This window comes from Ranitomeya imitator, chromosome 3, assembly GCF_032444005.1.
Source record: "Ranitomeya imitator isolate aRanImi1 chromosome 3, aRanImi1.pri, whole genome shotgun sequence".
Lineage (NCBI taxonomy): Eukaryota > Metazoa > Chordata > Amphibia > Anura > Dendrobatidae > Ranitomeya > Ranitomeya imitator.
In genome coordinates this window covers 183,591,632-183,713,527 of record NC_091284.1, presented here as the reverse complement: position 1 = coordinate 183,713,527, position 121,896 = coordinate 183,591,632, and the positions used below count along the sequence as shown (strand labels likewise).

General features: G+C 44.8%; 1 protein-coding gene across 1 annotated transcript; it reads right to left on the bottom strand.

The window, feature by feature from the left end:
- Nucleotides 1-13,125: 13,125 nt before the first annotated feature.
- CCDC181 (coiled-coil domain containing 181) lies at nt 13,126-61,619 on the bottom strand. Its single transcript, XM_069761683.1, has 6 exons — nt 61,467-61,619; nt 37,393-37,531; nt 36,173-37,003; nt 34,532-34,678; nt 27,539-27,693; nt 13,126-16,168 (listed from the first exon to the last, which is right to left on the bottom strand). The coding sequence occupies exons 2-6, from the start codon at nt 37,504-37,506 to the stop codon at nt 16,012-16,014; spliced, it is 1,404 nt and encodes a 467-aa protein (XP_069617784.1). The 5' UTR covers nt 37,507-37,531; nt 61,467-61,619; the 3' UTR covers nt 13,126-16,011.
- Nucleotides 61,620-121,896: the final 60,277 nt, after the last annotated feature.

Below are 121,896 nucleotides of genomic sequence, written 5' to 3'. Positions count from 1 at the left end.
ACCAATCAGACCTTGGAAACATATCTGAGATGTTTTGTTTCTGCTGATCAGGATGATTGGGTGTCCTTTTTGCCTTTGGCTGAGTTCGCCCTTAATAATCGGGCCAGCTCGGCTACTTTGGTTTCGCCGTTTTTCTGCAATTCTGGGTTCCACCTTCGTTTCTCTTCAGGGCAGGTTGAGTCTTCGGACTGTCCTGGTGTGGATACTGTGGTGGATAGGTTGCAGCAGATTTGGACTCATGTAGTGGACAATTTGACTTTGTCCCAGGAGAGGGCTCAACGTTTCGCTAACCGCAGGCGCTGTGTGGGTCCCCGACTTCGTGTTGGGGATTTGGTTTGGTTGTCATCTCGTTATATTCCTATGAAGGTTTCCTCTCCTAAATTTAAGCCTCGTTTCATTGGTCCATATAGGATTTCTGAGGTTCTTAATCCTGTGTCTTTTCGTTTGACTCTTCCAGCTTCTTTTTCCATCCATAACGTGTTCCATAGGTCATTGTTACGGAGATACGTGGCACCTGTGGTTCCATCTATTGATCCTCCTGCTCCGGTTTTGGTTGAAGGGGAATTGGAGTATATAGTGGAGAAGATTTTGGATTCTCGTGTTTCGAGACGGAAACTCCAGTATCTGGTTAAGTGGAAAGGTTATGGTCAGGAAGATAATTCCTGGGTCTTTGCCTCTGATGTCCATGCTGCCGATCTGGTTCGTGCCTTTCATGTGGCTCATCCTGGTCGGCCTGGGGGCTCTGGTGAGGGTTCGGTGACCCCTCCTCAAGGGGGGGTACTGTTGTGAATTCTGTGGCCAAGCTCCCTCCTGTGGTCGAGAGTGGTACTTCGGCTGGTTCTGTCTATGAGCTTCCTTTGGTGGATGAGAGTGGTACTGCGGCTTCTGAGTTTCCTTCCTCAGGTGATGAGGTTGTCGTTAGGTGCTGCTCTATTTAACTCCACCTGGTGCTTTGATCCTGGCCTCCAGTCAATGTTCTAGTATTGGTCTTGCTTCCTCCTGGATCGTTCCTGTGGCCTGTCTATCCTGCATAAGCTAAGTTCTGCTTGTGTTACTTTTGTTTGCTATATTTTCTGTCCAGCTTGCTATATTGGTTTTTCTTGCTTGCTGGAAGCTCTGAGACGCAGAGGGAGCACCCCCGTACCGTTAGTCGGTGCGGAGGGTCTTTTTGCCCCTCTGCGTGGTTGTTTGTAGGTTTTTGTGTTGACCGCAAAGCTATCTTTCCTATCCTCTGTCTGTTCAGTAAGTCGGGCCTCACTTTGCTAAATCTATTTCATCTCTGTGTTTGTATTTTCATCTTTACTCACAGTCATTATATGTGGGGGGCTGCCTTTTCCTTTGGGGAATTTCTCTGAGGCAAGGTAGGCTTATTTTTCTATCTTCAGGGCTAGTTAGTTTCTCAGGCTGTGCCGAGTTGCATAGGGAGCGTTAGGCGCAATCCACGGCTACCTCTAGTGTGGTGTGATAGGATTAGGGATTGCGGTCAGCAGAGTTCCCACGTCTCAGAGCTCGTCCTATGTTTTTGGTAATTGTCAGGTCACTTTGTGTGCTCTGAACTTCAAGGTCCATTGTGGTTCTGAATTACCTGTTCATAACAGATGGTCCCTGTTTTTCTCCTGTTTTGATTTTGTGGTCTCGTATCTTCCGGGATCTAAGAATGTTAAGGCTGATGCCCTCTCTAGGAGTTTTTCGCCTGATTCTCCTGGAGTCCTGGAGCCGGTTGGCATTCTTAAGGAGGGGGTGATTCTTTCTGCTATCTCCCCTGATTTGCGGCGGGTGCTTCAGGAATTTCAGGCTGATAGGCATGACCGCTGTCCAGTGGGGAAGCTGTTTGTTCCTGATAGATGGACAAGTAAGGTAATTTCTGAGGTTCATTGTTAAGTGTTGGCTGGTCATCCTGGGATTTTTGGTACCAGAGATTTGGTTGCTAGGTCCTTTTGGTGGCCTTCCTTGTCTCGCGATGTGCGTGCTTTTGTGCAGTCCTGTGGGACTTGCGCCCGGGCCAAGCCTTGCTGTTCCCGCGCTAGTGGGTTGCTTTTGCCTTTGCCGGTCCCTGAGAGGCCCTGGATGCATATTTCCATGGATTTTATTTTGGATCTTCCTGTTTCCCAGAAGATGTCTGTTATCTGGGTTGTTTGTGACCGGTTCTCTAAAATGGTCCATCTGGTACCTTTGCCTAAGTTGCCTTCCTCCTCAGATCTGGTTCCATTGTTTTTTCAGCATGTGGTTCGTTTGCATGACATTCCGGAGAATATTGTGTCTGACAGAGGTTCTCAGTTTGTCTCTAGATTTTGGCGGGCCTTTTGTGCTAGGATGGGCATTGATTTGTCTTTTTCTTCGGCGTTTCATCCTCAGACTAATGGCCAAACTGAGCGAACTAATCAGACCTTGGAGACCTATTTGAGATGCTTTGTGTCTGCTGATCAGGATGATTGGGTGTCTTTCTTGCCGTTGGCCGAGTTTGCCCTTAATAATCGGGCTAGTTCGGCTACTTTGGTTTCACCTTTCTTTTGTAATTTTGGTTTTCATCCTCGTTTTTCTTCTGGGCAGGTTGAGCCTTCTGATTGTCCTGGTGTTAATTCTGTGGTGGACAGGCTGCAGCAGATTTGGACTCATGTGGTGGACAATTTGACGTTGTCTCAGGAAAGGGCTCAACGTTTTGCTAACCGCCGTCGGCGTGTTGGTCCCCGGCTTCGCGTGGGGGCTTTGGTTTGGTTGTCTTCTCGTCATGTTCCTATGAAGGTTTCTTCTAAGTTTAAGCCTTGGTTTATTGGTCCTTATAAAATTTCTGAAATTATTAATCCGGTGTCTTTTCGTTTGGCTCTTCCTGCCTTTTTTGCTATTCATGATGTTTTCCATAGATCTTTGTTGCGGAGATATGTGGTGTCCGTTGTTCCCTCGGTTGACCCTCCTGCCCCGGTGTTGGTTGAGGGAGAGTTGGAATATGAGGTTGAGAAGATTTTGGATTCTCGTTTTTCGAGGCGGAGGCTTCAGTATCTTGTCAAGTGGAAGGGTTATGGCCAGGAGGATAATTCTTGGGTTGTTGCCTCCGATGTTCATGCTACCGATTTGGTTTGTGCTTTTCCCTTGGCTCGTCCTGATCGGCCTGGGGGCTCTGGTGAGGGTTCGGTGACCCCTCCTCAAGGGGGGGGTACTGTTGTGAATTCCGCTCTTGGGCTCCCTCCGGTGGTTGTAAGTGGCACTTTTGTGAGTTCTGCTCTTGGGCTCCCTCTTGTGGTTTCTAGTGGTATGGCTGCTCCTTGGAGTTAGCTGTCATCAGCTGCCTCCACTTATTGTCCGCTATTTAAGTCTGGCTCTTTATTCAGCCTGTGCCACTTGTCAATGTTCCTAGCTGGATTCACATCTCTGCTTGGATTCTCCTGGTTTCCTGACCAGTTCTGCAAAGATAAGTTCTGGCTTTGTTCATTTCAGTCCACATGTTGTGGACTTATTGTTCTGTGCATTCTATATTTGTCCAGTTGTCAGTATGGATTTTTTCTGTTAGCTGGAAGCTCTGGGAAGCAGATTTACCCTCCACACCTTTAGTCAGGTGTGGAGATTTTGTAAACTCTGTGTGGATTGTTTTTGTAGTTTTTATACTGACCGCACAGTATCCTTTCCTGTCCTGTCTATCAAGCTAGACTGGCCTCCTGTGCTAAAATCTGATTTCATTTCTGTGTATGTTATTTTCCCCTCCTCTCACCGTCAATATTTGTGGGGGGCTATCTTTCCTTTGGGGATTTTCTCTGAGGCAAGATAGGTTTCCTGTTTCCATCTTTAGGGGAAGTTAGATCTTAGGCTGTGTCGAGGGGTCTAGGGAGCGTCAGGTTCCCCCCACGGCTATTTTTAGTTGCGCTGCTAGGTTCAGGGTTTGCGGTCAGTACAGATACCACCTCCTTCAGAGCTTGTCTCATGTTGTTCCTAAACCACCAGATCATAACAGTATGTACACATATATATACACCATCTTCCAAATTATTATGCAAATTGGATTTAAGTGTCATAAAGATTTAATTGTTTTGTTTTTTCAAATAAACTCGTGGATGGTATTGTGTCTCAGGGCTCAATGGATCACTGAAATCAATCTTAAACACATGTGATGATTAGTTTTCCAGGTGATTTTAATTAAAGGAAAACTACTTAAAAATTATTTTCCACATTATTAAGCAGGCCACAGGTTTCAAGCAATATGGGAAATAAAAAGGATCTCTCTGCTGCTGAAAAGCGTTAAATAGTGCAATGCCTTGGACAAGGTATGAAAACATTAGATATTTCATGAAAACTTAAGAGTGATCATCACACTGTGAAGAGATTTGTGACTGAAACAGAGCACAGAGATCATGCAGATAAAGGGATAATGAGGAAGGTTTCTGCCAGATAAATTCATTGGATTAAGAGAGCAGCTGCCAAAATACCATTGCAAAGCAGCAAAAAGTTATTTGAAACTGCTGGTGCCTCTGGAGTCCCTCGAACCTCATGGTGTAGGATCCTTCAAACGCTTGCTTTGGTGCATCAACCTACTATTCGGCCACCCCTAAACAGTGTTCACAAGCAGAAACGGTTGCAGCGGGCCGAGACATACATGAAGACTAATTTTCAAACAGTCTTGTTTACTGATGAGTGTCGAGCAACCCTGGATGGTCCAGATGGATGGAGTAGTGGATGGTTGGTGGAGGCCACAATGTCCAAACAAGGCTGCGATGTCACCAAGGAGGTGGAGGAGTCATGTTTTGGGTCAGAATCATGGGGAAACAGCTGGTAGGGCCCTATAAGGTTCCTGAAGGTGTGAAAATGACCTCTGCAAAGTATATAGATTTTCTGACTGACAATTTTCTTCCATGGTCTAAAAAGCAGAAACGTGCCTTCAGGAGAAAAATCATCTTCATGCATGACAATGCACCATCTCATGCTGCAAAGAATACCTCTGAGTCATTGGCTGCTATGGGCATAAAAGGAGATAAACTCATGGTGTGGCCACCATCTTTCCCTGACCTCAACCCTATAGAGAACGTTTGGAGTATCATCAAGCAAAAGATCTATGAGGGTGGGAGGCAGTTCACATCAAAACAGCAGCTCTGGGAGGCTATTCTGACTTCATGCAAAGAAACACAGGCAGAAACTCTCCAAAAATTCACAAGTTCAATGGATGCAAGAATTGTGAAGGTGATATCAAAGAAGGGGTCCTATGTTAACATGTAACTTGGCCTGTTACGATGTTCTGGAGTTAAATAGCTTTTTTGTTTAGTGAATGTGACCTCCTAATGCTGCAAATTCCACAAATGAGCATTTTCAGTTCTTTAAAACATATCAAATGTATAGAAATTCTACTGTGCCTAATAATTTGGAATAGTGCATTTTGAGTTTTTAGTCATTTTGGAGATTATACTGTTATCATTGGGAGCTTTCTTCAGTAAAATTCGATGTATAATCTAACGGATGATGACTTTTATTAGTCTGACTGTCATTTGCACCGACCATTTAGGAAAATCCAAGAAAAATATCCTCTAAGGTTGTGTGCACACGTTGCAAATTTGGGTGCAGAATTTTCTGCACAAAATCTGCATCTCCTGGCAAAAAACGCAGCTGCGTTTTTGATGCGTTTTTTGAGCGCCTCTGATGCGTTTTTTTTGCGCGGTTTTTAATGCGTTTTTGTATGCGTTTTTGAAAGCTAAATAAAGATGTATTATTGAACAAAAAAATAAATTTGTGATGTCATTATTGTCCAACCCACACTCCATTACACACACAGATAGATAGATAATAGATACATAGATCTATAGATAGATAGAAGGAATGAGATGGATAGATAGATCTACATATAGATAGATCTATAGATGCATACATCTATCTATTCATATATCTATCTATAGATATATCTGGATAGATATATCTATGGATAGATATATTATTGATAGATGTATGGATAGTGTAGGGTAGGTGTCCACGTTCAGGATTACATCCGGATTAGCTGCGGATTGGATGCTGAGTACAACCGCAGCGTTCAAACCGCAGCGTCCAGATGTTACAGCATAGTGGAGGGGATTTTATGAGATCCCATCTCCACTATGCATGCGAACACGCATCCGGCGGCCCTGCGTTTATGGACATCCGGCGTATCTTTTCAGAACACAGCATGTCTGTTTACCTTGCGGGAACGCTCTGTCGCCGCAAGGCAAATCACACAGGTCTTATGTATGGGGTGTGGAGATTCCGGATGTGTGCAATGAACACATCCGGAATCATCGCACGTACAGTAGGGGGCGGCGCTTTGGATGGAGCGAGTTTTCCACTCCGTCCAAAGTGTCGGCAATCCGGCCCATGGACACATACCCTATAGATATATGGATAGATATATCTATAAATATATCTATTGATAATCCATAGATATATAATAGCAAGGCCGATGTTTATTAATGTTTAATTGAAAAAAATGGTGTTTGCTCCCGCGCAATTTTCTGTGCCAGAGGGGGAAAGCCGATGGCGGGGCCAATGTTTGTAGCCTGGGAAGGGGTAATACCCATGGCCCCCTCCCAGGCTATGAATATCAGCCCGTCTGCGTAGCCTTTACTGGCTATTAAAATAGGGGGACCCCCAAAAAAAGACGTGGGGTTCCCTATATTTTATTGCCAGAAAGGCTACGCAGACAGCTGCGGGCTGATATTCATAGCCTAGAGAGGGGCCATGGATATAGCCCCCCCCCCCCCGCTACAAATACCAGCCCGCAGCCACCCCAGAAATGGTGCATCTGTAAGATGCGCCAATTCCGACACTTAACCCCTCTCTTCCCACTCCCGAGTAGCTGTGGGATATGGGGTAATAAGGGGGTTAATGTCACCTTGCTATTGTAAGGTGACATTAAGCCCGGTTAATAATGGAGAGGCGTCAATAAGATGCCTATCCATTACTAATCCTAGCGTAGTGAAAGGGTTACAAAATAAAGACACAGCCAGAAAAAATAATTTTATTATTCTTAATTTAACCATACTTACCATACTCGATCACCTGCAAAAAATGTAAAATAATAAACCGTATACTCCCTGTCCGACGCAGTCCAATTAATAACGAGTGTCCCACGACGATCTCTCCTATAGAACAGTGACTTCACTGCTCTATAGACTTTCAGTGACACACTGACAGGAGACAATGGCTCCTGCAGTGTATCACTGAGGTTACCTTAGTTCAGGGTCTCACTTTATGGCATTGCTGCATGGGAATTTTCCCACACAGCAGTGGCACAAGTGAGACTAGGGACTATTTTTTACAGTGGTGGAATGCAGTGCAGAAGCATATCTTCCGTCATTGTATTTCTGGAGCCCCTGGAGAGCGGTCGCATCAGCTGACGCTGCTGCTCTCCACGGGAGATCATCGTGGGACACTCGTTTTGTGTAAATCAAGTATATTAAAAGAATTTGCATGTAACAAAACTTTGCAAGGTAAAGCAATAACAATCAGAAACATATAAGGTACTCCCAACACAGTCAAGTATTGTGATACAAAAGAAAAATAATAAAATATTCAAAATCAGCCTGTGAAAAGGCTTCTTTGTCTCCTTGGGTATGTAGAGTGCTATTTTAGAGACTTTACAGAGGAGAGTCCGCGAACAGTGATCACGTTCTAGATAACGGGCCCAGGTACGTCTTCCCGTTGACTATGAAGTGGTCTATTGCTTTTGGCAATAGTCCTGACCACTATAAGTCTAATTCTCCAGGACCCGCTCTGTTGATTGAGGTTAGTTAATGCTGGGATAAGAGTAACCAGGATGTCTCTTTATATGAACTTTGGTGTGAATTAAACCAACATTATAAGTAATAAAAGAAGTAGAAAGTTAGAGGAAAGAAAGGGAAGGTGAGATAAGATGGGGTGGGGAAAGCGGACAAGGTATCCGGTGTCTTGTCCAACTCAATTGCTAGTTAATATGTGTGTTCCACTACCTGAAATAAACATACAAAAAAAACAAAAAAAAAAACGATAGCACCCTAGTAGGTCAACCAAGCCAGATATTAAGCTCCTCAGTCTCCCTGAACACCATCCAGGGGGTCCAGACCTTCAAGACTTTATCCGAAGTTCCCGTATCCTCACCAACCAACTGCTCCATACGAAGGAGGTGGTTTAGTTCTGCCACAAATTCAGATTGTGGGACACTCGTTTTAATTGGATTTCTGCGGATCAGGGAGTATAGTGTTTATTATTTTAATATTTTTTACAAGTGACACTGGCTTCAGGGATCAAGGTGACAAGGTGATGGTGAGTATGTACTCTATGTTACAGTATTTGTACTGTATGTAAGTATGTATGTATTGTATGTACTGTATGCATGTATGTACTGTATGTGGCATGTTGTGTGTTGTATGTTGCGTGTTGTATGTTGTGTTGTATGTTGCGTGTTGTATGTTGCGTGTAGTATGTTGCATGTTGTGTGCTGTGTGTTGCGTGTTGTATGTACTGTACATGTGTTGTTTTTTTTATTTTCACATTCAACACATTAGCCGGATGATGGGACTACTACTGTCCCATCATTGGCTAATGTGTCACTTACTGTCACTGTAGCAGGCATAGCCTGATGGGACTTGTAGCCCCATCGGAATATGCATGCACACACACACACACCCCCCCAAAGACCCCCCGGACAGCCCCACACACACCCGGACAGCCCCGCACAGTCCCGCGCACACCCGGACAGCCCCGCACAGTACTGCGCACACCCGCACAGTCCAGCACACACCGCATAGTCCCGCACACACCCGCACAGTCCAGCACACACCGCATAGTCCCGCACACACCCGCACAGTCCAGCACACACCCGCACAGTCCCGCACACACCCAAACAGTCCCGCACACCACCGCACACACCTGGACAGCCCACAGACACGCACACAGTCACCGCCCACACTCCGCCCACACACTTCCCTCCTCCCGAACTGCAGCGTTTCTCAGACCCACATCCGCAGCAAAACCGCAGATCTTTTTTACATCTGCAGTTTTGCTGTGGATGTGCACGACTCAATGCAAGTCTATGGGTGCAGAAACGCTGCAGTTCCGCACAAAAGTGACATGCTGCGGAAAAAAAAAGCTGCGTTTCGGTGCGGCTTTTTCCGCAGCATGTGCACATCAAGTCTGCGGCTCCCATAGACTTACATTGGTTGTGCACTACAATGCATATTTGCGGAACTGCAATCAAATCCGCAACGTGTGCACACAGCCTAACGGGTGATGACTTATTATTAGACTGACTGTCATTTGCAGCGATAATTTAGGAAAATCCGAGGAAAATGTAATTTACATATTAATTTGAAACATGGTGTATTTATTTTTTTTACTCACTTATATAGCACCATTAATTCCACAGCGCTTAACACATTATCATTGCTGTTCTCATTGGGGCTCACAATCTAAATTCCCTATCAGTAAGTCTTTGGAATGTGGGAGGAAACTGGAGTACCCGGAGGAAACCCACGCAAACACGGAGAGAACATACAAACTCCATGCAGATGTTGTCCTTGGTGGCATTTAAATCCTGGATGGTAGCGCTGTAAGGCTGCAGTGCTAACCACTAAGCCACTTCTCTGAACCCTGTGAAATGCAATGTACTCTCCATCCATTAGCCAGTGAGGGGTAGCAGGGAATAATTTTTACTTTCAGGGCTGCTGTTCTGGTGATTTATGCATTACTTCTATTCCCTGAAATATTTTCCAAAACGGGTTTGTGCTGGGCCTATGTGTGATGCTGGATGGGGGAAGGGGGGAAGTGGGAGGGGTATAGGCAGAATCATAGAGGGTGTGCTCAATGCTGGCTTGTAGCCCAGCACAAAGGCTGATGGGAAATGTAGTCAGATGGGAGCAGAGGATTCTGAAGAGGAAGTGATGACTGTGATGTCAGATGTGATGCCTGGGTGCAGGAAGTGAAGGAGAAAGGCATAAAGTAACATAAAAGTTGGCATAAATGGTATATGGGGATCTTTATGGGCATTATCCTTAACAAGTAACTATCGTTTTCATTTTCATTTAATCAATCAATAGTACACATGAAACTAAACATCTAAGTAACATCTTACCAGAGAAATCTGCTTCTTTCTCCACCAGGACTAATCATTTATTCTCAATTTACAGGTAAAATTTGTATTCAGTGAAGGCATATTTTTACATTAGTGAGGTTGGAGATGGCAGTGGCTACGCAAAAACGTGAACTGAGCTAATGTAGTGGAAACCTCTTTAACCCTTTTCCAACATCGGGCATAATGTACGCCAATGTTGGACTCCCTTCCCTTGATGTGGGCTCCGGCGGTGAGCCCACATCTTTCCAGGACATGTCAGCTGTTTTGAACAGCTGACACGTGCCCGCAATAGCTGTGGGTGGAATCATGATCCACCCACGGCTATTAACCAGTTAAATGCCGCTGTCAAACTCTGACAGCGGCATTTAAATCGCGCTTCCAGCAATCGCGACGGAAGTACACACACCGGTGACCCTGTCACGTGATCGCGGGTCACTGGTGTGTTGGCATGACAACATGTCTCCTGGAGACCTCTATGGTTGTCAGTGCCGGCTTGATGTGACCTAGACATGTTTGGTGTCTATGAACTCGTAATGACCTGGAGAATCATAATGGCAGGTCAGTTTTAACATTTAGAGAACATAGTAAAAAAGCCAAACAAAAAACAAGTTTGGAATTGCAATTTTTTTTTTGAAATTTCACTACACTTGGAATTTTTTTTTCTGTTTTCTAGTACAAAACCAATGATGTGACCGTATTGGTGGAAAAAATAAAAAGTTAAGGCTTTGGGAAGCAGGGGAGCGAAAAACGAAAACACAAAACCGAAAAAAGCTCCAGGGGTTAAGAGGTTAAAATGCAGCCCAACACATAACTACAGCTCCCAACTGTTATGATTCCACCCCTCAGTGTGTTTTAGAACGCAGTGATTAACAGCTTAGTTGTCCAGTCTGATGCAGGGACGTACTGAGTTGTCTGTGCAGTGATTGGTAGCTCAGTTGTCCTGTCACAGTAAGCTGCAGCCGCATATGCGGCCCAGCCCATAGACGCCCACACGCCGACTGACCACGACGGCGTGGAGCGCGCATCGCCCGGGGATGCAATAAGGACCCTTTAAACCGCAGAGGGGGACCCGGGCCTACCTAAGGGAGGGCAGAGACCGGGGTTCTGTGGCAGCTGAGCATGTGGACAAGGAAAGAGATACGTAGGACTTGATTACACCGCACAACTTCAGGTATAGAGAAAGTAAGGTTTACTAAAGTAAAGTCACACAGTACATAAACCAAACGTGACTATGCCAGGCTCCCGAGGCATACTAGGACGGCCTCCCAGAAGGGTACCACCCAGTGGACCCCAAGGCACCAACGGATCACTGAGGAACACATAGGCGGGACATCAGAATACAGGCAGGACATCAGGGTACATGAGGTCATTAGGACGCAGGCAAGACATCAGGACACAGACAGGACATCAGGGTACATCAGGTCATCAGGACAAAAGGGTACATCAGCAGACATCAGACAGGAGTTGTTCGGTTCCGGAGAGCCGACACGACCTACAGGCACCACCACAGTCATCAGGCTCCAAGCTCCAGACAGCGGTCATCAGGTTCCAGACTGCGGTCGTCAGGCTCCGGGCATCGGACCTAGGAAGGAACTCAAGCGGGATGATGCTAGAACCACAGGATTGCCGGGCATGCCAGGAGCTAGCACCATATGGTAGCCAGAGCACAGAGTAGTAGATGCTCAGCAGAAACACCGGTTACAAGAGACTCAAAGTCACTGGGTGCGAGGCTCCAGACGCAGAGGAATTCCAGGAACATAACACAGCAGACACAGTTCAGACAGGGTCAGGTACAGGATCAAGGATTCAGGCCTGGATATACTGCCTCCAGGACAGGCGCCAGAACAGGAATCAAAGCAAGGACTTTGGTACCAAAACATAGACAGGAGAGGTGCAGGAACACAAACCACACATAGCAAAGTTCAGGAGCTTTGTGAGTAGCTCAGGCCCCACCCATAGGGCAGGGGAACTTTATATAGGAGCTTCCCCTCAGCAATTGGCTGGGGACAGCATTTCAAGCACATACACTAACCCTGATAAAAGCAGGGGAGGTGTGGCCGCATACGCCCTTAGCACAAACAGAAACCATTACAGCACAATCAGTACAGGAACTGAGGCTCAGGGCACCAGGCAGCAACTGCACCCCCAGACACACGTGGAAGGTCATGCACCAGCTGCAAATGACCTCACAACCCGCGGACAGCTTCCACAGCAGCAACCAGGGACCGCACATGCGGAAGGTAATGCAGCAGAGCAAAGACCTCCCATGTAAGGCTACGCAGCAGAGCAGGGAACTGGCTCCATACAGGTAACAGCCAACAGTATCCCAGCTCAATTAGTGGGAAAGGAGCAAAGGGTTAAAGCAAAGACATGCATTGTCCCGACGAAAACCAGATACAGATAGAACGGCGTGACATGTCCATTCTGGTGCAGGGGTGTGCTGAGCTTGTCTGTGCGCTGATGGGCAGCTCAGTTGTCCAGTCTGATGCAGTGGCATGCTGAGCTGCCTGTGCAGTGATTGACAGCTCAGTTGTACAGTCTGATGCCTATTTTTTTTGGTGTTTAGTCTGATGTAGGGGTATGCTAAGTCGTCTGTGTTTTTATTGACAGCTCTGCCATCCAATCTGAGACTGGAAGGTGCTGAGCTATCACCAGATGCTCCCTGTTCCCTTCATTGCTCAGCTATTGAATTGGGCTGGCAGTTCCAGATAGTTGCCAGTCGTAGCTTCAGCTCTAGATGGTTTGTTTTCCCTTTGCCTAGTGTCTTGCTCATTGATCTATCGCTGCCTGACCTTGGACCTCGTTCTGACCATCTGTTTGTCTAATCCTTTTGCTCTGATTCGCTATCTTCCCAGTTTTTTTAACCTCGGACTGTGACCTGATTACGCCTTTGTCTCTTCCCTCTGTTTATGACGTACCCTTCTAGCTTTTGATCACTGACTCCTTGACTATTCCAGCTAACAGGCTGAGCATCACAGTAACATTCCCTGACATTAATCGTTATAACAATAGCAGGAGTGCCCCAAGATGTCGACCATTGTTTCAATGTATATTCTATTGTGAAATGGTAAAACTGATAGAAAGAAACAATAATTTTATTTGAACTTTCAAATCCCATATAGTATATATCACAAAATATTCAAACATACTAACAATAAACTGCAAAATCCATAAATAGAGCACGCATACAATTTACTTTTAACTTTGAAGTAATAAACTCTCTAAAACACTAAACCAAGGATATGAAATATTGCTAAAATACAATTTAGATTTGTGTTGGCAACAATGCAGAATGTAAAATCTGGACAGGGAATTTCAATGCTTCTACACCTCATTTTTATGTTCAGTATTTTGGGATGAATAATTTTTTAATGGATCTTTATAGGCATCGGTTCCCAGTTATATAGTCAGAGAATAACTTTTTGGCTACCTGCAGTCACCACTTGGTGGAGCTTACTTTACACTGTTTTAAAGGGAATCTGTCATGCCCAGGGACGTTTTTAAGCTATTACTATGGGCATACAGGTAATCAAATGGTTAAACCAGTCTTAGACTAGTCTTACTAGTCTTGAGAAATGTAATTATCTTTTATGTTAATGATCTCTTCCTGGCTGCGGGGCGTGCGGTGCCTGGAAGAAATCCCTGCCTCCTCTTTTCATTACAATAGCACCCCCCTCCCATGTACGTCACACTACCGAGTGACATTGTGGTGCCGTTATGCCGCGCATACGCCATGCACTCGGGGGTTGTGGGCACCTTATCTGCCATTCTATGGGCAGTGTCTTCATCGATCTGCGCAGGCTCTGGCGAGTCTCTGCACAGAGACTCCCTTGCGCAAAAGCAGGATAAAGACACTGCCATTAGGAGGGCGGATAAGGTACCCATAACCGCGCGAGTGCATGGCGTATGCGCGACATAACAGCACCACAACTGCGCATCACATGTCAGTGTAAAGTGCATGGGAGGGAGATGCCATTATAGTGGAGAGGAGGCAGAGATTTCTTTCAGGCACCGCACGCCCCAGAGCCAGGGAGAAATCATTAACATAAAACATTATAACTGCATTTCTCAAGATCTACACCACAGCTATGAGGCACACAGGTAAGACTGGTTTATCCATTCTATTGCCTGTATGCCCACAGTAGTAGATTATAAGCGTCCCAGGGGGTGACAGATTCCCTTTAATGTTGAGTTCAATGCATACAGCATGCTGGAAGCTCCCTCTAGTGGTGGCTGATGGCAGCCAAAATCTATGCCTACTCAGAAGATTTGGAGCTCTGAATCAGATAAACTGAGTCGAACCAGTATAGAGATATGTTAAATAATCGACATAAACTCTTGGACTTATTTTGAAAATTAATATACCGTACAGTTGCAGGGCAAACATTTATTTTAAAGTAGAATTATATCTCTGATTATTGTTTTCAGTTTTTTAAAACTTTTCTTTTGTGAAAATAAGATGTTTAGGGTTATTTTATCGACTTAAAGGGTTGTTCTCACAACTGCTATTCAGGGAGTGCACTGAATAAATAATTGACAGCTTGGACCAGTGACAGGAATGCATCTCTGGCCCAAACCTTCCACTCTCCCATGATGCTAGTAGACGTAGCTGCAGCATTAGAGGAGAGCAGGAGCACTGAAGCTGGCTGGCTCTAGAGCGCCCGCTACCTTCACAAGGAGCTTGCCAGCTATATGGCAAAAAGCTTGCAGGAGCTACGTCTCTGGCCAGCGTTGATAGACTGCAGTGGTGGCCGGTAACTTAGGCAATGAGTAGTAAACTATAAAATACCTCAGTTATTAAGAAGGATTTTAAGAAATAATAATAATTTGGAAACTTGCTTGTTTTTGCAAGAATTTAGCAATTTTACCCATTTATAATGGGAGAACCCTTTAAATATAATTTTTTCTCTCACTAAAAAAAAAACAAATCTGGACCTAGAGGTACTACCGGCACATCTACTACATGTGACAACATCGGGGCTCTACAACCATCCAGCATTGTCACCCAATGTGTCAGAACTATTCAGAATGAAGAATTGCGATGAGTAACTGGGTCTGCTGAATGCAACCAGTGACTACACCACATAACTGCTGTAATGCCTGTGTCCCTGACTGCAGCCCACTCCACGCTGGCTATACCCTTATCGATGCTGGCATTTATTCTATATGGTTGACTCTTGGATGCAAGCCCACCTGTTGGAAATGCATAAGGGCATCAACCTTCCAACAGTATATTCACACACCACAGGAGCCCAGGAGGGGCTTGGCACCCTTGTGTGGAGCATGCAGATGGTTACATGTCCTATAAACTCTACAGAACACGTTTCATGGGACCCTGAAGGCAACAAGCACCTCTACTGTAAAAATGGTGACCTAATCATATACGGTACTTTGTACCGCTGTAACAATAGTAACGGCTCACTACATTCCCTTCTCATCCTCTGTCCGGACCAGAAGGTCAGGTCAAAAGAATGTCATGGAATTCGGCTAGTCATAAAGGATCAAACTGGCCACCTTGTGAAGTCAGAGGAAGATAGGGATTATAGGCGTTCAGCTATTTTGCTTCTTTTTTTTTTTGTTTTAACATAACAGTTAATGATTCGATCTCTAGGAGACTTTGCTGCCATCTTGATGTGTTTATATCATTGTTTTAATGCACAGCACCATCTACACCTCCACACACCAGGGAGGAAGGTTTCTAGGTGGATGTTGGGTTTTACAAAGCTTTCTGTATGAAAGTGAATCTACTTTCCGTACAAATAGAGTCTGGTAAATTACTGGCACTTAGAGCTATTGCCATTTTTGGACCTCATTATATTAAACCACGAAAATATAAACTGAACTGATAGAAAAAATAGAGATTTTTTTTAAAATAATTCATTATTAAGTCACACATCTTCTTACAACTTGCCGCTTGATCTCAATAATGGCCTCATAAAGGTATTTCATGTGATCATAGTCTAGCGATCCATATGCCAGGAAGAGCGCGAGTCGGGAATATTGTAGAGCAAGTTATTGATCAGCTTGCTTCTTCTGGCTTCTAGTAGAAGTCTTCTGGACCTCTCTTTAGCAGCTCGCTTTTCAGTGCATTTCTGTATTCGCTTTTGTCTTAACCACCTACAGAAGATAGGCAAACGATTAGATGAGTGGACACTGCTCAAATCTCTTATTAACCCCTTAACCCCCAGCCTGTTCTCTGTTTCCTGACCAGACCAAATTTAACAATTTTGACCAGTGTCACTTTATGTGGTAATAACTCTAAAATGCTTCAACGAATCCCAGTGATTCTGAGACTGTTTTTTTCATGACACATTGTACTTTATGTTGGTGGTAAATTTAGGTTGACATTTTTTGCGTAAAAAATATCGGAAGTTTGGTAAATGTTTTGCAATTTTCAAACTTTCCATATTTGTATCCTTAAACCAGTTAGTCATGGGTCAAAACATAATATATAAATAACATTTCCCACATGTCTACTTTACATCGGCATAATTTTTTAAACATTTTTTTTGTTAGGAAGTTAGAAGGGTTAAAAGTTTAATCAGCGATTTCTCATTTTTCCAACAAAATTTACAAAACCATTTTTTTAGGGACCACCTCACATTTGAAGTTACTTTGAGGGAATTATATCACAGAAAATAGCCAAAAGTAAAACCATTTTAAAAACTGCACCCCTCAAAGTGCTCAACACCACATTAAATTAAAGCAAAGGAAATTTGTCCCACAAAAATGTTCATTTAGCCCTGAATTTTGCATTTTTACAATTGTAACAGGAGAAAATGAACCATACAATTTGTTGTGCAATTTCTCCTGAGCACTTTGATATCTCACATGAGATGGAAAACAACTGTTTAGACACACAGCAGCTCCATTTGACTTTTGGAGAGCAAAATTGGCATGAATAGATAGCGGACACAATGTCACATTGAAACCTCAGGGGCTTCACAGAATTTCTTGTGAAAATTAAAAAAATACATTTTTCCTGAAAACTGTTGCTTCACCAAAAATTTTTTTCATTTTCTCAAGGGTAACAGGACAAAATGGACCAAACAATTTGTTGTGCAATTTGTCCTGAGTACACAGATACTCTTGTATGTGGTGCAAAACTACTTTTAGGCCGGAGTCACACATGCGAGAAACACGTCCGTGTCTCGCATGTGAAATCCAAGCTCTGGCGCCGGCACTTGGGAGTGGAGCGTGCAGCTCCATGTGTTGCTATGCAGCCGCACGCTCCGCTCCGAAGTGCCGGTTCCACAGCTTGCTTTTCACATGCGAGACACGGACGTGTTTCTCGCATGTGTGACTCCGGCCTTAGGGCTCATGGCAGGGCTCGGAAGGGAAGGAGTGCCAATTGAATTCTGGAGCACAATTTTGGATGAAACAGACTGCAGATGCCATGTCACATTTGACAAGCCCCTTACAAGCCAAAACAGGAGAAACCCCCACAAGTGACTCCATTTTGCAACCTACACCTCTTAAAGACTTCACCTAGCGGTGTAGTGAGCATTTTTAACCCTCAAGCAAGTCACAGAATTGTATAACATTGGGCTGAGTCAATGGAAAATTCTCATTGTTTCCACTAAAATGTTACTTTGACCCCAAGTTTTCAATTTTCAAAAGGGATAATAGGAGAAAATGGACAACAAAATATGATATACAATTTCTTTTGAGTACGCAAATACCCCATATGTGGCAAACACTTTTGAGGGATAATGCAAAGCTCCAGAGGCGTAGCTAGGGTTTTGGTTCAGGGGGGGCGAAGCTTCTGAGTGGGCCCCTAACCAGGTAACCTTGATTACAGCTGTGTGACACACCCTAATAGTGGAGGAGAACCTCAGCAGATGACCGCGCTGTTACTGAAGATAATCTCTATATAACGACCAACATGGATATTACCAGCATATGGTCAGTGGAAAATACCAGTCCTACAGAACATATAAGAGATCACAGCACAGTTACAAATAATGTCTTACCGCTGACGTTCTTTCTGATGGAATCGTCACTTTTCCCGTCTTTTCCATCTGGCCCATACCAACACGTCAACTTCTTCCAGCAATTACTCACCCTCAGAGAATACAACAAAGACACATCTCACTTCTCATATTCCAGCCCCATCACATCTATTCCCAACCTGCACAAACTCCTCATCCTGTTGATACCCCAATGCTGAGCCCCTGCTGCCTTATGTGTCCCTATTACTGCCCCTGCTGTGCGGTTCTCTGTGCCCTCTAAATTCTAAGGCACCCCTCTATAATATTGCAATGCCAGGTGCAACTGCCCTAGAAAACAGTGCCCATATTTTGCCCCCTAGAAAGTAATATTTCCCTGTGTGGCCCTTTGATGGTCACAGTAACCTGAGATCCCCTATAACAAGAAGTGCCTACTTTACATTTAATGATGTCCCGAGTCTTCCCCTGTACAGCTCCTCTATATACAGCATGATACTCTCTTATACACAGTATAATGCCCCCTCGCTGTATAGTACCACCCACACAGTATACTGACCCCTTAGTAGCCCCCAAACTTAGTAGCCCCCCAACAGTACGATGGTCCCCTCACTGTAATCTCCACAATGTATGATAGCCCCCTAGATAGCCTCCATATAGTATAATGCACCAGATATTCCTCAATATAGTATAATGCACTCCCCATAGGCCTACTCTATATTGTATAATGCACTCCCCATAGGCAGACTCTGTAGTATAAGGCAGCACCCATAAGCAGACTCTGTAGTATAAGGTAGCACTCGGCAGGCAGACCCTGTAGTATAAAGCAGCACCCCTATAGGCAGACCCTGTAGTATAAGGTAGCGCCCCTATAGGCAGACCCTGTAGTATAAGACAGCAGCCCCATAGGCAGACCCTGTACTATAAGGCAGCACCCCTATAGGCAGACCCTGTACTATAAGGCAGCACCTCCATAGGCAGACCCTGTAGTATAAGGCAGCACCCTCATAGGCAGACCCTGTACTATAAGGCAGCACCCCCATAGGCAGATCCTGTACTATAAGGCAGCACCCCATAGGCAGACCCTGTAGTGTAAGACAGTACCCCCATAGGCAGACACTGTAGTATAATGCAAACCCCCATAGGCAGAACCTGTAGCATTAGGCAGACCCCCCATAGGCAGACCCTGTAGTATTAGGCAGACCCCCATAGGCAGACCCTGTAGCATAAGGCAGACCCCCATAGGCAAACCCTGTAGTATTAGGCAGACCCCCCCACAGGCAGACACTGTAGTATTATGCAGACCCCCCATAGGCAGACCCTGTAGTATTAGGCAGACCCCCCCATAGGCAAACCCTGTAGTATTAGGCAGACCCCCCATAGGCAGACCATGTAGTATTAGGCAGACCCCCCCATAGGCAGACCCTGTAGTATTAGGCAGAACCCCCAAAGGCAGACCCTATAGTATTAGGCAGACCCCCCATAGGCAGACCCTGTAGTATTAGGCAGACTCCCCATAGGCAGACCCTGTAGTATTAGGCAGAACCCCCCATAGGCAGACCCTGTAGTATTAGGCAGACCCCCTTAAAAAAATAAATAAATACTCACCTTTATACTTGGCTCCTGCGCTGCTCTGAGCTCCCGCTTGTCTCCTGACAGCAGGCGCCGGGCAGTGACTCATCGCGCCTGCTGTCAGCGTCGCCGATGTCAGACGCTGACAGGGGGATGATGGGGGAAGGAGCGCAGTGCTCCTTCCCTCATCATTGCGGTCAGCTGTATTAGCTAAATGCTGGTACAGCTGACCCTGCGATGACAGGCGGGGGGCCCACTGCTGGCATCGGGGCTCCCCGCCTGCTCCGGGGCCCCATAGTGGCCGGCAGCAAAGAAGGGAAATCGACTCTCCCTGCTCTGCTGCAGAAGGTAACTTTATCGGCGCGCTGTGCACGCTGATACAGTTACAGTAACGTAGCTCCGGGTGAGTCCCCTCTGAGCACCGGGCAGCGGTTGCCCGCACCCTCTGCCACCCTGATAGCTCTGCTACTGCAAAGCTCAGAAACGAAGGAGCGCCATATTAGAGTGCACATTTTGCTGGAATGGTTTGAGGGTGCCATGTCACATCAAGAGCCCCTGAGGTAATAGAACAGCAGAATCCCAACATAAGTGACCCTATTTTACAAACTACACCTCTCAATGAAGACATCTACAGGTGCAGTGATCATATAGACACATGTCTGTCACAGAATTTGATACCATTGGGCGGTGAAGAAAAAATAAATTACATTATCTCAAAAATTTAGTTTCCAGAATTTACATTGTCAAAGGGCACCAAAATTTGCCACATAATTTTCGGCTGAATGTGGCAATACCCCATATGTGGCTGTACAGTACTGCTTAGCCACACTGAGATACTCGCGAGGAAAGGAGCGCTTGAACTCTTTGATAACAAATTATTGTATAATAGTTTGCAGACTCAATATATAGAGCCCCTAAGTGCTAGAAGAGCAGAATCCCCCCTCAATGACCCCATTTTGGAAATTACACCCCTCTGGAAATTTATCTACAGGTGTAGTGACGATTTTGACTCCATGGGTGTTTGCCAGAAACAAGCAGCAATGAATGTTGCTGCGTGAAAATTGCAAATCAGCCATTGCAATGCCCAGTACGTTGTAGTGCCCAGTACATTGTTGTGACCACTTCCTGTTCTGAGACATGCATTCGTAAATTAGGCAGGCTCTCATCGCTACAGAGATTCCAAACGTGGATGCTAAATGTGGTTTAGGCAAACTGTGGGGCTCAGAAGGTAGGGGTGAATTAGGATGCAGAATTTGCTGTATTTCTTTTGGGCAGCAAAGAGCTACGGTATTTTTCCAGAGCCTTTGTGCTACCAGTAACCTGAAAGCCTCTAATATTCCTGATAACAGAAGACGGACGTGACTGAGGACTTGTTTTTTTGTAGAATGAGTTGAAGCTTTTGTTGGAAAATTTTACATAAATTTCTGAATCACATTTATCCTGCACACTACGCCGAGCACTTACATGTGGTTTCCATCTAAATCTCTGATTGATGTGATTCAGTTGAAACCCCCGAGGGGTCCATTCACTATAATGAGGCAGCAGAGTAACTCTGAACTCTATTTGGCCTCTGTTCAGCGATGTCCTTCTTTTCAGAGGTGCACAAAACTGTGGCCAACGGCACTTTTATGCACACCTAAAAATATGGACACCACCGGAACAAAGGCCAGACAACATCCACAGTGACTCCATTATAATAGGGAATCTTCTGTTGGGGGTTCCAAAACCCTGGTGTAAGCGCTTAGCGTAGACCACAGGATAAATGTGAGCCGAGCATTACTGTGACCTATGGGAAACAAAATGAACAAATCAACAGCAGGAGAAGAATTAGTTTTATTTATTTTTTTACTGCATTCCTCCTGTGATATAAGTGATTAGACAACTTTATTCTTCGGGTCGGTGCAATTACAGCGATACCAGATTTATATATTTTTTTTTATGTTTGGCTGCTGTCACACACTAAAAAAAGCTTTTTCTTGGATCGCCTTATTTTAAGAGTTATAATTTTATGCCAGTCTTTTGAGGGACGAGTTAATGCTTTCATTGGTACTATTGTCGGTCACTTAACGTTTTTTGATCACTTTCTATTCCGATTTTTGAGAGGCAAAATGAACAAATAACAGCAATTCAGGAATTGTTTTTTTTACTCTGTTCACTGTGTGGTAAAAGTGATAAGACAGGTTGATTCTTCAGGTCAGTACGAATACACAGATACCACATTTACACAAATTTTTATTTTTTGGTGCTTTTTCACAATAAAATTTTTTTTATAGAAAAAAGAATTGTTTTTGCATTGCTGTTTTCTCAGAGCTATAAACTTTTTTAATTTTCAGCTGATGGAGCTGTATGGCAGCTTGTTTTTTCGCAGGGCAAGATGACATTTTCAGTGATACCATTTTATTTACATCTGACTTTTTGATCGCGCTTTATTCCACTTTTTGTTTAGCGGTATGATGAAAAAGCATAGTGTTTTGTTTTTTTACAGTGTTGACTGGAAGGGTTAACTAGTGGGACAGTTTTATAGGTTAGGTCGTTTCGGATGCGGCTATACCAACTATATATACTTCATGTGTTTATTTTTGTTTTTACATAAATATACGTATTTATTGGATTAATGTTTCTTCTTCTTTTTTTGTTCTTAATTTATGATTTTTTTTTTATATCATTACAATTTTTTTTTTTTTATCTTTTTCCAGTGTGGGACATCAACTTTTTCTGCCCTGATCGCTGATCTAATACACTGCAATGCATTTGCATTGCAGGTCATTAGATCAGTGCATCGCACTCAGGGAGGAAGAGTGAGCAGGAGCTTCCAGGAGCTTCCAGGCAACCATACCTCGGTGACCTCAAGGCAATCTTTCGGCCCGGGGTCACCATGGAGACATTCAGCACAAAGCAATCAAAATCGCGTTGTGCCGATCGGAGCAGAGAGGGCGCTCCCTCGCTCTGCTTATGGCGATCGATGTCACTATTCCACCAATTGTGGGCCTTGCAGCAGGGTGTCAGCTCTCATATAATGCTGACACGCTTTTGATTTCACTTGGTGTGAGGACGCATGATCGTCACGCCATACATGTAGGGGGATTTGCGTGAACGCACCTCCTGCAGCACCGTACATGTACGGCGGATGTTGTGAAGGGGTTAAAAGGTGATTCAGAGTCAAAGTAAATTTCAATGTAAATCTCTATCTATTCAGTGGCATAATGGAAGGTATTTTATATTATACTTGCATTAAAAATTACCTACCCCTCCCTATCTGCACGATCTAACAGCTATTCTATTTTTTCCCCTACTTCTTGTTTGATGATGCTTTGTTTCATAATCCCAGTGCATGCTGGGATACTCAAATAATGTGTCATCAAGGGGCAGAGGCTGGGGTCACAGGGCACTGTGCAATATGATAGCACACCCTTGCTGCAGTTATAGGCAAATACTGGCTATTTAACACAGCTGGCATCTGCCTGGTATGATGCTGGTTAGTTTATTTAAGGAAGCTTCATATTTTCCTTAGTGACCGATGACGAAAATATAACTTTATATCACTGTGTGATATGCACAATCACAGCCAGCACTCTGTTGTCAACTCAGCTCAGTAGTAACCAGCCGGCAACAGAGCAGTGTCACAACACCTGGCCTGCAAATGACCAGTGACGTCACTTGTGGGAGCGGCGATGGTGTCCTGCAGGTAGGGTATGGTGACACCGCTCGGCTGGTTACTACTGAGCTGAGCCGACAACAGAGTGCTCACTGTGAATGTGCACATCGTACAGAAAGCTGGGACAGAGCAGGGTCTAGACCGCCCCTGAATTGAGCGTCACTGATGACGCTTCCTTTCAAGGAGGGGACATAGGGTGTGGCAGTGAACGCAGCTTCTGCCCCCTGATGAAGCTTCGTTTGAGTATCCCTGCATGCAGTGCTGATACTCAAACGAAGGTCATCAAAAAGGAATTAAGGGAAAAAAAGTAGAAAATCAGTTAGATAGTGTAGTTAAGAAAGGGTATATGAGAGAATAGCTTAGATTATGACAGTAAACAGAGATTTACAATGAAATTTACGTTGCCAATCTGCCTGCGCTAGGTTAAAATAATAAAAAGATCTGTTACTCACCCTCCCCAGGACCAGCACTGCCTCTTCACTGCTACTCTAGTCTTTGTTTACTGGATGCAGCGGTGACATTTCTACTAGACATCACATAACCGCTGCAGCCAGTCTTGATGTCACAGTAGTAGTAGTATGACTGCAGTACTGTAGTCTTGTCACTGCTGTAGCTTGGTAGCTTGTGAACAAAAACTGGAGCAGCAATAGAAAAGCATTGCAGAACCTGGGGAGGGTGTGTAAGCTAGTGCAGGCCAACAGGCAGAAGAAGGTTATTCCCAAGAAAACTCTAATTAATTAATTGCCTAATGATCTATAAGGTAGATATTATTCATAGGTCACTAAGGAAAACATGAAGCCAACTCAACGTCATACCAGGTAGATACCAGCTGTGTTACATAGCCGCTATTTGCTTATAACTGCAGCAACTGGAGCTAGTTCTGATTGCTGCAGTGTAACCATTTAAATGCTGCTGTAAATCTCTGAAGAAAAAAAAATAATAATAAATATATTTGGTTTCACCGCACCTCTAAAAGTTCAGGTCAATCAACATATAAAATTAATTAACCTATACTGTAAATGTAAAGGGAATCTGTCACCTCATTTTTCGCATATAAGCTGCAGCCACCGCCATGAGGGCTTATCTACAGCATTCTGTAATGCTGTAGATAAGCCCCCAATGTATCCTGAAAGATAAGAAAAACAAGTTAATAATACTCACCCAGGGGAAGTCCCGGTTCGGTTCGGGTCCGATGGGCATCGCAGGTCCGGGTCCGGTGCCTCCCATCTTCATACGATGTCGACATCCTCCTTGCTTCTGTCGCGGCTCTTGCGCAGGCGTACTGATTTGCCCTGTTGAGGGCAGATTAAAGTACTGCAGTGCACAGGCGCTGGGCCTCTCTGAGCTTTCCTGGCGCCTGCGCACTGCAGTACTTCGGTCTGCCCTCAACAGGGCAGAGAATTACGCCTGCGCATGATGCATGACAGAAGCAAGGAAGAGGACATCATCTCATGAAGATGGGAGGCGCCGGATCCAAACCTGCGAAGCCCATTGGACCGGACCGCCCCTGGGTGAGTATAATCTAACTTGTTTTTCTTATCTTTCAGGATACATCGGGGTCGGGCTTATCTACAGCATTACAGAATACTGTAGATAAGCCCCTAATGGCGGTGGCCGCAGCTTATATGTGAAAAATGAGGTGACAGATTCCCTTTAAGGACAAAACAATCCTCCAGAATTGTGGCTTTCCGGTTACTACACTTCCTTAAAATCATGAAAGAAAACTGATCAAAATGTCATATGTTACGCAGCGAGGTATCAATGCAACTGTCGGCTCAGAAATATATCTGAGATGATGTGATTGCTTATACTAAATACTGCAATACCAAATCATAATATTGCAGCATATAGTGAAAATCATGGTCTCTTCTGAAGCTTAGTCTATGGCCGGGGTCACACTAGCGTATAATACAGACGAGTGCTATGCGAGAAAACATCGCATAGCACTCGGATCAGTGTTAATACAGTGGGGCAAAAAAGTATTTAGTCAGTCAGCAATAGTGCAAGTTCCGCCACTTAAAAAGATGAGAGGCGTCTGTAATTTACATCATAGGTAGACCTCAACTATGGGAGACAAACTGAGAAAAAAAAATCCAGAAAATCACATTGTCTGTTTTTTTAACATTTTATTTGCATATTATGGTGGAAAATAAGTATTTGGTCAGAAACAAAATTTCATCTCAATACTTTGTAATATATCCTTTGTTGGCAATGACAGAGGTCAAACGTTTTCTGTAAGTCTTCACAAGGTTGCCACACACTGTTGTTGGTATGTTGGCCCATTCCTCCATGCAGATCTCCTCTAGAGCAGTGATGTTTTTGGCTTTTCGCTTGGCAACACGGACTTTCAACTCCCTCCAAAGGTTTTCTATAGGGTTGAGATCTGGAGACTGGCTAGGCCACTCCAGGACCTTGAAATGCTTCTTACGAAGCCACTCCTTCGTTGCCCTGGCGGTGTGCTTTGGATCATTGTCATGTTGAAAGACCCAGCCACGTTTCATCTTCAATGCCCTTGCTGATGGAAGGAGGTTTGCACTCAAAATCTCACGATACATGGCCCCATTCATTCTTTCATGTACCCGGATCAGTCGTCCTGGCCCCTTTGCAGAGAAACAGCCCCAAAGCATGATGTTTCCACCACCATGCTTTACAGTAGGTATGGTGTTTGATGGATGCAACTCAGTATTCTTTTTCCTCCAAACACGACAAGTTGTGTTTCTACCAAACAGTTCCAGTTTGGTTTCATCAGACCATAGGACATTCTCCCAAAACTCCTCTGGATCATCCAAATGCTCTCTAGCAAACTTCAGACGGGCCCGGACATGTACTGGCTTAAGCATGGGACACGTCTGGCACTGCAGGATCTGAGTCCATGGTGGCGTAGTGTGTTACTTATGGTAGGCCTTGTTACATTGGTCCCAGCTCTCTGCAGTTCATTCACTAGGTCCCCCCGCGTGGCTCTGGGATTTTTGCTCACCGTTCTTGTGATCATTCTGACCCCACGGGGTGGGATTTTGCGTGGAGCCCCAGATCGAGGGAGATTATCAGTGGTCTTGTATGTCTTCCATTTTCTAATTATTGCTCCCACTGTTGATTTCTTTACTCCAAGCTGGTTGGCTATTGCAGATTCAGTCTTCCCAGCCTGGTGCAGGGCTACAATTTTGTTTCTGGTGTCCTTTGACAGCTCTTTGGTCTTCACCATAGTGGAGTTTGGAATCAGACTGTTTGAGGGTGTGCACAGGTGTCTTTTTATACTGATAACAAGTTTAAACAGGTGCCATTACTACAGGTAATGAGTGGAGGAAAGAGGAGACTCTTAAAGAAGAAGTTACAGGTCTGTGAGAGCCAGAAATCTTGATTGTTTGTTTCTGACCAAATACTTATTTTCCACCATAATATGCAAAAAAAATGATAAAAAAACAGACAATGTGATTTTCTGGATTTTTTTTTCTCAGTTTGTCTCCCTTAGTTGAGGTCTACCTATGATGTAAATTACAGACGCCTCTCATCTTTTTAAGTGGTGGAACTCGCACTATTGCTGACTGACTAAATACTTTTTTGCCCCACTGTATATGGGGCAGATCACATCACGGTTTTTTTTTGTCGGGCATATTCAGCGTGCGAGTGAAATCGCAGCATGCCGCGATTTGACACGTATATCGCCCGAGTCTTGCCAATACAGGTCTATGGGTGCGAGAAAAAAATTGGACACCACATGGACCATCCGTTTGACTTGTGAGAAATAAGCACATATTTTCCTCATTTCAGCTCAAAGAACCATTATATTCAACGAGGAAAAGCAGTGAGAAATGTAAAGCCATACGGATACATAGATGCGAGGAAATCGCATCATTGCATTGCAAACGCATTACACACGGATGACCATATGGAGAACACTTGTCCGACTCTTGGCAGGGAGACTTAGACCGATTTTTCATATGTTGCGTCTGGCTGTGGCCTATGGCTGAGCTTCACAGGAGTGCCAAGATAGAAACCAGGGGCCTTCATCCATGGTAACCCATCGGTGCCACACATGGACTGGCACCTGCTCCACGTAAATGTCAATGAGATTGATGGGAGCTGCGCTGTGGGCGATGTAATATAACCAGCGTCTACCACATGTGGAGAAAACACAATTCCTGACCCTCCTCCACACATGATCACACCAGCGCTGACATACATGTACATCATTTTGTGCTAACAGTTTAATAAAAAAAAGCTAAGTCCCAAAGTCTGATCACACAGAGGAAAGAAGAGAAAAATATACATACAGATCACATTTCTGGTCACTTTTCCATCTGCCCTTCTACTTACTGTGCAAAAGCCCCTTCCTTTTCTTTTCTTTCCAGGAGAAATGCCTCGTGCTCCTGTTTTCGTAGTTCCTCCATCTTTTTCTCTCTAATTTTTTCTTTGTGTTTTCTTTGAAGCCAAATGGAAAAAGCTTGTTGTGAATCTCTTTCTTCTTCATCCTGTAAAGCAACATATGGAAAACTAATATGGAAGCCACAGGACATCAATGGTATACACAGTATCACTTGCATAGTGTTCCATATAGTCACCAATTCCAGACACACCACATAAGGACAAGAATGGCCGTTCCTGGAAAACGTACCCCATGTTCTAATACCATTCTAAGTTCTGTTCACTATGGTATCAGGACAAATCTGATAGCTCATAATATGGGCTGTATTTCCACTAGGAACCTGAGGGCGAGTGACTAGGGCGGCAGGATGCGGGGGTCGGGGCCACCGTGAAAGAAGTAAACAATAAATTCTCTACTCTCAAATTCAAACAAGCTTTATTGGCACAACCAAATACACATTAGCATTTCCAAAGCAAGTGTAGTGCTACCAACTCTGCTGTACTGCTCCTCCCCCATACTGACTGCTGGTGTTGAAAGCTGTTAATCACACTCAGTTCTTTTGTGCGCCTGCAGATTGTGTTATTACTGTATGTCTCACACAGAGCCTGTTCTAAGCTATAGTGGGGATTCTTTTTTCCTCTTATATGTGGATGCCTGGTTATGATTGGTAGAGCTGACAGCACTATGAAAGGAGAGCTACTAGAAGTGTTTGTAATGAGACTCAACTCTCTAGTACTGCAACTCGTTCAACACTGAATGCCGGAGATGAGATTTAATCATAGCCAGGTCTGCTGTGCTCTGGCACATCATCACTTTGCAGTGAGGTGATTAGACTGGGTCATTATTTCTCACAGAGCCTGTTCTAAACTATAGTGAGGGGTGTTCTTTTTCCCCTTGTATGTGGATGCCTAGTTATGATTGGGGGAGCTGACAGCACTATGACATGAGAGCTACTAGAAGTGTTTGTAATGAGTCTCAACTCTGCAGCCATTGCCTCATCCCCACACTGACTACCAAAGATGAAATCTCCCATCAAAGGAAAGGTCACCTTTTATAAGTATATTCTATTTAGCAGTAATACAGTTCAAATTTCATATGTTCAATGTTTGCATAAATTTTAGTGCTAACATAATGCTGCTGTATTCTCGTGTTTGTATATTATGCACCCGTTCACACTAGCTTTATTCTGTTCGGTAGTGCTGGACAGTTTTTTGCCTTCTATAGCGCGGAGACTGTTCTTTTTCCCCTTGTAAGTGGATGCCTGGTTATGATTAGCAGAGCTGATAGCAATATGAGAGGAAAGCTAAAAGAAGTGTTTGTAATGAGATTTAACTCTGCATCACTGCCTCTCCCCCACACTCAATACCAGAGATGAAAACCGATAATCACACTCAGGTCTGCTGTGCTCCAGCACATCATCACTCTGCAGTGAGTAGAGCAGGTTGATTGTCAATACATGTATCATACTGAGCGGGGGTTTAGGTGCCAAATATCTCTGCCTACAAAAGCGAAATAAAAAAAATTGTTTTATTCTGCGCTGCAGTCAATATTACATTGTATGTCCAGTTCAACATGAAAAATTTGGCGAAAGATCCTCTTTAAGCCTTTTGCAACCATATAACATTAGGTGCGTCATATGTTTGCAATTGATGTATGGAGAGGGCTCAGTAACTGAGCCTGCACCATACCTGGTAGATGTAAGCTGTGTTACACAGTCACCGTGTGCCCATAACAGTACCAACTGTAGCGAGCCCCGATTGGTGTTATTTAGCCATTTACATGCCACTGGAGATCACGGGATGCTTATCATTTACCACGACAGCCAGGGGCTTGCTGAAGGCTCCCAAAGCTGAGCTGCCATGTTGGTCTTACTATCAAATTCAGACCATGGCTAGGCATCCTAGTGATATCCTAGTGATAGGTTGAAGAGGTGGGATAGGGATGAGATAAGTGCGGTGGTGAGGTTGGGGAAAAGGTGGGATGGGATGGGGTCAAGCTCACAGGTGGTGAGGTGTGATTTGGAGAGGAGACAATTAAGCCCCCCTTCAGTGATCTTGGAGAGGGAGGTTATGGGGTTTGGTATACAAAGGGGTTGTGGTGGTTGAACAATGAAGACTTGCCTTGTTTGGGCCATCTTATTTTTAAAGTGTGTGGTAAAGTCCTCAGCAGAGATGAGGGAGTTTGGAGGGGGCAGTGGGGGGTGGAGGAGGGAGTTAAAGGTTTTGAATAACTGTTTGGGGTTGTAGGATAGGGAAGATACAAGGGTTGTGAAGTAGGCCTGTTTAGCAGAGGTGAGAGCAGATTTAAAAGCGAGTGTTGCCTGTTTGAGTGCAGTGAAGTCGTCTTACGAATGTGTTTTCTTCCAATGCCGCTCTGCAACCCTGGACATTTGCCAGAGCTTTTTAGTGGTGTTATTGTGCCAGGGTTGTCTATTGGTACGTCGCACTCTGACATGAATGAGAGGGGCGACCGTGTCAATAGCTGATGCGAGAGTGGCATTGTAGAATGCAGTGGCACTCTCTGTGCTATGGAGTGAGGATATGGATGCCAGTGGTAGGATAGAGTCAGAGAGCGTGTGGGAGTCTAAGTGTGCAAGGTTTCTGCGGGGGTGCGCATGTTGCTGGACATGGGTGACTGGTGAGGAGGACAGGGATGAGAAAGTGAACAGATGATGGTCGGATAGAGGAAGTTGGGAGGTGGTGAAGTTAGATAGAGCAGAGATGGGTGAAGACCAGGACTAGGGTATGTCCGTCTGTGTGGGTGGCTGTGGAGGACCACTGAGTAAGTCCAAAAGATGAAGTAATGGACAGAAGTTTGGAGGCTGTTGACTGAGGGGTATCAGTGGGGATGTTGAAGTCACCTATGATGATGGTGGGAATGTCAATAGAGAGAAAGTGAAGAAGCCAGGTGGAGAATTGGTCAATAAAGGCAGTGGCCGGGCCTGGAGGTTGGTATATGACGGCCACTTGGAGGTTTGAGGGAGAGTAGATGCGGACAGAGTGGACTTCAAAAGAGGAAAGGATAAGGGAGGGTAGAGGTGGGATTGGGTTAAAGGTGCAGTTAGAAGAAAGGAGAAGACCCACTCCTCCACCATGTCTGTTGCTGGGATGAGGGGTGTGGGTGAAGTGGAGGCCACCATAACACAGCGCAGCAGGGGAGGCGGAGTCAGAGGGTGTGAAGTCGAGGAAGGCAAGCTTGTGAGAGAGAAAAAGGTCATGAATCACATGAAGCTTATTGCAGATTGAGCAGGAATTCCAGAGTGCTCCAAAGAGAGGGAGCAGGCGGTGGGCCTCAGAGGCACGGGTTTTATGTTGGAAAGATTGCGGTAGTTCGTATTAGATAGGGAGCGGTAGGAGGGGGTAGTCATGGGAGGTATGAGCTGTGGGGGTCCAGGGTTGGGAGATATGTCACCAGCAGTGAGGAGAAGCAGAGAAAGGGAGAGCAGGTGGGAAAAGGAGAGTGGGCGACTTGTTTTATGTTTTATTAGGACAGATTTGAGGTTGAGGAGCAGGTCAGCAGAGGAGGACAGATGGGGAGGTAAGAGTGCAGTGGAGATGATTATTCAAGTTGGAAGGTTCTCTACGCATATATCAAATGTCACAACGTAATGATCAAATCATCTCTCTCATCCTAAGGCTACAAAGGGCAATTACCGGTACAATAGTAGGTTGTTACAATTTTTACTATCCAAAAAACTACCATAATTTTATCTTAGAGATTTCCAGGTAAATTGGCTGAACTGCAATACCAGACGCAGCCTATGAGTGGACCTTTTTTCTAATCTCAAATATATAACCATAAATAATATATATCTATAATATAATGGCAAGAGCGTCACTCTGTCCGAAGCCTTTATAGAATGCGCAAGCGCGACGTGCCTGCGCGGTCTGGGCCCCACAGAGTTACGCATCCGGGGATGAGGATTATGGCCCAGGAAATCACAGTAGAGATCGAGTATGCGTAAGCACTGAACGCATACCGCGATCTGCAGCACCGTGTCCCTGCTCCGCGGACAGAGCACCCTGCAAGAAACTCTGTGGCCCGAGAGGAGGGAAGTGTGTGGGCGGAGTGTGGGAGGTGACTGTGTGCGTGTGTGTGCGGGCGGGGTCTGCGTGTCTGTGTGTGTGGGTCTGCGGGGCTGTGTGCGGGGTCGGCGGGGCTGTGTGCGGGGGTCTGTGGGGAAGTCCGTGGGTCTGCCGGCTGTCCGGGGGTCTGCAGGCTGTCTGGGGGTCTGCAGGGCTGTGCAGAGGGTCTACCGGGCTGTCCGGGGGTCTGCGGGGCTGTGCAGGGGTCTGCCGGGCTGTGTCAGTGTGTGTTTGTGTGTGTGCAGGCATCGTTCGGTGGGACTACAAGTCCCATCTGGCTATGCCTGCTACAGTGACAGTGAGTGACACATTAGCCAATGATGGGACAGTAGTAGTCCCATCATCCGGCTAATGTGTTGAATGTAAAAAAAAAAAAAAACCACATACAGTACATATATAGTTCATACTCACCATCTACACCTAATTCCCGAAGCCCTCGCTAACCTGAAAAAAAATGAACATAATAAACCAACAATATACTCTCTGTGTCCGCCATAATCCAGTTAATACGTCCCACGACGATCTCCCGTGGAGAGCTGTCACATCAGCTGATGCGACCGCTCTCGAGGGGCTCCGGGATACAATGACGGAAGGTATCCTTCTGCACTGTATCCCTCCACCGCTGTGAGTACAGTATAGTTCATACTGTCACTTGCGGCACAGCTGCGTGGGAAAATTCCCACGCAGCATTGCCATAAAGCGATACGATGATCTAAAGTAACCTCTTCAGTGATGCACTGCAGAAGCCATTGTCTCCTGTCAGTGTGTCACTGAAGGTCTATAGAGCTGTCACATTTCCTGACAGATAGGGGAGATCGTCGTGGGACACTCATAATTAATTGGACTGCGTCACACGGGGAGTATACGGTTGGTTTATTATTTTTTTTGCAGTCAATCGAGGACGTCGCAGGAATTAGGCGTGGTTTTAAGTATGGTGAAATAAGAATAGTAAAATACTTTTTTCTGGCTGTGTCTTTTTTTAACTCTTTCACTACTATAGGATTAGTAATGGAGAGGTGTCTTATTGACGCCTCTCCATTACTAACCGGGCTTAATGTCACCTTACAATACAAAGGTGACATTAACCCCTTATTACCCCATAAGCCACCGCTACCGGGCAGTGGGAAGAGAGAGGCTAAGTGCCGGAATTGACGCATCAAACAGATGCGCCATTTTGGGGGTGGCTGGGAGCTCATTCCTTATATCTATCTGTCTCATTCCTTCTATCTATCTATCTCATTCCTTCTATCTATCTATAGATCTATTTATCTCATTCCTTCTATCTATCCCATATCTATCTAGCTATCTATCTAACTATCTATCTATAGATAGATAGAAGGAATGAGATATATAGATAGATAGATAGATAGATAGATAGATAGACCTATAGATAGATAGATAGATAGATAGATAGACCTATAGATAGATAGATAGATAGATAGATAGATATGGGATAGATAGATCTATAGATAATATCTATCGATCTATGTATAGATCTATCTATAGATCTATCTATCTCATTCCTTCTATCTATCTATAGATCTATTTATCTCATTCCTTCTATCTATCTATCCCATATCTATCTAGCTATCTATCTAACTATCTAGCTATAGATAGATAGAAGGAATGAGATAGATAGATAGATAGACCGATAGATAGATAGATAGATAGATAGATAGATAGATAGATAGATAGATAGATAGATAGATAGATAGATAGATAGGATAGAAGAAATGAGATAGATAGATCTATAGATAGATCTATACATAGATCGATAGATATTATCTATAGATCTATCTATCCCATATCTATCTATCTATCTATCTATCTATCTATCTATCTATCTATCTATCTATCTATCTATGTGTAATGGAGTGTGGGTTTTACAAATGTAAAAGAGGAGGTTGGACAAGAAATGACATCACAAAACTATAATAAATTTTTATTTAGCTTTCAAAAACGCATAAAAAAACGCATCAAATCCGCAGAAAAAACGGATCAAAAACGCACCAAAAACACGTGGATTTTTACCTGCGCTTTCTGCCAAGAGATGCGGATTCAGTGCAGAAAAATCCGCAGGCAAATCCGCAACATGTGCACATACCCTACAAGTTCCTGTTCGTGCGGGAGCCCCTGGAGCAGCGGCTGTCCGCCTACAGGAACAAGGTCGGGGAGATCAAGGAATACCAGCAGTGGTACGGCCTGGAGATCGTGCGCCGACACCGCCAGCAGCCACCCGCCGCCGCATCCAATGGGAACGACGTCACCTTCTCCGAGTTCCTGCGGTACCTGCTGGACGAGGACGAGGAGAAGATGAACGAGCACTGGATGCCCATCTACCAGCTGTGCCAGCCCTGAGCCGTGCCCTACGACTTCATCGGCACCTACAAGCGGCTGCGGGTGGACGCTAACCGGCTGCTAGACACCATCAGCACACATGACAAGATGAAGGCGCACAAAACAGGATTTGGGCTACACATGACAGGAAGGGGGCGCAGGATGTGGGCTGCACATGACAGGAAGGGGGCGCAAAATGGTAGCAGCACATGACAAGATTAGGGCGCAGGATGGAAGCAGCACACACCAGGATGGAGACCATATACCAATATAAATGCTCCCCACCCGGGCATAGAACGGGTTCAATAGCTAGTATTTATATATACGCACACACATACATACATGTATATAGCACTGTGATACGTTATGTTCTATGCTACAAAATAACGATTATCAGTTATTATTACTCAAAAAGTTATAAACTGTCATTTTTTCTGACCCACACGAATGCTGTTTGACAAAAGTGTCACTTCACTTCCTTACTGTAAAGTGCGACAATGCAGACTGAACCAGACAACTCACTGGAGCGCTGCTCGTCTCCATCTCTTTGGCCTGCTGGATTCTCTTTTCTTGAACGAGTTGAGATTTTTTCCTCTGTAACCACATCTTAAAGGCTGCTTCGTTTTCTCTCTTTTTCTGTTCTTCCTGTTCTTTCCGGTGCTCTTCATCCTAGGTCCACAGGTAATATTGGTTATGATCACATCAGGTTTCTCAATTTAAAATTCTAGCAAGTGATGAAATAATTAAAAAATGTTTTTTCAGGAGTGAAAAATTATTGATGGTTTTTATGTTTGATTGGTGGGATTTCAATCCCTGAAAATTCAAAAATTCATTGAAAATCCATAGCAAAATCTTCATATTTATTACTGATTCGATGTGGATATTATCCACCATGATTGACACTTACCTTCTATGGGACGTCTTCCTTCAAAAACATGTAGGCACTCAGAAAACCACATGGCTGCTGTCATGGTGTTTCATGAGAATGGGCTTGCACCCCCCTGCCTAGTGTCCCAATTTCAATGGTATCGGCATCCTCGGGATGCAGATACAGTTGAATCCAATAGTGGAACAGGGAGTCGTCAGCTCCCTGCTACACCATTCAGCATGGGCATCTGAGTTTCTGGCAAGATGATGCCACTAGATTGTACCTACTGTGCCAGGTCCTCAGTACACACACTGTACAGACCGGAGCAGCGCATCCTGTGGATGGGGCGAGGTGAGTATTTTTTTTTTTACTGTTATACTTGTGGGGAGAAAGTGTGAGGGCATCATGAGTGCTGTGAGGGTCATAATATTGTGTATGGTGAACTGTGGGGGGCCATCACATTGTGGAGGGCTCTGGGGGCCTTGATACTGTGTGAGGGAGACATTGGTGGGTATCATACTGTGTGAGGGGGACTGTGAGGGCCATCATACTGAGTAGGGATGACTGTGGAATGATAATACTGTATGTGAGAAAACTATGGGGACAGCATACTGTGAAGGGAGGATTTTATACTATTTTGAGGTGCATTATACTGTGTTAGTGGTCACTGCGGGGACATTAAGTGTTTTTTGGGCACTGTAGTGGAATCAATGTGTGTGAGGGCTCTATACTGGCATCCTACAGTGTGGGGGTACTATAGCAGCCTTATACTGTGTGGGGGCATTATACTGTGATGTAGGGCTGTGAAGCCATTATACTGTGTTGGGAGTCACTGTGGGGACATCATACTCTGTTGGGGGCATTGTGGCAGCATTATATTATGGTGGGTGCACTGTGAGGTCATCATAATGTGCATGTAGGTACTATGGACAACTCACTAAAGGGATACCATACTGTGTGGGTGGAGGGCATTTTGGGGGCTTCATACTAGATGGAGGCCATAAAAGTGGTATCATACAGTGTGCAAACACTAAGGGGCTTCAGTAAAAGCGCAATAAATGTCCCTCCCTCTGTCGTTGAAACTTGGCAGGTAAGCCCTTCTGTGACTGCACTTATGTGATGTGTACCCGCAAAAAATGTTTTCGTTTTTGTTTTGTTTTAGCGGAGAGTGGAGGGCGTCAATTAGGAATTTTGTTATGGGCCCCATGATTTCTATGTATGTCCCTAAAATGTTTGAAGGGCACCAGTACACCATCTAATATCTGGCTTTCTATTTAGAAACAGACATTCATTACCTCTCTCCTAAGTCTTTCTTGTCTTTCTAGAATCCGTTTCTGTAGCTCTTTTTGTTCAGAAGAGAGCATGAACGTGGTAGTACGGGATGACACATTTGCAGACTGCACTCTTCGCTGGGTCTTTACTTTATGCACAGATTTTGTCAGGTTAGCAGAGTTGGGTCGGACTCTAGGGCCAGTAGGAGGCTTTGGGATGAAACCATTCCCGTTACTAATACTGGGAGTTTTCTTATCGCTGTTAGCTGAGGCTCCAGATCGATCTGATTGAGATGATGATTTGTGGCCATCTTTATTGTTACTTATAGGAGGTAAATAACTTTGGTTCTCAATGTCATGTAAATTTACGAGTTCGAACTTTCCATCTTTCTCAACCAGTACTCTTGCATCTTTAGGCTTGTCGCCAGCGCCACTATCTATATTACTATGCTCCCTGCCATGCACTGGCACTTCGTCTACTTGTAATTGAGATATGCCATCTACAACCTCGTCTTCTGTGAAACTTTCAGTTCTGTCACTATCAGGAAAATCTAAGGGAGGAACTTCCAGATCAACCAAATTTTCCTTGAATTTGAGTCTTCTCTCTCGATTTTCATCCAGGGTTTCCATTTCCAGTTTCTTGTTGGCTTCTTCTATCTTTTCTGCGATGTATCGCTTTGCTTCTTCATCTTCTGTTTCACCTTCGTCACTTTCAGATACAGGGTCAAGTTTGGGTTTTCTACTTGTACTTGTCTCATTGTGAACAATCTCATTTTCATCGCTTGATGACTTTTTAGTTTCATCGTTTATAGATTTTTTGGAGTCTAGTTTCAAATTGCTGGGTTCTTCATCACTCTTAAATAAGATATAACATATGGAATAAATGTATTATTACATAATATTAAAATTAGAAATTTATGATTTTTGTAACCTTTACCAACTTTAATATGAAAATGATTTTACAATATGTGATCAATGTTCAAATGTCATTACGTCGCTGAAAGGGTGTTAACGGTCATGGAGAAGTACATGGAGTGCAGCAACATTACCCAACACAATGTATGGGAGATTCCAACCATGAGTGAAGAACGTGCACCCGTCATCAAGCGGATGGAAGACAGAACTGCTGTATTAGCAATAGGCGATGAGTATAGACAAATGTGACACATACCATACATGACTATATTTTCATATAGCCACGGGTTTGATTTCATAAAGAAGGTTCATCTATATGCTAGCAATACCTGCAAACCTCCATACTTCTCCGCCTCTTCATTTATTAACCAGTCAAGGTCCTTCTCAAAATCATCTTCATATTCTGCAACACCATCGGAATCAGATTCTTCCTTACTGCTCATTTTTTCGAAAAACGATGCTGTTCTTCTAGAAATACATGAATTGAAAAAAAATACATCCATCAGTTATCGATCCAAAGCTCTACATTGGGGAAAAAAATCCTTCCCGACTCCACATATGGCAATCAGACTAGTTCCCTAGATCAACGCCCTATCAAGGAAACTAGTGTATATAACCTGTAATATTATGCTTTTCCAGAAAGGTATCCAGTCCCCTCTTAAATTTTAGTAATGAATCACTCATTACAACATCATTCGGCAGAGAGTTCCATAGTCTCACTGCTGTTACGGTAAAGAATCCGCATCTGTTATTATGCTTAAACCTTCTTTCCTCCAGGCGTAGAGGATGCCCCCTTGTCCCCGTTTCAGGTCTACGAGTAAAAAGGTCATTAGAAAGAATGGTCTCTGTACTGTCCCCTCATATATTTATACATTAAAATAAGATCACCCCTTAGCCTTCGTTTCTCCAAACTAAATAGCCCCAAGTGTAGTAACCTATCTTGGTATTGCAGACCCCCCAGTCCTCTAATAACCTTGGTCGCTCTTCTCTGCACCCGCTCTAGTTCAGCTATGTCTTTCTTATACACCGGAGACCAGAACTGTGCACAGTATTCTAAGTGTGGTCGAACTAGTGACTTGTATAGAGGTAAAATTATGTTCTCCTCATGAGCATCTATGCCTCTTGTAATGCATCCCATTATTTTATTTGCCTTTAAAGCAGCTGCCTGACACTGGCCACTAAATGTGAGTTTGTCGTCCACCCATACTCCTAGGTCTTTTTCATTGACGGTTTTGCCCAGTGTTTTACAATCTACTATATAATTGTCTAAGGGTCACTTCCGTCTGTCTGTCTTTCTGTCTGTCACGGATATTCATTGGTCGCGGCCTCTGTCTGTCATGCAAATCCAAGTCGCTGATTGGTCGTGGCAAAGCGCCCACGACCATTGCCACGACCAATCAGCGACGGGCACAGTCTGGCGGCAAAATGGCCTCTCCTTCCCCCACCGCAGTGAGTGCCCGCTCCATACTCCCCTCCAGTCAGCCCTCACACAGGGTTAATGGCAGCGTTAATGGACCACGTTATGCCGCGGTGTAACGCACTCCAATAAAGCAGCTATTAACCCTGTGTGACCAACTTTTTACTATTGATGATGCGTATGCAGCATCATTAGTAAAAAGATCTAATGTTACAAATAATAATAAAAAAAAAAGGTTATTCTGACCCTCCGACGTCGCGCTGTCCTCGGCAGTGCAAGCGGCAGGTTCCGGTGCCGAGGATGCTATGCGAGAAGGACCTGCCATGACGTCACGGTCATGTGACCGCAACGTCATCACAGGTCCTGCGCTCATACCAACCCTGGGACCGGAAGCTGCCGCGTGCACCGCACACAGGCGCCAAGACTACAAGGGGCCCTCGGAAGGTGAGCATATGTTTATTTTTTATTTTAAGTCTTTTTTAACCACACATATAGTGCCCACATTGCTATATACTACGTGGGCAGTGTTATATACTGTGTGGGCTGCGTTATAAACTACATGGCTGCTATGTACTATGTGGGCAGTGTTATATACTATGTGGGGAATGTTATATACTGCGTGGGCTGCGTTATATCCTACATGGCTGCTATATACTACGTGGGCAGTGTTATATATTGTGTGGGCTGTGTTATATACTACATGGCTGCTATATACTATGTGGGCAGTGTGATATACTATGTGGACAGTGTTATATACTGTGTGGGCTGTGTTATATACTGCATGGCTGCTATATACTTCGTGGCCAGTGTTATATACTATGTGGCCACTGTTATATACTGCGTGGCCACTGTTATATACTGCGTGGCCTGTATTAACGCATCGGGTATTCAAGAATATGTCGTGGTCTGTGCTATATACTATGTGGCTGCTATATACATACATATTCTAGAATACCCGATGCGTTAGAATCGGGCCACCATCTAGTTAAGCACATAATTATACATCTTATTACTTCTACCCAAGTGCATGACCTTACATTTATCCCCATTAAAGCTCATTTGCCATTCATCAGCCCAAGCTTCTAGTTTACATAAATCCTCCTGTAATATAAAATTGTCCTCGTCTGTATTGATTACCCTGCAGAGTTTAGTGTCATCTGCAAATATTGAAATTCTACTCTGTATGCCCCCTACAAGGTCATTAATAAATATGTTAAAAAGAAGTGGGCCCATTACTGACCCCTGTGGTACCTCACTGCTAACTGAGACCCAGTCCGAGTGTGCTCCATTAATAACCACCCTTTGTTTCCTATCCCTGAGCCAGCTCTTAACCTACTTACACATATTTCCCCCTATCCCCATTATTCTCATTTTATGTATCAACCTTTTGTGTGGCACCATATCAAAAGCTTTTGAAAAGTCCATATACCCTACGTCCACTGCGTTCCCTTGGTCCAGTCCAGAACTTATCTCTTCATAGAAACTAATCAGATTAGTCTGACAGGAACGGTCCCTAGTAAACCCATGCTGATATTGGGTCATGAGGTTATTCCTCGTCAGATACTCCAGCATAGCATCTCTTAGAATGCCCTCCAGGATTTTACCGACAGTAGAGGTTAAGCTTACTGGCCTATAATTTCCAAGTTCAGTTTTTGTTCCCTTTTTGAATATTGGCACCACATTTGCTATATGCCAGTCCTGTGGTACAGACCCTGTTATTATGGAGTCTTTAAAGATTAAAAATAATTGTTTCAGTCAGAAGTTCGTGTACACTGCAGTTCTCGCGATCAATCAGCTGAACTGCCGTGCACATAACCGCCGGGGACGGGGTAATCTCCAGTCACTAGCCAAGTTCTCAGGATCAGCTGACTGAGAGAATTCCAGTGCACGTGACCGCCGGGGACCGTGTTATCTCCTACGGTCATCAGCTTCCAGCTCCACTGTGTTTGGATGTCAGGCTGAGTGGTGACATAATGCCACTGTTAAGCCAAAGCCCTCCAGAGGTAGCAGAGCTGGACTCGTCTTGGGACAGTATGTATATCTTCTCGGCGGACAGGTAAGGATATTGTTGCTTTTTTATTTTAATTCTCTTACAGGAGATCGAGGGCGTCGGTGGAATAGGTGATGCAGTAAGTGTGGTTTAATTAAGATCTATTAAAGGAGTCTGTGTCATTATTTCATTTAAAATACTTTAATTTGGCAGTGTCTTTATTCACCATGTAACTATAGGATTAGTAATGGATAGGTGTCATTACTTGACAATACAAAGGTGACTTCAACCTCACAAATAATACCCCACTTGCCACCGCTACAGGGCAAGTGGGAATAGCCAGGTAAAGTACCACAACTAGCGCATCTTTGCATGTAACAATTGTGGGGCGGCTGCGGGCTGTAATGTTTAGGCTGGTGAGGGCCAAAATCCATGGGCCTCGCCAGCCTGAGAATACCAGGCCGCAGCTGTCTGCTTTTTCCTTGGCTGGTTAATAAAAAAAGGGGTAACCCACGTTATTTTTTTTTTTAGTGGATCCCACTATTTTTGCTAACCATCCAAGGTAAGCAGACTGCTGCGCCCTGGTATTATCAGGCTGGTAAGGTTCATGGATATTGGATCCTTACTAGCCTGCAATACCATTCCCAGTAGTCTGCTTTACTCTGGCTGGTTAACATACAGTATATAGGGGAACCCAACGCTATTTTTTTTTTAAATTATTATTTATTTATTAAAAATGAGGGAACCTCTCTCTGTGCTTTCCTCCACTTCCTGTGTCATGTACTTTTGGTTGTGTCACAAGATTCACCATTATTTAAATTAGTACACATTCGTAGTAAGCTGCTGTAACAGTTGGACGCTGCAGGTTTGATGCTGCGGATGTACGCAACGTCCAACCCGCAGCGTTTACTGACCATGAGAACATATACAGTATCTGCAAACAGGAAATCACTTTTTTTCTTCCCAGAAGCCAACTTTCAATTAGCGTTATTTCAAGTGACAAAAAAATGCATGCAATGAAAAAAACGTATCAAAAACACATGTAAAAAATGCATCAAAACACAGGTGACCTACCAGTGACCTCAGATGCAGATTTGGTGCAGATTTCATCTGCGTCAAATACTGAGCTATTCCTGATCATGTGCACATACCCATAATCTCATATGACATACTATCCCGCCGAGGTGACCTGGGATTTAATTCCCAGTGACAGAACAGTACGTCATATGCGATCGGACACGCTCACAGGGGGAGCGCGGCCGATCGCGGCCTGGTGTCAGCTGACTATCGCTGCTGACATCCGGCACTATGTGCCAGGAGCGGTCACGGACCGCCCCTGGCACATTAACCCCCGGAACACTGCGATCAAACATGATGGCAGCGATCCGGCGGTACAGGGAAGCATCGCGCAGGGAGGGGGCTCCCTGTGTGCTTCTCTGAGACCCTCGGTACAAGTCGATGTGCTCACCTTGTACCGAGCGTCTCCTCCCTGCAGGCCCCGGATCCAAAATGGCCACGGAGCTACATCTGGGTCCTGCAGGGAGGTGGCTTACCAGCGCCTGCTCAGAGCAAGCACTGGTAAGCCTGCAGCCCTGCATGTCAGATCGCTGATCTGTCACAGTGCTCTGCAAAGTGTCAGATCTGAGATCTGACCCTATAACATGATGCCCCCCCGGGGAAATGTTATAAAGTGAAAAAAAAAAAAATATTCACATGTGTAAAAAAAAAAAATTCCAAAATAAAGAAAAAAAAAATATTGTTCCCAAATACATTTCTTTATCTAAATAATAAAAAAAACAATAAAAGTACACATATTTAGTATCGCCGCGTCCATAACGACCCCACCTATAAAACTGTCTCACTAGTTAACCCCTTCAGTGAACGCGGTAAAAAAAAGAGACAAAAAACCACGCTTTATTATCATACCGCCGGACAAAAAATGGTATAACACGCGATCAAAAAGACGGATATAAATAAACATGGTACCGCTGAAAATGTCATCTTGTCCCGCAAAAAACGAGCCGCCATACAGCATCATCAGCGAAAAAATAAAAAAGTTAGAGTCCTCAAAATAAAGCGATGCAAAAAAAATTATTTTTTCTATAAAATAGTTTTTATCGTATAAAAGCGCCAAAACATAAAAAAAGATATAAATGAAGTATCGCTGTAATCGTACTGACCTGAAGAATAAAACTGCTTTATCGATTTTACCAAATGTGGAACGGTATAAATGCCCCCCCAAAAAGAAATTCATGAATAACTGGTTTTTGGTCATTCTGCCTCACAAAAATCGGAATAAAAAGTGATCAAAAAATGTCACGTGCCCGAAAATGTTACCAATAAAAACGTCAACTCGTCCCGCAAAAAAACAAGACCTCACATGACTCTGTGGACCAAAATATGGAAAAATTATAGCTCTCAAAATGTGGAGACGCAAAAACTATTTTTTGCAATAAAAAGCGTCTTTTAGTCTGTGACGGCTGTCAATCATAAAAATCCGCTTAAAAAACGCTATAAATAGTAAATCAAACCCCTCTTCATCACCCCCTTAGTTAGGGAAAAATAATAAAATTAAAAAAATGTATTTATTTCCATTTTCCCATTAGGGTTAGGGCTACGGTAAGGGCTAGGGTTAGGATTAGGGCTAGAGGTAGGGTTAGGGCTAGGGTTGGGGCTAGGGTTAGGGTTGGGGCTAGGGTTAGGGTTTCAGTTAGAATTGGGGGTTTCCACTGTTTAGGCACATCAGGGGCTGTCCAAATGCGACATGGCGTCCGATCTCAATTCTAGCCAATTCTGCTTTGAAAAAGTGCTCCTTCCCTTCCGAGCTCTCCCGTGCGCCCAAACACGGGTTTACCACAACATATGGGGTATTAGCGTGCTCAGGACAAATTGGACAACAACTTTTGGGGTCCAATTTCTCTTGTTACCCTTGGGAAAATAAAAATGTTGGAGGCTAAAAAACCATTTTTGTGGGAAAAAATTATTTTTTATTTTCACGGCTCTGCGTTATAAACTATAGTGAAACATTTGGGGGTTCAAAGTTCTCACAACACATCTAGATAAGTTCCTTGGGGGGTCTAGTTTCTAATATGGCAAACGCAATGTGACGCCTGCAGACCAACCCATCTAAGTCTGCATTCCAAATGACGCTCCTTCCGAGCTCTGCCATGCGCCCAAACGGTGGTTTCCCCCCCCCACATATGGGGTATCAGTGTACTCAGGACAAATTGGACAACAACTTTTTGGGTCCAATTTCTCCTGTTACCCTTGGGAAAATACAAAACTGTGGGCTAAAATATGATTTTTGTGAGAAAAAAAAGATTTTTTATTTTCACGGCTCTGCGTTATAAACTGTAGTGAAACACTTCGGGGTTCACAGCTCGCACAAAACATCTAGTTAAGTTCCTTGGGGGGTCTACTTTCAAAAATGGTGTCACTGGTGGGGGGCTTCAATGTTTAGGCACATCAGTGGCTCTCCAAACGCAACATGGCGTCCCATCTCAATTCCTGTCAATTTTGCACTGAAAAGTCAAACGGCGCTCCTTCCCTTCCGAGCTCTGCCATGCGCCCAAACAGTGGTTTACCCCTACATATAGGGTATCAGCGTACTCAAGACAAATTTCACAACAACTTTTGGGGTCCAATTTCTTCTCTTACCCTTGGGAAAATAAAAAATTAGGGGCGAAAAGATAATTTTTGTGAAAAAATATGATTTTTTATTTTTACGGCTCTGCATTATAAACTTCTGTGAAGCACTTGGTGGGTCAAAGTGCTCACCACACATCTAGATAAGTTCCTTAGGGGGTCTACTTTCCAAAATGGTGTCACTTGTGGGGGGTTTCAATGTTTAACACAATAAAATGATGCACCTAAGTGCAAAAAGGTACGCGCTTGATAATAGCCAATAAAATGTTTACAACCAAAGAGTGGAATAACCCAAATGGATAGTGGAATAGAGCGTAGTTTCTCAGTGTATACACCAAAAAAGTCCTTATTTGCGCCCGTGGTGGATAGGTAAAATTAAAACATGAATGTTCCTACCTCCAATGGCAAGTCCGTGATGAGTGAGAAGTCCGTGATGGATGAGAAGACTATCGTGCTGCCGCTGTATTTTCAAGGAGCTCCAGGTGCAGAGCGCCGCTGTAGAGTCCAAACTAGTGGCTGCCCCGGCCGGTAGCAGCCACCTGAAACAAGCCTCCGGGCTGGAACGGGGCCCCGGAACACCAGACGCCGCGCGGTGCGAGAGCGGTAAGTCCGGGTGAGACACAGGACCTGCGTGACGTGTGCAGTCACGTGACCGTTACCGAAGCCCGGGAGTGAGTACGGAACGCTGTGAGGGTCAATCAACCGACGCGTTTCTGAAGGTACCGTCACACTTAGCGACGCTGCAGCGATACCGACAACGATCCGGATCGCTGCAGCGATACCGACAACGATCCGGATCGCTGCAGCGTCGCTGTTTGGTCGCTGGAGAGCTGTCACACAGACCGCTCTCCAGCGACCAACGATGCCGGTAACCAGGGTAAACATCGGGTAACTAAGCGCAGGGCCGCGCTTAGTAACCCGATGTTTACCCTGGTTACCATCCTAAAAGTAAAAAAAAACAACCACTACATACTTACCTACAGCCGTCTGTCCTCCAGCGCTGTGCTCTGCACTCCTCCTGTACTGTCTGTGTGAGCACAGCGGCCGGAAAGCAGAGCGGTGACGTCACCGCTCTGCTTTCCGGCTGACCGACGCTCACAGCCAGTACAGGAGGAGTGCAGAGCACAGCGCTGGAGGACAGACAGCTGTAGGTAAGTATGTACTGTTTGTTTTTTTTTACTTTTAGGATGGTAACCAGGGTAAACATCGGGTTACTAAGCGCGGCCCTGCGCTTAGTTACCCGATGTTTACCCTGGTTACCAGTGAAGACATCGCTGAATCGGTGTCACACACGCCGATTCAGCGATGTCTACGGGGAGTCCAGCGACCAAATAAAGTTCTGGACTTTCTTCCCCGACCAGCGACAGCACAGCAGGGGCCTGATCGCTGCTGCCTGTCACACTGGACGATATCGCTAGCGAGGACGCTGCAACGTCACGGATCGCTAGCGATATCGTCTAGTGTGACGGTACCTTTAGACTGCTGTCTCATTCTTCAGGAAGGAAATGTCACGTGCCCAAAAATGTTACCAATAAAAATGTCAACTAGTTCTGCAAAAAACAAGACCTCATATGACTCTGTGGACCAAAATATGGAAAAATTATAGCTCTCAAAATGTGGTAACGCAAAAAATATTCTTTGCAATAAAAAGCGTCTTTTAGTGTGCGACGGCTGCCAATCATAAAAATCCGCTAGAAAACCAGCTATAAAAGTAAATCAAACCCCCCTTCATCACCCCCTTAGTTAGGGAAAAATAAAAAAAATTGAAAAAATGTATTTATTTCCATTTTCCCATCAGGATTAGGGTTAGGGCTAGGGCTAGGGTTAGGGCTAGGGTTTGGGCTAGGGTTAGGGTTGAGGCTAGGGTTAGGGCTACTGTTAGGGTTGGGGCTAAAGTTAGGGTTAGGGTAGGGGCTAAAGTTATGGTTAGGGTTTGGATTACATTTACGGTTGAGAATAGGGTTGGGATAAGAGTTAGGGGTGTGTTAGGGTTAGGGGTGTGGTTAGGGTTACCATAGGATTAGGGTTAGGGGTGTGTTTGGATTAGGGTTTCAGTTATAATTGGGGGTTTCAATGTTTAGGCACATCAGGGTCTCTCCAAACGCAACATAGCGTCCCATCTCAATTCCAGTCAATTTTGCATTGAAAAGTCAAATAGCGCTCCTTCCCTTCCGATCTCTGACATGCGCCCAAACAGAGGTTTACAAATTGTACAACAACTTTTGGGGTCCATTTTCTCCTGTTACCCTTGGTAAAATAAAACAAATTGGAGCTGAAGTAAATTTTGTGTGAAAAAAAGTTAAATGTTCATTTTTATTTAAATATTCCAAAAACTCCTGCGAAACACCTGAAGGGTTAATAAACTTCTTGAATGTGGTTTTGAGCACCATGAGGGGTGCAGTTTTTAGAATGGTGTCACACTTGGTTATTTTCTATCATATAGACCCCTCAAAATGACTTCAAATGAGATGTGGTCCCTAAAAAAAAATGGTGTCGTAAAAATGAGAAATTGCTGGTCACCTTTTAACCCTTATAACTCCATAACAAAAAAAATGTTGGTTCCAAAATTGTGCTGATGTAAAGTAGACATGTGGACAATGTTACTTATTAAGTAATTTGTGTGACATATCTCTGTAATTTAAGGGCATAAAATTCAAAGTTGAAAAATTGCGAAATTTTCAAAATTTTCGCCAAATTTCCTTTTTATTCACAAATAAACGCAGGTAATATCAAAGAATTTTTACCACTGTCAGGTACAATATGTTGTGAGAAAACAATGTCAGAATCATCAGGATCCGTTGAAGCGTTCCAGAGTTATAACCTCATAAAGGGGCAGTGGCAGAATTGTAAAATTGGCCCGGTCATTAACGTGCAAACCCCTTGGGGCTTAAGGGGTTAAGGACCAGCGGTATTTCCATTTTACATTTTTGGCTCCCCTTCTTCCCAAAGCCATAAATTTGTTATTTGTCCATCAATATGGCCATGTGAGGGATTGTTTTTTGTGGGACGAGTTGTACTTTCGAACGGCGCCATTGGTTTTAACATCTCGCCTACTGGAAAACAGGAAAAAAAAATCAACGTGCTGTGAAATTGCAAAAAAAAGTGCAATTCCACAATTATTTTATTTATTTTTTTACCATGTTCACTAAAAACTGACCTGCCATTATGATTCTCCAGGTCACTATGAATTTGCAGATATTAACCCCTTCACCCCGAAACACTGTCACTTTATGAGGTCATAACTAGGGTTGAGCGACTTTTACTTTTTTAGGGTCGACTCGGGTTTTGCGAAACCCGACTCTCAAAAGTCGAGTCGAGTGAAATCGGCGAAAAGTCGGGGATCGACCGAAACACGAAACCCAATGCAAAGTCAATGGGAAATCTAACTTACTTTTTTTTTTTCTCTCTCTCTCTCTCTCTCCCCCCCCCCCCCTCCGTCCCTGAACAGAAAAGCTGGTGTTACACATTGCAAATCGCTACAGCGCACAAGCGACAAGATGGCGATAGGCGTCCACGCCCCTAAGACCTATGTCATCACTCTGCCCATGCTCCTTCATTGGCTGAAAAAATGGCGCCAAACGCGTCATACGAAACGCGACTTTGGCGCGAAGATCGCCGACCGCATGGCCGATCCCACACTAGGATCGGGTTGGGTTTCATGAAACCCGACTTTGCCAAAAGTCGGCGACTTTTGAATTTGTCCGATCCGTTTCGTTCAAGCCTAGTCATAACTCTGAAACCTTTCAATGGATCCTGGTGATTCTGAGATTGTTTTCTCATGACATACTGTACTTTATGATAGTGGTAACATTTCTTCGATATTACTTGCGTTTATTTGTGGAAAAAAACGGAAAATTGGCGAAATTTTTGAAAATTTTGCAATTTTTAAACTTTTAGTTTAAAAGCCCTTAAATTAGAGAGTCATATCCTACAAAATAGTTAATAAATAACATTACCCACATGTCTTCTTTACATTAGCACAATTTTGGAAACATAATTTTTTTGTTAGGAAGTTATAAGGGTTAAAAGTTGACCAGCGATTTCTCATTTTCACAACAAAATTTGCAAAACCATTTTTTTTTAGGGACCACCTCACATTTGAAGTCACTTTGAGGAGCCTGTATGACAGAAAATGCCCAAAAGTGACACCATTCTAAAAACTGCACCCCTCAAGGTACTCTCAAAACCACATTTAAAAAGTTTATTAACCCATCAAGTGCTTCACAGGAATTTTTGGAATGTTTAAAAAAAATTGAACATTTGCGGCTTTAAGTCTCCTCACCTCGACATGCTTATCATGTCACTCTCCACAAGGAGAAACGATACTTCTTGGATCCCGGTCAGACGCCTCTCAATCAGCCACACCAGATCTCCACTTTGCACTGACGAGGGGCAGTTCCCCGAAACACAGTGTCTGCAAATTGAGATTCTGGTTTGGCTATTATCCTAAGTCATTTGACAAGGCTCGTTGAAGGGTCGACATTGACTGTTAGGATTGCTACTTCTAATAGGTGGTACTAGAGTTCTAGTCCTCTTCCTCTCTGAAGAGACAATTTGCATATTTCCCAGAGGAGCATTGCAGCTTTAAGTCTCCTCACCTCAACATGCTTATCATGTCACTCTCCACAAGGAGAAACAAAACTTTTTTTCACAAAATTTTTACTTCAGATCCAATTTGTTTTATTTTACCAAGGGTAACTTGAGAAATTGGACAACAAAAGTCGTTGTACAATTTGTCCTGAGTAAGCCGATACCCCATATGTGGGGGTAAACCACTGTTTGGGCACATGGCAGAGCTCGGAAGGGAAGGAGCGCCATTTGACTTTTCAATGCAAAATTTGCTGGAATTGAGATACCATGTCGTGTTTGAAGAGCCTCTGATATGCCTAAACAGTGGAAACCCCCCACAAGTGACACCATTTTGGAAAGTAGACCCCCTGTAACAACCCTGCTGGCATCACTGCATGGCCTCCCATCCCCCACCTGCATTACACTCAAACTCACTTACTTCTCTGGGCCTTGTGGTGACTTCTCTCTGCTGCCAGCTCCATGCTGTGTGCCTCATGTCTGCTGTTTGCTCTGTCTGTGTGCATAGGGGATCGGCGCCAGCAATTCCTGTTTCTTATAGAGACTGTGTGCACCTTGCTAAGGTGTCCCTGGCCAATCGCCATGAGGCTTCCTGTATTTAAGACAAACCCACCCAGTGGTGAGGGCCTGTGCAACTTACTCCTTCAGTCAGTTCTTTGCTGCTGAAGTGCCAGGCCATGTCTCTGTGACTCTTGTGTTCCACCACCCAGGGGGGCGTTGTACCCTGGTCTGTGTCCTGTGTAGCCACCCAGTGGGGCTTCGTACCCTGGCCTATGTCTGCCACCCAGAGGGGCGTCGTACCATGGCTTGTGTCCATGTCTCTGTGCCTTGTCTCGTTCCTGACTCTGTCTTAGTCTAGTCCTGTTCCTGTGTTCGTTTATATTCCTGTCTTGATTTCCTTTCCCTGCTGTGCGTTCTCTGTGTCTTGCTTTGCTCTGGTTTCGGCTTTGCTCTCTGCGACCTTGCTTTGCTCCTTGCTCTGCATTAAGTTACCTTGCTCTGCACTCTGTGGTTTTGCTATCTGCTCTGCACTCTGTGTCTTGCTCTGCACTCTGACTTTGCTCTGCTCTCAGCTCTGCACTCTGTGGCTTTGCTCTCTGCTCTGCACTCTGTGGCTTTGCTCTCAGCTCTGCACTCTGTGTCTTGCTCTGCACTCAGCTCTGCACTCTGTGGCTTAGCTCTAGCTCTGCTCTTAGTAACTTTGCTCTGCACCCTGACCTTGCTCTGCACTCTGTGGCTTGGCTCTGCGGCTCCACTCCTTGCGGTTCTACCTGGCTCCGCTCTTTGCGGTTCTACTTCTCCTGCTCTTGGCTCCGCCTCCTGCGTTTCTGCACTTGGCTCCGCCTCCTGTGTTTCTGCACTTGGCTCCAGCTCTTGGCTCCGCCTCCTGCGTTTCTGCACTTGGCTCCGCCTCCAGCTCTTGGCTCCACCTCCTGCATTTCTGCACTTGGCTCTGCCTCCTGCGTTTCTGCGCTTGGCTTCGCCTCCTGCTTTTGGCTCCGCCTCCGGCAGCTCTGTTCTTGGCTCTAGCTCCTGTGCTTTCGCTCTGCATCCGCTCTTGAGGTCTTTCTCTACCTTTTCTTAAGTCCTCCTGTCTGAACAGGTTCTTACTTGTTTTACATACCTGCCTGCAGACCGGTCCCTACCGGTTCTTCCACCTTACCAGCCTTGTCCGCCAGTCCTGCCAGAGAGCCAGCCATACCTGCCTGCCCACCAGAGAGCCAGCCGTGCCCGCCTGCCTGCTAGTGTCTCTGTTGTACTCGTCTCTCTGCCTGTGTCCCAGCCTTGCCCGCCTGTCTGCCAGAGTGCCAGCCGTGCCCACTTGCCTGTCTATGTTCCGTTCCCCGGTGGGATCAGCAGCCACAGCCAGACACCACCCTGGAGTGGTACCTGGTAGCTTCCGATTGCACAAGTCTGACCTCACCATCAGAGGCTACAGCGAACACCTAGGAAGCTACTTAGTTACGCCCCTTCCAGGGAAGTTTGGTCTGTGGTCCAGTGGGGCCACACCCCCGCACGCCCGCGCCAACCAGTCTGGGCGCGAGCGTGACATGACACCCCCTAAGGAACTAATCAAGATATCTAGATGTGTGGTGAGCACCTTGAACCCCAAAGTGCTTCACACAAGTTTATAATGTAGAGCAGTAAAAAAAATCATATTTTTTTTTACAAAACTGATATTTTTGCCCCACATTTTTTATTTTTCCAAGAGTAACAGGAGAAATTGGACCCCCAAAGTTGTTGTGCAATTTGTCCTGAGTATGCTGATACCCCATATGTGGGGGTAAACCACTGTTTGGGCACATGGCAGAGCTTGGAAGGGAAGGAGCGCCGTTTGACTTTTCAATGCAAAATTGGCTGGAATTGAGATCGAACACCATGTCGCGTTTGGAGAGCCCTTGATGTGCCTAAACAGTGGAAACCCCCAAAAGTGACACCATTTTGGAAAGTAGACCCCCTAAGGAACTAATCTAGATGTGTGGTGAGCACTTTGAACCCCCACGTGCTTCACAGAAGTTTATAATGTAGAGCCGTAAAAAAAATAATATTTTTTTCACAAAAATGAATTTTCGCCCCAAATTTTTTATTTTCCCAAGGGTAACAGGAGAAATTGGACCCCAAAAGTTGTTGTGCAATTTGTCCTGAGTGCGCTGATACCCTATATGTGGGGGTAAACCACTGTTTGGGAGCATGGCAGAGCTCGGAAGGGAAGGAGAGCCATTTGACTTTTCAATGCAAAATTGGCTGGAATTGAGATCGGACACCATGTCGCGTTTGGAGAGCCCCTGATGTGTCTAAACAGTGGAAGGCCCCCACAAGTGACCCCATTTTGGAAAGTAGAGGAGCTTTTCTAGATGTGTGGTGAGCACTTTGAACCAATTGTTTCACTAAAGTTTAGAATGTAGAGCCGTGAAAATAAAAAATATTTTTCCACGAAAATGATATTTTAGCTCCCAACTTTTTATTTTCACAAGGGTAACAGGAGAAATTGGATTTGCAAAAGTTGTTGTCCTATTTGTCCTGAGTACGCTGATACCCCATATGTGGGGGGAACCACCGTTTGGGCGCATGGCAGAGCTCGGAAGGGAAGGAGCGCTGTTTTGGAATGCATACTTTGGAATGGTCTGCGGGTGTCACGTTGCGTTTGCAGAGCCCCTGATGTACCTAAGCAGTAGAAACCCCCAGAAGTGACCCCATATTCGAAACTAGACCCCCCAAGGAACTTATCTAGATGTGTTGTGAGAACTTTGAACCCCCAAGTGATTTGCTACAGTTTATAACACAGAGCCGTGAAAATAAAAAAATCATTTTTTCCACGAAATGATATTTTAGCCCCCAATTTTTTATTTTCACAAGGGTATCAGGAGAAATTGGACTGCAAAGGTTGTTTTTCAATTTGTCCTGAGTACGCTGATACCCCAATATGTGGGGGGAACCACTGTTTGGGCGCACGGCAGAGCTCGAAAGGGAAGGAGCACCATTTTACTTTTTCAATGCAGAATTAGCTGGAATTAAGATTGGACGCCATGTTGCGTTTGGAGAGCCCCTCATGTGCCTAAACAGTGGAAACCCTCCCAATTCTACTGTAACTCCAACCCCGACCCCAACGCACCCCTAAACCTAATCTCAACCATAACCCTAACCACACCCCTAACCTGAACACACCCCTAACCCTAATTCCAACCCTAACCATAACCCTGACCACACCCCTAACCCTAATATCAGCCCTAATCTCAACCCTAACCATAACCCTAACCACACTCGTAACCCTGACACACCCCTAATCCCAATCCTAACCCCAACCATAAACATAATCCAAACCCTACCTTTAGCCCCAACCTTAACTCTAACTTTAGCCCTAGCCCTAACCCTAACTTTAGCCCATACCCTAACTTTAGCCCCAACCCTAACTTTAGCCCCAACCCTAACCCTAACTTTAGCCCCAACACTAACCCTAACGTTAGCCCCAACCCTAACCCTAATGGGAAAATGGAAATACATTTTTTTAATTTTATTATTTTTCCCTAACTAAGGGGGTGATAAAGGGGGGTTTGATTTACTATTTATGGCGGATTTTTATAGCGGGTTTTTGTTTGGCAGCTGTCACACGCTAAGAGACACTTTTTATTGCAAAAAATAATTTTTGCATCACCACATTTTGAGAGCTATAATTTATCCATATTTTGGCCCACAGAGTCATGTGAGGTCTTGTTTTTTGCGGGAAGAGTTGACGTTTTTATTGGTACTATTTTCAGGCACATGACATTTTTTGATCGCTTTTTATTCTGATTTTGGGAGACAGATTGAACAAAAACCAGCAATTCCTGAATTTCTTTTAGGGGGGCGTTTATACCATTCCGCTTGTGGTAAAATTGATAAAGCAGCTTTATTCTTTGGGTCAGTACGATTACAGTGATACCTCATTTATATTTTTTTTATGTTTTGGCGCTTTTACACAATGAAAACTATTTTATATAAAAAATAATTGCTTTTGCATCGTTTATTCTGAGAGCTATAACTTTTTTATTTTTCTGCTGATGATGCTGTATGGCGGCTTTTTTTTTGCGGGACATGATGAAGTTTTCAGCAGTACCATGTTTATTTATATCCGTCTTTTTTATCACATTTTATTGCACTTTTTGTTCGTCAGTATGATGATAAAGCATTGTTTTTTGCCTTGTTTTTTATTTATTTTTTTGCGGTGTTCACTGAAGGGGTTAACTAGTGGGCTAGTTTTATAGAGCGGGTCGTTACGGACGTGGCAATACCAAATATGTGTACTTTTATTGTTTTTTTTTTTAATTTACATAAATAAATGGATTTATTGGAAAATATTTATTTTTCTTTATTTGGGGATTTATTTTTTTATACATTTTTTTTTTTTTACTTTATAACATTGTCCCAGGGTGGGACATCACTATATTACATCAGATCGCTGATCTGACACTTTGCATAGCACTGTGTCAAATCAGCGATCTGACAGGCAGTGCAGGAGGCTTTCCGGCGCCTGTTCTCAGCAGGCGCCGGGAAGCCACTTCACTTCAGGACCAGGAAGGAGCCCCGCGGCCATTTTGGATCCGGGGACTCCTTCGAGAATACCAGAATAACGCGACCAAGGTTATTAGAGGACTGGGGGGTCTGCAATACCAAGATAGGTTATTACACTTGGGGCTATTTAGTTTGGAAAAACAAAGACTAAGGGGTGATATTTTAATGTATAAATATAAGAGGGGACAGTACAAAGACCTTTCTGATGATCTTTTTAATCATAGACCTGAGACAGGGATAAGGGGGCATCCTCTACGTCTGGAGGAAAGAAGGTTTAAGCATAATAATAGATGCGGATTCTTTACTGTAAGAGCAGTGAGACTATGGAACTCTCTGCCGTATGATGTTGTAATGTTGTATGATGTTGTAACCTTTCTGGAAAAGTATAATGTTACAGGTTATATATACTAGATTCCTTGATAGGGCGTTGATCCAGGGAACTAGTCTGATTTCCGTATGTTGAAGGAATTTTTTCCCCAATGTGGAGCTTACTCTTTGCCACATGGGTTTTTTTTGCCTTCCCCTGGATCAACATGTTAGGGCATGTTAGGTTAGGCTGTGGGTTGAACTAGATGGACTTAAAGTCTTCCTTCAACCTTAATAACTATGTAACTATGTAACATAGTAGTATACATCACTGCCCACATAGTAGCATACAGCACTGCCCACATAGTAGTGTATAGCACAGCCCACATAGTAGTGTATAGCACAGCCCACATAGCAGTATATACAGCAGAGCCCACATAGTAGTGTATAGCACAGTCCACATAGTAGTATACAGCAGAGCCCACATAGTAGTGTATAGCACAGCCCACATAGCAGTATACATCAGAGCCCACATAGTAGTGTATAGCACAGCCCACACAGTAGTATACAGCAGAGCCTACATAGTAGTGTATAGCACAGCCCACACAGTAGTATACAGCAGAGCCCACATAGTAGTGTATAGCACAGCCCACACAGTAGTAAACAGCAGAGCCTACATAGTAGTGTATAGCACAGCCCACACAGTAGTATACAGCAGAGCCCACATAGTAGTGTATAGCACAGCCCACATAGCAGTATACAGCAGAGCCCACATAGCAGTATACAGCAGAGCCCACATAGTACTATACAGCAGAGCCCACATCTCTCCTCCCCCCCCCCCCCCCCCAGAATGGCCCCACAGTCCAGTAAAAAAAAAAACACTCCTCACCTCCCCTCATGCCTGCGGTGCTCCCTGCTCCTGTCTCGGCGGCTGCTGCTGCACTGCCTGGGACACAGTGAGTGCGCACGCACCCGCAGTGTCAGAGGCAGAGCGGGGAATGATGGGAGAGGGAGCATCTGGTGACACTCTCTCCTCCAGCATTCCGTTCAACTGTAACGGCGTCTATGACGCCGGTATAGTTGAATGCGGCAGCAGCGGCGCTGGGGGAAGGGAAGGGTGAGTCGGCGCGCAGCGGCCCACTACTGGCACCAGCCCTTCTGGCATTTGCCAGAACTGCCCGATGGCCAGTCCGGCCCTGCTGTAAATCAATTGCGGATCTGCAGCGTTTCTGCACTGCAAAAACCGCTGCGGATCCGCAGAGAATCCGCAACGTGTGCACATACCCTTAGAAAACAGTGCAACAAATAAACATTCTCTCTAAGGGTCCGAACAACATTCATGTCTGTCATTTTGAGGTAGTGCAATTAATTGTGCAATAATATCATTCACATTAACATTCAAGTCAATTGGAATGATGCGAGCGAGGGACCCGTTACGAACCCCCAACGTTGCCCTTGGGCGGGCTACAAGGCGTGTATCCTGACCCGGAATTATGCCACACCAACGGGTTTTTCTTCAAATCTCTGGGAATAAATAAGGCCCTTCCCCCGCTGGCAAGTGGGCAGGACCAGGGTGCACCATGAGGGTGCCAACTAATTACAAAGTAAGTTCGTGGACCATTCATTGTCCATGACCCTAATGTTCTTTTTAAATTTTTAAACTTTAACCCATTACTTGCCAAATTAGCAATTTTCACTTTTTTTTTTTAAATGACAGATTTTTAATGATTTTGGGTCCTAAAGAATCAGAAACATAATTTGCCAAATTTTTACAAGTACGGATTTTTCAGAAAAGGGCGTCCCAATATTCAATTAAAAATGACAATGGCATGATTTCCTGTTTTGAAAACATTCATTTTACAAACACAACACAAAAAATTGGACCTAATTATAAAAATTATAAAATCTTAGTTGCTAGAAGCAAAAAAATTAGGCGTCCCAAAAAAAGGACATTGGTAGATAAGGGGTTTTAAAGGAAAGTCACCTCCAGAAATTTGCAGGGAAAACTTAAGTTACTATGTACAATCATTTTTCATCTTTATTTGCTTTCAGTTTATTGGAGCAGCATCCAAGGTATTAGTCGTTGGCGAACAATTCCTGGCCCAGAAAAACTTTCATCTGCTATATCAACATCATGGGTCAGTTGCTCATGTATAGTCAAGTCACTGACCGCAATGAGAGTTTGCGTGGCTTTAGTGTGCACGTTGGCTACGACAGATACAGCGGCTGTTGTCTCTGTGGTAGTGATTATACACACGGTAGTCGTAATGTTGGTCTGAGGGGTTGCTGGCGGTATAGCTGATGTAGTGACTGTGGTAGTAGCAGGGACAGTTTCATTGACACTAGCTGGTGCTGTTAATGATGTGCATCTCTTAACGTTTCGAGCACACCAGCCCATTTCATCCCAGTGACGAGTGTAAGTTACAGGATCCCCTGGGTGCAAGTTCCGGTCTGGATGCCCCTCTCTAAGGTGAGATTCCACTTCACCCCTTGTGACATAGACCTTTACCGGAAGTCCAGATTCCTAAATGAAACCCTTCCCTTTTTGGAGGTGAAGGGTCACTACTACACCCCATCTCACTGGAAGATTGTCCTGTGTTTTACATTGGGCTTCATGCGCCTTTCTCTCTTTCCATTGTAATATCAAGCATTGTCTATATTCCTCCCAGGTGAGGACTCCGATATAGGACCCTCCCGATTGGGCCTCCCCAGTGGACCAGCTCGACCCAGCTCTCGGAGCGTCCCATCGGAAAATCACCTCCTCTGCGTTCACGTCCAGCGGTATGCCCTCGGGTCTGGGAGCGGGATTAGTGTCTCGTCGGTGGTGTTGGGAGTCACTGGAGCAGGAGCGAAGGCTGGGGTCTGGTCACAGTCTGGGATAGGGACTTTCACCGGGGCGGGATCGGTCACCGGGGCAGGGTCGTTTTCTATACCTGCGTCTGATGTGGTTCCATCGATGTCAGTCCACTCCGCTGATGAGGATGCTGGAGTCAGCTGCGGCACAGACTGCGACTCTTCCAGCGTGATCTTCCTGCACAGGACCGACTTCCATTTCTTCACTGCGGTCAGCTCTGTGTCCAGGAGCCGGCGGCTCAGCGTCTCCACCTGTGGCTCCAGGAAGTCCAGATCCTCCAGCAGCGGTGAGTTTGGGTCCTTCTCCGGTGGCTTGTGATGGTCCCGGGTCACTTTGTCGTCGTTTAGGTACCCGCTGGTCACCATCTGCTCTTCCAGGGTGGCGGCCACACGCGCACACTGCTCCTCCATTTTCTGGGAGCGGGCCTCCTTCTTCTTCCCGCCGTTGCAAATCAGGAGGCAGACCTCCCTGGCTGATGGGCACGTCCTCATCACGTAGCACTAGTCGGAGGGGGCGTTCATCACTTTTGGCGCCGCTTTGGAAGTCTTCTCCCATGGTGGTACACCCTTCTTCTCTAGCATTCCCCGTGGCGCTGTAAATTTGGCGGTCTTTTTGCAATACACAGTCTTTCAATAAATCACAGTTAGACACAGTTTTGGCACAGTCTTTAGGCGCACATGACCCGATTCATGGGGTTTAGTAGATCCTGTTCATGACGCCAAGTTGGAGCGCCCCGTCAGGGAAGCGGGGTACTCGGTACCGGGTCCTGTAGTTCACAGGGGGATGTCAAGGTGGCTGTCCTGGTCCATGGCCCTGGGACGTCCATATCAAAGGGGAAAGGTCTTTAAGGGGAATGTTCGTGAATCGTGACGCCACCTGTGGTATTCGGTCAGGGTGACCGACGCTGCTTTAGGGGTCCGCTGGGGTGATGACATGGCAGCTAGATGGTATACCTTCCCACAGGTGAAGTATGTCCCCAGGGCTTCCAAGTGTGTAGATGGTAGGATGGTGAGAGGCGCAGTGAAGAACGAGGACACAAGATTGCAGTCTCTTTACCTTTACTGAAGATTTCAGCATCCACAGTCCAGGGCACCAGATCACAGGGCAGGCAGAGTCCGGCCGGTTTGGAGGCAAGTCCAGAATCCCCTTGTCCAGGTGGAAATCAGTAGCCTTCCTTTGCGCTGCGGTGGTGTAGTCCCTTACTGCCTATGGCTTCACAAAAGGGTCTCACAGATGTGGTGTTACGTTCTCTCTGTCCCCCATATAGGATAGGACAATACCCGTATGACTGGAGACTTGAACCTGTTTATAGGGTCTCTTAGATAACCCGGCTCTGTAGATGTCACCGTGCCTCCTGGGTGTAGGTGCGGACAGGCAACCTGCAATTAGCTGTCCTGCCGGTCTCTGAAATAAGGCGTAGAGGTCCTTACTCCCTCAGTGTTCCAGCTACCGGGATTTTTCACCTCAGAAGGAGACAGCTTGAGCAGGGCTGGTCCCCTTCTGCTATTCTTTCCTTTGCTTTGACTTCCTTCACACTCGCTGCAATACAGTTCTGCCTTTCAGTGTCTCTTTCTGGGAGCTGCAGCTCTGAGGCCATGCACAGCTCCTTTAACCTTCCATCCTCCTCAGACTCTGGTCTGGAACTAACAGAACTCCTGTCTGGAGCTCTGTCAGGAACTGAACTAACTTTCCCTACAGACTACCAGTTATCTATATATGGGGAGTGACTTAATAAATAGGAGCAGAAGCTCCCCCTAGGGGTCTGGAGTGTGAAATGTGTTTCATGTTTGTGATACCTGGATGCAGTTATCCTTCTTTGCCTCCAAACGTAGCATCACTCTCCCCGAGAGGGAAGCAATACCACTACGACGACCAGGACCCTGGTGTGCCGCAAATGCCCTTGTCAGAGATTGACAGTGGCATCTAACATGCTAACAGCATCGGGTGGATCGCGATTCCAACTGCGGCTGTTAGGGGCACATGTCAGCTGATCAGATCAGCTGTCATATGCTTGAAAAGGTGCAGGCTCATCGCCAGAGCCAGACGGGGAGGCGGCCCATGTCGGATATATCCGTCATTGGACATTAAGGGGTAAATGGGTGTAGAAATAGGGCAGAAAATCTGCAACATTAAAAAACACACCAAAAACTCATAAAGGGAATGTAACTTAAGCCATGTACACATATTGAGGTGATTTTTTTACCTCAGTATTTGTAAGCCAAAACCAGGAGTGGGTGAAAAATACAGAAGTGGTGCATATGTTTTTATTATACTTTTCCTCTGAGTGTTCCTCTCCTGGTTTTGGCTTACAAATACTGAGGTAAAATACTGACCAAATACTGCTAGTGTGATCGTGGCCTAAATGGACCCTAAGGCCATGTTCCCACATAGTGTACATACAGCATTGTTTTGTGCAGAAATTGTGCTGAATTAAAATAGATGTGAGTTCATGAAAACTTGTACATCTAAAGACACCGCTCAGCTGTACATTTTTGTGCACTTTTTCTTTATAAGCTTCTATGGGAAGCCTGGAAAAACGCACTTGTGTTTTTAAGTGTGGAATCAAACCTTTCTGTACTAAAAAAAAAGCATTATTAAACTGTTTTAAATCTGCATCAAGTAAACAAGAAATTACATAACAAAAATATAATCAGCGCAGATTGTTGCTGTGTGCGGACAGGACACAGGATTTATGCTATATGTGAACATGGCATGAAAACTAGTCATGGGACTCAGCATGAAGGGATGGGTGATGTAAGGATGCAGCAGAGCCGAGCTTATACAGTGTCCACAGGATGTGCCATAAATGTACAGCAGATGTGGATCCCGCCAATGGCATCTGCATCTATCTCAGAGACGTGGCCTGGGCACGGCACTGTCAGAGGAAGGGTTGGCGCAATTCCTTTGTATGGTAATTCCACCGTTCACTCCACTGATGGCGGCTGCTATACAATTATGGCAAATCTTTTAGACACGTCATTAAAATACCGGGCAGGAATACTGTTACAGGTTTGATAGTTTGGGATCATCCCAAAGAGGTCACTGGTGGGATGGGGGACTAGGGGGGCACATTTTTGGTTGACGACTCCAATAAAACTTTCCGTCTAGCTTTGGGTGGTCAGTGGGCTGTTTGTAGGGATCTGAGCGGGGAGCTCGGTGCAGGACAGGTCTGTGTGAAGACTGGGCATAGGCCAGAGAAGGCAACGCCACTGACACACGTCCACGAGAGTTACGCTGGTGTAGTCGCCCACGGTAACAGAGTGTTACCGACTGTTATGGACGATCCGGCTGTGATCTGCAGGATAACATTTACCTTTTTGTTCTCAATGGCCAAATGAGGACTAACCCAGGTCACTGTCTCTTTCCTGCACTGTGTGAACACTGCTGCATTACATAATAAATAAATAAATAAATATATATATATATATATATATATATATATATATAAGAATATTTCATTGAAAAACAATGTGTAAATGACAGAGAATTGCTCTATGTAAAAGCTCATGTTAAAATCGCATTGCGTACGGACTGCATTGGCAGGTTATTTGGATGCTAGGTCATTAAAATCGGATTGTACTCGCATCAAAATCGCATGCCACTTGCACGATACTCGTCCGACTTCTCAGGAACACTATAGGACCGTTCTTTATTACGGTGATGGGTGTGAGCCCTTAAAGAGGGTTCTGAAAAAAATATATCACTGGATCCACCACACTGAAAAAAACACAGGACCATTTTCACATACGAAGAAAAGAAAAAAGACGTGAAATGAGGAAAAAAGGACATGCACGTAGTGCCACCTGAGCATGCCCAGAATACTGGCCGGCGGGCCGGGCGTGCGGTGCCAGGTCAGTACTACCAGTCACACTGCCAGCTGAGAACTGACCTCTATCATGACAATCACCAAAAGCATGTGTAATACAGGGGGCTCTAATAAAGGGGATCTACGATAAAGGGGTCTCTAGCATAAAGGGACACTTTAATAAAGAGGAGACCTGTAATAAAAGGGGCTCCATAATAAAGGAGCTGTAATAAAGGGGTCTCTATCATAAAGGGGATCTATGATAAAGGGGACACTTTAGTGAAGAGGGGCTCTGTAATAAAAGGGGTTCTATAATAAATGGGGGCTCTGTAATAAAGGGGGGCTCTGCAATAAAGGTGATACTGTTACAAAGGGGAAGTAATAAAGGTGGCCCTGTAATATAGAGGGCTCTGAAATAAATGGAGCTCTATAACAAAGAGGTCTTTGTAGTGAAGGGGGCTCAGGAATATAGGGGGGCTGTGCTATGCCAGTGCTCCACACCACACATCAGTGTGTAGCTGCTGTGATCTGAGGGATATCAATGCAGAGAAATAATGGACTCTGGAATCCGGGCCATTCCCTGTAAACACATAGCAGGTGTATATGTCCACGCGGTCCCACTCACCCACGGGCAGCCCCTTCCCTGCACGCGCAGATCGCCCTCTCCTCTAAGCAGCATTAATGATGACAGCTGCCATGACAACCGCCCAAGCTGCCACTTGCTCCTCCGCCCCCGGATCCTGCTCTCACCTGGAGGCCGGGCTGCCGCTGCTGCTCCCGGGTAGTGCACGGCAGGAGGGGTCCCGGAGGCTGCCCGGTCACCCACCAGCATCACCGGGGCCGCCGCTGCCGCTGATCTCCGCCTCACGGGGCTGCTTTCATCCGAGCAAAGCTGTCTGGTCTCCATGGAGACCGAGGCTGGGACGTCACACGAATCTCGCGAGGATTACCAGCAGGTCTGTGCTGCAGGGGAGTGCAGCCTCCTGTACAGTAGTGGTGGTGCACCCCAGAAGGGTCGTGCTGCCAGTGAGGGGGCGGGGAGACATGGTGGCAAACATCAGACCTCCTAGGGTCGTCCGGCTATGGGTGACACCTCTCACCAGTGGGGGCTTCTTTTCCCATCCTCTAGCCAGACCTCTCTAAAGCCCCCGGTTTTTGTAGTAATTTAACCCGTTCACCCCCAAACCTGTTTTCACCTTCTTGACCAGGCCAAATTTTACAATTCTGACCACTGTCCCTGGAACACTTCAAGGGACCCCACTGATTCTGAGACTGTTTTCTTGTGATATATCGTACTTCATGATAATCACACAGTTCTCATGACAAATCACACCAGAAAAACGAAGAGATCCAACAGAATAAAATATAATAATTGCAGTAATTCTGACTTAAAATCCATAAGTATATCCAAGAATAAAAAATAGAAATCGCAGAGTGTCTCACAATAGGAGATATGAATAAGCAATTTAAATAATTATGTGTTACTCAACAAGGTGATAATGCATAAAATGGTGGTCTTCACAAGCATGGAGAAGCCAGCGGCAAAGCGCGCGTCGGGGTGTGGGAACACCATTACACTCAAGCTAAAATTCTCTGCATATATCCTTAGGGTACCGTCACACAGTGGCACTTTTGTCGCTACGACGGTACGATTCGTGACGTTCCAGCGATATCGTTACGATATCGCTGTGTCTGACACGCAGCAGCGATCAGGGATCCTGCTGAGAATCGTACGTCGTAGCAGATCGTTTGGAACATTCTTTCGTCGCTGGATCTCCCGCTGTCATCGCTGGATCGGTGTGTGTGACACCGATCTAGCGATGCGTTCGCTTGTAACCAGGGTAAACATTGGGTTACTAAGCGCAGGACCGCGCTTAGTAACCCGATGTTTACCCTGGTTACAAGCGTAAAAAAAAACAAACAGTACATACTTACATTCCGGTGTCCGTCAGGTCCCTTGCCGTCTGCTCCCCGCACTCACTGACTGCCGGCCGTAAAGTGAAAGCAGAGTCACCGCTGTGCTGTGCTTTCACTTTACGGCCGGCAGTCAGTGAGTGCGGGAAGCAGACGGCAAGGGACAGACACCGGAATGTAAGTATGTACTGTTTGTTTTTTTTTACGCTGGTAACCAGGGTAAACATCGGGTTACTAAGCGCGGTCCTGCGCTTAGTAACCCAATGTTTACCCTGGTTACCCGGGGACCTCGGCATCGTTGGTCGCTGGAGAGCTGTCTGTTTGACAGCTCTCCAGCGACCACACAACGACTTACCAACGATCACGGCCAGGTCGTATCGCTGGTCGTGATCGTTGGTAAATCGTATAGTGTGACAGTACCCTTATTCTATGGCCGCATTGGCCTTCTCCGGTTAGGCTTATAAGCTGTGGAGACAAATCTGGTCATTAGCGATTTATGGCTAGCTCTGTCAGTGTCTTTTCATTTTCATAGAATTATGTCACTCAAAATAGTTAATAAATTACATTACCCACATGTAATTTATTACAGCACAATTTTGGAAACAATTTATTTTTGTTAGGAAGTTATAAGGGTTAAAATTTGCCCAGTGAGTTCTCATTTTTCCAACAAAATTTACAAAACCATTTTTTATGGACCACCTCACATTTGAAGTGACCTTGAGGGGTCTATATGACAGAGAATACCAAAAAGTGACACCATTCTAAAAACGGCACCCCTCAAGGTGTTCAAAAGCACATTCAAGAAGTTTATTAACCTTTCAGGTGCTTCACAGGAATTAATGGAATGTGGAAGCAAAAAATGAACATTTGCAAACATTTTACTTTAGGCTAATTTTTTTTCCCCTTGGATAATAGGAGAAAATGGAGCCCAAAATTTGTTGTGCAATTTCTCTGAATATTCTGATACCCCCATATGTGGGCGAAAACTACAGTTTGGGCGCACGGTAGGGCTTTAAAGGGAAAGAGTGACGTTTGACTTTTTGAACTTGAAATTGGCTGGAATCCCTGATGTGCCTAAACAGTGGAAGCCAAGTAAACAAATTTTGGAAACTAGATCTCTCAAGGGACTTATCTAGATGTGTGGTGAGCACCTTGAGCCCCCAAATCACATTTTTTTCACAAAAATGTTCTTTTAGCCCCAATATTTTATTTTCCCTAGGGTAAATGGAGAAAATGGACCCCAAAAGTTGTTGTTCAATTTGCCCTAAGTATGCCGATACCCCGTATATGGTGAGAAAGTGCTGTTTGGGCGCACGGCAGAGCTCTGAAGGAAAGGAGTGACAGTTTGGATTGCAGACTTTGATGGATTGGTCTGTGGATGTCATGTCGGGTTTGCAGAGCCCTGATGTGCCTAAACAGTGGAAGTCCCCCACAAGTGTTGCCATTTTGGAAACTAGACCACTCAAGGAGTTTATTTGAGGCAAGGCATAGTTATAGTAATGATAATAATACTTTTGATTTTACTGGTGTATGAATTTATAATGTAGTCGTATGTGTAAGATGTGCGGGTTACATCAGATTATAGAAGTGTCTTGTGTCAACAGGGTAAAAGCAAATTTTATTAATTTGTGGGTGTGTGGAACACTTTCAAGCAATCCTTAATGCAAAAGCCAAGTTTCTATTGTCAGGTTTGACAATGGTAAATTGTGTCTATTCGGATTCCCTCTTGGAGCACTCTCTGCACTTTTTTGTGGTCTTCCCTTCTTCGCTGTTTGGGGACCCTTTGCTGGAAAATGTTGACTTGAGACAATACGGGCACTATCAGTTTCAAAAGTCCTGGGACCCTCACCTTCCTGAGTGGCAAATATTAGGGCCTTTATGTCTACCTCCTGAAAGTGAAGGAAGGTCCCCGTATTGCCTGCAGATTGAAACAGCACAAAAACAGTGTCAACCCCACATAGCCTCCTATACACATTGTTCTGTCTCCGCCATCTAATATTGTTACCTTGAATATCTGTTTGCATAATTGCAGGTTTCTCAGTATGGATATTCATACCTTTATTTGTTTGTGATGCTTTGGCTCCCTCTAGCGGCCAGAGTTATGTTGGCAGTTCAATCTTCTGTGTTTGTATTATCCATGTCTGATTCTCCTCCTCCTTTGCAATGCATTATGGTAGCTTAGCCTCCATTTCCCTTCATTTTTCCTTTCACTTTCTTCAGTTTGCCTTCAAGGAAAGACGCTTCACTTCATCCCCCTTGCGATTGCATTGCCGGTATGTCTTTATGCTTCCTATAGATATTTCTGCTCTATATTAGCTTAGTTTAACCAGTTGTACTCCTAATTCAGTTACTAGCCTTCTAAATGTTATGCATAATGTACATCATGTGTAGTATGTATCTGTTCTATACCATGCACTGATTCTATGTATATCATTGTTTACAGTTTCACCGCATCAATATACCACTACGTTTAATAAAGCACAGACTCAACCACAGACTCCTTATTGGACCCCGGTATAGCGGTTTAGCTGACTGTATAGCTACGTATGAGCCTGCCTCAGCTAGTGAGGACAGAACAGTGAAACGGCAGCCATCCGACTAGTGGGATTCAAGTCACCGGCTACTCAGAGACTAAATACAGCTACAGTAATCTCTGCACAACCCAGCACTTTCCCAAGACACCATGTCTTACAAATCACATAGGACAAGATCTGTTACTTCCGTCTCCTCAAAGACAACATCCATCAGCAGCGCGGTCGCCATTGCCCGCGCAAATGCTGAAGCCGCCAAAATACGAGCGAGCTTTGCTGACCAAGAAATGCAACTTAAATTAGAAAAGGCACGCCTAGATGACGAAGAGAGAAGGTCATGCTTAGAGAAAGCACGCACAGATCACGAGAGAGCCGACCAAGAGAGAAGAACGCAGTTAGAGAAGGCACGTGTGGATGCCGCCTTAGAAAGCCTAGCAGCAAAAAGGGAAGCTGCCGCAGCCCTCGCCGGAGCAGAATCGCTAGAAGCCGCGCAAAATCCCAAGCTGCATAGCCAAAGCAGTACGTCGAGTCTGGAGTTTCCACTGTAAGACTCACCACAACGCACATCTCAGTATGTTAATGACCTTCCTGATCCAAACTATAACCCTGAACCAGTACCAAAACCAGAATACGACACCTCCAGCGAAGTGAACGAGAGTCGTCACGAGGCTAAGGACAGAAACAAACTCGAAAATGTGAGGCAAAACAACTCTGCTAATGACTACCCTGCCCCTCATCAGGTAACCAACGTGGATCACCCTGCTGACACACCGTACATCAGGCCGAAGCAATACGACACCGGCTGGCGCCACCATGAGGACACTAACAGGTACGAACGCACCTCACATCACTATCAGGGCGACCCATCACCAGTATACTCTACTGACAACCGGTTCACCACAGAATTTGCCAAGTTCTTCACACGACTTGAACTGGTTGCCAAGGGACTCATGAAATTCACCGACCGAGCTGAAGGTTGCAGAGCTTGGAAAGCTTCCTTCCAAAATGTCATTAGAGACTTGGGGCTACAACACAGGGAAGAGATAGACCTGTTAGTCAAATACCTGGGAGAAGAGTCAGTCAAACACGCAGTAAGGATCAGAGACATTAATATAAACCGCCCTGAGACTGGCCTCAAAGAGATCTGGAAAAGGCTGGATGAGTGTTACGGCTCAGCAGAAGTAATAGAAAGAGCCTTGTTCAAAAGAATCGATGACTTTCCTAAAATATCTAACAAAGGTCTCCAGAAACTTAGAGAGCTAAGCGACCTGCTGAAGGAAGTCCAAGTTGCCAAATACGAGGACGACCTACAGGGACTTGCATTTCTCGACACAGCCAGAGGTGTTAACCCTATAGTCCAGAAGTTGCCTTACAATCTACAGGAGAGGTGGCTCACACATGGTTCCACGTACAAATACAAACACAGCGTTCCATTCCCTCCCTTCTCCGTTTTTGTAGACTTCATACACCAACAAGCGAGAATCAGAAACGATCCCAGCTTTGACTTTGCAATACCATATGCCACACCATCACCACCTGCAAATCCACGCAGAACATCTGTGGAAGTACACAAGACTTATGTTTCTCCTCCAGATTCTAATTACAGGTCTGCTGGCTGCTCCCAATCAGAGACAAAGGTGCAGGACCCTGACAAGCAGTGCCCACTTTATCAGAAGCCTCATCCTCTCCTGAAATGCAGAGCCTTCAGAGGAAAATCTATGCCAGATCGCAGAAGCTTCCTGAAAGAAAACGGTATCTGCTACAAGTGCTGCTCGTCCACAGCTCATCTCGCCAAGGATTGCAAGGTCAGTGTAAAATGCACAGAATGTGGCACCACAGACCATAACACCGCTCTACACCCTGGCCCAGCTCCATGGAGTATACAAAACACGCCTGCTGACAGTGAGCATGGCGGGGAGGAAAGGAACACTGATACAGCTACGCCAGAGATCACTTCACAATGCACCGAGGTCTGCAAAGGGACAATAGACAGTAGGTCCTGTTCAAAATATCTAAACCAAAATAGCCCTCTCGGCCAGCAGAGGGCATACCTCCAAGCCTAAATATATAAACCTAAAAAGAAGACGCCAGGTAGTGGTTAAAGGTAAAGGAAATAACCACGCCCAAAAAGGACTGTAAAGATGACCCACAGACCACAACCAAGCAATAGAGGTATGAGCAACAATTTATTAGAAAAAATATATAACACACAAAATATGTAATAAATATGTGTATAGGAACAGCAGGTGTTTAGGAAAAACAGACCAAACTACATCAGCAAAAAGATGTAAAAAGCTGAAACAGGAACACAAAAGATCCAGGCATCCTGACTAACACACCACACCGGAGATATGCCTATAAATGGAATGAGCATCCAGGGTAAATCATACAGAGATCGTTCCACATATGGGCATAACTATATCTAATATAAAGTCACAGGCCCAGAGGAATAGACCAAAATGTGTGATGAAAGATCTCCAAAATATTCTACATATATCCGTAGAGCTCAAAAAAATGTGCCAAGCATATGGATGTACACAGCACCAGCAAGCCCAAGTCCTAGGAACGATGAACGCATGCTATATAGAGTGTCACTGTATTACCTTGAGACATGCTGGTATCCGGGCGCCGGTGTGGTGGGAGCAGGAAAAGAGCCTCGACGCGCGTTTCGCCGTCGCGGGCTTTGTCAGGAGGCGTGGCTAAACATTTAAAAGGCCGGGGCATAAATAGGGCCTGGGGGGGACTCGAAAGCCAATCGGAGCGCTCCCCGCATGATGTGAATGGCCCCGGCCGGCGGATGCGTCCGCGCGTCACAGAGTCTGGGCGGGAGGACAGCAACGTCATCTCCGCCCATCTCCACGGCAACGCGGCAAGCACCCAGGCCGGCCGAGAACATCACAGCGCATGCGTGGTGCGCGCACAGGCCGAAGAAGGGGAAATAAAGAAACAGTGATGCTGCGGCTACGATAAGTAAGAAATAGCCTACTAAAATTATTGGTCATACCGCAAACCCCTAACTACTCATCCCTACGGGACAGGACTTATGGACAAGACAGACACAGGAAAAGATAAAGAAAAAAGAAAAATAAATAAAAAAACATATGTAAATGTAAGCCCTGCCCGATAACTGTCAGACGGCAGAATGGACTGCCAACATGCTGCATAAAGGTACAAACAGCCCTGGGACCAAAATGGTCCAACCGAGGGGAAAAATAGGCAGCTGGAAACACCAACGTACCCCCCCATGTATTAAAGCCCACACTATATAGTGAGCCCTTGTGAAAAAGTGCCAAAATATCCCACAATTGAAAACATTCTATATGCAGCAGGAGGAGCAAGATGAACCCTGATGAACTGGGGCAAAAGTAAATAATATAGACCCAATAAGGGGCAAAAAGCACCCGTCCTCAATGAACAAACTGATCTTATAGATCATACAAACAATGATCACAAGATCATACGTAAGTGTGAGCCCTAATAAATAATTGGCAATATCCCACGGTTGTAAAAGACCTTAAATACAGCAAGAACGCTAAAATATAACGTCCAAATAACATTCAAGGCCTTATAGGGCAAAAAATAGTAAATAATACAATATGAACCCAATAAGGGCCAAAAACATATCACAGAAAATTATGCTGAACATATGGATGGTATAATATAAAAGATAATCACAATATACCAAATAATACTGATATACACAGATACAGAATATAAACAATATACATATTACATAATGACGGATAATGCATCAACGTAAGCACCAGCAACCACTGGTCTGAGTCCAAAAAGCACTATGCTCTGACAGGTCGGTTGTCCTTCTGATAGAATATCAATGTCCCGAGGAATGTCATAGTCTTCGAGTGGGCGTTGTTCACTCCAAGTCCCCACCAGATAAAGGAGCCAAAAAGGAGGTGAAATAAACATCTGTACAAAAACACAAAATAAACAAACTAAATAACATGAAAACACAAAATAACATACAAACTGAAGATTAAAAAGTGACCCCGGTCAAACAATTAAAAACAACCCGGATTCATAAAAAGGACTTGAAACTGATGGCCTCGTTCAGCCCTATTGGTGAGAGTGTCCCCAGTGTAACCATCCAACGTGTTTCTTTTTGAAACAATTTTTGCTTAATGTTACCACCACGAATCCCCATATATACACGGTCAATACCACGAAATCTCAGACCCCTGGGGTCGCTGTGGTGGGCATCAAGAAAGTGTCTCGGAATGGACTTCAATAAACAAGGTTCAGAACAGGAAGCTGAATTCCTGATATCCCTGATGTGTTCCTGAACCCGCACCTTAAATGCCCTAGTAGTCATGCCAATATATATACGATCACACGGGCATTGGGCATAGTATACTATGGCTTCCGTGTTACACGTAATATGGTGTACAATCTTAAATGTTTTATCCCCAACCGAGTTCGTAAATTCTTTAGTTCTGGGGATATACTTACAAGCAGAACAATTCCCGCATGGAAAACAACCCCAAGGGGGACCCTTCCGGGTAACACCAAAGGGGTTGCCCTTCGGGGGGATATAGTGGCTTTTGCAGAGTACATCACGCAAAGTCCGAGATCTGCGCCATGTAATGAGTGGACGTGGGGTAAGTTGTCTGGACAGGTCCTTGTCCGTCAGAAGAACCGGCCAGTGCTTTTTGAGAATTTCACTGATCTCAGACCAGTTAGAATTGAACTGTGTGATAAACCGTGGTGCTGAGTCTGTATCACCTAAGGGCCTCCTGGTCGGTCCCGCCAAGAGAGAGGACCTGTCCGAATACAATGCCCGTGAATAGCCCCTCTGGATATCGGCATGTCTATACCCCCTATTCCTAAACCGACGTGTAAGTTCCCCCGCTTGTCTAAAAAAGGTGTCATCGTCAGAACAGATTCTGCGAGCCCGCAGAAACTGTCCGATCGGAATAGAGCTCTTAAGTTTAGGCGGGTGGGACGAAGAAAAATGTAAGAGCGAGTTGGTGGCCGTGCTCTTGCGGAAGACATCGGTAGCCAGAGTCCCATCAGGTGACCTAGAGATGGCAAGGTCAAGAAAATCAATGACACTCTGGCTATACTTCCAGGTAAGCCTAATATTGAATGGATTGGTGTTAAGACGGTTCAAGAACGTTTCAAGTTGCGACGTGGAGCCCTGCCAGATGAAAAGAATATCGTCGATATAGCGTAGCCACGAGACGACGGAACCGTGACCGGGTGTGTCAAGGACCACATCCCTCTCCCACAGCCCCAGGAACAAATTCGCATACGAGGGCGCACAAGACGCCCCCATAGCGGTGCCCTGGAGCTGTAGGAAGGGGCGGTCCTTGAACACAAAGAAATTATGGGTTAATACAAAACCCAATAACTCCAAAATGAAATTAATAAGTTCCGGTCCAAGATTGGTCATATTCAAATAAAATTTAGCAGCCCGCGTCCCGTGGCTATGATCTATCGACGTGTACAGGGACTCCACGTCGCAAGTAACCAACCACATATCGTCCTCAAGAGCAAGGCCATCCAACCTCCTCAGAACGTCGGTGGTATCCTTAACAAAAGACGGAAGTGTCTCCACACACCTCTGCAAATAAAAATCAATAAATCGACACGAAGGTTCACAAAGGCCCCCAATGCCCGAGACAATGGGTCTGCCCGGTGGGCACAAGGGGTCCTTGTGAACCTTCGGTAACAAATAAAATGTCGGGACAACAGGAAAATCAGGGAAGAGGGCATCTCTCATCTTCCCGGTGATGGCTGAGCATTCCACCCCCTCATCCAAAAGGGACTTAAGTTTTTGTTGAAAGATGGATAAAGGTATGGTATCAAGCTTTCTATAATGCTCAGGTCTCTGAAGCTGGCGAAAAGCCTCAGCCTCATAAAGGGACGTGGGCCAAATCACGACGTTGCCACCCTTGTCCGCCTGCTTGATAACTACATCTTGCATGTTACTCAGTTCTTTAACTGCGCTCCTCAGTGGAGGGGTGAGGTTGTCATGATCAACACCAATATTCAACCTCTCAATTTCTTTCCCAACCAATTTAACAAATATTTCCACTGAGGGGCAGGCGGACAAGGGCGGGAAGGTACGTGACCGTCGATGTAGATGCGTTGGAACCAAAGGGGAATCAGAACGATAGTTCTCCGCCTCTAAAGATTCCAGGTCACTCAGGACCTGTAAATCAATAGGGGACAAAGAGGGATCAGATTTAGATGCAAAATACTTTTTGAATATCAATTTACGGGCGAAAAGCTGTAAATCCTTAAGCAAGGTGAACCTATCAGGGCCCGCCACTGGTGAAAAGGAGAGGCCTCTAGAGAGTACCTCCAATTGTGGAGTACTAAGGGAATGCTGTGATAGATTAATTACCTTTAGTACCTCCTGGCCTTCTTGTCTCTCATGTTGTAAGAGTGCTTTTTCTTTTTGATAGTTGGTGTAGGTGGATACAGAGGGCGAGATCCCACCCCTGATCCACCTGCTTTGTCTAAAAAAAGGTCTCCACATGCCCCTTCAGAGGTGGTAGACACACTGGAGAGGGAATGTGACCTAGGATATTTTTTAGGATGTCGCTGATGCCACCGGTAGACCCGATTCTGTTGATAATCTTCAAGGTCACGTAGATATTTTTTGGTTTTATTGTTCTGTATCTCCTGTTCCCACTTAGAGAGCTCCTCTTCTAGAGATAAATCAAATTTTTTACACTCCTCATCAGTAATAGCACCTTGTATCAATTCCCGTGCACTCTCAATCTCTTTCTCAAGATTTTCCAGGGATCTCTTGTCCGCTCCCACCAATAGCTCCAGTAAAGTCCTTGAGCACTTGGTGAGAGTTTCCTCCCACCTAGTCGTGAAGGAAGAGTCCTCCACACCCAGTGTGGGAAATATTTGGACTCGCAGGCCTCTAGGGACAATGTCCTTCTGTAAATAATGCTCCAAGGCCGCCTTATTCCACCAAATTTTTGTCCGCTTCTTTAAGAGATCCCTAATTTTCAGTTTCAAGTCCTTGATATCATGTGTATCCTTATCGTTTGACCGCTTCTCACCGAACACCATCCCAAGCTGATTAACCCAGGCTCTGTCCCGCTTCTTATAATCCATATACCCTGTAGGGGGATCTGTAGATACAAGAAAATTAGCAACAAACGCCTAAACCAAAATAGCCCTCTCGGCCAGCAGAGGCCATACCTGTTCAAAAATATGCCTCGTCAAAGTATACCCGAAGGGCCATAGAGACCAAGCTGTAAGACTGTATGCTATCTTGGATGATCAAAGTAATCGATCCTTGGCTAGATCAACGTTCTTTGACCTATTCAACATCAAAGGGCCAAGCACTCCCTACTCCTTAAAGACGTGTGCAGGTACTGTGACAACAGCAGGCAGGAAAGCTACTGACTACCAGATCGAGTCTTTAGACGGACAATTCTGCCTACCACTACCTACGATCATCGAATGTAACCAGATCCCAGACAATAGATCTGAAATCCCTACACCAGACGTAGCAATCCATCACGCTCACTTAAAACGAATAGCACACCTTATACCGGAACTCGACCATCAGGCCCAGATAATTCTGCTGTTGGGGAGAGATATCCTGCAGGTTCATAAAGTGAGACGTCATATCAATGGACTCCACAATGCTCCCTATGCCCAAAGGCTAGACCTATGATGGGTCATAATTGGCAACGTATGCTTGGGACGCATGCACGCCCCATCTTCTGTGACAAGCATGCTGACAAATACATTGGAGAAAGAACGACCATCTCTGTTTCAACCTTGTAACAATGAGTTCCATGTCAGGGAACTGCCACACAGCATCCAACTACCTGATCATTTAATAGACTTTACTCACGACAGCAGTATAGTGTCGGAAAGCTATGAGGATCAGTTAGGGTGCACAGTCTTCCAGAGAACTAAGCAGGACAACCAAGTGGCAATGTCGGTAGAGGACAAGTTGTTCTTAGAGGTAATGGACAAGGGACTCGTTAAAGATGAGACCAACAGCTGGGTCGCACCTCTTCCCTTCAAAACCCACAGACCACGTCTACCGAACAACAGAAATCAGGCATTACAACGTTTCTCCTCTCTCATTCGTAATCTGCAAAAGAAACCAGAGATGAAAGATCACTTTTTCTCCTTCATGTCAAAGATTTTTGAAAACCGTCACGCAGAACTAGCTCCCACTCTCAAAGACTCTGAAGAATGCTGGTTCCTACCCATGTTCGGAGTTTACCACCCTAAAAAACCAGGCCAGATCAGAGTCGTGTTTGATTCCAGTGCTAAATTTAATGATGTCCCCCTGAATGACGTTCTGCTGACAGGACCAGACCTCAATAACAAACTACTGGGTGTACTTATGCGCTTCCGTAAGGATTCCATTGCCTTCATCGCTGACATCCAGCAAATGTTCCATTGTTTCCTTGTGAGAGAGAGAGACAGGAACTTCCTAAGATTCTTCTGGTACAGAGACAATGATCCTACTAAAGAAGTCACAGAGTATCGCATGAGAGTGCACATCTTTGGCAACAGTCCTTCACCTGCAGTCGCCATTTACGGACTCAAAAGGTCGGCTCAGGAAGGAGAAGCAGAATACGGAGCAGATGTCAGACAATTCATAGAAAAGGAATTTTATGTCGACGACTGTCTAAAAGCCATGCCTTCAAATGAGACTGCCATCAGTCTTCTCAGGAGAGCTCAGGACATGCTTGCCTGCTCGAACCATAGGCTTCATAAAATAGCCTCAAACAGCCAAGAACTCATGGAAGCGTTCCCTTCTCAAGACCTATGTAATGGTCTCAGAGACCTGGACCTGGGGTCAGACCCAGCACCAATGCAACGGAGCCTCTGGCTTCTCTGGAATTTACAATCAGACACTTTCACCTTTCAGGTCAGTCAGGAAGAAAGGCCTTTCACACGTAGAGGCGTCCTGTCTACCATCAACAGTCTGTACGACCCTTGGGTTTCACAGCTCCTGTTACTATACAAGGCAAGGCCCTACTAAGAGACTTAACTAGGGAAACATCTGACTGGGATGCACCTCTGCCACCTGACAAGAGGATCCAGTGGGAAGAGTGGAAGAACTCGTTAGCGGCACTCTCCAACCTGCATGTGCCAAGACCGTACACCCCTGTGCCATCTACTGAGATACAGAGCCAAAGACTGTACGTATTTGCAGATGCTTCTGCCAAAGCAATTGCCGCTGTTGCCTACCTCAAAACTGTAGACTCCAAATGTCAGTGCCACATTGGTTTCATTATGGGAAAGGCCAAACTCGCACCACAACCAGAGCACACTATACCCAGATTAGAGCTTTGTGCCGCAGTCTTAGCCATTGAGTTAGCAGAGTTCATCGCATCCGAAATGGATATCGACCTGACACAGGCCAAGTTCTACTCAGACAGCAAAGTAGTCCTGGGATATATCCGCAACGAAACCAGGCGATTCTACGTTTATGTCAATAACAGAGTGCTACGAATCAGGAGATCAGTTCATCCAAAGCAGTGGCATTACATACCCACAGACCAGAATCCCGCAGATCATGCAACTAGAGCAGTTGACGTAAGTCGACTAGGAAGCACAACGTGGCTCTCTGGACCAAAACTATTGTACATTGAGGAATGTTTTCCAGACACCTTTGAACTAGTAGGAGAGGACTCAGATGCTGAAATCCGCCCTCAGGTGTCTACACTACATACAATGACCTCTGTTATCCAGCTTGGATCTTGCAGGTTCGACAGATTCTCAAGTTGGAAGCCACTTACTCGAGCCATTACCTGCCTGACTCATATAGCTCGCTCATTCAGGACCACCAGAACTCGTGACATGGAAAAATGTAAAGGAGCAGCGAGGCTCACCTACGAAAGCCTAATCACCTTCATGGCTGAAGCTGCAGCTATAATCAATGCAAGACCCCTGGTTCCAGTTCCTAACGACCCTGAGGAGCCTTTGTTATTGACTCCAGCTACTTTACTTACCCAGAAAACAGGACTGTCCAGTGCCCCTCCAGGAGGATTCGACGCTAAGGACCTCTACAAGCGCCAATGGAGACAGGTACAAAGTCTTGCAAATACTTTCTGGGACAGGTGGCGCAAACAATATTTGTCTACCCTGCAGCCACGGACGAAGTGGCAATCTACTAAACCTAATCTGAACATAGGTGACCTCGTTCTTGTGAAAGACTGTCAAATTCATCGGAACCAGTGGCCACTTGGCCTAGTTACCGCAACGTTCCCGAGCAAGGATGGCAACATCCGCAAAGTTGAGCTAAGGATGACCAAAGGGAATGAACCTAAGACATTTTCCAGACCGGTAGCTGAACTGGTCCTATTGTTGCCTTCGGAAGAAAGGAGTAGTGACATCCGTTGATGCCAGACGGGGAGTGTTCTGTCTCCGCCATCTAATATTGTTACCTTGAATATCTGTTTGCATAATTGCAGGTTTCTCAGTATGGATATTCATACCTTTATTTGTTTGTGATGCTTTGGCTCCCTCTAGCGGCCAGAGTTATGTTGGCAGTTCAATCTTCTGTGTTTGTATTATCCATGTCTGATTCTCCTCCTCCTTTGCAATGCATTATGGTAGCTTAGCCTCCATTTCCCTTCATTTTTCCTTTCACTTTCTTCAGTTTGCCTTCAAGGATAGACGCTTCACTTCATCCCCCTTGCGATTGCATTGCCGGTATGTCTTTATGCTTCCTATAGATATTTCTGCTCTATATTAGTTTAGTTTAACCAGTTGTACTCCTAGTTCAGTTACTAGCCTTCTAAATGTTATGCATAATGTACATCATGTGTAGTATGTATCTGTTCTATACCATGCACTGATTCTATGTATATCATTGTTCACAGTTTCACCGCATCAATATACCACTACGTTTAATAAAGCACAGACTCAACCACAGTCTCCTTATTGGACCCCGGTATAGCGGTTTAGCTGACTGTATAGCTACGTATGAGCCTGCCTCAGCTAGTGAGGACAGAACACACATACAAATGTCCCATACGCTAAAAAAACAAACAAAGTAACTCCCCTCGCTCCCGTTCCTCCAGTGCTCTGCTTTTGTCTCCTGTGCACTGAGTCTCAGCAATGGCAAGAAGAAATTACTTCATCATGTCTTCTGTCTCACACTATAGTGGAAGGTGGAGTTGGAGGCTTACCTCCCCCAATGTCTTTATTGCTGTCTACATCTTCAGGATGCAGATAGCGGTGACAACGGCGGGAGAGGAAAGGGGGTAAGGTGAAGCCCATGGGCCACTGTTTCAGTCCTTCTTGTATTTTGGTCCGCGTGCCGGACTGGAACAGCCAGAGGGCAAGATCGCCCAGGTCTGGTATAGAGATATCAATTTTATTTGTTCTAGAGTTCCTGTAATATGTAAATTGCCTCTTCAGAGAGGAAGAGCTCTAGAACTCTAATGCCGCCTATCGGAGATAGCAATCTTGAAAGTCAACATCGACCCATTAATGAGCCTGCCATGTTATTTAGGATAAAAAGTCAAACCAGAAGCTCCATTTGCAGACACCTTTTTCTGGATGTTCTTGCAAAACGTGTTTCAAAACAGAATTTGGGCCCTTGATTTCCAGCAGTTAAATCTGACCTATTCCTGAGTTAGGATGTCACACTATTTTATCAGGCAGCAGCACAGTTGTGATGTCACAAAATCTTTTTTGTTTGGTAGAATGATACAAGCTTGAAACCCACATGTGATGTCATGTCATGCCGAGTGAACACTTATCTGAAAATGTTCACAAAAACTCTAGCTAATTGGCATCACTTCTTCCAGAATCAATTCATAAGGACTAAGTTGGTTTAGTAGCACGTAGACACACAATAGATAACATTGGATGCACAATAGATCTTGTAGACGTCCTGTATAGATGCGAACTTACTGGTCTGCTCCTTAGGGCTCATGCAGACGAGCGTATAAATTGGACTTGTGCTCTCCAATTTTTGTATTTCTTACCACACCGACTTATGTTATTCAGTGGGGATGTCCAGATGACCAATTTATCTCTTAGCCCAACTCTCCATGAGAAAAAATGAGACTCACCTATTCAAGTCAATGGATGTGTAAAAAAAAAAAAATCAGATCCCACATAGAACATCCGTGTGGCATCTGATTTTTCGGATACATTTCTATTATAAACTTAGGAACTGTATTTGATCATGTACATTTTTAGTGTAGGTGTATGAAAACCAATATCACATGGACATCACACAGATGTCACACAGACGTAATAAGCTGATATACTGATGAAAATTAGCAATGGTCCATTTTTTTTAATTGAGACCGAGATAATTACTCATCTGCTCATCTGCAGGGGCCATTAGTCTGGACACCGTGAAAGACATTTGATCATTTGAATTGGCCATTCCTTTTTGCCTCCCCGGAGCTATATGGCATCACTGGGCCCTTTTCCCAAACCATGCAAGCACTCTACTCCTCCACAACTGTTAATCTTCCACATTCATCTTCTCATAGTAATATTTTAGCAGGGTTGCCCAATATCCCTCTTTAGGCTGGAGTCACACTAGCGAGTTTTACGGACGTATGAGTGCAGAAAATATGTCCGTAAAACTCGCCTAACAAACGTCCCAATTATTCTCTATGCCCCTGCTCCTATCTGCCGTATTTTACTGACCAGTATTATACGGCTTTCTACGGCCGTAGAAAATCGCAGCATGCTGCGTTTGTCACCGTATTGCGCAAAGAAAACGCCAATGAAAGTCTATGGAAGCCCCAAAAATACGGATTACACATGGACCAGCAGTGAGACTTGCGAGAAATACGCAGCGCTGTTAGAGAGAAAAGCCGGCAATTCAGTGCGGTGTACAGTAAAATCACACTGACAGCTTACAATAGAATAGGTAGAATAAATGTGTACACATAGAATAGGTATATATATATATATATATATATATATATATATATATATGTCATTGAGACACATATATGTATATATATTAATATTTCATACAGCGCTAGATAGCTTTAACGCCGGTAATTCAATTGCCGGCTTTTGCTATCTCCTTCCTAAACCCGACATGATTTGAGACATGGTTTACATACAGTAAACCATCTCATATCCCCATTTCTTTTGCATATTCCACACTACTAATGTTAGTAGTGTGTATATGCAAAATCTGACCGTTCTAGCTATTAAATTAAAGGGTTAAATGGCGGAAAAAATTGGCGTGGGCTCCTGCGCAATTTTCTCCACCAGAGTAGTAAAGCCAGTGACTGAGGGCAGATATTAATAGCCTGGAGAGGGTCCATGGTTATTGCCCCCCCCCTGGCTAAAAACACCTGCCCCCAGCCACCCCAGAAAAGGCACAGCTGGAAGATGCGCCTATTCTGGCACTTGGCTACTCTCTTCCCATTCCCGTGTAGCGGTGGGATATGGGGTAATGAAGGGTTAATGCCACCTTGCTATTGTAAGGTGACATTAAGACAAATTAATAATGGAGAGGCGTCAATTATGACACCTATCCATTATTAATCCAATACTAGTAAAGGGTTAAAAAAACACATTAATAAAAATTATTTTAATGAAATAAAAACAAAGGTTGTTGTAATAATTTATTCTTCGCTCAATCCTTCTGAAGACCCTCGCTCTGTGACAAAGAAAAAATAATAAACCAACAATATACATACCTTCCGAAGATCTGTAACGTCCCACGATGTAAATCCATCTGAAGGGGTTAAAATATTTTGCAGCCAGGAGCTCTGCTAATGCAGCTGCTCCTGGCTGCAAAACCCCGGGGAATGAAGGTAATGTAGGTCAATGACCTATATTTACCTTCATTTGCGGTGAGGCGCCCTCTGCTGGCTGTTCCTGGAGCGTGGGAACTTTCCTAGAAAGCTCCCAGGCTCGAGTTCATATAAGGGCGCCCTCTGCTGGTTGTCCTCATATGAACTTGAGCCTGGGAGCTTTCTAGGAAAGTTCCCACGCTCCAGGAACAGCCAGCAGAGGGCGCCTCACCGCAAATGAGGTAAATATAGGTCATTGACCTACATTACCTTCATTCCCCGGGGTTTTGCAGCCAGGAGCAGCTGCATTAGCAGAGCTCCTGGCTGCAAAATATTTTAACCCCTTCAGATGGATTTACATCGTGGGACGTTACAGATCTTCGGAAGGTATGTATATTGTTGGTTTATTATTTTTTCTTTGTCACAGAGTGAGGGTCTTCAGAAGGATTGAGCGAAGAATAAATTATTACAACAACCTTTGTTTTTATTTCATTAAAATAATTTTTATTAATGTGTGTGTGTTTTTTTAACCCTTTACTAGTATTGGATTAATAATGGATAGGTGTCATAATTGACGCCTCTCCATTATTAATTTGTCTTAATGTCACCTTACAATAGCAAGGTGGCATTAACCCTTCATTACCCCATATCCCACCGCTACACGGGAATGGGAAGAGAGTGGCCAAGTGCCAGAATAGGCGCATCTTCCAGATGTGCCTTTTCTGGGGTGGTGTTGTGAATTCCGCTCTTGGGCTCCCTCCGGTGGTTGTAAGTGGCACTTTTGTGAGTTCTGCTCTTGGGCTCCCTCCGGTGGTTTTAAGTTGTATGGCTGCTCCTTGGATTTAGCTGTCTGCAGCTGCTTCCACTGATTGTCTTTCTGCTCGGCTATTTATGCCTGGCTCTTTCCTTCAGCCAGTGCCACTTGTCAATGGTTCCTGGTTGGATTCACATCTCTGCTTGGATTTCCCTGATATTCTGACCAGTTCAGCAAAGATAAGTCCTTGCTTTGCTCTTTTCTGTCCACATGTTGTGGACTTAATTGTTCTGTACATTCTATGTTTTTTTGTCCAGCTTGTCAGTATGTATTTATTCAGTTAAGCTGGAAGCTCTGGGAAGCAGATTTACCCTCCACACCTTTAGTCAGGTGTGGAGATTTTTGTAAACTCTGTGTGGATTTTTCTAGTTTTTTAATACTGACCGCACAGTATTCTGTCCTGTTCTATCTATCTAGCTAGACTGGCCTCCTTTGCTACATCCTGGTTTCATTCTACGTATGTCATTTCCCTCTCCACTCACAGTCATTATTTGTGGGGGGCTGTCTATCCTTTGGGGATTTTCTCTGAGGCAAGATAGCTTTCCTGTTTCTATCTTTAGGGGTAGTTAGTTCTCCGGCTGTGACGAGGTGTCTAGGGAGTGACAGGAACATCCCACGGCTACTGCTAGTGTTGTGTTAAGCTTAGGAACTGTGGTCAGTACAGGTACCACCTCCTTCAGAGCTCGTCCCATGTTGCTCCTAAACCACCATTTCATAACAGTACAAGTGGCCAAAAATGAATTAAATGCATCTCAAAAGAAGGGAAAAAAAATTCTGAGCCATTTTTTTTCTGCACTCTGTTTTGTCTTTTTTTTCCTCTTAATCTCTGGGTGGTTCAGGATTTTGGCGCTGGCATGGATGTTCAGGGTTTGTTTTCTCGTGTGAATCAACTTGCTGCAAGAGTACAGAGTATCCAAGATTATGTTGTCCAGACTCTGGCTTTTGAGCCTAAAATTCCTACTCCTGATTTGTTTTTTGGGCACAGATCCAAGTTTTTGAACTTTAAAAATAAATGCAAATAGTTTTTTGCTTTGAAACCCCGTTCCTCTGGTAATCCCATTCAGCAGTTTAAAATTGTCATCTCTCTGCTGCGTGGTGACCCTCAGGACTGGGCATTCTCCCTTGAATCAGGGGATCCGGCATTGCTGAATGTAGACGTATTTTTTCAAGCGCTCGGATTATTGTATGACGAACCTAATTCTGTGGATCATGCAGAAAAAACCCTGTTGGCCCTGTGTCAAGGTCAGGAAGCGGCAGAATTATACTGCCAGAAATTTAGAAAATGGTCTGTGCTCACTAAATGGAATGAGGATGCTCTGGCTGCAATTTTCAGAAAAGGTCTTTCTGAAGCCCTTAAAGATGTTATGGTGGGCTTCCCTACGCCTGCTGGTTTGAGCGAATCTATGTCTCTAGCCATTCAGATTGATCGGCGTCTGCGCAAGCGCAAAGCTGTGCACCATATGGCAGTGTCCTCTGAGCAGAGTCCTGAGCCTATGCAATGTGATAGGATTTTGACTAGAATAGAACGGCAGGAATTCAGACGTCAGAATAGGCTGTGTTTTTACTGTGGGGATCCTGCTCATGTTATTTCTGATTGCCCTAAGCGTACTAAGAGGGTCGCTAGGTCTGTTACCATCAGTACTGTACAGCCTAAATTTCTCTTATCAGTGACCCTGATTTGCTCATTATCGTCCTTTTCTGTCATGACATTTGTGGATTCAGGCGCTGCCCTGAACTTAATGGACTTGGAATTCACCAGGCACTGTGGTTTTTCCTTGCAGCCTTTGCAGAGCCCTATTCCTTTGAGGGGCATTGATGCTACACCATTGGCCAAGAATAAACCTCAGTACTGGATGCAGCTGACCATGTACATGGCTCCAGCACATCAGAAAGATTGCCGTTTTCTGGTGTTGCATAACCTGCATGACGTTGTTGTACTGGGTTTTTCATGGTTACAGGAACATAATCCGGTGCTGGATTGGAAAACTATGTCTGTGACTAGTTGGGGTTGTCAAGGGGTACATAGTGACGTTCCTTTGATGTCAATTTCCTCTTCCCCCTCTTCTGAGGTCCCTGAGTTTTTGTCGGATTTCCAGGATGTATTTGATGAGCCCAAGTCCAGTTCCCTTCCTCCACATAGGGACTGTGATTGTGCTATTAACTTGATTCCAGGTTGTAAGTTCCCTAAGGGCCGACTTTTCAATCTGTCTGTGCCAGAGCATGCCGCCATGCGGAGTTATGTTAAGGAATCTTTGGAGAAGGGGCATATTCGGCCGTCTTCGTCACCATTGGGAGCGGGTTTCTTTTTTGTTGCTAAGAAGGATGGCTCCCTGAGACCCTGTATAGATTATCGTCTTCTTAATAAGATCACGGTCAAATTCCAATACCCCTTGCCTTTGCTTTCTGATTTGTTTGCTCGGATTAAGGGGGCAAGTTGGTTTACTAAGATTGACCTTCGAGGGGCATATAATCTTGTTCGTATTAAACAGGGTGACAAATGGAAAACTGCATTTAATACGCCTGAAGGCCATTTTGAATATCTTGTGATGCCTTTCGGGCTTTCTAATGCTCCTTCTGTATTTCAGTCCTTCATGCATGATATTTCCCGCAATTACCTTGATAAATTCATGATTGTGTATTTGGATGATATTTTGATTTTTTCCGATGATTGGGAGTCTCATGTGAAGCAAGTCAGGATGGTATTCCAGATCCTTCGTGATAATGCTTTATTTGTGAAGGGGTCTAAGTGCCTATTCGGAGTTCAGAAGGTCTCTTTTTTGGGTTTTATTTTTTCTCCCTCGTCTATGGAAATGGATCCTGTTAAGGTCCAAGCCCTTCATGACTGGATTCAACCCACATCTGTGAAGAGCCTTCAGAAATTTTTGGGCTTTGCTAATTTCTATCGCCGTTTCATTGCCAACTTTTCCAGTGTGGTTAAGCCCCTTACTGATTTGACGAAGAAAGGCGCTGATGTGACGAATTGGTCCTCTGCGGCTGTTGAGGCCTTTCAGGAGCTTAAACGCCGATTTACTTCTGCCCCTGTGTTGCGTCAGCCGGATGTTTCTCTTCCTTTTCAGGTTGAGGTTGACGCTTCTGAGATTGGGGCAGAAGCCGTTTTGTCTCAGAGGAATTCTGATGGTTCTTTGATGAAACCGTGTGTTTTTTTTTCCAGAAAGTTTTCACCTGCGGAGCGCAATTATGACGTCGGCAATCGTGAGTTGTTGGCTATGAAGTGGGCATTTGAGGAGTGGCGACATTGGCTTGAGGGAGCTAAGCACCGTATTGTGGTCTTGACTGATCATAAGAATCTGATTTACCTCGAGTCGGCCAAGAGGCTTAACCCTAGACAGACTCGATGGTCCCTGTTTTTCTCCCGTTTTGATTTTGTGGTCTCGTATCTTCCGGGATCTAAGAATGTTAAGGCTGATGCCCTCTCTAGGAGTTTTTTGCCTGATTCTCCTGGAGTCCTTGAGCCGGTTGGCATTCTTAAGGAAGGGGTGATTCTTTCTGCCATCTCCCCTGATTTGCGGCGGGTGCTTCAGGAATTTCAGGCTGATAAACCTGACCGCTGTCCAGTGGGAAAGCTGTTTGTTCCTGATAGATGGACAAGTAAGGTAATTTCTGAGGTTCATTGTTCAGTGTTGGCTGGTTATCCTGGGATTTTTGGTACCAGAGATTTGGTTGCTAGGTCCTTTTGGTGGCCTTCCTTGTCGCGGGATGTGCGTGCTTTTGTGCAGTCCTGTGGGACTTGCGCCCGGGCCAAGCCATGCTGTTCCCGCGCTAGTGGGTTGCTTTTGCCTTTGCCGGTCCCTGAGAGGCCCTGGATGCATATTTCCATGGATTTTATTTTGGATCTTCCTGTTTCCCAGAAGATGTCTGTTATCTGGGAGGTTTGTGACCGGTTCTCTAAAATGGTCCATCTGGTACCTTTGCCTAAGTTGCCTTCCTCCTCAGATTTGGTTCCATTGTTTTTTCAGCATGTGGTTCATTTGCATGGCATTCCGGAGAATATTGTGTCTGACAGAGGTTCTCAGTTTGTTTCTCGGTTTTGACGGGCCTTTTGTGCTAGGATGGGCATTGATTTGTCTTTTTCTTCGGCGTTTCATCCTCAGACAAATGGCCAAACTGAGCGAACTAATCAGACCTTGGAAACCTATTTGAGATGCTATGTGTCTGCTGATCAGGATGATTGGGTGGCTTTCTTGCCGTTGGCCGAGTTTGCCCTTAATAATAAGGCTAGTTCAGCTACTTTGGTTTCACCTTTCTTTTGTAATTTTGGTTTTCATCCTTGTTTTTCTTCAGGGCAGGTTGAGCCTTCTGATTGTCCTGGTGTGGATTCTGTGGTGGACAGGTTACAGCAGATTTGGATTCATGTGGTAGACAATTTGACGTTGTCTCAGGAATAGGCTCAACGTTTTGCTAACCGCCGTCAGTGTGTTGGTCCCCGGCTTCGTGTGGGGGATTTGGTTTGGTTGTCTTCTCGTCATGTTCCTATGAAGGTTTCTTCCCCTAAGTTTAAGCCTCGGTTTATTGGTCCTTATAAGATTTCTGACATTATCAATCCGGTGTCTTTTCGTTTGGCCCTTCCAGCCTCTTTTGCCATTCATAATGTTTTCCATAGATCTTTGTTACGGAGATATGTGGTGCCCGTTGTTCCCTCGGTTGATCCTCCTGCCCCGGTGTTGGTTGAGGGAGAGTTGGAATATGAGGTTGAGAAAATTTTGGATTCTCGTTTTCCGAGGCGGAGGCTTCAGTATCTTGTCAAGTGGAAGGGTTATGGCCAGGAGGATAATTCTTGGGTTGTTGCCTCCGATGTCCATGCCGCCGATTTGGTTCATGCTTTTCACTTGGCTCGTCCTGATCAGTCTGGGGGCTCTGGTGAGGGTTCGGTGACCCCTCCTCAAGGGGGGGGTACTGTTGTGAATTCCGCTCTTGGGCTCCCTCCGGTGGTTGTAAGTGGCACTTTTGTGAGTTCTGCTGTTGGGCTTCCTCCGGTGGTTTTAAGTGGTATGGCTGCTCCTTGGATTTAGCAGTCTGCAGCTGCTTCCACTGATTGTCTTTCTGCTCGGCTATTTATGCCTGGCTCTTTCCTTCAGCCAGTGCCACTTGTCAATGGTTCCTGGTTGGATTCACATCTCTGCTTGGATTTCCCTGATATTCTGACCAGTTCAGCAAAGATAAGTCCTTGCTTTGCTCTTTTCTGTCCACATGTTGTGGACTTAATTGTTCTGTACATTCTATGTTTTTTGTCCAGCTTGTCAGTATGTATTTATTCAGTTAAGCTGGAAGCTCTGGGAAGCAGATTTACCCTCCACACCTTTAGTCAGGTGTGGAGATTTTTGTAAACTCTGTGTGGATTTTTCTAGTTTTTTAATACTGACCGCACAGTATTCTGTCCTGTTCTATCTATCTAGCTAGACTGGCCTCCTTTGCTACATCCTGGTTTCATTCTACGTATGTCATTTCCCTCTCCACACACAGTCATTATTTGTGGGGGGCTGTCTATCCTTTGGGGATTTTCTCTGAGGCAAGATAGCTTTCCTGTTTCTATCTTTACGGGTAGTTAGTTCTCCGGCTGTGACGAGGTGTCTAGGGAGTGACAGGAACATCCCACGGCTACTGCTAGTGTTGTGTTAAGCTTAGGAACTGTGGTCAGTACAGGTACCACCTCCTTCAGAGCTCGTCCCATGTTGCTCCTAAACCACCATTTCATAACAGGGTGGCTGGGGGCAGATGTTTTTAGCCAGGGGGGGCCAATAACCGTGGACCCTCTCCAGGCTATTAATATCTGCCCTCAGTCACTGGCTTTACTACTCTGGTGGAGAAAATTGCGCGGGAGCCCACGCCAATTTTTTCCGCCATTTAACCCTTTAATTTAATAGCTAGAATGGCCAAATTTTGCATATACACACTACTAACATTAGTAGTGTGGAATATGCAAAAAAATGGGGATATGACATGGTTTACTGTATGTAAACCAGGTCTCATATCATGTTGGGTTTAGGAAGGAGATAGCAAAAGCCGGCAATTGAATTACCGGCTTTAAAGCTATCTAGTGCTGTATGAAGTAAGAATATATATACATATATGTGTCTACTGATTGCTCAGTCACGTAGCAGCGTTAATGGAGTGCGTTACACCGCGGCATAACGAGGTCCATTAGCGCTGCCATTAACCCTGTGTGAGGGCTGACTGGAGGGGAGTATGGAGCAGGCACTGACTGTGGGGAGGAAGGAGCGGCCATTTTCTTCCGGACTGTGCCCGTCGCTGATTGGTCGTGGCTGTTTTGCCGTGACCAATCAGCGACTTGGATTTCCATGACAGACAGAGGCCGCGACCAATGAATATCCATGACAGAAAGAAGGACAGATAGAAGGACAGACAGAAAGACGGAAGTGACCCTTAGACAATTATATAGTAGATGAGCGAATATACTCGTTACTCGAGATTTCTCTAGCACGCTCGGGGGTCCTCCGAGTATTTTTTAGTGTCCAGAGATTTAGTTTTTCTTGCCGCAGCTGAATGATTTACATCTGTTAGCCAGCATAAGTACATGTGGGGGCTGCCTGGCTGCTAGGGAATCCCCACATGGTGGTCTGGATAGCTGACGATCGCACATGTCTGATTTCAGACTGCCTATCACATTGTTCTACCTGAGATAAGCCGCGTCAGTTAGCAGCTTTCTCATAGCACAGGAGCGCTCGGCTCTAGACAATCCATTCTGCTGGGTTTGATTTGGTTTGAACTTCAATTTTCAAATGCAGAACTGCCATCAGCAATTGAGATGTTACACACAGGGTTTTTTCTTTTTTTTATTTCTTTTCCTTTATTACCGTCTTCCTTCCCTAATCCATTGTCTATTTACTGTTGTTATGTTATGATTTTCGTGCTATAGATGTTATCTAACACTCTGATTGTATCTTGGACTACAGTACATGTGATTTCCTTGATAAAGTTACCAGCCATGGACAATAACTTTGATATAAGGTTATGTGAGATCACGCTCCCTGAGTGCGTTGGGGGACACTCGCTTGGCAACGGGATTAAAGCACTCAGGCCCAGTTTCTAACAAAAATAGTTTATTCCGGTTTATTCAGACTCATTATCCGCATCACAAACAGTTCATTATATACATCAACGGAACACATTAACCACCGACAGTCTGTTCCAATGGCAGATACTTCTCTGCCTGTAACCCCTTTTATCTGGAGTTACCTTACAGGAGCTCCTGACTCCTGTCACTCCTGACTCCTGTCAGTCCTGGTTCCCAGGGAAGCTGCCAAACTGGGATCACCGTCCTTGTGACCAGGGCACTTCAGATAGTCCAGGCCCGCAGATGGAACTGTAGCTTCCCCAGCACAGTAGCCATCACAGGCTCTGCAGATACGGCCTCTCCGTGCGCTATTCAGGAAGTCCAGTCCCAGGCACTTCCAACACGCAGGCCCTCAATCCATGACCTCACCATGTGCTTCCAGGAATCCAGTCTACTCTAGGACATTCAAAAACAGACCATCCCGGACTATACACGCTGACCATTCTGGTTCATGCACTCTGAACATGTGACCCAAACCCTGGTCACATTATGTACCTGTAACCACCCCCATAGGTGGGAGGTGTGTGTGTTGTTAGCTAGTCCCACCCAGCTCTCCAACTAACCCTGCAACCCTCCCTTTTAACTATACAAATACTTGTGGGACTACAGGTCCCAGAACAACAATATTACAGGCTTACAGCGCAGACTCCCTCTGCGACACATACCGGCCATTTACAATCATGCCGGACACTGTTTCATTATCACCATTACAGATACGCCTCCATGCGTATCCTGAGGAGCACATACAGCGCCCCCTGGCTGTAACATGGGTCAGTGCATCACAGTTGGTAACGTTATTCTTTTAGCCCATGTGTATTCGCCTGTATGGTACTCTGAATGTTATGAAATAACAACTGTTGTATACTTTATTATTATTATTTATTTATATAGTACCATTGATTCCATGGTGCTGTACATGAGAAGGGGTTACATACAAATACAAATATCACTTACTGTAAACAAACTAACAATGACAGACTGACACAGAGGGGAGAGGACCCTGCCCTTGCCGGCTTACATTCTACAGAATTATGGGGAAGGAGACAGTAGTTCGGGGTTTGCAGTAGCTCCGATGGTGTTGAGGTGGCCATGTGGTCATTACAGGCTGTAAGCTTCTTTGAAGAGGTGGGTTTTCAGGTTTCTTTTGAAGGATTCAAATGTGGTGGAAACCGGACGTGTTGTGCACAGAATTCCAGAGGATGGGGGATATACAGGAGAAGTCTTGGAGGCGATTGGGTGAGGAGCGAATAAGCGTGAAGGAGAGAAGGAGGTCTTGGGAAGATCGGAGATTACGTGAGGGAAGATATTGAGAGATTAGTTTGGAAATATACGGAGGAGAAAGGTTATGGATGGCTTTGTAGGTCAGAGTTAGTAGTTTAAACTGGATACGCTGGGAAATTGGGAGCCAGTGAAGGGATTTGCAAAGAGGCGAAGCAGGAGTGTAGCGAGGAGAGAGATTAATAAGTCGGGCAGCAGAGTTAAGGATGGACTGGAGGGGTGCGAGAGTGTTAGAAGGTAGGTCACAGAGGAGTATGTTGCAGTAGTCCAGGCGGGAGATGATTAGGGCATGCACAAGCATTTTGGTAGAGTGAGGGTTGAGGAAAGGACGGATTCTGGAAATATTTTTGAGCGGGAGGCGACAGGAGGTGGCGAGAGCCTGGATGTGCGGTTTGAAGGACAGGGGAGAGTCAAGGGTTACTCCAAACCAGCGGATTTCCGGCACAGGGGAAAGTGTGATTTCCTTTATTATGATAGATAGATCAGGTACGGAAGATATGCAAGATGGAGGAAAGATAATTCTTTCAGATTTGTCCACATTGAGCTTGAGAAAGCGAGAGGAGAAGAAGGAGGAAATGGCTGATAGACACTCTGGGATTCTGGACAGCAGAGAGGTGACATCTGGGCCAGAGAGGTAGATCCGAGTGTCATCAGCATAAAGGTGGTACTGGAATCCATGGGACTTTATGAGTTATTCTAGGCCAAGGGTATAGATTGAGAAGAGAAGGGGTCCTAGGACAGAGCCTTGAGGGACTCAAACAGAGAGAGAGTGAGAGAGATCCAGGATAGGGCGAGGTCTTTGACACCAAGGGAAGAGAGGATCTGTAGTAGGAGGCAGTGGTCAACTGTGTTGAAGGCAGAGGACAGGTCTAGAAGGGGTAGTATAGAGAATTGTCTATTAGCTTTGGCTGTAAGTACCCTTTATCTTCCTCTGTTGTTAGTTAAGTGCAAAACAATTTCTGTAGATACACAGTAAAAAAAACAATCTTATTTTCTGTGTCACAGCAGATTAGCTGGCAGAAAATATAACTGAGGCACACTTGTGCTGTCACAGGGCCTTACCTTTCATAAACCCACTTATGATGTCATAAGGTGCTGTGACATCATCACACAAATCACCTCCATATGTGAGTGTGGGTTTCTCCCAGTGTATTTAGCTGCACTGTCTGATCTTAGGCCTCTTTCACATTTCCGTCTTTTCAGATCCGTTCAGATCCGTTGGGGAAAAAAAGGACGCTGCAAATGTGCCTGCAGGATCAGTTTTTTTCCCATAGATTTGTATTAGCAACAGATCGCAACAGATGGCCACACGTCGCATCTGTCGTGCGACGGATTTATCGTGTTTTGGTGGACTGTTGTCTGGAAAAAACGTTCAATGTAACGTTTTTTGTCTGCGTCGGGTAAACATGTCACGACGGATCCTGCGGCATACGTCGTTGACTAGAATGGAAGCCTATGGACGCAGGATCCGTCGTGATACGTCGTATGATGGAATCTAGCGCTGGAATCCGTTTTTTTACACTCAGAATGCTCAGAATCAGGAATTTGTAGCCAATTGGCCAGACAGGCCCCAAATCTATATAAACCTGGCCTTTGGCATCACTCCCAAATGTGCCAGCAAGACTCCTGCCAGCCTGAAGACAGCCAGCCAGTCAATATATTGGTTTCCTTATTTTCCAGTAGCAAATCACATTTGGGAGACTCCCATTTTTAGGCATGGAAAACGGATCCGTCAAAAAAACGGATGGTAAAAAGGGATGCAACGGATCCAGTTTTTCAACGGAACCGTCTAGCGGATCCTCTAAATACTGGATGCGTTGCATCCATTTTTCACTATTTTTGACGCATCCGTTGATACGTCGCGCCAACGCATTGTGACGGATTAAAAAAAATGGAAGTGTGAAAGTAGCCTTACCTTAAAGGGGTAATTTGAGACTAATATTGTATATTAACCTATCATTAGTATAGGTCATTAATGTCAGATTAGGGGAGGTCCAACACATGGCACCTCTGCACCAATCAGCTGCTATTCAGCTTCGGCAGCAGCTGGAGGTAGATAATGAACATTGCTTAGTGGCCACTCTCGGGTTCTGCATCTTATTGTCTATTCAATGAATGGGAGATAAGTGGCTGTAGGTGGACTAAGAAATTGCCTTCATACTACTGAGCAGAATATTGACTACTGCAATAGGGGCACTGCCAGCGCAATGGTCACACTATATACAGTTGTGCTCAAAAGTTTACTTACCCCAGCAGAATTTTTGCTTTTTTGGCCTTTTTTTAGAGAGTATGAATGATAACAGCAAATCTTTTTCTCCACTCATGGTTAGTGGTTGGGTGAAGCCATATATTGTCAAACTGCTGGGTTTTCTCTGTTTAAATCATAATGACAACCCAAAACATCCAAATGACCCTGATCAAAAGTTTACATACCCTGGTGATTTTGGCCTGATAACATGCACAGAAGTTGCCACAAATGGGTTTGAATGGCTACTAAAGGTACAGTAGCATTCTCACCTGTGACCTGTTTGCTTGGTGTTCTGTCCAGCAATATAATTGCTGTCTAAAGTTTAGTCATTTTTTATGTCTCAGTTATTACAGACATTGTATTTTCTGTAAATGTACATTATTCATATATTTTTATATTGTAAGGTTACAGCACCATCTGCTGGTGGTTTTGATGTGTACATTTTAGTTTAGTTTGCAATGTATTATGGAAAGTTCCTAGGGCATTGTGGGATTGTTCGTGTTGCATTGTGGTCTTATTATGACACTGTGAAGGGAACAGCAGTCATTGTTCCTGTATGAGAAACCAGATTACTCATTTTTCTGCATGCTCCTTGTAAGCAGTCTGCTCTAAGCATAGTTGGTAGGTCGCTATGTTACAGTCCCATACCTCCCAACTTTTGAAGAAGGCAAAGAGGGACAAAGGTAGCCATGCCTCTGACTACACCCATTTCACAACTAGTCACACCCATATCCACGTCCCAACCACACCCATTTAGCACTTCTGATCACAGTGTTTCATAAATAATAATTATAAAGTGCTCCACACTGTACAATGGCCCCACATGATGCTCCATACTGTATAATGGCCACACAGTGCTCCATACTGTATAATGGCTACACATGATGCTCAATACTGCATAATGGCCACAGAGTGCTCCATACTGTATAATGGCCACACAGTGCTCCATACTGTAAAATGGCCCCACGTGATTCTCCATACTGTATAATGGCCACACAGTGCTCCATACTGTATAATGGCCACACAGTGCTCCATACTGTATAGTGGCCACACAAGATGCTCAATACTGTATAATGGCCACACAGTGCTCCATACTGCATAATGGCCACACAGTGCTCCATACTGTATAATGGCCTCACATGATGCTCCATACTGTATAGTGGCCACACAGTGCTCCATACTGTATAATGGCCCCACATGATGCGCCATACTGTATAATGGCCACACAGTGCTCCATACTGTATAATGGCCCCACATGACGATGCCAGTGTACAGTCGGGGCTGTAGATGTATCCCAGCAGCTCTTCTTACAATGCAGGCAAAGATTTCACCACCTGTCGCTGTCCACACTGCTGCCTCACAGATCCTGCACATTGCAATGTAGCCCAGCTCTGCAAACTCTGCATGCACCCAGGCAACACCACTATCTACTGGCTCTACTCCATAACTGCTCTAGTATATAAAGGATATTTATATGCAGCACCCCAGAGTCCTGGTCATTGCAGTAATGTCGTTCTTCCACCAGGGGGAGCGATGTTACATCTGATGGCACCAAAGGAGTTCACCCTGCCAGGTATCATAGCCACACACACACTTCACACGCCGGCCACCAGGGGGAGCAAAAGGTTCTATCTATTAGGCCACTCCTCACATTTGGGTAAAACTGGGGTTTGGTTAGGAAGTGAGGGAGAAGCTGACTGGAGGGAGAAGGAGATAGTCAGTGGAAGGGAGAGTCGGAAGGAGCGGAGAGAAGCAGACTGGGCTCGGCCCAGGGAATTCCTGTCAGGCAGACAGAGGAACAAGAAGGAACATCAGCGGCTCAGTAGGAAGGACACAGAGCTGCGCCTGAAACCCATGCGGCAGCCTCCTAAGAACGGACAAGAAAGGAAGTGTGCCGTAGTGAGTGAGCACAGAAGTCATAGCAACAGGAGTGAAACAACAGCGGGAGACCAGCTAGAAGCAGGCTGCCTCCATCTGAGCGCAGATCCGGTGGCCGGAACACCGAGGGAGTAATAGACTCTACGCTTTACTTCAGAGACCGGCAGGGCAGTCGATTCCAAGTTGACTGTCCGACCTAAACACCTAAGCAGACAAGGTGGCAACGCGGAGGAGGGGCGTCTCTAGGGTCCCTATAAAATAGCCTCAGGCCACCACTGTCATACGGGTTATGTCCTATCCATCTGGGGGACAGAGAGAGAGAAGTAACAAGAGTGAGGACCTTATGGTAGCTAATGCAAGTAGGGACCTACTACGTTACTGTGTGCAAGGTGAAGGCTACTGATTTCCACCTGGATAAGGGGACTCTGGAATTGCCATCAGACCGGCCGGACTCTGCCTACCCTGTCATCTGGCACCCTGGGCTGTGGATGCTGAAGCCTTCAGTAAAGGTAAAGAGACTGCACCCATTGTGTCCTCATTATTCACCGCGCATTGCACCATCCACCATCTACACTTCTGGGAAGCCCTGGGGATATACTTCACCTGTGGGAAGGTATACCATCTAGCTGCCATAACATCACTCCAGCGGACCCCTAAGCAGCGTTGGTCACCCTGACTGAATACCACAGGTGGCGTCACGAACACTACCGTTATCTATGAACTCTGCCTTTTATTGGGTGCCCCTCATAGGGCCACGGTCCGGGTCGGGCCACCGTGACATCCTCGCTGAGAGAACTGAAGGACCCGGTACCAAGTACCCCATTGCCCTTACATGGGGGCGATCCACATCTTGGCGTCACGAACAGGATCTACTTAAGCCTGAGAATTCGGGTCATGTGTGCCTTAGAACTGTGCCAGAATCGTATTTGAACTGTTTGCGCTTAAGAACTGTGTATCGCCATTTACCACCAAAAATTCCCGCCAAAATTGCCGCCATTATAGCGCCACGAGGAGCGCTGGAGAAGAAGGGCGTGGAGTTGTGGGCATGAACGAACTGAGAAACGCGAAGAACAATGGTCGCCCAGTCTAGATATCTCTGTACCTTGAGGACGTGTCCGTCAGCAGCCGAGATCCGCCTCCTGATCCTCAGTGGCGGGCGGAGACAAAGAAAACGAAACCGCCCCAGAAGAAGAGAGCGGGAAAAGGACGAGGAGGACAGCAGCCACGTGGAGGACACCATGGCCAGCTGCCCGGGATCGGAGTGTGGGGTCGGAGCAGAGGACTCCCCCAGCCACCTGGAGAGACACCGCGGCCAGGCATCACCCGTTGGCCCTGACTTCCTGCAGGCCGGCGTGGAAGAGCTCAGTGACCAACTCCTGCGGATGCAGCTGAGCACTGAGGCCGGGTGGAAGAAGACCTTCATCAGGAGCCTCACCAGACGCCTGTCGGCAGCCTCGTCTGGTCCGGAGCAAGAAAGAAGTTCCGGCGCTCCGAAGCCAGAAAGCAAGGCCCAGCCGGAAAGCGAGATGCTGCAAACAGAGATGACAACGCTGCAGCACAAGGCCCTGCAACCAGCATTCCAGACCATAGTGGAGACGGAGCAGACCGGCACCGGAGGCACCGCATCTGAAGCAGGTATGAAGACCGACCCTGCCCTGATGACCGACACCACTCCAGCGACTGCTCGTGCCACCGCTACTGACTCCATTCCAGTGACTGATTTTGCAGCAGCCGCTACCTTTGCTGCAGCAAATGCCCATACCCAAGGTACGCAAACCTCCGTCTGGAGTGAGGGAGCCCCCTACGTGGCACCTAGTATCCGCCAGTATCCGGCAGGGCTACCTCGACCTTTGCTACCTCCAGAACTTGAATAAACCTCGGAAAACCGAAACTGTACATAGTTCCTTTAAACTGTTCTTTGCTGCTTTAAAACTGTCCAGGGTTAATCCTTAAAGGGATCCCTTAGTTTACTCGTAATCCCTATTTGTCTCAGTTTGCACAAGTTATTATGGTTTTAAAGAACTGTAGAATCATGAACTAAGCATGGTCACAAACTGTTCCTGTAAATAGTTTGCACCTTCTTAAAGTTGCTCTCTACTGGTTTTACAAGAAGGAAGACTTTGCGAAGAAACTGTTCCTGATGACGACGTGAAAGTTTCTATTGTCTTAAAGTTAATTACTGACTTGTTGATTGTTTGCACTACCTCTGAAAAGACTAGTTTCCCTCTTAAAGGGAATGTTCGGTTGTTGCACCTTAATAATGTTTACATAGCTGATAATATGTAGCTAGCTAGTGATAGAATGTTTAATGACGTACTCTAAATAAAAGTGAGGTTTTAGGAAGAAAATGCAGTAGGCCCGTGGGGGTAGACAGATAGTCCTGCATAAGTGGAAGCAAAAGGAGAATAAAGAAAATGTGGCACTTTGAAGTTCATAGTATACCTTTAGGGGGTACACGCCCTTAAAGGGAAAGTGCCGTTATGCACTTGTAGTTAGCAAGTAGAATACCTGTATGGGTAATTGTGTTCCACAATAAGTTAGTAATTGTCTCTTTTCCAGTTTGCCTTTAACCCCTTCAAGTCGCGGCCCTTTTTCGCTTTTGTGTTCTCATTTTTCACTTCCCTCCTTCCCAGAGCCATAACTTTTTTATTTTTCCGTCAATATGGTCATGTGAGGGCTTATTTTTTGCCGGACGAGTCGTACTTTTGAACGACACCATTGGTTTTACCATGTCTTTTACTAGAAAACGGGAAAAAAATTCCAAGTGCGGTGAAATTGCAAAAAAAGTGCAATCCCACACTTGTTTTTTTGTTTGGCTTTTTTGCTAGGTTCATTAAATGCTAAAACTAACCTGCCATTGTGATTCTCCAGGTCATTACGAGTTCATAGACATCTAACATGTCTAGGTTATTTTTTATCCAAGTGGTAAAAAAAAATTCCAAACTTTGCTTAAAAAAAAAAAGTGCCATTTTCCGATACCCGAAGCGTCTCCATTTTTCGTGATCTGGGGTCAGGTGAGGGCTTATTTTTTGCGTGCTGAGCTGATGTTTTTAATGATACCATTTCGGTGCAGATACGTTCTTTTGATCGCCCGTTATTGCATTTTAATGCAATGTCGCGGCGACCAAAAAAAACGTAATTCTGGCGTTTCGGATTTTTTTCTCACTACGCTGTTTAGCGATCAGGTTAATGCTTTTTTTTATTGATAGATCAGGCGATTCTGAACGCGGCGATAACAAATACGTGTAGGTTTTTTTTTTTATTGTTTTATTTAGGATGGGGCGAAAGGGGGGTGATTTAAACTTTTATATTTTTTATATTTTTTTCATATTTTTAAAAACATTTTTTTTTTACTTGTGCCATGCTTCAATAGCCTCCATGGGAGGCTAGAAGCTGGCATAGCCTGATCGGCTCTGCTACATAGCAGCGATCATCAGATCGCTGCTATGTAGCTGAAATGCAGGTGTGCTGTGAGCGCCGACCACAGGGGGGCGCTCACAGCAGGCCTGCAGGCCTGCATCAGTAACCGTAGAGGTCTCAAGGACCTCTATGGTTACCTTCCTGATGCAGCGGACCCCTAAGCAGCGTCGGTCACCCTGACCGAATACCACAGGTGGCGTCACGAACACTACTGTTATCTACGAACTCTGCCTTTTATTGGGCGCCCCTCATAGGGCCACGGTCCGGGTCGGGCCACCGTGACATCCTCGCTGAGAGAACTGAAGGACCCGGTACCAAGTACCCCATCACCCTTATGTGGGGGCGATCCACATCTATATATATATATATATATATATATATATATATATATATATATATACACAACTATGACTAACAGGCTGCACTGGATTGCTCTAACTGCTGCCACTACTCCTGGTTATAATGCTTTGTACTGTAAGCACAGCAGGGCCAGGTGCATGTACACACACACGTACCTCAGAATGTCCACTCTCCTTTTCTGAACCACCGTCCCAGAAAAAGAACATATGGTGGGGGCATGGCCTAATATAGGGGGTGTGTTGACTGCTTCTCCTGCAGGCTGTGTGGGAGAGGTAGAGTCCCATGCGAGACTGCGGGGCACAGCCTCAAAATCGGGACAGTCCCGCAGTATGAGGGACGGTTGGGAGCTATGTAGCCCTGTGTTTGTAAGAAAGTTTGCTGTATTAAATAGGTAATTATCAGCTTGTATATTACCTCATGTTACTGTGTATTGCAGACTCTGTATTCTATGCATTGTACAGTTATATATTCTGAAATGCTCCTGTTATTGCATCTTATAGTTTCACCCTTTCCTGTCACATCTACAAGCAATAAAAGAAGGTTACAACATTACAGTCTCTTTTTCTTAAAGAAGACAGGGGTTTTGCTACATGTCTCATTGCATACCCTGCTGACGTGTATGAGGACAGCATACTTGTAATCAATGTGTTTGTATAAGCTATGTTAGTTTCTGGGATAGGAAATCATGATTAAGGGTGCTTAGTCACCGGAAACGCGTTGACCTTGTTTTTATAATTTTTTCTGTATGCTGATGTTTTGTCCTTTAACTGTATTTTGAGTGAAATAAATTATGGATTTTTCACTATTTCGTTGAGCTGGATCTCCTTCTCTTTCCTGTTCGTCCACGCCCTGACACAGCGGTTCCGTGCTCCGAGCTCCTGGGAATGTCGGTATGGTGAGCTGGATTTTGTTTTTCCTAGTTTCTGGGATCCAGACAGCCACTTGCATCTTTCATCCAGCCACTGACGTTTCTGGATTGTGAGCAGGGCCATATTTGACTAGGCACTTGAGGGCACGTGCCTAGGGCGGGGACAATGCAGGGGGGCGGCACCTGAGCAAGTTTAAAAAAAAAATTATTTTTTTTTAAGTCCGGGGGGTCCCCCCGCCCACCCACCTCAGTCCCAGCTGCTGCGGGTGGAAGGGGTCTCGGGCGCAAGGCCGCCATCAGGGCATTGCTGCCCTGACTACTGTATGGGGCAGAAAAGGGTGCTGTACCTTTAAGCAGCAGCCAAAGTGCATCATGTTCCTCCTGACGCCGGTCATGTGACAGGCTGCGCGCTCTTCTTACTGTAGAGCACTGGAGCAGACTGCAGAGAAGCAGGTATTGTTTGTGGGAGAAGATACTGAAGTCGGCGGTGAGCAGGGAGAGGAGGAGGCGGGCAGTGTGTGAGGACTCAGAGGAGAGGAAGCTGCAGAGAGGAGTGAGGTGAGAGAGGAGACGGGAGTCTGCTGGAGTGAGTGAGGAGAGGGGAGGCTGCTAAGGGGAGGGGATGAGAGGCTGGTAAGGAGAGGAGAGGCTGGAAAGGAGCTGAGAGGCAGGAGAGGAGAGGCTGGAAAGGAGAGGCTGGTAAGGAGAGGAGAGGAGATGGTGGTAAGGAGATGAGAGGCTGGAAAGGAGAGGAGAGGCTGGAAAGGAGAGGAGAGGCTGGTAAGGAGAGGAGAGGCTGGAAAGGAGATGAGAGGCAGGAGAGGAGAGGCTGGAAAGAAGATGAGAGGCAGGAGAGGAGAGGCTGGAAAGGAGAGGAGAGGCTGGTAAGGAGAGGAGAGGCTGGAAAGGAGATGAGAGGCAGAAGAGGAGAGGCTGGAAAGGAGAGGAGAGGCTGGAAAGGAGAGGAGAGGCTGGAGAGGAGATGAGAGGCTGGTAAGGAGAGGAGAGGCAGGAGAGGAGAGGCTGGAAAGGAGAGGAGAGGCTGGAAAGGAGAGGAGAGGCTGGTAAGGAGAGGAGAGACTGGAAAGGAGATGAGAGGCTGGAGAGGAGAGGCTGGAGAGGAGAGGCTGGAAAGGAGAGGAGAGGAGAGGCTGGTAAGGAGAGGAGAGGCTGGAAAGGAGATGAGAGGCAAGAGAGGAGAGGCTGGAAAGGAGATGAGAGGCAGGAGAGGAGAGGCTGGAAAGGAGAGGAGAGGCTGGTTAGGAGAGGAGAGGCTGGAAAGGAGATGAGAGGCAGGAGAGGAGAGGCTTGAAAGGAGATGAGAGGCTGGAAAGGAGAGGAGATGAGAGGCTGGTAAGGAGAGGAGAGGCTGGAAAGGAGATGAGAGGCAGGAGAGGAGAGGCTGGAAAGGAGAGGAGAGGCTGGTAAGGAGAGGAGAGGCTGGAAAGGAGAGGAGAGGCAGGAGAGGAGAGGCTGTAAAGGAGATGAGAGGCTGGAAAGGAGAGGAGATGAGAGGCTGGTAAGGAGAGGAGAGGCAGGAGAGGAGAGGCTGGAAAGGAGAGGAGAGGCGAGGCTGGAGAGGAGAGGCTGGAGAGGAGAGGCTGGAAAGGAGAGGAGAGGCTGGAGAGGAGAGGCTGGAAAGGAGAGGAGAGGCTGGAAAGGAGAGGAGAGGCTGGAATGGAGAGGCTGGTGAGGGGAGGCTGCTGAGGAGAGGAGATGAGAGGCTGGTGAGGGGAGGCTGCTGAGGAGAGGACATGAGAGGCTGGTGAGGGGAGGCTGCTGAGGAGAGGACATGAGAGGCTGGTGAGGGGAGGCTGCTGAGGAGAGGACATGAGAGGCTGGTGAGGGGAGGCTGCTGAGGAGAGGCGATGAAAGGCTGGTGAGGGGAGGCTGCTGAGGAGAGGAGATGAGAGGCTGGTGAGGAGAGGCTGCTGATAGGAGAGGGGAGGCTGGTGATGGGAGGATGTGAGAGGCTGGTGAGGAGAGGGGAGGCTGCTGAGGAGAGGAGATGAGAGGCTGGTCTCATGCTGTATATGGGGAGGCTGTGTGGGGCTCATGCTGTATTTAAGGGGCTGTGGGGGGTTTAAAGATATATAGGGAGTGTCAACATACTTAATTCTGCTCAATATTAAGTGATAAAATTAATATTAATTAATATTGAGTAGAATTATTTTCATGCTATTGGTTCGGCCTCCACAACAGTCATGGTCTTTCATCTGGCCCCTCGGAAATAAATTGCCCACCCCTGATCTAGAGACATGGAGTGAGAAGCCCACAGACGATAGCAACAGATTAGTCCGTTCTCTCACTAAATTACCCATCCAGCTCTTCAAACTATTCTCTCTGAAACGTCCCAGCATTGCAGAGATAAACTTCCCTGTTTGCAGTCTGAGTGATGCTGCCCGTGGTTTTGGTAGTATGAATCGACTGACAGGTTCCCCTTAAAAAGCTGTCAGCCAAACCTTGCAACCGTGGCAGAATCAACTGACCATGTACTGTGTATGAGATCCACCAGATTCTCATATGACAACTAATGGAAAGGTTTGCTAAGGCTCCTTTCACAATAGCGATTTTCTCCGTTCGCGGCAGATACTGCAGTTTTTCCGCCTCTGTCGTGTAACATATCACTTACAGGCCGGCAACTCTGCGTTCGGCCTCATTCATTCCCTATGGGACTTGCGGACATGTGCAGCACTTGAGGTGAGACAAAAAAAAACCACTGCTAGCAGCATTTTTTTTCCTGTTGCTGCAAGTACCGCATTTGCCGGATTGCAGCAAAACCGCAAGTGCCGCAAGTCCCATAGGGAATGAATGAGGCCAAACACAGTGTTGCCATAAGTGATCCATTACGGATGCGGAAAAACTGCCGGATCTGCTGCAAATGTCAAAAATCGCTGATGTGAAAGTAGCCTAAGTCACTGCCGACAGTCTCTGCATTAGTCATACTCACCAATGGGGGAGACAGCACGAAAAGTGCCTAGGGCAGCAGAAACTCTAAATACGGCCATGATTGTGAGTCATAGTGAAAGCAAAAGAATTGTCGATGGATCTACGGGAAAAGGTAGTTGAACTGTATAAAACAGCATAGGGATACAAAAAGATATCCAAGGAATTGATAATGCCAGTCAGCAGCGTTCAAACTGGGATTAACAAATGGAAAATCAGGGGCTCTGTAAAAAAACGAAACCACGATCAGGTAGATCAACAAAAATGTCGTCCACAACTGCCAGGAAAATTGTTTGGGATGCAAAGAAAAACCCACAAATAACATCAGCTGAAATATAGGACTCTCTGAAAACTAGCGGTGTTGCTATTTCAAGATGCACAATAAGGAGGCACTTTAAGAAAAATGGGCTGCATGGTCGAGTCGCCAGAAGAAAGCCATTACTGTGCAAAAGCCACAAAATATCTCACCAAAACTTCTGGAACAAGGTAATTTGGAGTGATGAGACCAAAATTGAACTTTTTGGCCACAACCATAAATGTTACATTTGCAGAGAGGTCAACAAGGCCTATGATGAAAGGAACACCATTCCTACTTTAAAGCACAAAGGTGGATCGCTGTTGTTTTGGGGATTGTGAGCTACAAAGGCACAGGACACAGCATGTTTTCAGCAAATACTGGTGGCATATTTGCACTCAGCCTGGAAGCTGCACATGGGAAGTACTTGGACATTCTAACAAGACAGCGATCCAAAACGCAAGGCCAAGTTGACTTGTCATTGGCTACAGCAGAACAAAGTGAAGGTTCTGGAGTGGCCATCTCAGTCTCCTGACCTCAATGTAATTGAGCCACTCTGGGGAGATCTCAAGCACGCAGTTCATGCTAGACAGCCCAGGAATTTACAGGAACGGGAGGCTTTTTGCCAAGAAGAGTGGACAGTTTTACCATTTGAGAAAATAAAGCACATAATCCATAACTACCACAAAAGACTTCAAGCTGTCATTGATGTTAGAGGGGGCAATACACAGAATTAAAAAATAGGGTATGCAAACTTTTGATCAGGGGCATTTGGATGTTTTGGGTTGTCATTATGATTTAAAAAGAGAAAACACAGTAGTTTGACAATAAATGGCTTCACCCAACCACTAACCATGAGTGGTGAAAAAGTTTCGGTGTTATCATTCATATTCTCTGAAAAAAAAGGCCAAGAAAGCAAAAATTCTGCTGAGGTATGTAAACTTGTTAGCACAACTATAAATCCGCATATTGCCTCTTCAGAGAGGAGGTGGACTAGAACTCTATAGCGCCACCTGTTGGAAGCAGCGATCCTACAAGTCACTATCGACTCTTTGATGAGTCATATGGGCAGATGTAATCTTACGACTATGTACTTATCCTTGACAATAGGGATCTGTTATAAATACATAGTGATAGTATGCAGCTAAAGGGTGTGCTGTGTTGTGGTGCTGGGTGTGTATGCTTTCTGAGAGCAGCTTTATGAGCAGAGCGGAGGCTGGCATTGTGTGACATAATTAGGTCGTGTGGACTAGATTAGGCACCATTCACATCTCATTTTATTGCTGAATTTAGCGTTAACGCTGAAAAAGCTCCTGTTGTACAAGTTATATGGGAGGTTGTGACTGATACCCAAGAGTGGCATTCATTACTCGTAAATAGTTGCATTGGATGGATATTTTGTGAATTGTAGAAGAGCTTTTGAGATTTGTCTTCAATAGTCTAAGAATGGCAGATGCCAATGAATGGCACCCGTCATAGGTATCACCCCATAACTTTTATGGCATAAACGTAATCGATCCGTTATAAAAAGCTCAGTGGCATCCATCACCGATAGGTTAGTATGTAAGAAAAATCTACTATATAATTGTCTAAGGGTCACTTCCGTCTTTCTGCCGGTCTGTCTTTCTGTCTGTCTGTCATGGATATTCATTGGTCGCGGCCTCTGTCATGGAAATCCAAGTCGCTGATTGGTCGTGGCAAAACGCCCATGACCAATCAGCGACGGGCACAGTCCGGCGGCAAAATGGCCGCTCCTTCCTCCCCGCAGTCAGTGCCCGCTCCATACTCCCCTCCAGTCAGCCCTCACACAGGGTTAATGCCAGAGTTAATGGACCGCGGTGTAATGCACTCCATTAAAGCTGCTATTAATCCCGTGTAACCAACATTTTACTATTGATGCTGCGTATGCAGTATCAAAAGTAAAACGATCTAATGTTTCAAATAATAATAATTGGCGTGACCAATCAGCGACAGGCGCAGTCCAGCCGCGAATTGGCCAGGAATTTGAACGACGCTTCGCTAATTGGTCGCGCCCTGCCAGCCGAATCCTGTGTATAAATTCCATTATTCTGAAAACTTCACAAATAAACTACATACATATTCTAGAATACCCGATGCGTTAGAATTGGGCCACCATCTAGTGTATACTATATATAGCTTGACCCTATTCATTTGGATGGGACAAATTTGGATTACACATCACAGTTGTTGATAAGTGCCGAGCATGGTGGTGTACACAACAGTGGAAACAAGGAAGAGTTTCAGGCTTTATCATACACCAGAGGCGTATCTAAGGGGGAGCAGACAGGGCATGTTCCCCGGGTGCAACCGGCAGGGAAGTCAGTCGGGCCGCCTAATGCGCTGGTCCAAAATGTCTCCCCCAGCAGTTGCATTCTGCCTCCCCTGAACTGGGAGTTGGCCGTTATCTGAGCCGGCTGTCAAGCTGACAGCTGTCTCACAGAATGTGCAGTGCGCCGGCTCCCAGAATCCAGTGATCAATTGTACTTGTATCTTTCATATGCAAGTACAATTGAAGCTCTGTGGTCAGAGCGATGCCAGCAGCGTGATCAGGTCATAGGATCACGCTGCTGACATCACTCGCCGACGTTTAGAAGCGTGAGGAGCATCGGTGAAAAGTGCTCCAGACTGGATCTGAAGACACCAAAGACTAAATGTAACGGGGTAATGGGGAGATTTTCTGTGTGTGAGTATATACTTTGCATGTGGGGGTTTATACTCTGTGTTTTGGGGTATGTACTCTTTGTGTGGGGGAATGTACTCTGTGTGCAGGGAGTATATACAGTGGGGAAAAAAGTATTTAGTCAGCCACCAATTGTGCAAGTTCTCCCACTTAAAAATATCAGAGAGGCCTGTAATTGACATAATAGGTAGACCACAACTATGAGAGTCAAAATGAGAAAACAAATGCAGAAAATCAACTTGTCTGTTTTGGCCAGATTTATTTTGCAAATTATGGTGGAAAATACAGTATTTGGTCATTAACAAAAGTTCATCTCAATATTTTGTTATATATTCTTTGTTGGCAATGACAGAGGTCAAACGTTTTCTGTAAGTCTTCACAAGATTGGCACACACTGTTGGTGGTATGTTGGCCCATTCCTCTATGCAGATCTCCTCTAGAGCAGTGATGTTTTGGGCCTGTCACTGGGCAACATGGACTTTCAACTCCCTCCAAAGATTTTCTATGGGGTTGAGATCTAGAGACTGGCTAGGCCACTCCAGGACCTTCATATGCTTCTTACGAAGCCACTCCTTCATTGCCCTGGCGGTGTGCTTGGGATCACTATCATGCTGAAAGACCCATTCACGTTTCATCTTCAACGCCCTTGCTGATGGAAGGAGGTTTGCACTCAAAATCTCATGATACATAGCTATTATTATTATTTATTTATATAGCACCATTGATTCCATGGTGCTGTACATGAGAAGGGGTTACATTCAAATTACAGATATCACTTACAGCAGTGTTCCCCAACTCCGGTCCCCAAGAGCCACCAACAGGTGGCACCAACATGCCCTGACCAACAGGCCATAGCTCTGTTCATTCTTTCATGTACACGGATCAGTCGTCCTGGTCCCTTTGTAGAGTGTAGAGAAACAAACCCAAAGCATGATGTTGCCACCATCATGCTTCAGATTAGGTATGGTGTTCTTTAGATGCAACTCAGCATTCTGTCTCCTCTAAACACGACGAGTTTTGTTTCTACTAAACAGCTCTATTTTGGTTTCATCAGACCATATGACATTCTCCCAATACTCTTCTGGACAATCCAAATGCTCTTTAGCAAAATTCAGACAGGCCCGGACATGTACTGGCTTAAGTAGGGCGACACGTTCTGGCAATGCATGATCTCATTTCCTGGCGGCGTAGTGTGTTACTGATGGTAGCTTTTGTTATGGTGGTCCCAGCTCTATACAGGTCATTCACTAGGTCCCCCCGTGTGGTTCTGGGATTTTTGCTCTCCATTCATGATTTTTTTTTGACCCCACGGGATGAGATCTTGCATGGATTCCCAGATCAAGGGATATTAACAGTGGTCTTGTATGTCTTCCATTTTATTATTATTGCTCCCACAGTTGATTTCATCACACCAAGCTGCTTGCCTATTGCAGATTCAGTCTTCCCAGCCTGGTGCAGGGCTATAATTTTGTTTCTGGTGTCCGTTGACAGCTTTTTGGTCTTCACCATAGTGGAGTTTGGAGTGTGACTGTTCGAGCTTGTGGACAGGTGTCTTTTATACTGATAACAAGTTCAAAGAGATGTCATTACTATAGGTAATGAGTGGAGGAGAGAGGAGCCTCTTAAAGAAGAAGTTATAGGTCTGTGAAAATTTTTTGCATGTTTTTAGGTGACCATATACTTATTTCCACCATAATTTGCAAAACAAATCTTGCCAAATGAGACAAGGTGATTTTCTGGATTTGTTTTCTCATTTTAACTCTCATAGTTGGGGTCTACCTATTATGTCAATTACAGGCCTCTCTCATCTTTTTAAGTGGGAGAACTTGCACAATTGGTGGCTGACTAAATACTTTTTCCCCCCACTGTATTCTGTGTGGGGGTATATACTCTGTGTGGGGGAATGTACTGTGTGTACAGTTGGAATATACTGTGTGTATGGGGGGTATTTACTGTGATTGGGGTATTTACTCTGTGTGTGTGGGGTATTTACTGTATGAGAGAATTTACTGCATGGGGGAATTTACTGTGGGAGATTTACTGAGTGTGGAGGGATATTTCCTGTGTGGGGGTATTCCCTATGTGGGGGAGATTTAGTGTAATTTGCCAGCTTTTGTAAAATCAATGCAGGAGCTGACAGGATAGAAGAGATCGATTACATACAGTAAATACATATAGATATATAGATGTCAGTGACAAATACAATTAGTACAGTGTGTGTGCAAATTAGGGAACATTTATGTAATTAATAAACAATTATTTTACGAAAACAAAATGGCATGGGCTCCCGCACAATTTTCAAAACCAGCAGAGGGAAAGCCAGTGACTGGGGGCAGATGTTTATGGCCTTGGAAGGGGGTATTACCCATGGAGCTTCCCAGGCTATTAATATCAGCTCACAGCTGTATACTTAGCCTTTACTGGCTAAAAAAATTGGGGACCCCCCAAAAAAATGACATTGGGTCCCCCCATAATTAATAACCAGCTAACGCTATGCAGACAGCTGCAGTCTGATATTAATAGCCTAGGAAAGGACTATGGATATTGCCCCCCCCCCCCAGCTAAAAACATCAGCACTCAGCCACCCCAGAAAAAGCACTTAGCCCCGCTCTTCCCACTTGCCCTGTAGTGGTGGCAAGTGGTATAAGACACCTATTCATTACTAATCCAATAGTTGGTAAAGGGTTAAATAAAGACACAGACAGAATAAAGTATTTTAATGAAATAAAACACTAAACACAGTTTGACCATTTTATTGCTACTGCTAATCTATGTGACGCCCTCGATCTTGTGTTATAAAGAAATAATAACAAAACGAACAGTATACCCATACCTGTCCAGCGTTCAGTCCCACACCATAATCCATGTCTGGGGTATATACAGTTTACAACCGGAAGCAGTGCTAATGCGACCGCCCTGGATGTAAACTACTGGGGAATGAATGAGATGCTGCCGGCGCTTGCTTCAGAGACAAGCGCTGATGTCACTGAGTCTGCACTCCCTTACAGTCTGAACTCAGATGAACTCTTGATGTCACTGATGCTGCGCTCCCTCACAGCCTGACCCACATTAAACTCTTGAGCGTGGGAAAATCAGCTGGCATTTTCCCACGCTCAAGAGTTCATCTGAGTTCAGACTGTGAGGGAGTGCAGAATCAGTGACGTCAGCGCTTGTCTCTGAAGCAAGCGCCGGCAGCATCTCATTCTTTCCCCAGTAGTTTATAGCTGGGATAGTTGCATCTTAGCACTTTCCTGCTTGCAAACTGTATATCCCCCAGATATGGATTACAGCGTGGGACACAACGACGGACAGGTATGGGTATATTGTTGGTTTACTATCTTATGTTTATTACAGGAGATCAAGGGCTTCGGGGAAATAGCAGATGTTGTAACTATGGTTTAATTAAGAACAATAAAGGAGTCTGTGTGTTTATTTCAAATAAAGGATTTTTTAATGGGTGTCTTTGTTTTATTTACTATTTGGGGTTAGTAAAGGGGACGTCTAATTGACACATCTTCATTACTAACCTCGGGGCTTGATGTCACAAAGGTGACATCAACACCCCAACTATTACCTCCTATGCCACCACTATAGGGCAGTTCAAAGAGCAAGGCTATGTTCCAGAATTGGCGCATCTTACAGATGCGCCTTTTCTGGGGCGGCTGAGAGCTGGTGTTTTTAGCCAGGAAGGGGGGCCACTATCCATGGCCCCTTCCTAGGCTACAAATATCAGCTCTCAGCTGTCTGTATAGCTATTGCTGGCTATAAATTATTGGGGGATCTCACACCATTTTTTTCCCATAAAGTATATTTTATTAATTACATACATGTCCCCTAATTTGCCCACTCATTATACTAATTGTATTTGTCACTGACATATATATAGCTCCCTATTCTGCATCTATTTACTGTATGTAAACCATCTCTTCTATCCTGTCGGCTCCTGCATTGTTTTTTCAGAAGCCGACAACTGAATTACCGGCCAATCTTCTATCTAGCTCTCTCTGTAATATAAATATATATATATATATATATAAATAAATATATATATATATATATATGTATATATATATATATATATATATATATATATATATATATATATATATATACTAGATAAGTTCCCTAGGGGGTCTAGTTTCCAATATGGGGTCACTTGGGGGGGTTTCTACTGTTTAGGTACATTAGGGGCTCTGCAAACGCAATGTGACGCCTGCAGACCATTCCATCTAAGTCTGCCTTCCAAATGGCACTCCTTCCTTCCGAGCCCTCCCATGCGCCCAAACAGTGGTTCCCCCCACATATGGTGTATAATCACACTCAGGACAAATTGGGCAACAAATTTTGGGGTCCAATTTCTCCTGTTACCCTCGGGAAAATGCAAAACTGGGGGCTAAAAAAATCATTTTTGTGGGAAAAAATGTTTGTTTTATTTTTACGGCTCTGCATTATAAACTTCTGTGAAGCCCTTGGTGGGTCAAAGCGCTCAAAACACATCTAGATAAGTTCCTTAGGGGGTCTACTTTCCAAAATGGTGTCACTTGTGGGGGGGGGGTTTCAATGTTAAGGCACATCAGTGGCTCTCCAAACGCAACATGGCGTCCCATCTCAATTCCTGTCAATTTTGCATTGAAAAGTCAAACGGCGCTCCTTCCCTTCCGAGCTCTCCCATGCGCCCAAACAGTGGTTTACCCCCACATATGGGGTATCAGCGTACTCAGGACAAATTGGGCAACAACTTTTGGGGTCCAATTTCTTCTCTTACCTTAAGGAAAATAAAAAATTGGGGGCAAAAATTAATTTTTCTGATGGTCTTTTTCAGATAATCCCAGAGACAGCAGAGTCTGGTTTGCAACTGGGATGAACAGAAGAGGCCCACTTGAGTCTGATAGATGAGCAAAGTACTCCAGCTGTGGTCCTGTACAGATCATCCCTAGGACAAAACAAAATCCAGAAAAGGACTGTGGTCTGATAGTGTGGACAGGCTGGTGATGAGTCCGTATTATAGTGATAATTGCTACATCAAATTATCTGAACTGGCAATGGACATCGGCATATATGTGCAATACTTCCCTGGGTGCAGATGAAGTTTCTGGAACAGGGTGGTGTACACTCCACGGGTCATCCTGAAAGCTCTGATGGATCCATGTCTTTTGTTGTCAGTGGCACTCCCTGGTCTCTTTTCTCCACTTCTCCTTCAGGAGTGTCACGAGGAAGCTGTACATGATATAAGCAGACAGCATTTTCACAGTAATCCAATTCACAAAAATATAAATATAAGGCAGTGTTATCCTCCCCAAATGAAGTTCCACACATTCCAGTAAGGATCTCTTGTTACTTCCTGCTTTATATATAACTAGCTGAAGAGCCCGGTGTTGCCTGGGCATAGTAAATATCTGTGGTTAGTTATAGCACCTCACGTCTCTTATTTTCCCATCACGCCTCTCATTTTCCCAATCACATCTTTCATTTTCCCCCTCACATCTCTCATTTTCTCCCTCACATCTCTCATTTTCTCCCTCACTCCTCTCATTCCCCCCTAACACTTGTCATTTCAACCTCACATCTGTCATTTTCTGATCACTCCACTATTTTTCCTCACTCCTCTCATTTTGCACTCACACCTTTTCATTTTCACCTCACACCTCTCATTTTCACCTCATCACCTCAGTATATACATGTTTGTCATCTCCCTTATATATAGTATACATCTGTATGTCATCTCCTGTATATAGTATATACCTGTATGTCATCTCCCCTGTATATATTATATACCTGCTGTGTGTCATCTCCCCTATATATAGTATATACCTGAATGTCATCTCCTTCTATATATAGTATATACCTGTATGTCATCTCCCCTGTATATAGTATATATCTGTGTGTCATCTCCTCCTGTATATAGTATATACCTGCATGTCATCTTCTATATATAGCATATACCTGTATGTCATCTCCTCCTATATATAGTATATACCTGTAGGTCATCTGCTCCTGTATATAGTATATACCTGTGTGTCATCTCCTCCTGTATATAGTATATACCTGTATGTCATCTCCTCCTGTATATATATATATGTACCTGTATGTCATCTCCTCCTCTATATAGTATATACCTGTGTGTCATCTCTCCTGTATATAGTATATATCTATGTGTCATCTCCCCTGTATATAGTATATACCTGTGTGTCATCTCCTCCTGTATTAGACCTCGTTCACACGTTATTTGCTCAGTATTTTTACCTCAGTATTTGTAAGCTAAATTGGCAGCCTGATAAACCCCAGCCAACAGGAAGCCCTCCCCCTGGCAGTATATATTAGCTCACACATACACATAATAGACAGGTCATGTGACTGACAGCTGCCGTATTTCCTATATGGTACATTTGTTGTAGTTTGTCTGCTTATTAATCAGATTTTTATTTTTGAAGGCTAAGACCAGACTTGTGTGTGTTTTAGGGCGAGTTTCGTTTGTCAAGTTGTGTGTGTTGAGTTGCGTGTGGCGACATGCATGTAGCGACTTTTGTGAGATGAGTTTTGTGTGGCAACATGCGTGTAGCAACTTTTTGTGTGTCGAGTTGCATGTGACAGGTTAGTGTAGCAACTTGTGTGCAGCAAGTTTTGCGCATGGCGAGTTTTGCACGTGGCGAGTTTTGTGTGGTGCCTTTTGAGTATGTGCAAGTTTCGTGTGAGGCAAATTTTGCATGTGTTGCAACTTTTGTGCATGTGGCAATTTTTCCGCGTGTGCAAGTTTTGCATGTGGCGAGTTTTCCATGAGGTGAGTTTTGCACTTGTGGCGAGTTCTGCGCGTGGCGAGTTTTGAGCGGCGACTTTTGTGTTGTGAAATGTGTGCTGAGGGTGATATGTGTTCAAGCACGTGGTAGTGTGTGGCGCATTTTGTGTGTGTGTTCATATCCCCGTGTGTGGTGAGTATCCCACCTTAGCAACTGTACGGTATATACTCTTTGGCGCCATCGCTCTCACTCTTTACGTCCCCCTTGTTCACATCTGGCAGCTGTCAATTTGCCTCCTACACTTTTCCTTTCATTTTTTCCCATTATGTAGATAGGGGCAAAATTGTTTGGTGAATTGGAACGCGTGGGGTTAAAATTTCGCCTCACAACATAGCCTATGATGCTCTCGGGGGCCAGACGTGTGACTGTGCAAAATTTTGTGGCTGTAGCTGCGACGCCTCCAACACTTTTCCTTTCACTTTTTTCCCCATTATGTAGATAGGGGCAAAATTGTTTGGTGAATTGGAAAGAGCGGGGTTAAAATTTCGCCTCACAACATAGCCTATGACGCTCTCGGGGTCCAGACGTGTGACTGTGCAAAATTTTGTGGCTGTAGCTTCGACACCTCCAACACTTTTCCTTTCACTTTTCCCCATTATGTAGATAGGGGCAAAATTGTTTGGTGAATTGGAATGCGCGGGGTTAAAATTTCACCTCACAACATAGCCTATGACGCTCTCGGGGTCCAGACGTGTGACTGTGCAAAATTTTGTGGCTGTAGCTTCGACGCCTCCAGCACTTTTCCTTTCACTTTTTTCCCCATTATGTAGATAGGGGCAAAATTGTTTGGTGAATTGGAACGCGCGGGGTTAAAATTTCACCTCACACTATAGCCTATGACGCTCTCGGGGTCCAGACGTGTGACTGTGCAATATTTTGTGGCTGTAGCTGCGACGGTGCAGATGCCAATCCCGGACATACATACACACATACACACATTCAGCTTTATATATTAGATATATATATATACATATATATATATATATATATATATATATATACAGTATATGTGTTTGTGTCACTGATATATGTATGCATATATATATATATATATACAGTACAGACCAAAAGTTTGGACACCTCATTTAAAGATTTTTCTGTATTTTCATGACTATGAAAATTGTACATTCACACTGAAGGCATCAAAACTATGAATTAACACATGTGGAATTATATACTTAACAAAAAAGTGTGAAACAACTTAAAATATGTCTTATATTCTAGGTTCTTCAAAGTAGCCACCTTTTGCTTTGATGACTGCTTTGCACACTCTTGGCATTCTCTTGATTAGCTTCAAGAGGTAGTCACCGGGAATGGTCTTCCAACAATCTTGAAGGAGTTCCCAGAGATGCTTAGCACTTGTTGGCCCTTTTGCCTTCACTCTGCGGTCCAGCTCACCCCAAACCATCTCGATTGGGTTAAGGTCTGGTGACTGTCAGGTGATCTTCTGGTGTAGCACCCCATCAATGTCCTTCTTGGTCAAATAGCCCTTACACAGCCTGGAGGTGTGTTTGGGGTCATTGTCCTGTTGAAAAATAAATGATGGTCCAACTACACGCAAACCGGATGGAATAGCATGCCGCTGCAAGATGCTGTGGTAGCCATGCTGGTTCAGTATGCCTTCAATTTGGAATAATTCCCCAAGAGTGTCACCAGCAAAGCACCCCCACACCATCACACCTCTTCCTCCATGCTTCACGGTGGGAACCAGGCATGTAGAGTCCATCCGTTCACCTTTTCTGCGTTGCACAAAGACACGGTGGTTGGAACCAAAGATCTCAAATTTGGACCCATCAGACCAAAGCAAAGATTTCCACTGGTATAATGTCCATTCCTTGTGTTCTTTAGCCCACACAAGTCTCTTCTGCTTGTTGCCTGTCCCTAGCAGTGGTTTCCTAGAAGCTATTTTACCATGAAGGCCTGCTGCACAGTCTCCTCTTAACAGTTGTTGTAGAGATGTGTCTGCTGTTAGAACTCTGTGTGGCATTGACCTGGTCTCTAATCTGAGCTGCTGTTAACCTGCGTTTTCTGAGGCTGGTGACTTGGATAAACTTATCCTCAGAAGCAGAGGTGACTCTTGGTCTTCCTTTCCTGGGGTGGTCCTCATGTGAACCAGTTTCTTTGTAGCGCTGGATGGTTTTTGCCACTGCACTTGGGGACACTTTCAAACTTTTCCCAATTTTTCGGACTGACTGACCTTCATTTCTTAAAGTAGTGATGGCCACTCGTTTTTCTTAGCTGCTTTTTTCTTGCCATTAAACGAATTCCAACAGTCTATTCAGTAGGACTATCAGCTGTGTATCCACCAGACTTCTGCACAACACAACTGATGGCTCCAATCCCATTTATAAGGCAAGAAATCCCACTTATTAACCCCTTTCTGACATTGAACGTACTATCCCGTCGAGGTGGGGTGGGCCCATATGACCACCGACGGGATAGTACGTCATAGTCGATCGACCGCGCTCACGGGGGGAGTGCAACCGATCGCGGCCGTGTGTCAGCTGACTATCGCAGCTGACATCTGGCACTATGTGCCAGGAGCAGTCACAGACCGCCTCCGGCATAATAACCCCCAGCACACCACGATCAAATATGATCGCAGTGTTCCGGCGGTATAGGGAAGCATTGTGCAGGTAGGGGGCTCCCTGCGTGCTTCCCTGATACTCTTGGAGCCACGCGATGTGATCGCGTTGCTGAGGGTCCTTACCTCCTCCTACCTGCAGCAGGCCCAGATCCAAAATGGCTTCGGGGCTGTATCCGGGTCCTGCAGGGAGGTGGCTTCACAGCGCCTGCTCAGAGCAGTCGCCGGGAAGTCAGTGCTGTGCCTGTGTGATCGCTGATCTGACACAGTGCACAGCAAAGTGTCAGAACAGTGATGTTACACTAAAACATGATGCCCCCCCAGGGGCAATGTTATAGTGTAAAAAAAAATATTCAGATGTGTAAAAAAATATTTACAAAAAATTCCCCCCAAAAATATATATATATTGTTCCCATAAATACATTTCTTTATCTAAATTTTAAAAAAGTACACATATTTAGTATCGCTGCGTCCATAACGACCCGACCTATAAAACTGTCCCACTAGTTAACCCCTTCAGTAAACACCGTAAAATAAACAAAAAATACAACGCTTTATTATCATACTGCCGAACAAAAAGTGGAATAACACGCGATCAAAAAGACTGATATAAATAACCATGGTATCGCTGAAAACGTCATCTTGTCCCGCAAAAAACAAGCCACCAAACAGCCTCATCAGCAAAAAAATTAAAAAGTTATAGTCTTCAGGAGAAAGCGATGCAAAAATAATTATTTTTTCTATAAAATAGTTTTTATCGTATAAAAGCACCAAAACATAAAAAAATTATATAAATGAGGTATCGCTGTAATCGTACTGACCCGAAGAATAAAACTGCTTTATCCATTTTACCAAACGTGGAACGGTATAAATGCCCCTCCCCCAAAAAGAAATTCATGAATAGCTGGTTTTTGGTCATTCTGCCTCACAAAAATTGGAATTAAAAGCGATCAAAAAATGTCACATGCCCAAAAATGTTACCAATAAAAATGTCAACTCGTTCCGCAAAAAACAAGACCTCACATGACTCTGTGGACCAAAATATGGAAAAATTATAGCTGTCAAAATGTGGTAACGCAAAAAAATATTCTTTGCAATAAAAAGCGTCTTTTAGTGTGTGACGGCTGCCAATCATAAAAATCCGCTAGAAAACCAGCTATAAAAGTAAATCAAACCCCCCTTCATCACCCCCTTAGTTAGGGAAAAATAAAAAAAAATAAAAAAATGTATTTATTTCCATTTTCCCATCAGGGTTAGGGTTAGGGCTAGGGTTAGGGCTAGGGTTAGGGTTAGGGCTAGGGTTAGGGCTACGGTTAGGGTTGGGGCTAGTGTTAGGGCTACAGTTAGGGTTGGGGCTAAAGTTAGGGTTAGGGTAGGGGCTAAAGTTAGGGTTAGGGTTGGGGCTAAAGTTATGGTTAGGGTTTGAATTACATTTACGGTTGAAAATAGGGTTGGGATAAGAGTTAGGGGTGTGTTAGGGTTAGGGGTGTGGTTAGGGTTACCATTGGGATTAGGGTTAGGGGTGTGTTTGGATTAGGGTTTCAGTTATAATTGGGGGTTTCCACTGTTTAGGCACATGAGGGGCTCTCCAAGCGCGACATGGCGTCTGATCTCAATTTCAGCCAATTCTGCGTTGAAAAAGTAAAACAGTGCTCCTTCCCTTCCGAGCCCTCCCGTGCGCCCAAACAGGGGTTTACCCCAACATATGGGGTATCAGCTTACTCAGGACATATTGGACAACAACTTTTGGGGTCCAATTTCAACTGTTACCCTTGAAAAAATACAAAACTGGGGGCTTAAAAATAATTTTTGTGGAAAAAAAAGGATTTTTTATTTTCACGGCGTTATAAACTGTAGTGAAACACTTGGGGATTCAAAGTTCTCACAACACATCTAGATAAGTTCCTTGGGTGTCTAGTTTCCAATATGAGGTCACTTGTGGGGGGTTTCTACTGTTTAGGTACATTAAGGGCTCTGCAAACGCAATGTGACACCTGCAGACCATTCCATCTAAGTCTGCATTCCAAATGGCGCTCCTTCCCTTCCGAGCTCTCCCATGCACCCAAACGGTCGTTCCCCCCCACATATGGGGTATCAGCGTATTCAGGACAAATTGGACAACAACTTTTGGGGTCCAATTTCTCCTGTTACCCTTGGGAAAATACAAAACTGGGGGCTAAAAAATAATTTTTGTGGTAAAAAAAAGAATTTTTATTTTCACGGCTCTGCGTTATAAACTGTAGTGAAACACTTGGGGGATCAAAACTCTCATAACACAGGTCTACTTTCCAAAATGGTGTCACTTGTGGGGGGTTTGAATGATTAGGCACATCAGTGGCTCTCCAAATGCAACATAGCGTCCCATCTCAATTCCAGTCAATTTTGCATTGAAAAGTCAAATGGCTCTCCTTCCCTTCCGAGCTCTGCCATGCGCTCAAACAATGGTTTACCCCCACATATTGGGTATCATCGTACTCAGGACAAATTGTACAACAACTTTTGGAGTCCAATTTCCTCTCTTACCCTTGGGGAAAATAAAAAATTGGGGGCGAAAAGATAATTTTTGTGAAAAAATATGATTTTTTATTTTTACGGTTCTGCATTATAAACTTCTGTGAAGCACTTGATGGGTCAAAGTGCTCACCACACATCTAGAAATGTTCCTTAGGGGGTCTACTTTCCAAAATGGTGTCACTTGTGGGGGTTTCAATGTTTAGGCACATCAGTGGCTCTCCAAACGCAACATGGCGTCCCATCTCAGTTCCTGTCAATTTTGCATTGAATAGTCAAATGGCGCTCCTTGCCTTCTGAGCTCTGCCATGTGCCCAAACAGTGGTTTACCCCCATATATGGAGTATCAGCGTACTCAGGACAAATTGTACAACAACTTTTGGGGTCCAATTTCTTCTCTTACCCTTGGGAAAATAAAAAATTTGGGGCGAAAAGATCATTTTTGTGAAAAAATATGATTTTTTATTTTTACAGCTCTGCATTATAAACTTCTGTGAATCACTTAATGGGTCAAAGTGCTCACCATACATCTAGATAAGTTCCTTAGGGGGTCTACTTTCCTAAATGGTGTCACTTGTGGGGGGTTTCAATGTTTAGGCACATCTGTGGCTCTCCAAACTCAACATGGTGTCCCATCTCAATTCTAGTCAATTTTGCATTGAAAAGTCAAATGGCGCTCCTTTGCTTCCGAGCTCAGCCAGTGGTTTACCCCCACATATGGGGTATCGGCGTACTCAGGACAAATTGTACAACAACTTTTGGGGTCCATTTTCTCCTGTTACCCTTGGTAAAATAAAACAAATTGGAGCTGAATTAAATTTTTTTGTGAAAAAAAGTTAAATGTTCATTTTTATTTAAACATTCCAAAAATTCCTGTGAAACACCTGAAGGGTTAATAAACTTCTTGAATGTGGTTTTGAGCACCTTGAGGGATGCAGTTTTTAGAATGGTGTCACACTTGGTTATTTTCTATTATATAGACCCCTCAAAATGACTTCAAATGAGATGTGGTCCCTAAAAAAAAATGGTGTTGTAAAAATGAGAAATTGCTGGTCAAATTTTAACCCTTATAACTCCCTAACAAAAAAAAAATTTGATTCCAAAATTGTGCTGACGTAAAGTAGACATGTGGGAAATGTTACTTATTAAGTATTTTGTGTGACATATCTCTGTGATTTAATTGCATAAAAATTAAAAGTTGGAAAATTGCGAAATTTTCAAAATTTTCGCCAAATTTCAGTTTTTTTCACAAATAAACACAGGTAATGTCATAGACATTTTACCACTTTCATGAAGTACAATATGTCATGAGAAAATAATGTCATAATAACCTGGATCCGTTGAAGCGTTCCAGACTTATAACCTCATAAAGGGACAGTGGTCATAATTGTAAAAATTGGCCCGGTCATTAACGTGCAAACCACCCTTGGGGGTAAAGGGGTTAAACCTGACAGGGCACACCTGTGAAGTGAAAACCATTTCCGGTGACTACCTCTTGATGCTGATCAAGAGAATGCCAAGAGTGTGCAAAGCATATATATATATATATATATATATATATATATATATATATATGTATTCTACTAGATGGTGGCCCGATTCTAACGCATCAGGTATTCTAGAATACGCATGTCCATGTAGTATATTGCCCAGTCACGTAGTATATTGCCCAGCCACGCAGTATATTGCCCAGCTACGTAGTATATTGCCCAGTGACATAGTGTATTGCCCAGCCACGTAGTATATTGCCCAGTCACGTATTATATTGCCCAGTTACGTAGTATATTGCCCAGTGAGGTAGTGTATTGCCCAGCCACGTAGTATATTGCCCAGCCACGTAGTATATTGCTCAGCGACGTAGTATACAGCACAGAGCCACGTAGTATACAGCACAGACACGTAGTATATTGCCCAGTCACGTAGTATATTGGCCAGCTACATAGTATACTGCCCAGTCACATTGTATATTGGCCAGCTACGTAGTATACTGCCCAGTCAGGTAGTATATTGCCCAGCCACGTAGTATATTGGGAAGCTACGTAGTATATTGCCCAGCCACGTATGTAACAGGTTAAAAAATAAAAAATAAACATATACTCACCTTCCGAAGGCCCCTTGTTGTCCTGGCGCCTGTGTGCACGCGGCAGCTTCCGGTACCAGGGTTGGTATGAGCGCAGGATCTGTGTTGACGTCGCGGTCACATGACCGTGATGTCATGGAAGGTCCATCTCGCATAGCATCCTTGGCAGCGGAGCCTGCCGCTTGCACTGCCGAGGACAGCACGCACGTCGGTGGGTGAGAATAACCTTTTTTTATTATTATTATTTTTTAGCATTAGATCGTTTTACTATTGATGCTGCATATGCAGCATCAATAGTAAAAAGTTGGTCACACAGGGTTAATAGCTGCGTAACCGGAGTGCGTTACACCGCGCTCCGGTAACGCTGGCATTAACCCTGTGTGAGGGCTGACTGGATGACTGGAGGGGAGTATGGAGCGGGCACTGACTGCGGGGAGGAAAGAGCGGCCATATTGCCACCAGACTGTGGCCGTCGCTGATTGGCCGCCACGACCACGACCAATCAGCGACTTGGATTCCATGACAGACAGAGGCCGCGACCAATGAATATCCGTGACAGACAGAAAGACAGACAGAAGGACAGAAAGACGGAAGTGACCCTTAGACAATTATATAGTAGACTAGATTGTGGCCCGATTCTAACGCATCGGGTATTCTAGAATATGCATGTCCCTGTAATATATGGACAATGATGATTCCAGAATTCGCGGCAGACTGTGCCCGTTGCTGATTGGTCGAGGCAACCTTTATGACATCATCGTCGCCATGGCAACCATTATGACATCATCGTCGCTGTGCCTGGCGGCCTCGACCAATCAGAGACGCGGGATTTCTACGTCGATGCTGTGCCGGTCTCTGATTGGTCGAGGCCGCCAGGCCTGGCGGCCTCGACCAATCAGAGACGCAGGATGTCTACGTCCTTTATGACATCATCGTCGCTGTGTCCGTTGCTGATTGGTCGAGGCCTGGTGGCCTCGACCAATCAGAGACGCGGGATGTCTACGTCCTTTATGACATCATCGTCGCTGTGTCCGTTGCTGATTGGTCGAGGCCTGGTGGCCTCGACCAATCAGAGACGCGGGATGTCTACGTCCTTTATGACATCATCGTCGCTGTGCCCGTTGCTGATTGGTCGAGGCCTGGCGGCCTCGACCAATCAGAGACGCGGGATTTCTACGTCGATGCTGTGCCGGTCTCTGATTGGTCGAGGCCTGGTGGCCTCGACCAATCAGAGACGCTGGATTTCCAGGACAGACAGACAGACAGACAGACAGACAGACGGAAAAACCCTTAGACAATTATATATATAGATGTGTATATATATTTTCTCTCTTTCCCTTTCTAAGCTGTCAGTGTAAATTTTCTGTATGCGCACACGAATTACCGGCTTTATTTTTCTATCTATTATCTATCTATCTACCTATCTACCTATCTATCTATCTATTATATATATGTTTTGAAGAATATTTGGTTGTAAAATGATGTGTACAGTCGTGTATTACAATGCAATTTTAACATGAGCTTTTACATACAGAGAACTGCTATATGTAAAAGCTCATGTTAAAATCGCATTGCAATCGGATGTAAATCGGATGCTAGGTGTGAAAATCGCGTTGTACTCGCATTGTACTCCCATGACACTCACATGGCACTTGCATAGCACTCGTCCATTTTTTCGGTCCGGAAATCGGACCTTTTTTTTTCTCGCTGATGTCATGAATTGGTTAAAGGGGTTGAAGGGTTTCCCTAAACTTATCAATCCAAGTCAAAAGCAACCAGTTTTTGGTCTTATTTTCTTCCCACTGTTCCCCTGAATATTCATTATGCTTTTTTTATGAGCATTTTTATATAGTGCTAATTTTTATAGTCTCTACCGAGGGGGCATTGCTCACAGGATTCTTAGGGGGCGTATGTTCACTGTTCTGCATTATTGTCCTGTGAATAATGACCTCTTCGTAAAGATCAAAAAACTAAAGCACTATACATATAGGTCAATATCTCTGGAACTGTAAGACTGATTTAAAAAAAGAAACGGGGGAGCAGTGAGAATAAAATTAGAGCAAAAAGTACAGTAGTTGTTTTTCACTGGTGACTGACAGGTCCTCTTTAATCTTTTTTAACAAGACCTCCATACCCCGAAAGCACATCAAACTAATGTAAAATGAAATGCGTTTTCCAGTTCTGCAAGATTTATGCCCTGTCTTTACTATCAGTGAGGTTCTGACCTTTGACACCAAGCCTATCAGCTGTATGCAGAAGTGTATCTAGGTCTTCTGGCACCCGGGGCAAGAATTCAGTTTGGTGCCCGCACAACCCCACCAAGCACGTATGTGACTTGCACACTTACAGTCTTAAGAGCGAGGCTAAGTGCTGGACAGATGTGCCTTTTCTGGGGCGGTGTGAGTGCTGATGTTTTTAGCCGGGGGGGGGGGGGCAACATCCATAGTCGTTTGCTAGGTTATTAATATCAGCCCGCAGCTGTCTGCATAGCCTTTGCTGGTTATTAATTAAGGGGGAACCCCACGTGTATGTATTTACTGTATGTAATCCATCTCTTCTATCCTGTCGGCTCCTGCATTGATTTTACAGAAGCCGCAAATGAATTACCGGCTATTCTTCTATCTCTTTATCTATGTAATATCAATACATATATATAAGTGTGTGTGTTACTGACATGTATATATACAGGGTGGGCCATGTATATGGTTACACCTAAATAAAATGGGAATGGTTGGTGATATCAACTTCCTGGTTGTGGTAGGGGGAAACTTTTCAAGATGGGTGGTGACTAGTGATGAGCGAATATACTCGTTACTCGAGATTTTCCCGAGCACGCTCGGGCTTCCTCCGAGTATTTTTTAGTGCTCGGAAATTTAGTTTTTATTGCCGCAGCTCAATGATTTACATCTGTTAGCCAGCATAAGTACATGTGGGGATTCCCTAGCAACCTGGCAACCCCCACATGTACTTATGCTGGCTAACAGATGTAAATCATTCAGCTGTGGCAATAAAAACTAAATCTCCGAGCACTAAAAAATACTCGGAGGACACCCCTCATGGAATGTGTTTAGATGTGTGCACCTTGAACCCCCCATATGCTTTACATAACGTTGAGCTGTGAAAATAAGAAAATCACATTTTCCCTACAAAAATGCTATTTTAGCCCCACATTTTTAATTTTTCTAAGGGCTAATAGGAATTTTTTTTTTACAACCAAGGTCCATTTTTTCTTGAGTGCGCCAATACCCTAAATGTAATCGGGAAATATTTTTCAGGCACAGTGCACAGCTCAGAAGGCATGAAGCGCCAGATTTTAATGTTATGGTTTGCAGGTACCATGACCCACTGAGAGAGCCCATGATGTGCCAGAACAGCAGAACCCCCCATAAATGACCCCAATTTACAAACTACACCTCTCAAGGAATTCATCTTGGGGTTCAGTGATCATATTAACACCACTGGTGTGTCACAGAATTTGGAGGGACAAGGAGCCATTTAGCTTTTCCAGAGCCTTTGGGCTAACAGTAACGTAGAAGCCCCCTATATTTCCATTAACAGATGACAGACCTGAGTGGGGACTTGCTTTTTATGTGGATTGAGTTGGAGCTTTTATTGGGGACATCACATTTATCCGGTACTCTACGCTGAGCAATTACTTTGGGGTTAAATCTCTGGGTGACGTGATTCAGATCAAACCCCCAAGGGATCCATTCACTATAATAAGGCAGCAGAGTTACTCTGGACTCCATCTGGCCTCTGTTCAGCGGTTTCTATTTCAGAAGTGCACAAAACTGTGGCCGACGACACTTTTATGCAATCCTAAAATGACGGACACTGCTGGATCACAGGTCAGACGGCGTCCAAAGTGCCTCCATCTGCCTCATTATAGAGAATCTTCCACTAGAGGCTCCGTCTGAATCACATTTCAGAGATTTACACGGAAACCCCAGTGCCATCGCTCGCTCAGCGCAGAGCTTAGGATAAATATGCGCTGAGGCTTACTGCGATCTTTGGGAGGCAGAAGGAAAAAATCAACAGCAGGGGAATGATTGGTTTTATTTATTTTTTTACGCCATTCCTCATGCGGTATAAAAGTGGCTTTATTCTTCAGGTTGGTGTGATTATAGTGATACCAGATTTATATCGGGTTTTTATGTTTGGCTGCTGTCACACACTGAAATACACTTTTCATTGCAAAAAGTAGTTTTTGCATCACCATATTTTGAGAGCTATAATTTTATAGAGTCATCTGAGGGCTTGTTTTTTGCAGGGCGAGTTGACGTTTTTATTGATACCATTTTCAGGCACATGACATTTTTAATCGCTTTCTATTCCAATTTTTGGTAGGCAGAATGAACAAAAAACAGCAATTCAGGAATTTTTTTAATGGGGGGTGTTTATGCCATTCCGTGTGTGGTAAAATTAATAAGGCTGTTTTATTCTTTGGTTCTGTATGATTACAGCAATACCTTATTTATATCTTTTTTCATATTTTGTTGCTTTTACGCAAAAAACTATTTGCTAGAAAAAATAATAATTTTTGCATTACTTTTTATGACAGCTATAAATTTGTATTTTTCCACTGATTGAGCTGTATTGGGGCTATTTTTTTGCGGGACAAGATGATATTTTCAGCGGTACCATGTTTATTTATATCCGTATTTTTGATTATTTTGAATTATGCCCAAATCTATCAGGACAGATAAGCATTCCTTGTCCAATACCTTCTGTACCTTCTGAGGTTACTCCCATCTGCAAGATAAATTGCTTCCTTCTTATTTTCATCAAATTCAGTAAAAAAGCTTTTATCACTAGTCATGTGACTTGTTGGTCCTGAGTCAATAAACCAGCCTGACGATGACTCTTTATCAGTTACTTTAAATGTACCATTCCAGTGATCTTCATGTGGGTTAGAAATTGTGCTTTTTATTTTCTGTTTATTCTCCTTTTGGTGTGATTTCTGTTGTTCTGCTTTCCATATAGTACAGTCTTTCTTTAAATGTCCCTTTTTCTTACATCTGAAACATTCTCTTGTCTCTGTGTTATGGGGCTTCTTGTCTGTTGCTTTAAGAGCATTTTCACTATCCCTTTTAGTGGAATCATTTGTTTGCTCTTTCCTTCTA

Bases quoted from the DNA above. Each gene is read 5' to 3' on its own strand.
- CCDC181 (XM_069761683.1), bottom strand. From the start codon at position 37,506: ATGAGCAGTAAGGAAGAATCTGATTCCGATGGTGTTGCAGAATATGAA. The intron at 37,004-37,392 runs GTATTGCTAGCA...ATCTTATTTAAG, and splicing joins AGAAGTATGGAGGTTTGCAG to AGTGATGAAGAACCCAGCAA. The intron at 16,169-27,538 runs GTAAGTAGAAGG...TATCTTCTGTAG, and splicing joins AAGGAAGGGGCTTTTGCACA to GTGGTTAAGACAAAAGCGAA.